Source organism: Alosa alosa, chromosome 2, assembly GCF_017589495.1.
Source record: "Alosa alosa isolate M-15738 ecotype Scorff River chromosome 2, AALO_Geno_1.1, whole genome shotgun sequence".
Lineage (NCBI taxonomy): Eukaryota > Metazoa > Chordata > Actinopteri > Clupeiformes > Clupeidae > Alosa > Alosa alosa.
In genome coordinates this window covers 5,357,735-5,486,304 of record NC_063190.1, presented here as the reverse complement: position 1 = coordinate 5,486,304, position 128,570 = coordinate 5,357,735, and the positions used below count along the sequence as shown (strand labels likewise).

The 128,570-nt window shown below is 42.4% G+C and overlaps 7 protein-coding genes across 19 annotated transcripts in view; 4 read left to right on the top strand and 3 right to left on the bottom strand.

Annotated features, from left to right (window-relative positions):
* The first annotated feature begins 22,156 nt into the window (after positions 1-22,156).
* On the top strand, positions 22,157-25,704 carry LOC125291265 (E3 ubiquitin-protein ligase RNF144B-like). The gene is made up of 3 exons (XM_048237946.1): positions 22,157-22,366; positions 22,948-23,015; positions 24,849-25,704. Exons 1-3 carry the CDS (start codon positions 22,357-22,359, stop codon positions 25,251-25,253), a joined length of 483 nt encoding a protein of 160 aa, XP_048093903.1. The 5' UTR covers positions 22,157-22,356; the 3' UTR covers positions 25,254-25,704.
* A 1,392-nt stretch (positions 25,705-27,096) lies between these two features.
* LOC125291264 (E3 ubiquitin-protein ligase RSL1-like) lies at positions 27,097-29,792 on the top strand. The gene is made up of 4 exons (XM_048237945.1): positions 27,097-27,480; positions 27,931-27,998; positions 28,513-28,569; positions 28,803-29,792. The coding sequence occupies exons 1-4, from the start codon at positions 27,342-27,344 to the stop codon at positions 29,238-29,240; spliced, it is 702 nt and encodes a 233-aa protein (XP_048093902.1). The 5' UTR covers positions 27,097-27,341; the 3' UTR covers positions 29,241-29,792.
* Positions 29,793-31,546: 1,754 nt separating this feature from the next.
* cct8 (chaperonin containing TCP1, subunit 8 (theta)) lies at positions 31,547-41,559 on the bottom strand. 2 transcript variants are annotated; one of them, XM_048232018.1, is made up of 16 exons: positions 41,396-41,559; positions 40,620-40,710; positions 40,239-40,318; positions 39,945-40,094; positions 39,144-39,324; positions 38,816-38,877; positions 38,581-38,718; positions 35,147-35,325; positions 34,727-34,793; positions 34,255-34,342; positions 33,826-33,941; positions 33,549-33,620; positions 33,250-33,414; positions 32,881-33,000; positions 32,574-32,711; positions 31,547-31,801 (listed from the first exon to the last, which is right to left on the bottom strand). In XM_048232018.1, the coding sequence occupies exons 1-15, from the start codon at positions 41,453-41,455 to the stop codon at positions 32,604-32,606; spliced, it is 1,677 nt and encodes a 558-aa protein (XP_048087975.1). In that variant the 5' UTR covers positions 41,456-41,559; the 3' UTR covers positions 31,547-31,801; positions 32,574-32,603. The 2 variants fall into 2 exon arrangements, with proteins under 2 accessions (XP_048087975.1, XP_048087985.1); XM_048232028.1 differs by lacking the exon at positions 32,574-32,711 and having other exon boundaries at positions 41,396-41,558.
* Positions 41,560-42,000: 441 nt separating this feature from the next.
* On the top strand, positions 42,001-49,878 carry map3k7cl (map3k7 C-terminal like). The gene is made up of 5 exons (XM_048232037.1): positions 42,001-42,648; positions 42,952-43,031; positions 44,317-44,375; positions 46,644-46,759; positions 49,058-49,878. Exons 2-5 carry the CDS (start codon positions 42,959-42,961, stop codon positions 49,236-49,238), a joined length of 429 nt encoding a protein of 142 aa, XP_048087994.1. The 5' UTR covers positions 42,001-42,648; positions 42,952-42,958; the 3' UTR covers positions 49,239-49,878.
* A 327-nt stretch (positions 49,879-50,205) lies between these two features.
* Positions 50,206-55,449, top strand: bach1b (BTB and CNC homology 1, basic leucine zipper transcription factor 1 b). 4 transcript variants are annotated; one of them, XM_048231979.1, is made up of 5 exons: positions 50,206-50,300; positions 51,511-51,762; positions 51,948-53,120; positions 54,183-54,383; positions 54,648-55,449. In XM_048231979.1, the coding sequence occupies exons 2-5, from the start codon at positions 51,523-51,525 to the stop codon at positions 55,125-55,127; spliced, it is 2,094 nt and encodes a 697-aa protein (XP_048087936.1). In that variant the 5' UTR covers positions 50,206-50,300; positions 51,511-51,522; the 3' UTR covers positions 55,128-55,449. The 4 variants fall into 4 exon arrangements, with proteins under 4 accessions (XP_048087936.1, XP_048087953.1, XP_048087961.1 ...); XM_048231996.1 differs by lacking the exon at positions 50,206-50,300 and adding an exon at positions 50,335-50,968; XM_048232004.1 differs by lacking the exon at positions 50,206-50,300 and adding an exon at positions 50,988-51,068.
* An 11,235-nt stretch (positions 55,450-66,684) lies between these two features.
* On the bottom strand, positions 66,685-109,112 carry grik1a (glutamate receptor, ionotropic, kainate 1a). 8 transcript variants are annotated; one of them, XM_048237667.1, is made up of 18 exons: positions 108,592-109,112; positions 100,107-100,274; positions 99,160-99,417; positions 95,530-95,711; positions 94,811-94,864; positions 93,632-93,805; positions 93,110-93,253; positions 87,690-87,797; positions 87,119-87,157; positions 84,785-84,895; positions 84,403-84,606; positions 82,740-82,963; positions 79,196-79,314; positions 75,772-75,989; positions 73,509-73,734; positions 71,036-71,286; positions 69,776-69,941; positions 67,004-67,138 (listed from the first exon to the last, which is right to left on the bottom strand). In XM_048237667.1, the coding sequence occupies exons 1-17, from the start codon at positions 108,707-108,709 to the stop codon at positions 69,810-69,812; spliced, it is 2,730 nt and encodes a 909-aa protein (XP_048093624.1). In that variant the 5' UTR covers positions 108,710-109,112; the 3' UTR covers positions 67,004-67,138; positions 69,776-69,809. The 8 variants fall into 8 exon arrangements, with proteins under 8 accessions (XP_048093622.1, XP_048093621.1, XP_048093626.1 ...); XM_048237668.1 differs by having other exon boundaries at positions 67,034-67,152; XM_048237665.1 differs by lacking the exon at positions 69,776-69,941 and having other exon boundaries at positions 66,685-67,152.
* A 19,193-nt stretch (positions 109,113-128,305) lies between these two features.
* The window catches only part of tiam1a (TIAM Rac1 associated GEF 1a), an 81,742-nt gene continuing 81,477 nt past the window's right edge, over positions 128,306-128,570 (bottom strand). For both annotated transcript variants that reach the window (XM_048235153.1, XM_048235145.1), the window contains exon 27: positions 128,306-128,570. This exon is cut by the window's right edge and continues 2,094 nt beyond it. The gene's annotated coding sequence lies outside the window, so the exon portion shown is untranslated.

Here is a 128,570-nt window from a genome sequence, read left to right as displayed (position 1 = left end):
GCTTTAAAAGTTTATATATCCAGATGAGGAGGTAGGCAACACACATTTTCAGACATCTTGTGCATGGCACAACACAAAGCACAAAATCAAGACCACAGTGCCTCACATGAGTTTGTTCCAGGTACATTTTCTGCACAAATGGAGCCATCAAAAGAGGATTAAGAACTGGTTGTGCAGGAAGGAATACAGTAGCCTACATGGACAGCTTCATCAACTGATTGCACAGCACGCACGCTTCATATAAGTATATAATGCTTATGTTCATTTGTGAGCCTCTTTGTTTATTAAGTGAAAATCTAGAGAGTTTGATGGACAGTGGGTAAGTTTGAGCGGTGGGAAATGTTTCTGAAATAACTGTATACATATGTACCGTAAACTGAGTCCAATAAGTCGCATCAACGTTACTTTCTCATGCACAGTCTGTCAATTTGATGTTTCTCTCATATATTAAATGATAAATCTGTCACTTATTGATCTACTAGGAAGTGTAGTAGATAAATAAGTGGATCTACTAGGATCTATCACTCTCAATGAGGTTTTCCACTCCATCTGCCAGAAAACTGCATCAGTGGAAAACATTCTACATGGCCATGAATAAGAAATAGCAAAACTTTACTCTTTATAGAAACTCTTTCATTTACCTAGCATAGATTGCGCAGCGACCACCATATCTTCAAAATATCCTTGAAACATACAGCTGATTTGAAATGTCTTTCTTCATCATTTTTATGCTAGTGTTTTCAAATGTACATGTATGTGAAAACATGTGAGGAATGCTTTCAAGTTCATATACTGTATTCATTCATGAGTGATAAGCTACCACTGACTGGAGTAATACTTCGAGTTTACTGTAATTTTCACAATCAAGCTCAAATGAGATAGTTTTAGAGGTTGAAGCAAGACAGGTTGTTCCCGTCCTCACTAGCTTTGGGTTTTCCGATTTCCTAATGTGGCCAAATACTGTATGTGATGACGCAACTCCCCTGTACCAGGAAAGAGACCCCCACAATGAAGTTTCCACTCCTACTATCGCAAATAATTGTGGAGAGAAATTCTTACATTAGGCTATTTGATAATGGCTTAAAAGTTAATACAGCACTAAATTCAGATAAGGAGGTAGCCAACTCACATATTTGTGTAGCTTGTTGTTCGTGGCAGAAAACTCATTAAAAAATGATCTGCTGCTGTCGGCACCACACTGGCTCAACACTGGTACAACTTTGTCCCGCAAACGGAGCCATCAAAATAGCATCAAGAATATTGGTTATGCAGGAGGGACTATAGGACAAGCACAGCTTCATCAATTGATTGCACAGCACACTACGTATACGCCTACATGCTTGTCTACACTTGTGATCTTCTTCATTTATTAAGTGAAACTCTTGACAGTTTTATAATGAATGGAAAGTGGCCAAGTTTGGTGCATGGTGGGAACATGTTCATCTTAAGAAATCTGTTTACCATAAACTGCAAATTGAGTCCAACAAGTCACATCAACGTTTCTTACTTCCTCTAGCCTGTTTGGCAAGCAGACCTTCTCAATTGGAATTGAGAGTGGGTCTGGGAAGGTTTATTGACTTACGACTTCCAGCAGGGGCGTAACTAGCAGTGAAATTAAACCTAAATTGGTGCATTAAAATCTTACTAAACGTTTCGGAAGTGCGGCAATCTTGTAAAGAAAGATTTTAAATGCAGTTGTTTACTGAATTCATAAGAAATACATGTCCATAGCGATTGTATTTGTATGCCCGTGTTTCAGGTACATTGGAAATGGGCTTCAATGTCCTCTTGTCCAGACAGTCTCAAATTTGCCAAAGGTTCGTAGGGCTATTTGATGCGTCCCTCATACATTTAATGATAAATCTATCACTTATTCAAAGTGACAGGTTTCTCACAGTAGTGTTTGATGGGGTCCAAAATCAGGTTAGAATATTTCACTGATGTTTGCATGAAACTTAGGAATCTACTGTTCACAGAATAACACAAACCTTCTGACTCCCACTTTAAATCAGTGGTGTTTACTGGACAAACTAGAGAAATCATCCAGAATGTTTTAATCTGTGATTGCTTTTTTTACCTCGTGTGTGTGTGTGTGTGTGTGTGTGTGTGTGTGTGTGTGTGTGTGTGTGTGTGTGTGTGTGTGTGTGTGTGTGTGGTGTTGGTGTTCTAAGATCTATGGAGGGGCACTCTTGATGGGGTTTGCCACCCCATCGGCCAAAAAAAATGTGTCAGTTAAGACTGGTGCAAAACAAAGAAAAGTTCCACATGGTCATGAAGAAGAAATGACAAAACTTTGCTCTTTATAGAAAGTCCTTCATTCACATGCAGAGATCATGCAGCAGCAGGCTATATAGTCAGGCCTTAGCTGAATCAAAATGCCTTTCCTCATAATGTGATTTTGCATCCTAAAGATTTCAGATAGGAGTGAAAACATGTTTTGAGGAATACTTTTAAGTTCATATACTGTATGTATTTATGAGTCATAGGCTACGACTATAGGCTGTTTTATATGCTACTGTATCTTTCAGAGGTCACCTCTTCCACGGGTATTATACCCACCCACATGTGGCACAGCTACAGCACTTCACTCTGGGGGCATGTTCGTGAGCCCCCATGTACATGCCCCCAGAGTGTAGCACTGTAGCTGGTGGCTGTAGCAACTCCAGCTAGGTAAAACCGATTGTTTTCGTTTTTTCGTACCCTCAGTACTCGTGACCTCAAGAAATGAAGATCTATGTGAAAAATCGCCGGATTCCTCCATTAAGAGATTGATGTGTAAGACAAATATATTATGTTCATAGGAAAAAGGATGTTTCTTTGGTTGATGCAGCATTCAATCATTATTTCAGTAAAAAGCTGTTAACGAAGCATGTAAAACACACTCCGGGTACAGACGGTGCAGACTCGATCAAGAGCTTCTCAAATTCTCACCATATATATTGTTTGAAAGTACCTCCTACACTCTAAATTTAAATGGATTAGGCCTCTAATGCCAACAGGTCTGGCAACCTTTTGTTGTTCTGTATGATAATTATACAGTATCTCCTCCTTGCCTGGGATGGTTCTCAGTGGCCTACCCCCATGCCCATTACACGATTGGTTGGTATTATTCACCTCAGTTTGCTTCCTGGCCCTGAGTGAGGCCACAGCTTGGACCCTTTGTTTGTTATTTTGATAAGATCACCGTATGGGAGATTATGCGGAATCTGATGTTCTCAGAGACAGGGTATTCTGTAGATTCTTACAAATGACACAAGCAAAATTCAAAATTAATCAGATTTATTTGAAGGATGATGCATGTTTTGATACCAAACTTGTTTAGACATTTGTGATTGTACTTTTAGAGAAATTAAGTGCAAAATTCCTTTCTTTGCAGAAATGTTGGCTTATGTACAGTTCCACCAATCCACCATCTTCTAGATTCCTCATGCATTTAACCACTACCAAGAGCAGCAAACTCCGCATCCTCCATTTTGGCAGCAGAATCGGCAGTCCATTGAACGCTTCGCCCTCAGACGAGGCTGTTACAAGCAAACAGAAATAATAATTTTAAATTAAAAACAATAATGTAAACAATAATTTTAAGAAACAAACAATAATTTAATAATTGAAAAAAGAAAAATAAATCTCATGACTAAAAGTTTGAGGGAAAATGCAGGGAATGGATGACTTACCAGCTCACTCTCCTCAGCTTTGTAAACCATCACTTCATCTCTCTGCAGACCTACATCACCAGCCTCCTCTGGCATGCCACTCTGCATTGAGATAATTGTAAGAGCACAAACAGTAAGACACAGCAACAGCAGTTACAGTAGGCCCAATACTGTCACTTCTCTTTTTGACGTGTGCAGGAGTTTGTCTATTAGCCTGTCTGGGCTCACCTCAGTCTCCTGTGCAGAAGTGCTGTGGAGGATGCAGATGCTGAAGATCACAGCAATCGCCAAGGGCAGAAACTTCATTTTCAGGCTGGTTTTCAGGAGGATGGCAGCACAAGCCTATTTGGGTGATTTCTCTTCTCTCTGGTAAGCTGTTCCACTTATGTGACTTCTGAGATACAAGTGGGGTGCACTTATACTAACTTATGAAAGTGTAAATATTGCTTCATACCTGGTGAAGCGAGCCAGGCTGTTCCCATTTTCTGGAATTTCCACATTGCTAATGTGGCCAACTACTGTGATGATGCAACTCCCCTATACCAGGAAAGAGACCCCTACAATTAGGTGTCCACTCCTACTATCAAAAAGACTCTTGGAGCCAAATTCTTACATTACTTGACAATGATTTAAAAGTTACATATTCAGATGAGGAGGTAGGCAACACACATTTTCAGACATCTTGTGCATGGCACAACACAAAGCACAAAATCAAGACCACAGTGCCTCACATGAGTTTGTTCCAGGTACATTTTCTGCACAAATGGAGCCATCAAAAGAGGATTAAGAACTGGTTGTGCAGGAAGGAGTACAGTAGCCTACATGGACAGCTTCATCAACTGATTGCACAGCACGCACGCTTCATATAAGTATATAATGCTTATGTTCATTTGTGAGCCTCTTTGTTTATTAAGTGAAAATCTAGAGAGTTTGATGGACAGTGGGTAAGTTTGAGCGGTGGGAAATGTTTCTGAAATAACTGTATACATATGTACCGTAAACTGAGTCCAATAAGTCACATCAACGTTTGAGAGTGGGTCTGGGAAGGTTTATTGACTTACGACTTCCAGCAGGGCGAACTAGCAGTGAAATTAAACCTAAATTGGTGCATTAAAAATCTTACTAAACGTTTGGAAGTGCGGCAATCTTGTAAAGAAAGATTTTAAATGCAGTTGTTTACTGAATTCATAAGAAATACATGTCCATAGCGATTGTATTTGTATGCCCGTGTTTCAGGTACATTGGAAATGGGCTTCAATGTCCTCTTGTCCAGACAGTCTCAAATTTGCCAAAGGTTCGTAGGGCTATTTGATGCGTCCCTCATACATTTAATGATAAATCTATCACTTATTCAAAGTGACAGGTTTCTCACAGTAGTGTTTGATGGGGTCCAAAATCAGGTTAGAATATTTCACTGATGTTTGCATGAAACTTAGGAATCTACTGTTCACAGAATAACACAAACCTTCTGACTCCCACTTTAAACCAGTGGTGTTTACTGGACAAACTAGAGAAATCATCCAGAATGTTTTAATCTGTGATTGCTTTTTTTACCTCGTGTGTGTGTGTGTGTGTGTGTGTGTGTGTGTGTGTGTGTGTGTGTGTGTCAGTGTGTGTGTGTCTGTGTGTGTGTATGGTGTTCTAAGATCTATGGAGGGGCACTCTTGATGGGGTTTGCCACCCCATCGGCCAAAAAAAATGTGTCAGTTAAGACTGGTGCAAAACAAAGAAAAGTTCCACATGGTCATGAAGAAGAAATGACAAAACTTTGCTCTTTATAGAAAGTCCTTCATTCACATGCAGAGATCATGCAGCAGCAGGCTATATAGTCAGGCCTTAGCTGAATCAAAATGCCTTTCCTCATAATGTGATTTTGCATCCTAAAGATTTCAGATAGGAGTGAAAACATGTTTTGAGGAATACTTTTAAGTTCATATACTGTATGTATTTATGAGTCATAGGCTACGACTATAGGCTGTTTTATATGCTACTGTATCTTTCAGAGGTCACCTCTTCCACGGGTATTATACCCACCCACATGTGGCACAGCTACAGCACTTCACTCTGGGGGCATGTTCGTGAGCCCCCATGTACATGCCCCCAGAGTGTAGCACTGTAGCTGGTGGCTGTAGCAACTCCAGCTAGGTAAAACCGATTGTTTTCGTTTTTTCGTACCCTCAGTACTCGTGACCTCAAGAAATGAAGATCTATGTGAAAAATCGCCGGATTCCTCCATTAAGAGATTGATGTGTAAGACAAATATATTATGTTCATAGGAAAAAGGATGTTTCTTTGGTTGATGCAGCATTCAATCATTATTTCAGTAAAAAGCTGTTAACGAAGCATGTAAAACACACTCCGGGTACAGACGGTGCAGACTCGATCAAGAGCTTCTCAAATTCTCACCATATATATTGTTTGAAAGTACCTCCTACACTCTAAATTTAAATGGATTAGGCCTCTAATGCCAACAGGTCTGGCAACCTTTTGTTGTTCTGTATGATAATTATACAGTATCTCCTCCTTGCCTGGGATGGTTCTCAGTGGCCTACCCCCATGCCCATTACACGATTGGTTGGTATTATTCACCTCAGTTTGCTTCCTGGCCCTGAGTGAGGCCACAGCTTGGACCCTTTGTTTGTTATTTTGATAAGATCACCGTATGGGAGATTATGCGGAATCTGATGTTCTCAGAGACAGGGTATTCTGTAGATTCTTACAAATGACACAAGCAAAATTCAAAATTAATCAGATTTATTTGAAGGATGATGCATGTTTTGATACCAAACTTGTTTAGACATTTGTGATTGTACTTTTAGAGAAATTAAGTGCAAAATTCCTTTCTTTGCAGAAATGTTGGCTTATGTACAGTTCCACCAATCCACCATCTTCTAGATTCCTCATGCATTTAACCACTACCAAGAGCAGCAAACTCCGCATCCTCCATTTTGGCAGCAGAATCGGCAGTCCATTGAACGCTTCGCCCTCAGACGAGGCTGTTACAAGCAAACAGAAATAATAATTTTAAATTAAAAACAATAATGTAAACAATAATTTTAAGAAACAAACAATAATTTAATAATTGAAAAAAGAAAAATAAATCTCATGACTAAAAGTTTGAGGGAAAATGCAGGAATGGATGACTTACCAGCTCACTCTCCTCAGCTTTGTAAACCATCACTTCATCTCTCTGCAGACCTACATCACCAGCCTCCTCTGGCATGCCACTCTGCATTGAGATAATTGTAAGAGCACAAACAGTAAGACACAGCAACAGCAGTTACAGTAGGCCCAATACTGTCACTTCTCTTTTTGACGTGTGCAGGAGTTTGTCTATTAGCCTGTCTGGGCTCACCTCAGTCTGCTGTGCAGAAGTGCTGTGGAGGATGCAGATGCTGAAGATCACAGCAATCGCCAAGGGCAGAAACTTCATTTTCAGGCTGGTTTTCAGGAGGATGGCAGCACAAGCCTATTTGGGTGATTTCTCTTCTCTCTGGTAAGCTGTTCCACTTATGTGACTTCTGAGATACAAGTGGGGTGCACTTATACTAACTTATGAAAGTGTAAATATTGCTTCATACCTGGTGAAGCGAGCCAGGCTGTTCCCATTTTCTCTAGTTTTGGAATTTCCACATTGCTAATGTGGCCAACTACTGTGATGATGCAACTCCCCTATACCAGGAAAGAGACCCCTACAATTAGGTGTCCACTCCTACTATCAAAAAGACTCTTGGAGCCAAATTCTTACATTACTTGACAATGATTGAAAAGTTACATATTCAGATGAGGAGGTAGGCAACACACATTTTCAGACATCTTGTGCATGGCACAACACAAAGCACAAAATCAAGACCACAGTGACTCACATGAGTTTGTTCCAGGTACATTTTCTGTAGTACAGTAGCCTACACGCACAGCTTCATCAACTGATTGCACAGCACACACGCTTCATATAAGTATATAATAGCTGGGAAGGAATATGTGAAAAATCATGAAGATTGGGCACTTCTGGATAAGTTTTTGGCCTTAGGCCTAAGGTTTAAAAATAAAAAACATGGATACAAGTTGGCCCACCTAGTGGCAGTTATCCATAAAATCCAAAATGGCCCCCGCCGAAAAGAGAAAAGGTTATATCTCAGCTTCCTTTAGTCTTTTGTTGTATAATGTATTTTCTCTACTTTGTTTGATACAAGGAATCCAATTTTGATATGTTCTTCTTGTTTTAAGTCCATTTAAATCTAGTATCATAGTCATATTTAGCTCATAAACTTTCAATATCTCTGAAAAAGTCACATTGAAATATTACTCAGGTCCCTAGACCCATATTTTACCTCCAAGGTATGCTTTTCTTTGTTGATTGGACAGGTCATTATCACTATAGTGTCAAAAATCACATGTTGTGACCTAAAGGACCATTGTTGAGGCCTTAAATAAACAGTATATTATGCTTTTCACCATGTTAAGGATCAATATTATATTTTAGTCAAATAACACAAAAAAAACAATTCATACTTAAACCATAGACTTTCTAATGAGGACACACAGCACTCAAAAAATCCTCCATAGAAATGCATGAGCTTAGTTTGTAACGGCAATATGGCAGTTGTCTACGCAAATCACACCCCTTCCGCGGCAAAATGTTGACATGTGAATACATTGAACCAATAATGTGCTGTGTTGTGAATACATTAAGCCAATAATGTGGTGTGTTGTGAAGACATCGTGCCAATCATGTGTTGTGATCTCACCGCTGGAGCAAGATTGGCATCGTGAAGCCAATCACGATGCCGAAATGGATGCCCGATGAGTGCCCAAAAAGCGTTGCAATATGCAGAGTGGAGGGACTTGCCTAAAAGGACTTTGCTTAAACATCATGTATTTATTCAAAGATTTTTGGTTTCACTCTTCATCATTATTAGTACAGCCTCCCTCACACTTGCACAGTGTGGTACAGCAAAGTCCAGCTCGGTGGCCTTACAGGCAACCACACAGCCACAGTTGAGGAGTGAGCATCCCTTGCTGGCATCTTCCAGATCTGTCTAATATGGCACCCAGACTTTGGTTCTGTCATTCCATTCCCAACCCCATTCCAACTGGAATCTCTGGAGTTTTGGAGAGGGACTGCTTCCAGACAAAAGCTGCAGTGTGCAGGGCACGCTTTCCACGCTGGAATAAGGCATGATGGGTCGGGGGGATTGAATCCAGGGACTTGAGGCCTCTCAGAGCTATGGATTGGATTTGGATCAGGGAAGGCATATAAAGATATTCCAATCCACCACATCTCAGAAATGCTGGGACATCAAAAATGTCAAGCACTGCCCCTCTTCCACGCGTTCACATGATGTGACGTTGTATCAGCAATGTATGGAATTGGCAAAAAAAAGCATGGAATGCGTGGGCAGCTTACCCAGAAGTCACCGGCACCCTCATTCTCACCCAAGACCCAACCAGCCTCACACTGGAATCAGTGCACATGCAAGTTCTCAAACGCTGGACTGTAGTAGGGTTGCCAACTTTCTGATATGAAAATAAGGAACGGGGTTTCTATGATACACTTCAGTACACCGGCATCCACTTCAGTTAGGGGTACTGAAATTATGTATGTATTATTGCACTAAATAGTGTGTGAGCCATTATTTACTAAAATGCGCACATAATATACTAATATACTACATTCTATGCACAATCTAGTAAAATGAGTACATAATTGAGTAAAATGAGTACACAATTTGGTCAAATGAACGCACATTCTCACAATATATTTAAAAAAATGTCTTGCCTACATTATAGCCACTAGCCTACTCATTTTCTATCTGGTGCAAAACAAGAATCATTTCGATGCAAAAACACTTGATAAAGAAATAACTGTTTGTAGCCTATTATACTCAAACCAAATAACTCTGAAAACTGAACTGGCGGATATGCTGTCATAGAAAAAAATATATTGAACATCACAAGCAGCTCCAAAAGCACTGTAAAACTCATGACAAGACATGTCTTCTCACGCTACGCTATCAGCGTAATATATACGTGACTCGCAGTGGCTCAAACAAAAAGTGCATTCTCTGTTGGGATAGTGATGACAGACAGACAAACTGAGAGGGATAAATGACAGCAGCAAAGTTTCCCTTTATTTCATACAAATCGTGTATTTTTCGTTCATAGTCTAACTTATAATACTGATCTGTCATGGATTTGCACGAGTTGATTCTCAATAATACGGAACAAAATGCGTTCCATATCAGTTCAATACGGAACACATCTTTTTCCCTGCAAATACGGGACGATTCCGTATTTTACGGAACGGTTGGCAACCCTAGACTGTACTCATGTATAGTAAGAACTACGGTGTCAAGTCAGTCAATGAAACCCGGAAGCTTCTTTTCACTCATGGCCTCAAATCCCTGGATACAATCCCCCCGACCCATCATGCCTTATTCCAGCATGGAAAGTGTGCCCTGCAGGCTGCAGCTTTTGTCTGGAAGCAGTCTCACTCTAGCCTCGTGAGACCATCCTGATCTCGCGAGTTTCAGATTTTCACTCGCAGATCAGTCTGGCATCTCTCCGATAAAGAAAATTTGGAGCAGTTCGCCAAATGAACGTCCAGCGTTGATTTTGAGGCAGGTTTAGGTGTGACGCAACGAGAAGCTACCGTTCAATCTAAACAACATGGCGACTTCCACGGATGAGATGAGCATAGCTGTCGCTGAAGTTTTATCCGAATATATTTTAGTATTCCTGGGGAAGCTAGGAGTCTCCGCAATGTAGCTGGGAGGAATGAAGGACACAGACATCCTCCACGGCCAATTCAAGTTAGTGTTTGGTAGCACTGAATCTTAGTTACTTAACGAGAAGGAATATGCTTTCTTCAGATGTGTAGCCTACCATGAAAACTTGGTGGGGGATTGTCGTGATAGATGGATGCTTTATCCAATCAGCTAACCAGTATTATCGCCCCTTTTCCACACGTTCTCCAACGGAAAGTTCACAGATGGATATGCGGAGCAAATGCGAAGCAATCCATCTAGCGGAGTCAGGTCAGTCCCTCTCCAAAACTCCAGAGATTGCAGACCCCAGTGAGTGGGGTTGGGAATGGAATGACAGAACCAAAGTCTGGGTGCCATATTGGACAGATCTGGAAGATGCCAGCAAGGGATGCTCACTCCTCCACAACTGTGGCTGTGTAGTTGCCTGTATGGGCAACTGTAAGTGCCACTGAGCTGGACTTTGCTGTACCACATTGTGCAAGTGTGAGGGAGGCTGTAATGATGAAGAGTGAAACCAAAACTCTTTGAATAATACATGATGTTTAAGTATTTAAAGAGTGCAGTGTATTTTTTGTGTAATATGACTAAAATGTAATATTGATCTTTAACATGGTGAAAAGCCTAATATAACTTCACTGTGGCATAGTTCTGAAGTTGTGTTTATTTAAGGCCTCAACAATGGTCCTTTTGGTCACAGCATGTGATTTTTTTTGTGTGTATATTTTTTGGGCTTTTGCCTTTATTTGTATAGGACAGTAAAGAGTGAGACAGGAAGTAAGTGGAGGAGAGAGATGGGGTGGGACCGGGACATGACCGCAGGTAGGATTTGAAGTTGGGTCACTGTGGGCACTTGGACCCGTATATGGTATGAACGCTGTAGCCTGTTGTGCCACATTGCCCCCCACAACATGTGATTTTTGACACTATAGTGATAGTGACCTGTCCAATCAACAAAGAAAAGCATACCTTGGAGGTAAAAATATGGGTCTAGGGACCTGAGTATTTCAATGTGACTTTTTCAGATATTGACAGTTTATAAGCTAAATATGGCTATAATACTTCATGGAAATGGACTTAAAACTAGATGTACCGCATAGCGGTACAAAATATGACCGCCGCTCAGTCCTGTACATCCGTTCCGCGATAATAAATCATACTTCAATTTGTCTCCATATTTTACTCCATCCCCCACTCTTGAAACTTTTGTGTATGCTTGTTTGGCATGCCTGAGTGTGTGTGTGCGGCTGCACAGAAAGTAGCCTACTGGTGCTGAAAAGGTGAATAGATTGTAGAATAGCCAAAGAAGATGTAGCATTGTTATAAAACCTTTAAAATCTCTAAACAATCACAAGTAGGGCAGTTCATCACAGTTCATCCATTGCAACTGGATTGATGAAAGGTCACTTACACCTGTAGGCTACATTGTATTTGGGAAAAGCAAAAGGTATCAGCATAATGTTATTTATTTATTTATTTATTATGTATTTTTAAACAAAAACATCTCTGTCAGTTCCATGCCGTTTTCAACAGCTATCAAAACAAAGGTCATTTTGGATGGATGGATTTTTTGTGAATGTTTCTTCTTCTACATAAGATTTTAGTCATCTTTAGTTCATGTAATACTTTATTGTCAATGCACAAATTAAGTAACAGTAGTCTGAAACGTTATTGTTAATGCACAAATTAAGTAACAGTAGCCTAGTCTGAAACGAAATGCTGTTTTACATCTAACCAGTGGTGCAAATAACTGACATGTCCAAATGGGCCTTGATGAAATGCGCCGCTAGACTGTTCATACACATTTTTAACGGGCCAAAGTTGAAGAGCTTTTGTCCGTTATTGTTAGTTGCAAATATAGGCTGATTCATGTTCCCTTGCATTGTGTAACTGAGGTCCATGGCTAGTCTGGCTTTCATCAGACCAAGCAATCAAAATTTAAGAAATCAAAAATAAATAGCGGGCAGATCAGGCTGGGTTCACCCAGCCTAGTCCATAGGCACCCGATATTGTTTAATTTTCCGATTGAGATATACACGCTCTGGCTATTCTAAATGCAAAAATGCATCAGGGAGTTATGACAAAACGGTAACTAACAAACTAGATCCTAATAGAAAGCTGTTAGCTTCCCTAAGCTACAGGTAGGATTATAAGGTAGGCCTATTTACAACATAAATTGTCAATAGGCTATGCTGGCGACACAAATAAAATCTCCTTTGAAACCAATGGCTTCGCCTTACAGTATCAAGCGGACTTAAACTGTCATATCGTGGCGAAAAGTTGTAATAACATTCACGCAGCTCCATGAGTCAAGGAAAGCGCGAATGAAGTAGCCACTTCTAAATGGGACCCACTACACAGTAGCTTAAGGTGTTTTGCTAAAGCAGCCATAATGAAATGAAGGTGTCATTGTTTGGATACTTAACACACACGTGCTTTTTAATTTCACAGACTACAACTACCAAGCTGTAATCAAAGCACATCGATTCCCCTCTCACACCCTGCACGCACTTAAAACAAAATAAACAGGCGTCTCAGTCTCACGCATGTATAGGCAAAACTGTATCAGACCCGGTTAACGTTGGTAAATCTTCCATTGCACAGAATGATTTTGTAGCACGTGCAATAAATGACAGTCGAAAAGATACAAACAGTGCTGCTATACATTTGCTTGGTATAACCGCATTTATAGTTTTCTACAAATGCAATAAATCAAATGCCTCCATCACTCAACCAACACTAACGGTAACATTACCTAGGTCCTTATTGATATTACAAGATTAACGCACCTGCAGTAAAACCAAGCATGTCCGATAAACATCCTCAGATTTATTTCGCTTCAAGAAGAAATGGGAATTACACTTCATGTGAACATCGCCCTATCCTTATTAGATGTTAAAACTGCGGTAAATTACAGTCCTTGTATGAAGGCGTCCATTGTTTTTCCAACCCACTTTTAACTTCCAACAAAATTACGTCTCACTGCAACGATGCGCCATCTAGTGGACAAACGACTACTTCTCGCCAATACTGAAAATGCAGCCATGATGATGATGATGAGTATTTATTTTGGCTTTCTTTTAATCCTACTGAATTTGTAATTATGTATCGGCCGTTCTAATACCGATAGTATGTGGGTGCCTGTGTGTGTGCATGTGTATATGTGTGCACCGCCATTTACAGGCCAATGAGTGTACAGTCACTAAATGTACACATAACCTAATTTATTTAGACCCCCCCCATGGATGAAATTCTACGAAACTTGGCATACCCCCGGAGAATGCCAGGTCAATCATACACATAAAATTTGGTGCAGTTCTGAACATCTTAACTGAAGATAGGGGCGATTAAAGCAGAATAATATTGCATTTTCATTTTTTACCGGGGGGTGGGGGTGCAAATCACAAATGAGTGATTATGAGCCAGGTTGATGTGGGCCCTTGAGACCAACATACCATAAAAGATTCTTCATCCTCAGTGCCACGGTTCAGGTAGTTATTTAGGAAAAACTGTTTTTTTTTTTTTGCGGTTCAGGGGGCCCAGCACGGGGGGGGGGTGGGGTTGGTGGTGGTCATTGGAAATGAAATTTTTCCGTAAAAGTCTAGTGGGGCTACATACCCACCAAATTTCATGTACCCCGGTGGTTCGGTGTCCCGGGTATCAATGACCAAAAATTCAGGGAGTAGATGACGGGAAAAATTCTTGAATTGTGTGCATGTGTGCATGTACAAATTTATGTTTATGTGTGTGGGTGTGTGTGTGTGCGTGTATGTGCGTGCTTGTGTGTTTGCCTGCGTATGTGTGTTTGTGCATGTGCATGCATGCGTACATATGTCTACTGTGTGAGTATGTGTCATACGTATGATTACTGTAAATGTATGTGTGTGCGTGTGTATCTGTTCATGCACATGTGTGCACATGGAATGGGTTAACATGACCCCTGGAGGCAAACATATGGAAAAATTGGTCATCCTAGGCCCTACAGTTCTCAAGATATTCACAGAGAACTGTGTCTTCGCCCTACCCTCCTTTCGGGGTCCAGTCCAGCGGGGGGGGGGGCTACAGATCAAAACGAAGAATGACGGTTCCATGCTATCCATGTGGGGTACATGCCCACCAAGTTTTGTGTACCCGGTCTTTCAGTGTCCCGAATCCTTGTTGGTGTATCGTCACTAAATGTACACATAAATTATTTTATTGTAAGGCCCCCATGAACGAAAGTACACAAAACTTGGCGTGCATTCGGAGGGTGTCATAATGATCCTACACTTTTAATTTCGTGCAGTTTTGACCTTGTCAGCCAGAGATATTGTGATGAAAAACACCTAATTTTTTGCTTTTAATTTTTTAACTAGGTGGCGCTATACATGAAATAAGTGGTAATGGGATGGGTTGACATGCCCCCTTAAGACCAACATACATAAAAAAGGTGGACCTCCTAGGCCCTACGGTTCTCGAGATATTCACAGAAAACTGTCTCCGGCCACCTACAGGCCAGTTGGTGTACAGCTTCGCTGTGCGGCGGTCATAATAAGCAGAACATATCAAAATTGGATTCTTTGTATCAAACAAAGTAGAGAAAATACATTATACAACAATTTAAGACTAAAGGAAGCTGAGATATAACCTTTTTTCTTTTCGGCGGGGGCCATTTTGGATTTTATGGATAACTGCCACTAGGGGGGCCACCCAACTTGTATCCATGGATTTTTGAAAACCTTAGGCCTATACCTAACACCCTGCCAAAAATCAAAAACTTATCCAGAAGTGCCCAATTTTCATGAATTGCATCCTAGCCATAATGCTTGTCTTCATTTGTGAGGCTCTTTGTTTATTAAGTGAAAATCTTGAGAGTTTGATGGACAGTGGGTAAGTTTGAGCGGTGGGAAATGTTTCTGAAATAACTGTATACATATGTACTTAAATGGTGTAATTTTCTTGTCTAGTTTTTCATGAGTTCCTTTCAACTGTATGTTGTTTACATTCGTCATACACAGCCAACTGAGCAAACCTTAAGCACCAATATCAATGGACCCTGGTGTCAAAAAGGTGAGTAGCACGAGAAACTATGCCTTAAGTTACTACATTAAAAAGGTAGAGCTCCTTTAAACTAATGTTGCGAAACTTTATAGCTTCACCTCGTCTATATCACATCAAAGAATGAATAAAAAAGTACTTCCATCATCTGAGCTATGTCAGTTTTATTTACCAAGGCATTGAAGGCAAACTCCTGGTTAACTCTCACCCTCTATTGCTCAGTGTCCCACCTGTTCCTCAGTCCTGCACATCATCCAGGGAACAGACTGGCAGGCCAGTCCAGTGGCTCAGTGTACCAACTGCCCCACCAAGTCCTACCTCTGTGCAACCTGCCTCTCTCCCTGGCAAGGTCATCCTGGGATGCTGGGCCACTGTGCCAACAAGAGGTGTGCAGTGGTGGGAAACCTCCTCACCTGTGGGCTGATCACCGATACAAACAGCCCAGTAAAGGGCTGTCCAGAGTTCCGTGCTTGTCCCAAATGCTACAGTCTATACTCATGCACAACAACAAAGGCTGCAACAATGTAATGTGCCTGCAGTGCCACCATGGTTTCTGCTACATCTGCTTGAGAAGATCTGAACAATTAGAAAAATGGTATAATCGCTGTAAACCTGCTGCGCGGCAACGATTCCAGATGCAATTAGGAACAACGGACGCCCTTCCTTAAATCCTGCATTCTCAAAAACAGCCACCGGTCTCAATCCTTTGCAATTTAATCTGCTATTGAATAGGACATACAAGTTCAGTTAATCAATTAAAAGACATTAGCTTTTTAGGGGATAAGTCCCCCTAGATGTCCAATGAGCAGATCATGATTTTGGTTTCAAATGATGTTGAAAACTACATGAAAGTAGAAAGTAGAGCAGTGGTTCTCAACCTTTTTTGAGCAAACGCCCCCCTGACCTTACTTTGATCCTCTGGCAACCACCCCCCACACACACACACACAATAATAAAAAAAAAACTACACCCCCGGGTAGGCTATAGGCCACTCACGCTCATGCTATATTGCTTAAATAAAAAACGAGCCCATTTCTGTGCTGTTTTGGTTTCTTCTGGAATTATAAGAAAATGTCCCTATGAGCCTATTTTATTATTAAGCAGATTTAGCCCACTGTTAGAAGCAATAGGAGACTAGGAGAGGTTGGGTAAAAAAAAAAAACACTACCACATCAGCATTGGTTGTAATGATTTTTTTCTTTAAATCAATAGGAACATTAAATGTAGGCAACAAGACGTGTCATTTTATCATGGACAAAAATCAATCACAAAACAGAAACCTCACGTTTCCAGCGTCCCCCTAGGTTGTACGAACGCCCCCCAGGAGAAACCCTAAAGTAGAGCATGGAAGTCTGTGCTGCCTCAAAATCTAAGTCTAGGCTTATTTGTTATTTAAGCCTACACATTTCCTGACTTTCTTACTCGACCTCTTTCTGATCTTCAAACGTCTTCTTAAGTGACACAGACATAAACGGTGCAGCAATCTAATCTTAAATCATTATTATTTATGTCTCTGTGTGGTATATAGCCTACTTGGGATGCATGCGGATGTCAAAGTTTTTCTATTTTCGTATTGATGTGAATTAATGTGTAGGTCCGAAGTTTAAACGGTAGGCCTATAGCTGTGACGTGCAGTCACCTGACATCACCATCAAATTAGAGATTATTATGACCGCTGCGCAGCGAAGCGGCGGTCATATAGGTTTAGTCCGATTTTTTTTTTTTTTTTTTTTTTTTTTTTTTTCTTTTCGCGCCCAAATTTCCGTCAATGATTCCCGGGACACTGAAAGACCGGGTACACGAAACTTGGTGGGCATGTAACCCCACATGGATAGCATGGAACCATCGTTTTCGTTTTGATCTGTAGCCCCCGCTGGACTGGACCCCGAAAGGAGGGTAGGGCAGACACAGTTTTCTGTGAATATCTCGAAAACCGTAGGGTTTAGGAGGACCATTTTTTTTGTATGTTGATCTCAAGGGGCCATGTCAACCCATTCCATAACCACTCATTTCATGTATAGCGCCACCTAGTTAAACACAAAAAGTAAAAATGAGGTGTTGTAATTGAAGGTATCTGTGACCTAACATAGTCAAAACTGCACGAAATTGGAAGTGTAGGATCATTATGACACCCTCTATATGCACGCCAAGTTTTGTGGAATTCCGTTCATGGGGGGCCACACAATAAATTAATTTATGTTACTATACACCAACTGGCCTGTAGGTGGCGGAGACAGTTTTCTGTGAATATCTCGAGAACGTGGGGCCTAGGAGGTCCACCTTTTTATGTATGTTGGTCTTAAGGGGCATGTCAACCCATCCCATTACCACTTATTTCATGTATAAGCCCACCTAGTTAAAAAATTAAAAGCAAAAATTAGGTGTTTTCATCACAATATCTCTGGCTGACAAGGTCAAAACAAGGATTCCTGGACACTGAAAGACCGGGTACACAAAACTTGGTGGGCATGTACCCCACATGGATAGCATGGAACCGTCATTCTTCGTTTTTGATCTGTAGCCCCCCCCGCTGGACTGGACCCCCGAAGGAGGGTAGGGCAGACACAGTTCTCTGTGAATATCTTGAGAACTGTAGGGCCTAGGATGACCAATTTTTTTTCCGTATGTTTGCCTCCAGGGGTCATGTTAACCCATTCCATGTGCACACATGTGCATAAACAGATACACTACGCACAACATACATTTACAGTAATCATACATTATGACACATACTCACACAGTAGACATATGTACGCATGCATGCACATGCACAAACACACATCACGCAGGCAAACACACAAACACGCACATACACACACACACACACACCCACACACATAAACATAAATTTGTACACGCACAAATTCAAAATTTTTTCCGTCATCTACTCCCTGAATTTTTGGTCATTGATACCGGGACACGAATCACCGGGGTACATGAAATTTGGTGGGTATGTAGCCCCACTAGACTTTTACGGAAAAATTTCATTTTTAGTCCCGGGGACCACCACCACCCCACCCGCCCGACCCGTGCTGGGCCCCGAACCATAAAAAAAACTGTTTTCCTAAATAACTACCTGAACCGTGGCACTGAGGATGAAGAATCTTTTATGGTATGTTGGTCTCAAGGGCCCACATCAACCTGGCTCATAATCACTCATTTGTGATTTGCACCCCCCCCCCGGTAAAAAATGAAAATGCAATATTATTCTGCTTTAATCGCCCTATCTTCAGTTAAGATGTTCAGAACTGCACCAAATTTTATGTGTATGATTGACCTGGCATTCTCTGGGGGTATGCCAAGTTTCGTAGAAATTTCATCCATGGGGGTCTAAAAAATTAGGTTATGTGTACATTTAGTGACTGTACACTCATTGGCCTGTAAATGGCGGTGCACACATATACACATGCACACACACAGGCACCCACATACTATCGGTATTAGAGCGGCCGATACATAATTACAAATTCAGTAGGATTAAAAGAAAGCCAAAATAAATATTCATCATCATTATCATGGCTGCATTTTCAGTATTGGCGATAAGTAGTCGTTTGTCCACTAGATGGCGCATCGTTGCAGTGAGGCGTAATTTTGTTGGAAGTTAAAAAGTGGGTTGGAAAAAACAATGGGCGCTTCCTACAAGGACTGTAATTTTCCGCGGCGAACATCTAATAAGGATAGGGCGATGTTCACATGAAGTGTAATTCCCATTTCTTCTTGCAGCCGAAATAAATCTGAGGATGTTTATCGGACATGCTTGGTTTTTACTGCAGGTACATTAATCTTGTAATATCAATAAGGACCTAGGTAATGTTACCGTTAGCGTTGGTTGAGTGATGGAGGCATTTGATTGATTGCATTTGTAGAAAACAATAAATGCGGTTATACCAAGCAAATTGATAGCAGCACTGTTTGTATCTTTCGACTGTCATTTATTGCACGTGCTACAAAATCATTCTGTGCAATGGAAGATTTACCAACGTTACACCGGTCTGATACAGTTTTGCCTATACATGCGTGAGACTGAGACGCCTGTTTATTTTGTTTTAAGTGCGTGCAGGGTGTGAGAGGGGAATCGATGTGCTTTGATTACAGCTTGGTAGTTGTAGTCTGTGAAATTAAAAAGCATGTGTGTGTAAAGTATCCAAACAATGACACCTTCATTTCATTATGGCTGCTTTAGCAACACACCTTAAGCTACTGTGTAGTGGGTCCCATTTAGAAGTGGCTACTTCATTCACGCTTTCCTTGACTCATGGAGCTGCATGAATGTTATTACGACTTTTCGCCACGATATGACAGTTTAAGTCCGCTTGATACTGTAAGGCGTAAACCATTGGTTTCCAAAGGAGATTTTATTTGTGTCGCCAGCATAGCCTATTGACAATTTATGTTGTAAATAGGCCTACCTTATAATCCTACCTGTAGCTTAGGGAAGCTAACAGCTTTCTATTAGGATCTAGTTTGTTAGTTACCGTTTTGTCATAACTCCCTGATGCATTTTTGCATTTAGAATAGCCAGAGCGTGTATATCTCAATCGGAAAATTAAACAATATCGGGTGCCTATGGACTAGGCTGGGTGAACCCAGCCTGATCTGCCCGCTATTTATTTTTTGATTTCTTAAATTTTTGATTGCTTGGTCTGATGAAAGCCAGACTAGCCATGGACCTCAGTTACACAATGCAAGGGAACATGAATCAGCCTATATTTGCACGAACAATAACGGACAAAAGCTCTTCAACTTTGGCCCGTTAAAATGTGTATGAACAGTCTAGCGACGCATTTCATCAAGGCCCATTTGGACATGTCAGTTATTTGCACCACTGGTTAGATGTAAAACAGCATTTCGTTTCAGACTAGGCTACTGTTACTTAATTTGTGCATTAACAATAACGTTTCAGACTACTGTTACTTAATTTGTGCATTGACAATAAAGTATTACATGAACTAAAGATGACTAAAATCTTATGTAGAAGAAGAAACATTAACAAAAAATCCATCCATCCAAAAATGACCTTTGTTTTTGATAGCTGTTGAAAACGGCATGGAACTGACAGAGATGTTTTTGTTTATAAATACATAAAAAATAAATAAATAAATAAATAACATTATGCTGATACCTTTTGCTTTTCCCAAATACAATGTAGCCTACAGGTGTAAGTGACCTTTCATCAATCCAGTTGCAATGGATGAACTGTGATGAACTGCCCTACTTGTGATTGTTTAGAGATTTTAAAGGTTTTATAACAATGCTACATCTTCTTTGGCTATTCTCCAATCTATTCACCTTTTCAGCACCAGTAGGCTACTTTCTGTGCAGCCGCACACACACACTCAGGCATGCCAAACAAGCATACACAAAAGTTTCAAGAGTGGGGGATGGAGTAAAATATGGAGACAAATTGAAGTGTGATTGAGTTATTTTCGCGGAACAGATGTACAGGACTGAGCGGCGGTCATATTTTGTACCGCTATGCGGTACATCTAGTTTCAGAACTATTAGCGTGGACAGCTCCATGGAAATTAGAAAGCTAGATAGGCTACTGCATTGGGCTCCAGAACGTATGTAAATAGCGACGCCACCTTAGTGGGGGCAACAATCACTGGAGGCCAATGGAGGAGCATGTGACTCTGACTGGAAATCAGACAGGTGTCTGTGATTGCCTGCAAGTGTTGCCCATAGACAATAAAGGTGCTGCCCCCAGCAATATGGCGGCCGCATTTACGATGCCACCTAGAACTCAACAGACAATGCGGTATCTAGCTTTCTAATATCTATGGACTGCTCCCCTTAAGAGCAGTGCACGTGCGTGCACGCTATGAGCATGTTCGGCATGTTGGAAAAACCAAACGAACAATCGTAAGATGAATCGTAGAAAACCCTCGTAAGAGCGTGTCTCCATCGTTATCAGAGACTGGGCCCAGCTTTGCCACCAAAGAAAAGAGACATACGAAGCTTTTTCATTATGCAGTCTAAGTAGGCAAAATAACTAGCCACAAAAACTGGCAACTACAACTGGTCTAGCCTAACAAGACCAGGGCCCAGTTCCCCGAAAGCATCGTAAGCCTAAGAGCATCATAAAGTCCCTCTTACGAACGTCTTAAGATTTGCCGACTGTTTCCCGAAACCAATAAACGAAAAAATAAAAACTGCAATTGCAAAGTGTTTGTAGTTCAAATTCACTCATTTCATTTAAATTAGCGTTGATTAAAAGGAATAGGCCTACATAATGAACAAAATATCCTATGTGACACAGAGACAGATGGCGAACAGTAGGCCTACAAATGGAATGTTCAAGTAATAACACTGTGTGTCTCATAGCCCGCTGACCACCTCACACATTTCTCTAGATTTTGCAACGACCTTACATGACACAATGTCATGAAATATGCCAGTTAAGGGTAATGATTTATTCATTGTGGAAGGTAGGCCTACATGGTGAAGTGAAAATTTTTCTTTGAAAAAAAAAAAAAAAAAAACTTTGCGATATCAGAGATACCTGTTTCTTTCAAATTTCCCATGATCAAAGAGGGCACTACGCATGTGCATAGCAAAAAACACAACTTGGGCTTGCTGTGCACGCAAGATATTTAAGGCATCTCAACTGTACACATGTCTCAACTGTACTCATACACAGACATTAACATGACACAATTTTAATTCCCGACGGGACAGGGACATTACATCAGCATACCAGTTTTCATTTTCATTTTTGTGACTAAAAATGCGAGGCACTCTGGGCGCAGAGTCAACGCAACTTTGCCTAAAGGAAATGCGAAAAAAAAACATCTGAGGATAGTCAGCTTGTACCAAGGGAAGCAGTGCAAACTCAACAAAGTCGGAAGAGGACAACGACTGCCCCAAAGAAAAGGGAAAGGAAACAGCTAGATTTGGATGTTATGGGAGCAGGTAACCTGTGACGCACTGAACTAGGCTTTGTATTTGATCGACTTTTTAATGCGCACGAATGAGATATCGTGACAGTAAACAGCTTGGACTAACCAATCCTCTAGAAATTTTATTCAGTAGAGGATGGATTAAGTCTCGATTTGCATTTAAATTTAGCCGAACACGATTAATGTTGATGGACACAATTTCCTCGCATTTGTCACATTCTACCTGCGTGTTTCCGTAGTTACCCAGACGACATTACGCTCTGATCCCACCGCTGATCACTATTCTCTAGATTAGGAGAATGGATGGAAACGCACAAAGATGCTCATGTTCTTGAGCCGATTTTCATGAATAAGCACAGAATATGCGAATGAGCTGAATGGAACGACTAAAAAGCTATGGAACTGCATTTAAACTCATATTTTCGATTTGTATTACTAGGAAATATAATCGACTAGGCCTATGTCTAAACTAATTTCACTTTCACTTTATTTTTAACTTAACTCACTTATTTTATTTTTCACTTTAGGTTACTACTACAATATGAGTTACTATGCAGAGAATACTGCGTATAATAATATTTAATTTACTCACAGGTAAGAGCACACCAAATGAGGACGAGGTTGTTGTAACGCCCTGCAACGTGAGAGAAAGCTTACAGAGGGTAAGACACTTACCCTATGTATTAATGGATTACAATGTGGACCCTTCATCCTCTCAGCGTTGATTCAGGTTAAGATTAAACCAAAAAAAGGTTAATAAAGTACTAAAGTGGGCTAATAAACATGACGTTTAAATGTCTATAACCTTTATAAAAATAGATGCCACACTTATTGGCAGAACAATGGAATTGTAAGGAGTCCTAATGTTTCTATACTGATCAAACTCCTGATCATGTGAACTGTTGATTAATTACCCTACCACATGATGGTATGACCTCATGGTGGGCCCATTGTCACATATTGCTACAACAACTTTTGATAATATCTCTAACCTTTGCCTTTTTCACAGGAGAAACTAACTAGGAAGCAGAAAATGTAATTAATGTGTACATTGTCATGTCTTGATTAATTTACTCTCACTACAACAATGGTCTCAAGTCACATCAAAGTATCTCTCAAATCAGCTGACCTCCAACCATGTGATCCCAAATCAGCTGACCCAACCACAAACTAGGTAGCCTATTTAAGTGAGGTTCACAGAGCATTCTAGGAGCCATTCTGTAGTCAGAATCTCCCGCACCACTCTGGTGTGTAGCCATCATCCTCTGAGCTGGTATGTTCATTCTCTGATTGCTTCATATGGTTTCCTAAATGTTCCTTTAACCTGTTTTCGTAACTTTCACATTATTCATTAACATGTACCTTCTATACTGTATTGGATGAATAGCTTGTACCTGACAAATAAATTGTTATGCTTTGACCCGCATAGTTTTCTAGAGTTTCTTTAGATATCCCTCAAGTTTAAGATGGGCCAGGAGGAACGGCTAGGATTAGTCTCCAGGGCCGTGGGGGCTAAATCAGTGAAAGTGTAGGCATGCTACCAGGAGAACTGGCCATCGTATTGTACTGTGGTGGGTCACTGATTTTATTAGTAGTCTGGAATTAGACAGCTAACCTTAGCACACCCTGAACCCTCTGTAGCCCGGTGGGTGTTCTGTCCAGATGAGCATAGTGGTCCAGGCCAGCACTATATAGCCTCTGACCGACTTTCACACTAGGATCATTACTCAAGTGAAGGCGCCTCCCAGATTAATCGGCCGAGGAGGGCCTCTGCACACTATTCTTGGGAAGATCGTCTAATTAAATAGCTAGAAGGCATTCTTGTAACAGCATTGTGGGTAGGCCTACATCGGCCTACTATGGATAGTAATATTACTTTGACTGAAACTTCTCCATATCTAGCGGGGTCAGAATCATTAGGTTAACAGGGGTTCTATAATCAATTGTTATTTCCAACAGCGCGGAAGCTTCACGATTTCCTTCGACCACTCCCAGTTCCCTCATTGGTCCTGACGAGTGACGTCTTATAGAATTATGCACAGACTTTTTATAGGCTGAAAAGAAGGTTATGCGACCCCCTCCCCCCTTTTTATTTCTTTACAGAAGTCAGAGTTAACAGGTCTAATTTCAATAATAATGAAAATCTAAATGTTCAAATTACGTAGGCTTTAAAAGCCTCATATTGAAACTTCAAACAAGCTACTCTATCATGCATGTACACCGTGCTTGCCCTGTTTTGTACTGTATAGTTTCAGTAACAAAGTTTATTAGCTTATTCTTGATTGTTGATAGTGTTGATATCATTCCAAAGAACACAGTGCAATGAAAGTTAAAGCCCTTTAAAGGGCCCCTGTCAACATGAATAATAGGTCAACTTCTTTCATATCACTCCCAAATAGTTGTTAAGCCTTCTAAGCTTGTTTGGTTTTAACAAGGTTAACTCACACTCTTCAGGTGGCACTCCTCCTGGTTAACTCTCCCTCTCTATTCCTCAGTGTCCCACCTGTTCCTCAGTCCTGCACATTGTCCAGGGAACAGACTGGCAGGCCAGTCCAGTGACTCAGTGTATCAACTGCCCCACCAAGCCCTACCTCTGTGCTACCTGCTTCTCTCCCTGGCAAGGTTCTCCTGGGGTGCTGGGCCACTGTGCCAACAAGAGGTGTGCAGTGGTGGGAAACCTCCTCACCTGTGGGCTGATCACCGACCCAAACAGCCCAGTAAAGGGCTGTCCAGAGTTCCGTGCTTGTCCCAAATGCTACTGTCTACTCATGCACAACAACAAAGGCTGCAACAATGTCACCTGCCTGCAGTGCCACCATGATTTCTGCTACATCTGCTTGAGCTCGGAAGAATGTGATACTCACTCTAAACCAGCTGCGCGACAGCGATTCCATATGTAATTAGGATGCCTTCCATACTACATTCTCAAGAACAGCCACTGGCCTCACAATCCTTTGCAATTTAATCTGCTATTGAAGGTGAATAGGACATGCAAGTTCAGTTAATCAATTAATGGATAGTAACTTTTTAGGGGGATTCATTTATAAGTCCGCCTATATTCCCAACGAGCAGATCTGAATACAATGCCAAATGAAGAAACATATTCGATAAATCAGGGACCATATAGACTAATATCATGGCATTTGTTTCAAATGATGTTGAAAATTACATGTAAATGGAAAGTTTTAGAAAAGCACTACAGAACACAAACTGCTGTCAGATTTCCAATGATGAAATAATTCCTTTCTGAGAAAATCTTCAAGAGCTGGCTTAGAAATATCTAGTTTCTAATCACTTCTGGCAGTGATCATTCTTTACAAATCCACAGCACTTTAAAAGAAGAGTAATTGAGTTTTGTGCTTGTGTCATGTTATTGCCTATGTCATGTGACGTGTGACAGCCTTCAACATAGCTTACTAAATCATCAGTCTAAGAGGATTCACAGTAGGCCTAAAGATTCACGGCAAGTAATATGCCAACATGTAACTGACACTAAAGAAACTGTTATCAAGAAACACATTACTGTCCAAACAGACAGGCCTCATTTAACATATCAAGTTGTAGTTGCTGTTTAATAACTATCAGAACCCCAAAATAAACTACCGGTATTTTCTTCAAATCACCATGATTATTGCATTACTGGGTTACAAGATGGAAAATAACAACAACCAGGAAGGCTCTGGCTGAGCTTTCCTCTGTCTAATGTCTGATGTGTGATGAGATTCAGTTAAACAATGATAGAACTCTAAATGACCTAGAGCCTAGTAGATATAGTTAAAAACAAAACAATTGTTAAAATCAAAATCAGTAGTCAACAGCCTTTAGCGTTTCTCATTCTGTACATGATGCACTGCTCTTACATCTGGAGTTGTATCTTTGTTTATAATTTCTGGGTCTAGTGAGATAACTTTCTGATAGCCTAACCACCATCAAAATGTAACAAATTCCACAGAAATAAAGCTCCCAGTAGGAGAGAGCAGGGTAAGGTGAGCCATTTTGAACATTCTTTATCGTTATAATGTGTCAAAGAGGTTTTGTTTTGTACAGTAAGCTTCATACCAAGCAAAAAATGTAAAGTGTTCTTCTACTACTTCTGTAACCAACCACTCTTTGATGACTTATAAGGGTAAAGAGATATGCTCTCTGCAAAAAAGATAGGTCTAGTGGCACAACATATATGTTGGGCCAAAACAAAGATTTCAGGTAAAATATGTATTTTCTTCAAACAATAATTTAATTTCTACAGCAACAAACACCAACATTTAACTGAGAAATAGATTCTACTGAATATGTCAGGTTTAGCCCTATAACATTTTGTGTCGCCTGTTTCACCTTTAAATTCAGCCATTTAATTAACTTTAATAAGTCAGATTAATTTTTTGCCTATAGTCTTTTTGATCTAGCACTTAAACCATAGGCCTATAATGGGGTCACAAAATCAAGGCAAACTTAGAAATCTAACAAATGCAATGCAAGTACTAATTGGCTAGCTCAATTTACCCTCCAACCACATTTTGAAAGAAAATGCTTCTCACAACAAGCTAGGCCTAGGGTAACGTTCATGATTTTGTTTTGTTCAGCCCTTAAATAGATTATAAGGGCACCAATTTAGGTGTAATGCATCTGAATGTTGTTCTATTCACATTTTCTCTAAAATACCCTAACTCTGGACATGAATGAAATCCACTTGGACAGCAAAAATATCATATTTTTAAACATATATTTTTTTCCACATTTGCCATGTGCTGTACCTTTCCACGGATTGTAAGGAATGATTCCCTCTTTCTTAAAATCATGTCACATGATCACATTTGTTTACTGTTTCAAGGGATGGCTCATGCTCAACTGACCCCCTTCTCTTCTCCCTAATGCAACACACATAGGGAATTTCCAAGGGGGCAGGGACATCCCATCAGCACAACACCTTGCCTTTTCATTGCAATTAACAGTTTGTATCAGAGTGTCGCGGACTTGGACTGAAACAAGTCATGTTTCTAAGAAATGCGAGAAAGGAAGTAAAACAATCTCAGCTGGTTGTACCAAGGGAAACGGTACAAACTCGAAGTCGAACGAGGACAACTGCCCTAAAGAAAATAATAAAGAAACTAGAGGATGATATGGGAACAGGTAACGTCGCTATGACATGTTAGCTAGCTGTAGGCCTACACATTGAGATTTTCGAAAATATTGAAAAAAAAAAAAAAAAAAAAAAATCTATGGTCTGCATTTGATTATAGCTTTTGAATTTGTTCCATTCCTACCTGCGTGTTTCCGTAAACGTTTTGCAGACGACATTATGATCATACAGCAACGCACGTAGATGCGCATATCTTCAGCCGATTTTCATGACTATGCACAAAAAATGCGAACGTGCTTAATGGAAACCCAGCTATTGACTAATACGGGTTAAAACATGTACGCCTATGAAATTGCATTTGAACAAATATTTCCGATTTTATAACTAGGAAAACATAATCGACTGCCTTAGAAACTAATTTCACTTTCATTTTGTTTAAGAAATACAGTTAACAATATGGGATAAATGCACTGCATATTGATATTTTACCCTACTCACAGGTAAGAGCAGACCAAAAGAGGACGAGATTGTTCCAACGCCCTGCACAGTGAAAAACAAGTTACAGAGGGTAAGACACAATTAGGCCTATGTGTATGGGTTAGGCCTATATTGTGGAGACCCTCCTCTTATCTTCTTCAGGTTAAGGATCAACTAAAAGAATAAAAAAAAAATAGATTAATAAAGTAGCCTACTAAAGTTGGCTAGTAAACATGAGGTTTAAATGTCTAACACCAGGCCATACTGGAGGAACAGTGAAGTATGATATGCAGATTTTCTATTGAATAGAAAACTACAGTCCTTGTGCAATTTTCCAGATATTTTCCCTCTCTTTTTACAGAACTCAGAATTTTTATAATGATAGCCTACAAAAAACTAAATGTTGCCTAAAAAATCACTCTATGATAGGCCTACATGTAGGCTACAATGTGCTTGCCCTGTTGTGTACTGTATTATTTCAGTAACAAAGGTTGCTATTAGGCTTAATTTTAGGTAGTGATTGTTGATAATGTTGATTTCAGTCCAAAACATTGTGCATGTACAACTTATAAGGAAAACATTTTGTCAATCTTCATCTCACACAGCCCGTTGAACAGACTAAACTTCAAAAAACGATACCACTGGATGCTGATTTCAAAACGGTAAGAGACTCCAGTCATGGGCGGATTATGAATTTTTGGGCCCCTGGGCCCAGATGTATTAAAGGCCCCCCACTAATTGTCCTCTTCTTTCATATCACTCCTCAATAGTTGTTATTTTATTTTAATAACATTACTTGCAATAAGTTGAAAAGCATAACTCACATGACTAACTTATCTCAAATGTGATGTGAAAAAAGCAAACTCCTGGTTAACTCTCCCTCTCTATTCCTCAGTGTCCCACCTGTTCCTCAGTCCTGCACATCATCCAGGGAACAGACTGGCAGGCCAGTCCAGTGGCTCAGTGTACCAACTGCCCCACCAAGTCCTACCTCTGTGCTACCTGCCTCTCTCCCTGGCAAGGTCATCCTGGGGTGCTGGGCCACTGTGCCAACAAGAGGTGTGCAGTGGTGGGAACCCTCCTCACCTGTGGGCTGATCACCAACACAAACAGCCGAGTAAAGGGCTGTCCAGAGTTCCGTGCTTGTCCCAAATGCTACTGTCTACTCATGCACAGCCATGGCTGCAAATATGTCACCTGCTTTTGCAGCCATACATTTTGCTACATCTGCTTGAGTGACAGTAATGAGTGCAGGAAGGACAAAGACTTGTATTGGTCACTTACCTGCTCTAAGCCAACAGCTGGACGACAGTGGTTCACAGGGCCGTATTGAGCCGTTCTGTGGCCCTGGGCTATATCTTAAGAGGGGGCCCTACCGTACCGTTTTGCGCTCATGCCATTTATTAACTTATTAAACTCACAACAGCAAGTATGTTGACACTGATTTGCACTTGGCGTACTGTAGGTGTTTGTAGGCAAACTGGTTGAACTAGACTGTGTGTGTTGGTGTGGTGTGTTGGTGTAGTTGCTCAGGTGCATCAACAGGAGCAGACAGTGGAATAGGGTGCGTTGAATTCGGCTTGATCCAAGGATTTCAACAACATTCAATATCGGGCATACGGGTCAAAAACGCAGCTTTGTGATTGCAGCGACTCTTAGGTTAAAGTTTAGTCAGTAGCGGACCAGATTGGTGACCTGTGAACATTAAGTTTAGTTTTTTGATGCATCCTCTCAATGGAACCCCAAGTCCATGTACCAAGTTTGGTTTTGATAATTGAAAGTTTTGCTAAGATGATATAGACTGGGTGGTGGTAGTGTAGTGGTTAAGGAGCTGGGCTAGTGTGCAGTAGCCTGACAGTTGTGGGTTCAATTCCTGGCTTCCATTGTTATGCCCTTGAACAAGGCAATTTACCCCAAGTTGCTCTGAGGACAATGTAACACCTTTTAATATAGTTGACATATGTAAGTCGCTTTGGACAATAGTGTCTGCTAAATAAATATTAAAATGTGACCTTACTTTCTGTTTGGCGGCTTTGCCAACGCAACACACGTTTATCTGTTTAATGCATGTTGTATGTCATGTCTGTGTCTTCCAAATGGACCTTGAGTCTGGCAATAAAGTTGATGATGTGTTATGGCCAGTGTGAGCAAAGTTTCTTTTTAATATGCTGGCTCCAATCTTTTGGGGAACATATACAAGTGGGAAGAATTCAACCACATTTAGACATTGTGATCTAACTTCATCAGCAAGTGTCAAGACAGCATTAGCAAACATGAGACCTGTGGCTAGGCCATTTCTTGTTTTAATGATTGTGCTCAGTGTCACATTGATTTTGGTCTTTTTATTCTACATGACCAGTTATACATACCATGTACTCTTCCCAATGCTCAGACAACATAGTGGGTTGCACCAACAAGGATTAAGTTTTAACCTGGATTAAATCAAGGTTTATCCATTTATCCAGTAGCACCAAAATTTAAACCTAGTTTAAAGATAATCAGGTTTACATTTAAACTATTCTTTTAATATTGGTTTAAATGTCCACATAAGCTACCCTGAAAATCCAGTTTTCGCGAGAGCACAATTTGAATTTGCTCAGCGAGACACACTGGCAATCAGTAATGATGCTCATTATCCATGCCCTTGGAGCCCTCTAATTCCAGCGTAATAATCAAGGAACACCATGGCCGCAGCAGCACAATGTCGTCATGCAGCACCTGAAAATAGTTCCTGTAGACTAACTTCCAGCAACAAGGTTGAGCTGCAGCAGACAAATTGGTTAGTGACTGGATTATTACGCCTGAATGAGAGTATAGTTCCATGTCAAATCAGCCTAGAAAATCGCCACGTTTCATTTTCCATTAGTCTTATTACACTTTCTAACTTGAGAAGAGACAAGTTTTAAATAGGAAAATTACCGGAAATCTTTGTCACTTTTAAATGTGATGCTAGCAGGCGAGATGCTAATAGTCTAATTCGATTCAATGATCTAGGTTGGAGCTAGAAGTGGTATCGCCAGACTCAGAGAGGCTGGATGAACTGGGGAAAGGTAAAAATCAATTGTTTAACTCAAGGGGAGGTGGAAAATGAGTAATTCCCCAAATGGTGGAACATCCCTTTAAATTCTTATCGAATCGTTTCAGAAGTGCAGTAATCAAATGTTTCTTGTAAACAAAGGGTTTAAATGCAGTTGTTTACTCAATTCCAAACACAATGCAGGTCCATTTCTGTTTAACCCTGTTACCATCAGCACAGTCATTGATTATTTTGAATGCACTGCTCTATGGGTCATATAAAGCCCACCCCATGCCGAATTAGCGATTGTGATTGGTGCCTGGTTTTTGGAACACTGGAAATCTATGACCTCCTTGCACGACTAACCTGCAGAGCAAGGCAAATTCGCTAACAGGTTCATCTGGGTTTTCCCAGGCTATAGGTTAAAATAGTCAATGACCTTTTTTTCTCATCTTAGTCACCTTAGTCTCATCTTATCAACTTATGGCCTCCTTACACCAAAAAACTGGAGTCTTCCCCAAATCTTGTCAAAATTGTTTGGTGTAAGGTGGCCGTAGGTGAAATAAAACAGAGGAGTTGGAGTATCTCAGGAGTATTAGAGTTCTGTGAAAACACACCATCACTGACAGCTCAAGTGCCTTTTATTGGGACCAATGAAATGAGGCATCCATTATCTCATGTGTATGCATGGCATTTGCTACAAAAAAAGCAACAAAACAAACAAAAGTCATGTCTGAGGGCATTAAATACACAGTGAAAATCGCAGGGCGGCTAGACACACATGTGGGGGTGTTTAAAAAAAGGGCTCAGTCCTCATCATCCCAGTCTTTCTTGCCCTGGGGGGCTTTTGGACCTCCGGCAGGCTTTGCCATGATTATCTGTTGTAAGAAAAAGGAGAGGTGTTAGTCCATTTGCAGATGATACAAGACTAATGAAAACAGTAGCAATTCCTTTACTGTAGACTACACCGTTATTCTCCACACTGGCTGTTATGTTTACATTTGAAATCTCCTCAGAAGTAGCTTAAAAAAAAATATATAAAATCATTTGAATTACAGCTTTCATGGATACAAATGGATATTCTCTATAAGTACAGGTCAAATGTAAGAAATGACCATCTCTCTGATTTGATCACATTTAAGGTTTAAGTTATTAGCCAGTGTGAAAACATCTCCAGAGTTGTGCGAGAGCTCAAACCAGCGCAGTGTGTCCGTGAAAGGCAAAGCTGTTTGAAGGCTACCTGTGGAATAATTAAAAGCGGTCTTTTCTATACGTGCAGCATGCATTCACACCGTGTTTTAGTCCACACCCCAAAGTGGAAAGGCTATGTTCAAACTCTATGCTCAAATTTAGTTGAAGATTACACACACTCAGGCATAAGGATACATGTTAGCACGACACTGACATTTCATCAGTACATTCACAATTTAGATATAGCCTAGCTTTTTCAAAACAATGCAGTTAAAATAAATCTACTTTAACGTTTCAAACCATAACAATCCATTAACTCTTCATGTGAATATCAGATAAGACACGTGACCATGCCAGAGAAACACCAAACACTAGTTAACCATGCAGAGTGCTTCTTTCCCCCACTCCACCCAAACACACGCAGGTTAGGTGCACACTTCTAGCAGCAGACCCAACCACCTTTTGTGTTTTTTTCTCCTGCTCTGTTTATTAATGACGCGTGTCAAATTGATCAGGCTCCTCATCCCATTCGTCTTTGTCCCAGTGGCCTCTCTGCTTGGGCGCCCTGGGGCCACCTGCTGGCTTGGCCATAATGATCTGACACATCCAAACACACATTAAAGTCTTAGAAATATGAGGAGCGCAAGTCACAATTCACTGCGTCTCCTAAGAAGGACATCAAGACTGAAAGGAGGAAGACGGGTAACATTTTTGTAAGATGTACACCAAAAAGGAAATAAGAAATGACTGAACCCAGAAGACTGACCTGGTCAACCCGAAGAACAGTGATGGCGGCGTTGGTGGCCAATTTGATGCCCCAGTGTTTCACCACAAAGGGATCCTGGATACCGGCCTTCACCATATCCGTCAGTGCAGGCCCCTCACCCTGAGAGAAATGTTTGTTTGTTTAATGTAAGGCCATTTTAGCAACTATGGCTATTTAATGACCAGTGCATTGTGTGATGTTTAAATATGTTTTTTAAAATCTATGCTAGTAAAATATTCAAAAATTTTCAAAAGGTGGGACCTTAAGAAAGAAATTTATCATAAAGTAAATTTAGAAATGGCTAAAACAAGCAAGTAAGCCATCTGCAAAAAAGCTAAAATTCTATTCAGCTTTTATCGTGGAATTCACCTCGATGTCGACGCCCATGTTACTCTGTCCCTCATGGTGAGCAGCGTAGAGTTTAGAGATGACCTCGTTGGCCTTCACTCCTGAATTTTCAGCCAGGGCTCTGGGCACCACCTCAAAGGCCTCGGCAAACTTTTTGATAGCGTACTGTTCCAACCCCGGGCATGACTGAAACGCAAAAGAACAGGGACCACAAAACCTAAATTACCATCGATCCTCTGGATTGACACAAACAGGTTACTGGGCTGTGAGGCGATAAGATGCCCCAGGCTGTGGTGTATGGCAGTGCTAAAGTGACTGACCTCTCCATAAGATGTGATCTGTTTGGCCAGCTCAATCTCAGTGGCCCCGCCACCAGGCACCAAGCGTTGGTCCTAAAATCAAGGACATCAATCACTTTAAATTGGTCTATACTTACGCACACTGATAAACAATGCTGCTGTGTCATCAGAGATTTGGAGGAGAAACACATCTACAACCCCTAATTTAATCACTTTATGTACATCTGAAAATAATGCTTAACAACTATTCTGAGAAATGTATAATGACACGATGTAAAATTAAAGAGGTGCAGCTCACCCTCACAAGAGCCTTGAAGGTGTTCACTCCATCAGCAACAGCTCTCTCAATGTCATCCATCAGGTTATCTGTGGAGCCCCGAATCACTACAGAGGCGATGGCGTTATCTTCCTTCTCTGTACAGGCAAGTCACGGGGCATCCATCAGAATGAGCACATTTCAAGTTAAAAGCTGCAGACCACTTTTGTAGCTTTAGGTTTGGATCCTTAAGGCTCATTTATGCTCAACAATAAAATAGAGAAATGGAGGAAGGCTTCGTGAGTTAGTACTTGGTGTTCATTTAGTCTGCGTCCTGCACATTTTCTAAAAGCTGACATATACAGACAAAGCGTTTGAAAGGGCTGTATCTAGTTTCATACAGGGAGGATGAATGAGACAAAATGGAGGACATTCGCATTGGCCCCAAATGAAGGGCAGTGAGGGTCATACCGTGTTTAAACACAACCACTTGTGTGTCGCCCACTTCTGAGAGGTAGACACTGTCACAGCGGCCCATTTCCTCTGGTGTGGGTGGCGTCTGCAGAGAGAGTAACAGGTGAGTCTCACACAACCCACTTGCTTTATCAAGAGCACAATGACAAAAAAGCAAATTTGTAAACATAAATTGACAAAGCAACGGAGCTTTCAGATATGACGTGACAGCAGCACTGCTGTACTACGCAACCCATTACTTCCAATGGCCTTCGCTGTGTAAGGACAGTTTTTTTATGCTGCATACGAGCAACATGCAATGATGGCCCGTATCAGCCAACAAAATTGACCATGGCACGCTGTGGCATTTTTTTTTGTGTTTTCACTGAACAGAGTGGCCAGGTTAGCACAAATCGCTTTGAATCTGAAGGGACCATTGGCCATTCCGCTCTGACCTCCCCATGATGAGGTGTGCGATAAAAAGACTTACCACTCTAGGCAGTGCAACTGCTCCAACAGTTTTGCATAACCTCCTCAGGTCCCATTTAGAGTTAAGCCTACAGAGAGAGAGATGACAAATGTTACCAGAGCTAAGCTGATAAGGCACATCGAAAATGTGCCGTCCCGAAAGGCTCACCAGAACACACATTCTGTATAAAAGACTGATAAAAAACAAATATATCAAATGTACTGCACAGTAAAATCAATAGATAACAACTACTAGACAACATTTTCATTTCCCTAAGCAGTGAACTCTCAATCGTTTACAGACAGTAACCTAATTGGTCATCATGCACAGGTAAGTCATAGCATAGTGAAAACATTACGGCTTCCTTTGCCATTGCCTGATAATCTTAACATTAAACATGCCTCAAAATGACGACAATGGGTTGATGTGCTCTTCGCTCACCTAACCACCATGAGGTTGTATTTGTTGGCATAGTGTAGTGCCATGTCTGCAACCTTGCCCCCGGTCACCACCACATTCACGCCGGCGTCAGCAACGGCCTTCACATGGGCCTCCATCATGTCCTCCTCTCCCTTACTGAAGTCCATCAGCTCGCCTGCATTCTTGATCAGCACTGTGCCCTAAACAAAAGGAAGCAGACAAGCACAGGCAAATGTCACATACACAACTAGGGATCGACCAATATGGATTTTTTAGTGCCGATACCAATACCTATTTTTTTCCATCAGCCTTAGACGATGACCAATACAGGCTGCCGATTTTCTTGAGCCGATACTGCTTTTATTTTGCTCCCTCAATTTGCATCATACAAATGACACATAATTAGACAAATGATGATAAATGTTATAAGTCTTAATTTAGAAAAGGAACATTTATTGAACTTATGGATGGGTGCACTGGATATGGTTAACTGTGCAAAATGCTTTCATCAACATCTTACAACACAGCCTTGATGATGCATTGCTTGCGGACATATTATAAGACATAATTCAAGTAATCACAAAATGTCCTTTGTCAACACATTTAAAATCATTCAAGAAAACAATAAGCCTGAAAAGTAGCTATTGAAATAAAGTGCGTGATGTGTCATTTTAGACTGCATGATTTCAATTTTTCTATGTCTATATTTTTCTAAAAAGCTGCCAGATGTGTCAACCACAGAACATAAATCAGCAGAGGAAAATAACGTGGTGTCAGATGTTTCTGTTCTAAACGGCATCAACATAAAAAGGTGTAAAAACGTATCTCAAAGATTTAAAAGTAGCGCAGCACTCTCATATCGCTGTGATGCGCGTGTCCCACTGAGTGGGACAGACCAGACGCACACACAAACTTCTGTTTGGTAGCTGACGAACCACCACTGAACTGGATTGATAATGATAACGTTAGCAAACGGCTCTAAACAAGTAAGGCATACACGGTATGTCTGGTACATGATATACGTTAAGACGAATTAATATTCAACTACACGTCTCATTATTAAAGCTCTGATATCACTGCGATGGCAACTCTGCCCGCTCGAAGGGAGACGCACACACCACACACGTCCAAAACTCAGCCAGGTGGTCGCTGAATAAAACTCCCACAAATATCTCGGAACAACGTCGGCATTACTTAATCATATGATTGACCAGTGTTCGTAACAGCTACCGCTAACGCATGCATACGGATAGCCTACAACTAAGCTATTTGCAGCTCCCTAAATACAATGGCAAGCATGTTTTATATAACAGGCATTCAGGGAGGGAGACGCACACACACACCACACGTGTCCAACACTCAGCCAGGTGGTCGCTGAATAAAACTCCCACAAATACCACGGAACAACGTTGGCATTAGGCTACTTTCATATGACCAGTGTTTGTAACAGCTACCGCATGAATATGGATCCGCATGAATATGGATAGCCTACAACTTAGCTATTTGCAGTTCCCTAAATACAATGGCAAGCAGTTTTATAAACGATCATTAAGCATTAAAAAAAAAGTAGCCTACCTATCTATCATTCGTGTTTTCCATTTGGACCCACAAACTTGCTTCCACCTTCAAAGTGTATGGCAATATTTCAGCTAAGTCAAACAATTAAAAGATGCTTTGAAAGTTTAAAGTTTACTGTTGACTTGAAGAGCAGGCTTACAGCACTCTGCTCGTGGGCGAGGGGCAGTCTGCACGTGAATTGCAGCGTCTCCAGCAACACAGAGCTGCCTGTGGACGCCTGTATGTAAATAATGCGGGGAAATAACTATCGGCGAATGCAGCGGCTTATCAGCCGATGCCGATACACGTAAAAAAGGCAAATATCGGCCCGCCGATATATCGGTCGATCCCTATGACACAACAATTTAGAGTGCAAGTCAACAGCAGCAAAATGTACTTTGGACAAATAGAACTGCCTTGGCAAAGTGTTTTTTGATTGCTGGCATGTATTCCATGCTGTTATGACAACCTGAGGGTGATTAGACACTAGGCCATGCCGTGTTATGCTATGCCTGTGATATGGGTAAAGAGTTTAATTGGTGACGTTAGAGAGATTACCATAGACCATGAAAATAAAACAAAACTCTGCCAAAGCCTGCGAGTTGAATTATTTGTTAAGTACAGTCGACTTAAACATGATTTTCCAGCTGGAGTTGACCTGAATTACTGTAAATTCAAACAGCAGCTGAGAGTAACTTAAGAAATCACAAAGCAAGGTGCAATTGTCAGCAGTCACCTAAACTGGCATCAAAGTCACCTAAATTGACACTTATCAGGACTTCTCTTACTGACGTGTGAAAGGCAGGACATTAACTGCTGCATAAAATGGCCGGGAGAAAAAAAAAATATATATTTTCCAGAATTTTTCCAAACTGATTACCTGTTCTTTAAGGACACTACATTTAAGCTTTACTACGTTCGATATTATTTGTGCATCTGCAACTTTATATTTACTACAATGAGCAAAACTTCCAGGACTTTGAAGACTGTTGACCCCAAACTTCTATACTTTCCGAGGGCTCAGGAAAGTATAAGTATTTCCATACTCAAGACTCTCCAGACCAAGCTCACAAACCATGTATTTCACAAGAGAATCACCAGACAAAGCCAAAGCTGCAGTGCTACCTCTGGTGGACAAACTGTGCAATGACAACTATGATAATTCAGTCCAATGATGAAGCTATTTGGCTTTCCTTTATCTAATAGTAATTTAAAAAAGAAAAAGAAAGAGATAAGCCATTGTAAAGTGCAATACTTGACAGATCAGCAATTAGCTTCCAGTGGTTGATCATTTTGGTTGAATAGGCTGACTTATTGGTTGGACTCAAGTTACATGGTTAAAGTTAAAGCGATGGTTCGGAGTAATTTCACCCTAGGGTCCTTTGCACCATGATCCCGAGCCAAACACCCTCCCAGAACCTGTTTTCCCTTGGTCGGACCCTGGTCGAGTAGCGCTGTCAGAAACTAATGAGTTTCTGCAGTCGTAATGGTACCAACTTTTATCTCGTAAATTACCCCACTAATAATGCCCTGAATGGTACGAAACTTCTACAGTAGTACAACCATGTTCTTTACTCATAATCACAATATAATGCATCTGCAGTATGTGCTATTATAGGTAATAAGACTTATTTCAGTTATCCAAGTTATTTAACTTCACTTGGTTACTTGGTTGAAGTTATTTAACTTCACTTGGTTTCCTTATTTTAGCCTATTGGTGATATTTTTCTGGGGTTGAGGAAATAACAGAAAAGGCTAATGGACCCTCCCCAAACCATGAATAATCGTGATTACAATTTTCAAAACAAAAATATTTTCGCCATAATCGAGCAGCACTATTCAGTCTTAGACATAAATAAAGCACATCAGTAGTTTTCTTGCTAGTGTACTTCACTTACCTTTGTCTCGGTCACCATGCAGTCAAATGGACAAGAATATGCGGCAATCTTGGCGTCTTTGACAGTTGTGACGTCTCCCTCCGTTTCCTTCTTGAAGACCATTCCATGAAGCACAGAGGAGGAATGGAGTCCACTGCCCTGGATAGTCAGAACAACAAGCATGAACACAGTTACACACAAAAGAAGCAGAGGCCCAGGTGTGCAAAGCTATATGGTCCATCCAACAACCACTTACCAGAATTTTGCATGTTCTGACATTATCCACATTGAAACTGCCAGATTCGGTGTAGACAGATACTGTAAGTAAAATGAAACTTGGGTAAGTGGCTAGCAATTTCATAGGATGAGTCAGCAATCTTGAGAACACCATGTCATGACAGTATTTTTATCTTTTTTAAACAAAACCAACAGTTGGGTACATGGATTCTTCACCTCATCTGACATGAAATAATTAAAAAGCAACCCTGAAGACTGACCCCAGGTTCCTCTGGAGGAATAGCTTTTTCAGAACTTAAATGATGCCCTCTTTACCGTCCCCTAAACAACTAATGTGGCAGACTTACTACAGGCCTGTGCGATGAGGTTAGCCAGGAAGTCTTCATTGCCATACTGCTTGCTCATGACAGCTGTGCGAATCATGGCTGTGGCCACGTCAATGTCACGCAAGTTAATGTCTGAGGAGCTCACACAGTTGGGTAGAATCTCCACTGCCTTCTTGCATGCCATCTCGTAGCCCTCGATGACCTGCACACAAGAAGAAATTCTTTGGATTTAGAGACTTGAGAACACCCAAAATACCTTAGATGCAGAGCTTTATGAAGGTGAAAGGAAAGAATCTTCTGGCACATGTACAACCGGTAGCTATATGCTATTCATCAGCTGTAAATGTATATTATAGTTTTCATCACTACCATTTTTCTACATGAATTCAGCCCAGGAACAATAGCAAAGCCAACATAACATAACACTTTCATCACTTAATCAACCATCTCTGTAGAATGGGAGGAGCTGGATCCCTGCCCATGGCCCACAACTAGTGTCTGGTAAGGCTGCAACTAAAGATCAGTTCCATAGTCGATTCATCTGCCTTTGATTAATCGAGAAGTTGTTTGATCAATAAAATGCCAGAATATGGTGAAAAGATGTCGATCATTGTTTGTTTCCCAAGCCCAAGATGAGGTCTTCAATTGCCTTGTTTGTCCACAGACCAAAGGTATTTAGTTCACGTTCATAGAGGAGTGAGTAAAGCTGAAAATGTTTAAGTTTAAGAGGCTACAATCAAAATAGTTGCCGATTAATTTAGCCAACAACTAATCGATTACTTGAATTTATCATTGCAGCCCTAGCGTCTGGATAACCTGTACCTCAGTCACTGAGAGGCCCATCCTCAGCAGCTCTTCAGCATGTTCGAGAAGGGCTCCGGCAAACACCATGACAAAGTTGGTGCCCTCCCCGATCTCATCTTCCTGCATGGTGGATGCCATCACCAGCATCTTGGCTGCAGGGTGCTGAACCTGAAATGGACAAGTCAGTTGAGACTTATTAACCAATGAATTAATCTTTAGTGACAACTACAGCAGAGAAATGTCATGTTTTGTGCATGTTTTGTATCATTGCATGTACTGTTCACTCCCCATCACATGCATTCAACGGGTTACCTCAAGCTCTCTCAGAATGGTCGCAGCATCGTTGGTAACAAGAAGTTTCTCCAGGTGGTTGATGACCATTTTATTCATGCCTAAAACAGCAAAATTAAGCAGGTGAGCAAAGGTGACAAAGCTCTGTCCAGTCCACACCTTTTCAACCCAGTCACCTATCTGAACATCAAATTCTGAACCCATGTATCAATTTATAGTATTCTTAATGAAGGCTATTCAACTATATTTGAAGCTATTGTTTTAAACTAATGTAGTGTTATTAAGTTGCTTTACAGAAGCTTCTGCCAAATATATCATAAACATACATATCTTTGGCAAACAATCTTAGAAAGCTGAGGTCAAGCATGAGTCAATAGTTGACAGGGTTCTCAACGGACTTACCATTCGGTCCATAGGCGGTCCTTGTGGTCTGTGCAAGTTCTTTGCATGCTTGAATATTACGGAATACTGCTTCTTCAAGTCCAGAATAGTGCTGAAATGGCACGAATACATTCACGTAACGTTACACATCGCATCTGCAACATGGTCTATAGCCGACCATAAGAGCAGTTCCATAAAGTAACGTTAACGTATTAGGTGGTCACACATCATAAGGCCAACGCCTTACACCCATTCAATCAATGCACCAAGGTTCCCTTGTCAAAATAGGATTGTCAGGATGCAAGTCAATATAGCGTAATTTCCCAAAGAATATTACAAACCAATTACAATAACAATGATCGCAAAAACGTACAAAATCACTAACGTTACATGCTACACCCTATCATCCAGTGGTAATTGTTAGTCATTGTAGAGCTAACGTTAGCTAACATTGTCTACTGAGTGCTACTTTGCTAGCTGCTAGGTAGATAATATAAGCCTGCAGTTTCAAGACAACTAAGTTCATTAATGACCATTTAAATATCAAAAGACAATACAAAATAGTTCTAAAGTATTTAAATAGAACACATTATAAATATGTTTAGCCAATCGCATGTCGATGAAAAGGCAACAAAGACAGCTCGCCTATGTACTTTACGGCCTAACGTTAGCTAACTAGCTAGCTAACGTTCTAGAGGCTTCCACATGACAGTAAACCGGCTAACACCCCCTCAACAGACGCTAGGTACCGGCGATTTCCCCTCAAAAAGGGAAATGATCAGTATTCATTAACTTACCTTGGCGCCATCCTTTAACATCTGAGCAAATCCCGGAGCCTTAGGTACGTGAAGGGCCATTTTTGCAGATTAATAGCCCCTATGCCACCAAATGTTACTGATGCTGTGTGAGCTTTACCGCAAGGCGCACATGCAGCTCAGGGAAGAGAGAACAGACCTCATGCATCGACAAACAAAATACCGATTTCCTGTTAGGCAACCTAGCAGAATATCGAAACATCGATTTGCTAAATCTTGTGTACAGAAAACTACCAATCTGTTGCTGTTTTCACATATTGGACAATGTACACAATAAGATATGCACGTTTTAAATAACTAATAGGCTATATTGATCAAGTAGCCTAGGCTGAAATATTTACCAAAACCTAGTCGTGTGTAGGCTAGGATGAAGTCATCCTACACCAAGACTTTGACAAGATTTGGGAAATATTCTTGAAAGATTGGAGTCAGTAGGCTACAGCAGCTTGAATTGGGGGCATTAAAAAGACTCCAATCTTTCAAGAATCTTTCCCAAATCGTGTCAAAGTCTTCGGATGTATGGATTAGCTGCAACTGCACAAAACTGAAACAGATCACATCAATATAAAAAAAAAGCCTACAGTTTTAGGCTATGCCACAATTTAAAGAGATAGGCCTAAATAAAGACTCAGAAAAAAATAAGCCAGCCTTTCCTCAAGCAATTAGCAGGGTCTCTTTCTGGGCGACTGCATCACTGCACAGTTATTCCAGTGTGTGTCACTCAAAGCTGATTGGAGCTATGGACATTTTTCATGCCTAAAGTCATGCCATCTGAGTCATTTAATTGGTACCCGACGGACAAGGGTATAGAAGCAGCATTCCAATATTGTCAGCCCCTTATTGTCGTGTTGTAGCCTATCCAAGCAGGCACACATTTGGGCTGTAGGCTATGGATTCCTCATCCACGGAGCTTGCGTGGGCATTTTGAAAATTCAGAGTGCAATGGCTGCAACTGTCCGAGCTTTCTAAATATAAATCTATATTTATATTCATAAAAGCTGCACAACGCACGACAGAAAAACTTCACCCTTGGATTTGTGATTAAGAGACAATAGGTAGCCTAGCCATTTACGAAAGTTTGGACCAGTCCCGTCTCTGCTAGCCTACACATCATAGACAGAAGACAAAGCCAGGCAGGCAACAAGAAACTTTTCTATGTGGCCAAAAAACAATAGACCACCTAAAAACTTCGTTTCCAGCTACGAAATTCTTCTAATCTAAGTTTGTATTGTCAGGTAAGCTTGCATGGCTTCATCTTTACTGTGATTTTTTTTCAGATGGAATTGTTACATTTAACCTATAACTTGCCTGACTTTCCCTTATGATAGCCTACTCGCCCTTCGATTTTGCATGTTCTGTAATGTAGCCGAAGACGTGCATGATTGTAATAACCTATGAAAAGTCAACGAAATTCCCAATTAGTTGTCTGTCGTATCCTTCATATCAAATAGGTGGTTGGAATAGCCTTAATAGTCCTACGAAAAGAGTCTGAGGGACATATGTGTCAGATTTTATGATATTGACTCTTTCTCTGCCAGGGAATAAATGATCACCTCAGCAAGACGAGTCTCTCCAGATAAACCTGAAGTTAGAATCGCCTTCAGTCTCGACAACTCAGGTAACGGTCATTATTTTCAACACGTTCAAATAGAGGAGTAGGTTAACCCTAACGTTTGTTTAAAAAGCTAAAAAGTTGGGCTATGAAAAAGTTGTAGGCTACTTTTTTTTCCTCCTCTCATCGCACACAAGTAACAGTGCACGCACGCCATTCCCCGCACCGAAACAGCTAGGCCTACTGACCAAATCCACTACGAGCCAATAATGCCGTACCAATTTAACTTTTGTCATTCTTCGGCGGGAGGACAGGTGCTCTCTCTATTTCTGTAGACCTTCGGCATCTTAAAAACAACGTATCTACCTAGCCACACAGTCAGCAGCGCTGTCAGAGTGTTATACAGCTATTCAGGCAAATAGCTGGAGGGCAGCTGCAGCTCTGTCTCAGCAGCATCGGGTTTCCCACACTGGTGCGTGATTCACTTGTTTGCTTTTAGAACACTGGCCTATATTTAAAAGCGTTTAACGCTGCCCCCTTCCCTTTTCTCTTTATCTCTTGCATTAGTGCCATGGTAGCCTACTGCAGTGTCTGGGTTTGGTTCTTTCAGCCTTTTAACCTGGCTGATCCTGAGGGATTCTGTTTTTTTCCACAGACGTGTTTAGATCTGTAAAAGATATCATAAGATGTATAACATATCACTAGTATGTAATAACACAAAAGTCGATGATCTGAAAGTGCTTGAGAGGGAAATTAAAGCATTTAGATGCATTTGTAAACTTTGCACTGTTTATTAACATCCTGCAGTGCCCATAACACAGGGCCACATGACATCAGTGGATTCTGGACATGTGTGAGAACATGACATTCTTGACATGACAGCCACAAGCACTAACCACCTGTCTGTCTGTTGTCTCATGGGCATTGCCAACTTTGTTTACATGTGTCCTCTGTCAAATTATACTTGTTTGTTAATGCATGGTAATATTAGAAATGTATTTTAACTAGGCTTGCCAAAAAAGTCGCAAGTCAATACTGTCACTTGATCAATTGAATGTAGATAGATTGTGGACCTAAACTTCGATGATGAAAAAAATGTTTCTTGATATCTTCCCAGAGGTATCTGAAAACATCTAGGCTTACAGTATAAGCTTGTCCTTCCAGGCCTTAGTGCAGATGGACACAGAAAAGGAAGCATGTACATAGGTTATGCGTGTCACTTTCTACTTATGCAAATGCAGGCATAATCCACCTTGTGAAAGGGATGAAAATGTCCTCACCCTGACTTTGAAATGAAATGCATGACCATAGCTCCGGTAACCTCCTCCCCCTGCTCTTCTGTTCTCTCTAGAGTTAAATGACGCAGAGGAAGCCCTCCCAACCTTTCCTGACCTTGAACAGCGTCTTCAGGTAACCATGGCAATGTCAAAACAGTGACATGTGTCAGTAACACAGCTAGTGAGTGTTAGTACAGTTGAGAGTTGTTTTTAAAGGACTATAAAAAAAAAAAAAAAAAAAAAAACTTGCTATTGCAAGGGAAACTATTTTAATCACTTTAAGTGAACACAGGGATTTCATGCGACACATGTTTTGGAGATTCAAGGATGAATCTTGTCCCTCAGGCTTGTGGCTGGCTTGGCTATTGATAGTGCGGGAGCCTGGAAATAGTCTTGCTCGCTTGCACAACCTGCTGCAATAGCCTATTCCCGCTCATAAGATTAATGGGGAAATGACTTGAAAGTGCCCACGGGATAGGAAAGGGGGGGAGGGGGGTGGCTTGTGTGACTATATGTGTGGCTTGTGATTGATATATGTCTAAGTCCCAATATCATGAACATAATGATCTCATGCTACTTTTAGAGAGAAGCTGAACTCTTTGTGGCTGTTGTATTTAGCCCTGGATTAATGGAAGGACACCCTTCAGAGTATTTATTCTTAAATGTTATAACACCATACAGGGTTGCATTACTTTGATGTTCAAGATATTCAGATTGGGGTTCTTTACTATTATTACTACACTTTGGTATTTTCACTGATAGTTGCTATTCTAAGAGTACACTGATGTTTCTGGGTCATGTCATGTGGTAATGTTTTCTGGATGTACTGTAAGAATCTCACTCCCTGGGTAAGGACATTTAGGGGAGATCAGATTGGGGACTTGAGGACTCTCTCCCGTTCTTGGTCCGCACTCACACTGCATACTAACTGTACCCAGGCACGGTTGAGCTGCTGTGCTTTAGAATCTTTGCATAGACGCGATCATAAAGCCCAACCGTACCGTGCCCGAGTCCACCTCCTCAAGCAGACCCGGGCATGGATAAGTGTACCGTGCCTGGGCCAAGCCTCTACCAAGTCTTGACTGAATGAGTAAATAACGGTGCCCAATCCAAAGAGCTGACGAATCCACCTGTTCAATATTATTATATACAATTCTCTGACTGTACCACTGGGGGGCAGTAAAATGCTTATGATTCCAGACTGGCCAGTATGTAGGTGCTGCTGACCAAGTGCCAAATCTTCTGTCATGCAGATATTTTTTATCTTCAGAGGTTCCAGTCAGGGGTGACAAATGCTGAAATGGCAGATGTCTGCCTTAAAGAACATTGATTAGAAATCTTCGTAATCTGGTAATTCGTGTAGAGTTAACCATTTTCACTTTTCTGATGTCTCACTCACAACAACAATGCAGGTTTGCCTTCAAAACTTGTTTCAGTGTTTGTTTAAGGACAGCTTTAGGAAGAACAGTTATGCTTATGCCAGAGATAGAAACAATGGTTAGGTGCATAGTCCCAACTTGAAGTGTTTGAGACCTTTGGTCGGCTTTAGCTGAGAGGACTGAGTCTCATTAACCACAGCGGGTTTAACTCTCAACCAAAACCCACAAAATATGTGTCAAGTCATGCAGTTACAATGCATGTTTTTCTTCTAATCAAAAAGCCAGTCTGAAAGCTTTGCTTGTGTCCATTTCTGTGTCATATGGGTGTGTATCTCTTAAGTGCGTCTGAAGCAGGGACAGTTCTTCCCCATTAAGTAATATTCTTTAAGGCTAATAAGATCCTAATGATGAGACATGCTCTGTTCATATTTTCCTGTAACCCCAGACAACCCCAGAGTACCTATAATAATCTACATGTATTGAACAGTCTACAGAGCAATGGCTATCTGGTTAAAGCAATTTTACAAAGCCGAAATGGGGCGGGAAAAAGGGAATTAGATTTGAGGAAAGCAATCTGGTGTGGAAATCTGTCAGAGTTTGCCATGACTCATTGTGAAAGCAGAAGTCCAGATGGACCAAAAAAAGAAAATGGCCATTCCAACAACAATACCTCATCATGAGTTGCAAATTATCACAGATTTATACCAACATGTATTCAGTAGGTTATGCATGAATATTAAGCGAACAGCTTCTTTTTGAGATGGTTTGTAAAATACAAATGATTTAGGTATGGCACATTTTTGGATGATTGGATGATGGATGATTGAGCACTCTCAGTGCTGGTATGCATTTGGGATTAAAACACATTGCGCAATCATATAGGCTACCCAACATGGACTCTCATTGTAAAAAGTATGCATTTATTGCAACTTGAGCCTCAATGAATCGTTTATATTCCTGATAAAATCTCCCACTCAGTGCATTTTTCTTTGTAACCGGTCCTATGTTTCTTCTGTTCTCAGCCAGTACTGCCATGTCAGTCTTTGAAGGAGTCAGTCCAAGTCTACAAGGATCATTGCAAGATGGCCAAAGAATTCCGCGAAGTCAAAATAGAAATTGCTCAGCTTGAGGACAGAAAGTAAGTTGAGTGGGTGAGTGGGTGAAAGGTGAACGTTTTTTTCCCCCTTTTTCGACTAGACTGCTGGACCAGTGTCTTGGGAAACCTTTGCTCACAGGAAGTGCACATTTTGGCAGAGGTTTGGGATGTTTGACTGTCGGATGTTTCATTTGGTGTTTAGGCTACAGTTTACTGGAACTGGATTTTTGCAATGTTGTCTCTCAAATCAGGGTCAAGGTTTCTGATCAAGTTTAACCATGTAAACACTGTCCATCTGTCCAGATCGCATACCATAGATAAATGTTGATGTTAAAGAATTCCACAGTTTCATTCAGTCTAGACCTGTTCTTTTATTTTTCCATATTATGAAATGGAAATTGAGACATGTTAAGACCTCAAACAGATCACATCACACTTACCCACAGAGAAAGATGTCTTTTGCTTCAGTCAGTCTCGGAACAAGCCCATCTGTTTTTTGCTTCTAATGAAGTCATGTGTAACTCAAACACAACTGCTGAGGTCATCACACTGGCGTCCAGTTGTCATGGGACAGTAAAACAAATATTCACACAGCTAAACAATAACAGACAAGGCACTTACAGCAAGAGCATGTCATAATCTGCATGGATATATATCCTTCTGCCAATCATCTCACTGACAGACAGACAGACAGACAGACAGACAGACAGACAGACAGACAGACAGATAGATAGATAGATAGATAGATAGATAATGTTCTCCCTTTATAATTATGTAATAGGACCTTATGCCACATTCCACATTGAATGACCAGGGGATTTCCTAACAGCTAATACTTCATTGTTCAAAAATAGTTGTGTGTAATCATGGCAGACCTATACTGTAAATATAATGGAAGTTTTCTCTTCTTATTTCTCTCTTATTTCTGGGTAATTAAATTTCACATTCACTGCAAAGTTTAAATGTTGTATAATTGTATTTTATGATTAAAAAGTACTACTGGAGGTAGTGGCTCACGTCATAAATAACTCATCAGTATGCTTCCCTTTTCTTTTGTTCTGTCTGGATTCCTGTAGTTTCTGTGTGTGTGTGTGTGTGTGTGTGTGTGTGTGTGTGTGTGTGTGTGTGTGTGTGTGTGTGTGTGTGTGTGTGTGTGTTTACTTGCTTAAAAGAGCCTTTTACCATAAAACCATCGCCTTCATTATAAATATTATAAAAACAATATGGACAATTGGCAGAGAAATGATACACTGTTATTATCCCATACATTTCTCCTACTGATCTTATATATAAGTAGAGCTAAAATTGCCATTTCTCTGTCAGTGTGATCCTGGACTATTGTCAAAGGATCATTGACAAAAACAATGTGGCAAAAAAGCATAAGAGCATCAGAGATATCTCTCTGCTCTTATGAATATGTAGATCTCAGTGGCCAGCTAAGGACCTCATGACCATGGCTAGTAATGCTTTCCACTGAATCTGTAGCTATACAAAGAAAGAGGAAATGGCCCTGCCAACCAAGAGCACTAGTTTTTACACAACAAGATAGCTCATCACATGACAAGAATTTTTTCCCCCAGTTTTACAAAGCTCTGAATGGTAGACAATGAATGGTCAATGATTGATATGAAATGATCTGGAATCCGTCCACGCTTGCCACGAAATGACTTGTAGCTCAACTCCAAAAAGCAGCGCTGTGCTCTCCTTCTGCCAAGTCCAAAGGCCTCGTGTGGAGGGAACTGCACTGCAGTCTGGCCTCGTGCCACATTAGGTCACTGCTCAAAAGCTTTGTTTACATGAGGCCGAGCTGAGAGAAAGTCCACTGCCCGATTATCTAGTGTGGGAGTTACAGTGTGTCAGCTCCAGACCTGACATGGCAGAGACTGATCATTGTTCCAGGGGAATAGTTATCTATTTATGCTGTTTTTTGTTTCGGAGGGTTATTTGAAGCACAAACATCTCATTTATGGGACACATTTCACTACAGCGTGGACCCATTTATTATGATCCATCATATTTTTTTTGGCAAATACATGGATGTAAATCAGCTATTGCTGTATTTGTTTATGGACATTTTGTACATTATTCATTTCAACTAAATTTATTTCCACTTTGGTCTAGGAACCCAATATTTGGTAAGATTTGTCTGTGAAAAGCAAAACCCGTGAGAGCAATACCTTCTTGGTCCCAATATCTTCAATACCTTTTTAACAGACTCATTCTGGCCTTTCAAAAGAAAAACAACAAAAACATACATTTTGGTAAAAACAGCTTATGGAAAACCACTCATTTGTAGTAATCCACATAACTGCATCTCCACGTTTTATTTCTGCCTTCCAGGAAAGAGCTACGAGGGGAGCTGGTGGATGATGACAGGATGACCATAGAGATTGCCCGGCTCAAGGAGGAGTTTCGGGTCCTGGCTGAGGAGAACCGCACCTTGATCACAGTCCATATGGAGCGGGCCCAGCAGTTGGAGACGTTGCGGGGGGTCAGTCAAAAGAGGCAGGGGTCGTCGTGACCCGTGACCTCCACACGTCACTGAGTGGTGCGGCGGGGTCAGTCTGCTCAGGGACTTGTGGAGGCTCACCAAGGGGGCTTCGAAATGTGGTCCAAATGGCATTATCTGTGGCTGTAACTCTGGCATCGTCCCAGTGCATATGTTTTGTGACCACTGGAACGTCTGTCCTGTCTATATTATGTCTCATCATGTTTTTGAGTAAGGTCTTCTGTCAGCCTGGGGCCATCCCAGCACTGGTTCCTGACAGCATTGGGTCAGATTTCATGTATTTCTTCCAAAATAATAATATTTTATGTTTTTCTGATAATTAAAGGTCTGGCATAACAGTAACGTTGGTTGTGAAATTGTTACTGATCAATAATTGGAAGAAATGGAAACAGTAGAAGGGATTTGACTGGTTGACACAGACATGTTTAAGAGGCATAGGCAATACTACACCAGGCAAAATGTATACTTTCTTTTCATTCGCTCCAGTGTAGCTTTGTTTGAGGAGATTCCATTCACAATCCAATCAATGTATTTGTTCTGAATTCCATCATTTACTTTGATCAGTGTACATCCTGCAGCAGGTGTTTTTTTCCCCCAGGTGCTATGTATATGTTTAATGAAATCTCAAATAAATGTTCAATAAAAAGTTTTATTCTGCATCCAAATGTCTTGGAAGGGATGGGTGACAAAGTGAGGTGGAATGGAGAGACAATGTTCACAAAACCATAAACTGCATAAGAGAAATCAGTGTTTTGTAATGCTTGCCTGGTAGGCTATATTGTTACAAAACACGCACACTGAGTTTGAAACGTGTGCTCAACTTCAGCTGCTTAAAAATAATCTCAACTGAAAAAGATAAGTAAACGTTTTTCTTTTCACCCACGCGTTTTACACAGACAACAGCCAATTGCAGTGCAGACCGTGCCTATGGGGGCGGGAAAGGATAGAATCTAGTATCACATGATTCGAATGACAAGCACCTCCTTTGTTCTGATAGGGCCTGAAACAATTCGTAATATCGTATACATCCACAACAACTACAGTGTTTGGACTTTCATCGTAGTGACATGATAGGTAAGTAATGACATTAGCACATTTTGGTCAAAAAGCCAAGAGCGTATCCGTGTCATCTGTGTGGTTTTTTTTGGTGAGGAAGTAAAAGTTGTCCCTGCCCAACTTCACCCTTTTAGCGAGCGATCGTGCGCCCCAGAAACATTTTTACGTGTAGCCTACTGTTGTTGTGATAGTTCATGGTGACCTTAAACAAGGTTTGTTATGATTGCACATTTAAGCTCATCTTGTTTGCTCATTCTGATGTGGTTTTACGTTTTGTCTTGCCTGACATGAGAGGGCAAAGAGTTCTCTCCAAGTTAAACCAGCCAACGCACTGCTTAGTCACCGTCTTTATTGCCACATTCTCGCTGGGTTGCTCCGTGTGTGTGCGTGTGTGTGTGCGCGCGATTGTGTGTTGCTTGCGCGTGTGCGTGCGTGCTTATGTGAATGAGTAACTCCGTCCCTGTTGTAAACAGTTTATTACCAAACCGCCACGACGTAGGTAACTCTACACAGACAGATTTTGGCAATAAATAGTTACCATATTTTATTGTCTATTTAATTGTCAGTGTGCTTGATATATATTTTTGCCATTGTGTTGGACAAGTCATTCCCGGGTAAGATCGAAATATAGCCACGAGAAAAGGGAGGCAGGAAATTGCTTGTTCATCCTTTATCAGCAGAAGTGGGTGAGTCAGCACTCCACGATGTTGCGCCACAGTGTTCTGTGCATGACTTGACATAGCTTTCCTATAGTACACATTCGGTCGAGATAAGCGCTTCTTTCGGGTAAGGACACGTAGCCTATACCAATAGCGAACATGGAATTTCGAATTTATTAGCCATTCCATACCATTCCATTAGACTTGTCTTTTTTAGGCGACTTTCAATTATTTTCATACTCTGCACAGCAGTCCACATTCATATTCAATGACTTGCTAAATGTCTCTCCACCACTGTGTCGGCAGTATCGAAATTTATAACATTCAGTTCTAGTCAGGAATTAAACATTCAATTACGTCGTTGTGTTGCTGCTTTTCTTAATTACCTAGATTGGAATGGTGGCAGAGGGTAGCCTGCATGTAAAGCCATCTGCTTAATACTGGCATATGTTTACAATGTTGCAATAGCCTGTGCATTAGGCTACTGCACACTGTCGTTGTGTCATTAAAGGTCCTGTTTTTGTGGGTTGCTGTGTTTGTGTGATGACTTTTGCTTGCGATTTTGACAGACATTGCCCACCATGCCTGTGGACAGCCCCCGATCTTCCGTTTTCACATTCCAGTCAGCGGTTCATAGTGACCATGTGCTGCGCTGCCTGGACGAACAGAGACGGCGAGACGTGCTCTGTGATGTGACCGTGGTGGTGGACAGCCGGAGTTTTCGAGCGCATCGCTCTGTTCTGGCGTCATGCAGCGACTACTTCAGTGCCCGCTTCTCCAGCCACGGAGAGGCCGGAGCGGTCATCAGTTTACCCGATGAGGTGAGCCCAGGTGTAGGGCCAGGACAATCATTTAGGCCATTACTCTCTGATCAGATGTGATTTACCGTTTGCAAAACACATTCTGCTCTCAACTGGTGACATTGTGGTGATCTCTATTTGTAATGTCACTGCAGTGAATATTATAATTATTATTTATTATTATTATTATATTGTCTGTTTTAAAGGTGACTGCGGAGGGGTTTGAGCCTCTCCTTCAGTTTGCCTACACAACAAAACTCCTTTTCACCAAAGAAAACATCCTGGAGATTCGGAACTCTGCCACCGTTCTGGGCTTCAAGAACCTGGACAATTCATGCTTTGAATTCCTCATTCCTAAGTTCTTTGACAACACCAAAAATGCTACCAACACACCGAGGAAACAGTGCTGTCTGAGGAAAAAATCCCCTAAGCCAGAAAATGAAACCTTTGCTTCAACCACAGACAGCGATGCTGATACCAACAAAGCGACCTCACACGTGGCACTGGATGAAGAGGAGCAGCAGGTTGAAACTACTTCCAAACTCCTGGATCCTCCACAGCAAAGCTACGATGATGCCTGTCCAGACATGGACACACAGACGGACTATTCTCTTCTGTGCAAGTACCGCAAGTTTCAGATGGCATGTATGGAGGCCAGTGGCCCCGAGATGGTTTCCATGTCCGACGACGGGTTCCCCTTGAGTTGTGTTCCCTGCACTAGCAGAGACGACACCAAGGATTTGGAAGAGCCCACGTCGAGCAAATATGTCCCTGTGACAGAGGGGTGTGACTTTCTCACCTCGGGAAGCTCGAAGCCTCCTCTCTCCCTGGGCACTAAGGCCTCGTGTTGTGGCGAAATATCCGGTTTGAGCTGTGGGGAATCTGTGGGACCCAAAAAGGTGAAAATCGAGGACGAGGCTGAAGAGATCGCGGAGGCTGGCGATGGTGTCGGCATTGTGTCGGAAGACGAGGAGAAAGTTGTCCTAGGAGAGTCCCACACAGCCAGTGACTCCAGGGCTGACCACCGCCCAGGGGATCCGGAGAGCACGCGGCAGCTAGGCAGCGAGCGGAGTACCATCGAGCAGGAGGTGGCCGAGCACCTGGCCAAGGGCTTCTGGTCAGAGCCTTGCCCATCGACGACCAAGCCCTCGACTGTCCCCCCCAACTGGCTCAAGCAGCTGGACCTGGGCATCAACACTCAGGACTGCCCCTTCCTCCGTGACCTGGGGGCCATAGGCGCCCGAGTACCTGACTGCGAGGAACCCAGTCAGGGGGCCCTGGGCAGCCCCTACGTCTCCTCTCAGAACTCGGGCGAGGACTCGGACAGCCTGGACACGGAGGGGGACAGCGAGTTCTACGGCAGCGAAAGGGCATGTGAGGTAAATGGCCTCTCCAGTTTTTCTTCTCGTTTGGCCGCCGTCTCTCTCATCAGACTTCCTTTTGTCTCTGAGTGGAGCCGAAGAGGAAGTGTCAGAGCAGAGTCCAGGCATCTGTTTGCATCTTTCTTTACACTCTGAAGTGAAGTCAGACTACTAGGCTATTTGCTCAACAACTAGTTTTCATTGCTCGAGGAAAGCTGTTGTTTAATAGGTTTAGAACAGAACAGATACACAATACAATAGAACACTTATCATATGCTGTATGAAATACACACAATTATATTAATCAGACCCTACAAGTGAGTTGGACCTGTAAGCTATGACTCATCCAGTGCCAGTCTAGTATAGCGGTCTAGAACTGCTTGGATGCTGATTTGTATCGGTGAGACTTGTGCTATTTATAGTCCCTTGCTTCCCAAAATCTTCCCACAACTGTGCCAGACAGAGGGTGGGGAAACAGACAGAAGGCTACTCGAGAGAATGACAGCCACAGGAGTCGAGCAGTGCATGAGGATGATAGGAAGTGGTTTTGTATTTTTGTAGAACAATGTTATTAGCTGTTAGACAGTGTTTTTACACCATGACCAGGCCTGCCTTTTGGTTTAAATAACAAGGCATCTAGACTGATAACTCAGGGCAGTACCTCCCATGCTGCAAGTTAAACATTCACTGGACCCAGTGATGTGTGACAACTGTACTTGAGAATTTAGTTGCAAGCATGGCATGTTTGGCGGATGAAGGAAAATATCCAAGTAAACACATATAATCGTGCTTGAACTTATTACCGGGTCTTTGTGTCTGTCTTTGGGTAATAGTGTAGTAGCTAAGGAGCTTGGCATGAAATAGGCTGAAAAGTTGTGGGTTCAATTCCCAGCTTCCACCGTTGTGCCCTTGAGCAAGGCACTTAACCCCGAGTTGCTTCCGGGACAATGGCCCTTGTAATATAATTGACATGTAAGTCGCTTTGGATTAAAAAATGTATCTGCTAAATGAATAAATGTAAAAAATAATAAATGCCTGACTTTCCTCTTACTATTCCACTACTCTGCCGTCGGCCCTCAGCTCCCATTCTCTGTTGAGCGGATTGCGTCTCTGAGCCGGAATGACTTCCAGCAGATGCTGAAGCTTCAGTGTCTGACGCGGGAACAGCTGGATTTTGTGCACGACGTGCGACGGCGCAGCAAGAACCGCATCGCAGCACGGCGCTGCCGCAAGCGGAAGCTTGACTGCATCCACAACCTGGAGTGCGAGATTGAAAAACTGGTGGGCACAACCAAAGTTTCTCTCTCTGTTTTTTTTTTCTCTCTCTCTCTCTCTCAACACTTCAGTCAAAACATGCTTACATTTACAGTAAGACTTGACGCACTTTGGCCATGTTTCATCAATTGTTTACCTGGTACTAGAACAGATAAAAGTGTGCAGTTTCTTTAATCAACCACTTATTTCCTCTCCTTGTTTGACTGTTGACTAATGTGTGTGTGTTTTTGCGTGTGTGTGTGTGTGTGTGTGTGTGCTTGACCTACGCAGAGGACCGAGAAGGACAAGCTCACCTCTGAGAGAGACCGGCTGAACCGTCAGCGGCAGAAGACGTGGCTGAGCATCTCAGGCCTCTACGAGAGGGTCTGCAGCGAGGCGGCGCTGAGGCCAGAGCAGCTCCAGGTCCTGGCCAAGTACTCCCCCTCCGCCTGCCCGCTCTTCGCTCTACTCTCCCCCCTCAGCTCCACCTCAGCCCAGCCTGAGGCGCCACTCGAGGCCCAGGACCCAGTGCCGGCCTGCTCCTTGGGCCTCTTTCAAGCTGGCAGCTGCGGCGAACCTTCCAGCCGCTTTGCGATGGAATGCGGATCGGGTGAGGGTCAAGCTACTCCCCGGGGCCTAGCTGTCCAATGCCCCCCACCTGCCTCCACTTACTCTGGGAAGGGCTTTGCCTGCTCCACAGAGGGGACTGGTCTCAGTGCCTTCACGACCATGCGTCCTGAGCCTGTCAGCAAGCTCATCACAGACAAATAGCCTGCACAGCCTACTGTTCAAATGTTTGTCAAAAACAAGCCCTGCAGACTGATTGAGACTGCATACAATGCTGCTGCAGGCTGGGAAATATGTTTGTTTTACATATCTGCATTACCTTGAGAATATGCCACAGCTTTTTCATGAAGAATGAGATCACTACCATGGGTTTAGATACAGTGTATGTTTGTGTTTCTGTCTTTTTGTATAATGCACTCTTTCTCTAACAAATGTGGTTTGTTCCAGTTTTGAGAATTAATATTGTGTGTGTGTGTGTGGGGGTGGGGATGCGTGTGTGCGTGCATGTGTGCGTGTGTGTGTGTGTGTGGGGTGTGCGTGTGTGTGCATGTGTCTGTATATGCTATGTTCCTGTCATCTATAATCAATTTTGCATCAGTTTGACTGCAATTATCAGTGCTGGGGAAGGTGACCCCTATGAAAATGTTGTGCTCTGAGTCTCTCCTCTACTTCCCCTGTTAATCACTCATGCGGGGCCTCCATGTTCCTCAATGACCGCCGTGACCTCCAGGCAGGCTGCAGGTGTCTCCTCCACTCTCCTCATCATCAGACAGCTGCACAAAGCATGACACTTCTTTTTCTCAGGGGCAAGAGCAGGCAGGATCAGCAGGATTTCATTATTTTAGAAGCTTTACAGCTCTCCTGACCAACAACAATTGCAGCTCTGACTAGGGTTGCAAAATTCCGGGAATTTTCAAAGTTGGAAACTTTCCATGGGAATTAACGGGAATATATGGGAATTAACAGGAACAAACGGGAATTTGTTGTTTAGTGGTGTGGTGTATCTTGGGCAGTTCAGTTTTGCTAGTTTAGCACGCTAGTAAACCATAGGCAGAGAATGGGATTCCCGCTAGCATGCTAGCTAGCTTTGTATGCTAAGCTAAGCAAAAATAGCAACATACAAATCATATTGCTTATTACAAAACAAAATGTTAATGTTTGTATACGAAACAGTTTGTATGAATTACCCAAAATTCCAAGTTAATTCCCGTAAATTCCCATTAATTCCCATAATTTCCTTTAATTCCATGAAAGTTTCCAATTTGGAATATTTCCAAAATTCCCCAACTTAACTTCCCATGGTAAGTTTCCGGAAATTTACCGGAAATTTTCCGCCCCTTTGCAACCCTAGCTCTGACATCATACTATTCTTGAGTGTCTTTACCTGGCCGTTCGTTTTATGGACCAAACCTCAGAGGGTTCGGTCTGTTACAGTGTGCTTAACAGGATAAAGTGAATGCTAGTGATGACGGAATCAAGCCCATTGGCTCAATGTCCTGTTAATGTGGCAAAGAAATGTGCTGTTCTTAAAAACCAAACAATACATTGGTGCTGTTATGATCTGTTTTTTAAAAATAGGTTGCTATTAATCACTCTTACTCTTTTGTATATCAAATCTGAAATTATTTTTTCCACGGTTTGTTAATTCTGTTTCTTGTATGTATGTGTGTGTGTGTGTGTGTGTTTGTGTGTGTGTGTTTGTTTGTGTGTTGGGTCCAAATTCCAAATATTAACTCACCTGTGTTGCAATGCACAATAACTAAGTGAATAAAATGATCAAAGTCTTAATTCAAATTACACTTGAACTTTCATGAATGAAACATTTTTCCAAATTATTATTTGAACTTGAACTTTGCACAATAGAACAGTTTTCCACAGAAGATGTTTGTCATTTTAATAAAGAATGAACTATAAACCAACTGTAAGCAAACCGTAACATTTGTCTTTGTTGAAGTTACTGGTTTGCCTGTAAGTGAAGTAATTCCAAGTGTAAAGAGTAATTCAGTTAGTTAGCATTGCATGTATTTTGGCAGCTTACAGCTCGTATAAATTGTATGGTTTGGTTTAATAATGTATGAACTGAGTTATCAGGATAATGAAACTAGATTTGTGTGTGATAGAAACTATAAGAATCTGCAAATATGTGCACTGTTATAACATAAAAGAAGCAAAAGCTTTTTACCAACAATACCAGAGGACTGACAATCCTGACAAAGTAACCTTTGAAATATAAGCTGCAAGCATTGCTTTGTCTACAAGACGTGACCTATTTCAATGTCTCAGTTGGCAGTCCGTTTTCTGTAATGTGTATTTTTGTTATTGTTTCTTCTCTCCACAGTTCCTGTGAAAGGATGGCCCACGCAGGCTGTAGGGTGAGGCCAGAGGTGGGGACTCCTGTGTGTAAGTTCCGTGTTGACATGTGGAGTGTTGTGCAGGTGAGCTGTACTTCCTTATCGTGTAACAGACTAGCCTCAGACCAGTGACAAGAATGTTTGCACAGCCGTGGAAGTCATGCTACACTTGGCAGGTAGTAAAATGTGGACAAGTGCAACCACTCACTTTATTATGCTGTTCTTTGACTTTATTTTATTAAGTTAATTCAGTCCTAAAACAGAAAGACATTGCACATACACATTTATCATGTTTTAAAAATACAGTAGAGTTATACTTAGTTGTAGTAATTAAGATTTACCTGTGGCTATAAATCATTTGAATGAGTTTTTGAATGTGAACATTTGAAGCAGGCTTTTACATATTGTTTCCAAAGTAATTTCAGTAGAATTGTAGTGTGGGTATTGTTGTTTGACTTGTTTGCACTTTACTTAATCAAGACAACACAACTGGAATTGTATTGATATAACCTGAAATACACAATTAACATGACTTTTTAACGTTTTTGAAAATGGAGATAGCTTCTATGAGGAGAGGAGAAGAGAGAGAGTGTTTTGGAACCAAACTCTCCATTTTCCATGTGCATCTGAAGCCACCAGAGGGCAGTCTTTTGCAAATAATCTGCACCTTCATAGGGCACTAGTAAAGATAATTGATGAATCTTTGGTATTAGTTACCTCAGTTTGTGCATCAGTTTGGAAGAAAAGTCAGGATAGTGTTTCACGAAAGTCATGGACATTTCTCACATGCAGGGCCCAATGCAGTTGTTTGAAACGCACAAATATGATTTAATTATTTTGCTTTTGGAAAAGAGCTGGCAAGTTTGACAGCATTTTACAAAAATGTTGCAAAATATTGAGAAGGAAAATAATCATGGAAAAGTCAATTAAGAGCTGTGAATTACAAAATGAATTATGTAGAATGCAGACACTCATCTAAGTAAGCGCCTTCAGGGCTTGTATTATTGGAATGAGAAAGTCATTTTCAACTCATTCTCAAATGTTTTAGTCCGTTTTGTTCCCTTAATTTTTCATAGACAGAGCTAGCGGACAGATTATGGCAGTGCCCTCTTTGCAGAAGCCTACACTTCTGCATCTTTACACATGTGTGAGGGCATGTGTGCTCTCTGTTTGCCTGTGAATGCACCGACTATCCACTTATGTACAGCCACGCACATTTGCTTCCAAAGCCTCTTATTGTATAGCTCAGAGATTGCAGTATTAACTTAAACATAAAGTTAAATATAGAGACAGCTGATAGCAATACATCACGTATTGAGTGAATTGACCCTGTATAGCTGAATATCTGATCAGGCGCTTTAATCCACAAGCTTCAATGGACAGACAGATGTCTGCTATTCTCCCACTGTAAGTGAATGTCAGATATGGAGAATTCTTCTAAGCAGCTGAGAGGGAATATGAAGCTTGTCTATTCCTTCCTAATTTTTCCGATGAAAACACACAGGAGTTCTTTTCTGTTCAGTTCAGTCAGTAAATCAGTAATATTCCATGAAATTAGGAAACATCTTATTGGGTATGTATAATTAGATAAGAAATGGGCCAAGCCAAGAAGCTGGGATGTGTTGACAGTCTCACCCTCTTCATCATTAAATTCAAGAAAGGAAATGTGCAAAAGAGAAAAACTCCCCAGAAAGTTTGGTGACGGTTCTCCTTTCCTATAGGTTACTGCAGGTGAGGTCATCAGTAGTAGGAGGGAAAACGCAGTGGAGAAGCCCTGAGGTCAGAGATGCGTAATCCATGGCCTCATTCATGAGAGATTAAAATAAAAAAAACTGCTTGGGTTTTGATTAAGAGTTATGGGGTTAGGAGATTAAACAGCAAGCAAACGGCATTACAGCGTTCTAAAACCCAATCCCAGAATTAATCAGAATACCTAAAAAAAAAAAAAAAACTTAAGCTGTCATTACATCGTGTGCTTAAGGAAGAGCTTCCTTGAATTTTGATTTTGATTCTCCTTTCTCTTTCAATGTGGTGTCATTAGACACAGGCATGTCAGGACAGCCACCATCTTCAGCCGTTTTCAGCTGTTCAGATTTAAGATGAAAAGCATAGACATGTATCCTCAAATCGGCATGGGAACTGTATTTTTATTTGTTTACGTTAAAAATTGGATAGTCTCAGATGTATAGCGGTACTATAGATAGAAATGCATTCAGTTGACATTTTTGTTCATTTGTGTGTGGTTTAGGACTATGCGTCAGGAAAAGTTCTGGGGAGCAGTATATGTATGGCCTTATCTTTCTAGGTCATATAATATTTAATCACATTTTCCAGTCATGGGAGTCCTTCATGCATACACACAAACACTCCGAGGATTGTGGGGTATTTAGAGAACATTTTCCAGTTTACTGTGCATAACGCTCTCTTTTTACTGAATCAACACTAGTTGAACTACTTCATGCTTTCTCATTTCCAGAACTTTCCGGACTCTATCCCTTTGAATGAAAGTGAATGAGATTTCCTTCTAACTCCCTAGTGTAGTCAGAATAAGCTTACAGTATGTAGTGTGTGCATGAATAACATTTCCTGGTCATCCATCAATATGTGCTTACCGTGAGAAATATCTCATGATTCTTTTCCCCCTCTCAGAAAGAGTCAAGGTTATCTCTCCACCCAACCCAACCTCACCCCACCCCCTCTGTGACGTGGGGGTAAGTGGCAGTACAGACATCACTTACTCTATTTGGATAGATCTAATAAGTCCAATCCATTGAGCCTGGCTCTTAATCTTCTCTCTCGACCCAGAGCGTGAGGCTTTAGTTAATAGGCCACCCACCCACCCACCCACCCAGCCTGCCTTCCCCACCTCCCTCCCTGCTGTGCCCAGGGCACAGCCTCCCCACCTCACACCCACCCACCCCGCAATGAGCCATGTAGCAGGAGGGGGGACGAGCACCAGCCCCAGCGCCCCCGCCACCTTCTCCTCCGCCATCCTGATCTGCACAGCCCCTGGAGGAGCTGGAGGTCAGAGGAAGGAGATGGGCTTAGCAGGAGGGGGAAAAAATTCCGGTCGTGTCCGATTGGAGTTCCTCAAGCCTGGCCCCTGAATCCAAATGTGCTGCTGCTGTTCTCTGGTAGCTAATTGACAATTGGTGTGCTTGATACTCACATGAGTGGAGATAGCAATACAGCATACAGTGGCCCTTGGATTAGCCTTTCACTGTATCGATCAATGTAATCACAGCAGGTGGACATGGTAGGACAGGTAGAAATGTAAACAGGAATGAATATGTAGGCAAGAAAGATAGAGAGACTGTAATATGGAAATGAATGACTGAGGAGAGAGGGAGGGAAGGAGAGTGAGATTTGAGAAAATGTGAAACAGCACCATAAAAGAGATAAATCAAAATTAAGCCGAACAGAAGAAAAGCAGAGCAGGCTGATCAGCCAACCACCGCCAAAAAGAGTCCATTCCGACTGTGCTCTGTGTGTGAAAAAGACAGGTTGTCCAGAAGGCTCTTAGCACACACACAGCATCCAATCCTGTTTATTATTATTTTGACTTATTTATGTATTTCTGTCTCTGCAGCGGTCTGAGGCTGAGGTGGAACACTTGGCCTTGAATGCAAGAGCAGAGCTGTGGAGCCAGAGGGGTCTCTGTGTCACACACTCAGATGTATGGTGCTTAGCATTTGTGGGCCCTGATTATCTCTAATGCAGCATTTGGCTCCACTAGTGCGCCCTGCTCCCTGTAATATGGATGCGTCGGGGTCCCTCCTTGAGTGTGGAGTGGACAGCGTGGCTGTGCGTCTGCACTTCGTATGCACTTCCTGGTGTTAATGGGGTCAGGGATGCCATGTGTGAAGCTTCACCAGCTGCCAGGGTTATGGACTGCCATCCCAGGACATGAAGTTGTGAGTGAAGTTAAAACTTTATGCCAAGATATTGGTTTGATTACACTGTATCACGCCCAATGACCCCTGCCACTGAGCCCCATTTGCGACAAAGCTCTGTGAACTTTATAAGATGATTAATGATGAGTCTGGGGAGCCAGCTTAGACAGTTAAACACTAACACCATGAAGAGTCACTTATAAAGATGTTATAACATTGTACCATTGTCAATTCTGACCACCCCATCTGTCTAAAAGGTCAAAGCAAGGTCTCCTAAAAACATGTCCAGTAAAATCCAACCTGGCGGCCGTCATCAGCCTCTTCCTCTACCCAGACCAAATTAGTGAAGCTCACCTCGGGACGCCCAGAGGTTGGGCTCTCACTTTAAAGGCCGGCTAATTGACTCCCTGCAGTGGCGCGGCTGCTCAGGCAGTTAGCGAGTCTCAGCCCCCCTCCTGACTCTCTTCACCTTGCTGCCACCTTCTCTCACACTGGCTGGACGAGAGCGCGCCTGGCGGCTATGGGGTGGCCAGCGGACTAAAGAACGGAGAAAAAACGTCTGCGCCCATTTGCCACAACATGATAGGCCATGCCAGCTCCCCTACAGGTAGTGATGCAGGTTCTACTCAGTGCCCGTCACAGTGGGGAAGTCAAATACATCTTGACTTCCTTCTTTAAGCAGCACAGCAAACAGTGAATGTTTGCGGGCTCACATTTAAGCTTCTGTCAGGAGTTACAGTGCATGTCAGTTGGTAATAACCTTGTGTATGTCATAAACGTTTTAAAGTGGGACTGGGGAAAAATTTCAGAAATATTTGAGGGCTTAGTCTTTTTTACTGCAGTGGTGCCTCTCTCTCTCTCTCTCTCTCTCTTTCTCACTATGAACTATCTCTCTGTGGAGTTATAAAGAGACTGGCGATGTGGTTGGTCACAGTGTCTCTGCTAGAGATGAAGGCAGTTCTGGCTGCTGACATGATTACGGGGACGGCAGCGTGACAGAGCTGACAGCATTACGGGGAAAAGGGCCACCAGGGTCGGAGAGGGAGGCGGCCGGCCGATATTGTCCAGCAGCCGCGGTAGCCCCAATCTGTGACAAAAGGGCACGGCATTCACACAGATGGGCGAGGGCACGACGTGCTGTCCTCTCGCTCACTCTTTCCTGGTCCCTCCCTCCATCCCCTCACTCTCACACACTTCTCTTTCTCACATATTTTTTTTTCTCACTCCCTCACTCAAAGACTCACAAAAAAAAGAAAGCTTACAGAGTTCACAATTCCCTTGGGGGAAAATGCTGTCTTCCCCTGAGTTCTGCCATGTCAACGCCATTGTCATAGTAACACAGTGGAGGTAACCTTCAAGGCAGGAGGGAGATGAAAATTGTTTCTTGCTCTTGCTTCATTTTTCATCTCCTCAGCCCACAAACTTTAGCCATTATATCTGGGAATGTGGTGTGGAGGTGGCAATAATTTGCATAAGTAATTATCAAATACCTTCTGAGGAAGAGGAATTAGCAGATGATCTGAATAAATAATACCCTATAAAGCATCGACTGAGAGATGAAAGGAGGTATATTGTAATTCTTGGGAGACCATCTGCATTCTGGTTGAAATTGCTCATCTCTGTCCATCCAGCGACTGAAGAAACGGCTTTGATTGCTAATGAGGAGTAAGTAAGAGCCATCAAAAGAGATTTCCTGTTTGTGCTGCTGTCCTCAAGAGCCACCTCGAGGAAAAAGATGACATGTAAACCACAAAGTAATGAAGTGATGATGAGTCTAACCACATGACATGCACAACAGTGGAAATACACCTGAACTAAAGGCTAAAATTTAAAGTAATTTCTTTAACCATTAATCAATGTGTAAACAGCGCTGTGTGACTGTAGGCTTGTGTAAATATCCTTCCTTTCCACCGCAAGACTTTTTTTTTCCAGTCTTAAAACTTAAGATTGGCACACGTTCCTCATTAACACAACTCCAGAGTAAAGATGTCTGCTTCTCAAACTGTCGGCATAGCAGCACAGAGACGTATCCTTGGCTATCATCAGCCATTTGCTCAGCCTTAATGAACGGCCAAGAGGAACCGCCCGTAAGCTCCAGGCATCGCCGGAGGTCTCCGACGGAAGAAGTGCTTTGCCATTTAATTAAGAATGCAGAGAGAGAGGGACGGCTGTGACCCTGCATGCTGTTGTAGCTAGTGGCCTTGACACTTCTTCGCACAAAAAATGTTGAACAGAAACAAAGATAAAACTGAAGTAGCCTACAAATGGGTGCGTTAATAGACAGATGACCTTATTCAGTTGTATGGGATCTGGTTAACTTTAGGTTAGGACAGTAATCAAAGGTTCTGTGATGTATAGAAATGATTAACTTCTATGGCAGATGGTAAATCACACAGATATCTAGCCTGTCCTGGCAGGGAAAAAAAAATAAAATTATGGTCAGCCTACACTCACACAGGGAGGGGGGAGAGAGACAGGGGCGCCTGCAGGAATTAATGCTATGGTACGCACACCCGACCCATCCCCCCCCCGCAAAAAAATAACATAACAATATACATAACATAACAACATCCACATGCAATAATACAACAACAACGTCTACTATGACCTATTAATTTGGACAACTTGATACAGCCCTATACAGGCTAAAGTTACCTTGTTTTGTTCTTGACGTCTGGCTTTAAACAGCTGTAATGCAGTCTAACGTTCTGACAAGCACACCAATTGCCTACCTTGTTCTTGCCCATCTGGAATAAATCCTCTAGCTTTGCTGCCTCCGTACTTTCTGTTGTTTAAACTTGTGATCCATCATGAGTATTGAATTAGTGAATTAGCTCAACATTGTGTGCTGATAACCATATATATATATATATATATATAGATAGCCGAGTAAAAGAAAACAAGTAGCCTACGTGCCTGCATGCTATTGTGTCTCCTGCTCAAACAAAATGTGTGCGCGTTAGTTTTGATGAAGTGTTCACTAAGTTACGTAATAGAAAATTGTAAATAGCCTGATTGCAGCTAATGGGATACTGTGCATAGTTGGGAAGGTATGGTGGGCCAATTTGGTGTGAATACACATTATACACACACAGGGAAATTTTCTCTCGTTGTTGAGCCTGATGGTACGCACAGTGCGTACGGACGTGAGAAAGAGCGTGTGTGTTTTGAGATTAGGCGTTGAGTGTATTCTGTGGGCTATCCTCAGGGACGGATCATGGCTTGTGCCAAGTGTGCACGTGCACAGGAGCCCTCAGCCAATGGGGGCCCTCGGATTAAAAAAAAATGCCTTCTGTTAATTTGCGGCACAACTGAATGGTGTTATGGAACCGCCAAAAAATAAACTAAATGTTTTCCTGATCAATAAATACTTCTTAATTCATAAAATATAGAGACATAATATTAGGTGGAAGTGGTACAGACTATGAGTGCTCATTTAATGTGTATGCGTTTAACGTGAAATGTCTCCATGCAAGGTAGTGTCAAGCAGCAGTGAAGTGAAAACCGTATCATGCAGGTAGCCAATGTCACCTGAGTCAGACAGAAAACGGGCCCTGCTTGCTCTGTTAAAGTTTGTATGCCCCTTCCAAACTGCGTTAAAAGGGTATATTTAACAGCCAGAATTTCGAAATTTTCCCGGGGGAGACACCCCCGAACCCCCCGTAATATGATCAGCAGCACCACCTCTCACAAAATACTATCAACGTCCCTGCTACCGGTCCGTCAGAAATATGACAGCTGTTGTCCGGTCCGTTTAATGAAAAATGTTGGGAACCCCTGCTGTAGACTGTTTGGACAGCAAAGAGAGATTACAGCCTAATAATAAAAACAGCTGCTGGAATTCATTTCTGTGTGGGCCTGAGTTATAATATATGACATAATGTAGGCCTACTACATTTTCATTGTGTGAAATTGTGCACCAGCCTGCACAGCGACAGCAAAGAGACGCGCTGGCTGCACGCGCACGTCACATGCACGCGCAAACGCGCCCGCGCGCGTCGCGGTCAGGGGGAGGGCTTTTATTTGTTTAATCCGTCCCTGGCTATCCTCCACCTTGTCTCTCTGGGCATTGTGTGCATATAGATCAGCTTGCGTTGTCTGACGTTCTCCACGCTAGTATGGAATCAGCAAAGGGTGCTGATTGCAGATGACCTTTAGCTATGATGTGACTGTTATACAGCATCGATTTACTGCTAGTGGTGACAGGTGCTGTCTTCCACTGCAGAGATAACGCAGTCTCTCTTATTTGCACAAGCTCCAGATATTATCTCTAAAGAAAATATTGGACAGGTGAAAGGGTATATTTATGTTACTAGTTTGTGAGGTTTCCTCTGTTATTTGTCTATTTCCAATGATTTGCTACTTTCTTGAAACCCAAAATGTTGGTTTTAGCCATAGCACTAAGACAGCCTTGGTTAGGCTCCAAATGGCAAGGTTTATCTATTTACATGCATGGGGGATAAATATCAATCAAATTTAGTTCCTAGCTGATGCTGTCTGAATCTGATAATAAATTCTCCACAGTAGAGGACATGATGTTTGCTGAAATATGTAGTTGGGGTATTTAATCATAATAAAGTGTCAAGCAGTTCCAGAAATCTGTTCCAGTGTCTTCTGTAATCCACAGGATTCATCTCCCATTCATATTTCAAGTGACTGCTGTGCACCTTCAAGGATCATATGGGGCTTGCAAGGATGGAATATTTCTCACTATGCAAATACATCATTTTATTAAAATGACAAAGAAAACAATATTTATATGAATGAAATTGAATGTCAGAAAAGACTCCTGGGTAGTCACTATAACTAATACTGTGGTCTAGCGAGGAGTTTTCATGGACATGTGGTAGTGCTTAAGTTTTATACAGAACAAAAGCTCTGGCTGCTTTGAAGAAAGGTTGGTGCAGAACAGCCTTCGTTTCAATGACCTTCTCCGTCTCTCTGCACTCATCAGACACACACACACACACACACTCACACACTCTCTCTCTCTCTCTCACACACACACGTCATTCATAAGTACACGTGCATGTTCACATACATAATGACTAACATAAAAGACAATAAGATGTTTTTTTCTTTTTACTACTTGGCACATTTTACAATTTGTCGCACCAAATACTATGCAAAATGAAGACCCCTTAGAATGTGGCATACAGATTTAGAGTGCAGTATCTGCAAGTTAAGCAAGTGAAGTACAGTTCTGGACCAGCTGACAGGTACATCTCAAGGGCACCTGTCAGAAGATCACATACTCTCACACAGAACAATGTACTGTAAGAGATTCAACAAATTAATTAAACTATGTGGCAGATTTGGCCACTCTGTAGATGATGAAAGGACACTGTGTCAGTCTTTTTCTATTGGATTCAAAGTCCATATTGGGCTGACTTCATGTTAAAATGAGACATCTTATAAATTAAAATGCATGCAATCTATTGCACATTTTTGCAAGAAAATCTGACCAGAAAAAAAAATTTACAAGGATGACAGATTTGCAAAAATGTAAAATACTTTTTATTTTGAAAACTGAGGGACAGCACGAGAAAGAAAAAACAAATAATCATAGGAGGGATTTTTATCCAACCCCCACATTCTTTTCACATTATTTATTCACCACAAAAAATGATATTCTAAGCAAGTACATTGAGAGAACTATGAACTGTCCTTAACCCCAATGTTGCAAAGCAAAAAAATCAAAACGATTAATTTAAAACAGAACGGTTAATAAATAAAGTAATTAATAAATAAATAACAGTAATGCAATAATACACAGTTAGCATCAGAGCAGCTCATCAGGGAGCAGCTGTGCTAGTTTGAGGGACGCAGTCTCTATGTGACCGTCTCTTTCCTCAGCACACGTTTGGGGTGGCACAGGGTGCTGGCCAGTCCCACTCGTCCTCGACCTCTCGCCCGCCTCTTCGCGCCATGGTGGCACCTGAAGGAAATGCTCAGCTCCTCCATCACAGCACTGAAAGAGACACACTGTCAAGGAGAAGACAAGAAAGAGCCCCTCGTGAGCCTCCACACATCCGTGAGGGTCTCTGCCTCGGCGACACCGCACGGCACGACACAAGCAAGGTTGAGAGGGCAAGAGGGAAGGAGAGGAAGACAAGGGGAAAGAAGAATAGCAGAGAAGAGAAAACGGAAGAGTGCTGTGACCGCAGCCTGGACCTAGTAAGCTCAGGAGGGTCATCTCTCTGCTTCACCCTCAGATAGAATGTTGAACCTGTTCATCTCATTGATCTACAAAATGATCTTTTTTTTGGTCATCTAACCAGCTTGCAAGGTCTTTGTTTATGTCAGAGGGTTTGCATTTAAGAATTTAAATGTACTGTATATCTACAGAACAGTAGCCTGGCCTCTGCCTGTCTACGTACTTTCGGTCGATTTATTTTCCCTACAGTACTCCGTCTGGAATAGGTTGATTCACGCTCGTTTACTTCGGCAGTTGGGCAGCCGACCAACCAGCGAACAGTGGCCATCCCTGAGAGCGATTACGTACCCAGGCATGGTGTTTCAATTACTACGTCCCCCCCCCCTGAAGCAGATCGCTTGGAATACATTAACGTAGGAAGCGAAAATGACTTATACTTATGAAATCTTTGAGCAAATGTAAGTAATACTTTAGCCTAGGAGTGTCATGAACGAAGTCACAGTGGAGTAGGATGTTATATCGTCAGCTAAACTTTACTCATAGATTTTGTCACTTGAAATAGGCTACGAACGTACCTGAGTCAAACTGTAGTTTAGTAGGCTACATGGTCCGGTCAAAATCGCTATTTTTCAAACACTAAGAAGGTTCGACATAACTTGAAACTTTGATCGAAGCATCATCAGTGTCTCTACATATGAACTCGAGCATTAAGAACATTGTTCGTGTACACATAGTTTACTAAAAAGAAAGATTTTGGACAACTCACTCCTTGCAAGATGGCAAAATGGCAGCGAGCAGAAAAAATGATGCATTTTGGCAAGAGTTACGCAGATGAAATGTGTGATTGTTTGCTGATAAGATGCATCCGTGCTTGTTAGGGGCGTGCTGCAGAGAAACTTCTCTGTATGACGAAACGCCGGTTGTTAGTGATTGGTTCAAAGGAACTCCAGTGATTTTAAACCTCAAACTGTGCCCTCCCACCCGGAAATAAACGAATGTCTATGGATCTAGGCCAGACTCTCTGCGAAGTCAGAGAGTCTGGTTTCCAGGCTAACAGAACGACGAGAGCCAAGTGTGTTTTTTTTTATTTTTTTATATAAAACCAAATCAGTCTCAACCTCTCATTTCTTCCTCTTTTACTGTAACATGTGCATCGTTGAACACAATGAAAAATGCATGCACAAATACCAAAGTGAAAATCAAACTAGAATGGATGGATCGTGTTCTCTTGGAATGGAATGAATGAGAGGGCACTGGAGTGAGGAGAATCCCCCATCACAATCCCCCAAACCTCTGCTCCCAATTGGGTTCTAATGGGGTTACCTCTCCCCTCCCCCCCTCCTCTCCATACCCCTCTCCTCATTGCTGCTCTGATCTGGCAGCTGGGGAGGATGTGCCTGAACAAAGGGGCGAGCTGAAGTTGACCAGGACCCTGAGAGATGGCCGAGCGTTGTGGAAATTCAATCTCAAACCAAACTTTGTAAGCACCACAACACAACCAGTGTTCTACTTGAAATTGGGAAGATATCATTTTTGGGAAAGTATATACAATTTTGCATTATGGATTACAAATTTAGAATGGATCTTCATTCTAAGAAATTCAATAATTACAAAGACCTTGAACCATAGAGAATGTCTAATTGAATTTAAACTATGCTCATCCCAAACGCTGAGACAGACTTTTTATGATCATCTATACATGAGATGTTTGACCTTTAAATATTTAGCGCAGTGAAGATTGCTTATGATATGAATGACTCCATTTTGTTTTGGCGTCTGGTAGGCATTGTCCTTATGGACCTTTGATAACGGGTGTCTGACTAATTAATGAAAGGCCACAATAAAAAGATAAATCCTGCCAACACAGCAGAACAAAAAAGTTGACATTAGCTAAATCTTTCATCTCTGCTTACATACTCTTTATGTAAGATGCATTTGTACTTCTTGTGTAATTATAATCTGCTCAACCCCAAGTCCAGCTGGGAATGATGCGTATATGGTATATAAATGGCACATTATATGATGTCAGATTCTGTTTTATATACACTGTGAACTTGGATCCTGGAAATAGAGAGAAAGACACAGCAGTAACTAATGTGGCTTTTTAGACCAGGTCAGGTTTTGGAGCTGTGGGCCAGGCAGAGGTTTGGGTAAAGCACTGGTGAAGCCAATGCAAGGGCTGTATGAGGATAGAGGCGGGAGCAAGACATGACAGAAAAGAACAGCTTGCAGGCAGAGGTGGGCATTGACAGGTTCAGAGCATAAATCGTCTGCCATGTTTTGCCATCATGCATGCACAGGTAAGATTCCATTCACTCGGTGATGGGCTAATGGGACAAACCAGACTGCTGACAGCTAGGAAATCACAAAGGGCAGGAGAGAGACTTTTGTCTGTCTGTCTGAGTGGTGCAGTCCACCTCTGTCTGCAGGTCACGAACACACCTCACAAACCTATTGATTAGCGTGAGCGTGCACACGGCGGTGGCTAGCGGGATGTTAGGTCGTCCCCGAGGAGTCTGCCGCTCTCTAAGTCCGTCGATAGGGAGGTGCCCGTGGAGGAGATGGAGGGGTGCCTCTGCAGCTGCCGCGACTGCACCCCGTAAAAGAAACAGAAGGCCTTGCGCATGCAGAGCAAAGAACGAAACAATAGAGCAAAGCAAAATGAACATGGCAACATGGAAACAGGAGCAACATGCAAATAACATGCAAAAAATAATACAGTAAAACAGTAAGCCAGGCAGTCATGCACACACACACACACACACACACACACACACACACACACACACACACACACACACACACACACACACGTCTGTGATGCAGGGACATGCAGAAACATCAACATCTAGCTGCCATAAACTGAACCAGTGATGGAAAGTACAGAAAGAAATGAGAAAAAGAAGCAAACAAGTTCTGTGGATAGAAACGCTGAAACCAGGAAAATCACTTTCATTTTCCAGCTCATTAATAGGAACTACCTGAATTATCCTGACAGATTAATGAGACAAGGAAGGCCTAAGACCAAACTAAATAAGCTTTCAAGGAGAGAGGTGAAGGCTGTCATAATCACTTTGCAAATATAATAGAAGCATCCCATCAACTTCCCACACAAATGATGCCATGAATGGGTGTACATGTGTATAAGAATAATTTTGGTTCAAAGCAATTTTCATTTCAGTTTCATAGAGCTGTGAAACTAGACTAGTATTTGAGCAACAGTTAAATCTAGTTTAGACTGCCACAGACAGCCTAGAGCTTGGCTCAGATTTAACAATGACATATAGCACTACAATGTGTTATTATCTCCAATGGATGTTTTGTTGTTGTCTGTAAAAAACACCACACTCTTAATTATCGTGCAATCAACTTTCCACCTTCACACTAAAGATATGTTTAACTTAGGTAATGCCAAGAAATACAACAAGGGTAAATCATTTTTTATTTCTTAGCTCCTTGAGAAACTATTAACACTGCCATGCGGCACTATTTTCTATATGCCATCGACAAGTTGACACAGACGGATCTATAAGATTGATTGAAGTGAAAAAAAATGGATGTACTTCTGAGGATTTAATAATAACTTGAGTAGTTGAACAGACCTGTAGACACTATTTGTTGAGGACCACTGCACACTCACTCATGGCCACCAATCTATCCAGTGTCACGTAAGGCTGGAGAGATAAAAAAAAGGCCCTGGCAGGCACTCACCTCCTCGATGTCTGAGTTCTTGCGCGCTTTGTAGATGAACTCGCCGATGGCCACGAACACGGACAGCACGAGGCCGGCGGCCAGCACTATGAAGATGCCGCCGATGTTCTCCACGCCCAGGGCGTTGGCCTCCTTGTTGTCCTCCTCCGGGCAGCCATTTCCCCTCCACCACTTCTCCTTCATCATGTGCAGCTTGCCCTCCTCCTGCAGCTGCAGGATGGCAATGGTCACCTTATCTCTGTAAGGAGACCCTGAGGGGACAAGATAACAAGCCTTAACGTGGGATTTCATCATACCTCGCGATCATTGTTTATCATACCTATTGCAAATGTCCAGACACGGTTCTGCCCAAGATCTTTAGATCCTGCTTGTGTGTTCTGTTCTGATTGTTCTGATTGTTCTGATAGTTACACTGCATGCTTTGTCCTGCTCCTGCATATCCTGGTTTCCTGTTGACTGAGTTTTGTCCTGCTCTGTTGTCCTTTTCTGTCCTCACTCGCCGCTGCCTTTACTATTTACACTCTGCGTCTTGTTCTGTTCATCACAGCATTATTGAGTCAGTGGCATGCGAGTCTTCCATGTTCTACTTTAAATATTTCTCTAGCCAAGCGTAGGCTAGTCAAGCCATGTGTTTTTGTAGTTATTTCTGGCCAGAGATTACAAGCTCAAATGTAAAATTTGTTGGTATGCCTCCGTGTTTATTTCGTGTCATATCTTTTTCTTGCCTTGAACTTCACGTCAAGCTACCATGTCAAACTCAATGATTTTTTTGCATTGGAACTTGCTTTTCTAAACAAAGCTTTTGTGCAAACGCCCAGCCAGACTTTGGTTTGACTACCGTTTGGATCTTACATTTTGTTTTTTTGCGAAGGAGTTCTTTAACTGGCTATTTTGGGGACTCAGTTTCTGTCTTTTTGTCTTAACCTTAACCCAGACAAACCTATTAGAACATTTGAAATAGAAATAGAAAACCCTCCCAAATTTCCAAATCACCAAAAACCCAGGAACCATTCACAACTGCTTATCCAGCATGGGGCTGGCTTTATATGAAGACAAACAGAAGAGTACAGTGAGCAGCACTGTTCAAGACAACCATTGGCTGTTAAACAATATGGATATATATCTTCTCGTAAACACTTTAAAACCTTGTTTGCAAGAAATATGTGTTTGCTATACTTTCAAAAAGATTTTAATTTTGAGTTTAATGTACCAATTTAAAGGAACACATTTTGGGAAATTAGCTTATTCACTGTCTCTGCCAGAGTTAGATTAGATGATACATACCCTTCTCGTCTCTGTGCATGCAGTAACTCAGTCTGAAGCACCCACCGTTAGCATAGTTCATTGAGGTGGCCAACTAGCTTATAGCACCCAAAAGTGATAAAAGAACTCCAACATTTCCCCATTTATATGTTGTGACTTATATAGTTACAACATATAGGCTACAAATTTGCGATTTTCTAAGCATATGCAAACTTGGTACTATGTTCTCATCCAAGAAAAGATCTGCTACTTTGGCAGAGGGATTTGCACGCAGCACCTGAAAAGCTGCAGTAGCAGTGCTTCGCCTGAATGAGAATGTAGTTCCAAGCATGTATATGCTTAGAAAATAGCTGTGTTGCATTTTACATTGACATTTGTACACATTGTAATACTAGTCACAACATGTAAATAGAACAATGTTTGACTGCTTTTGTCACTTTTGGGGGATAGGCTAGTTGGAACTGCCCACCTTAATGAGCTATGCTAAGCTAAGCTAATGGTGGGTGATTCAGACTGAGTTACTGCATGTTTAGAGATGAGCGTTGTATGTCATCTTATCTAACTCTTGGGGAGATGGTGAATAAGCTAATTTTCCAAAATGTTGGCGTGTTCCTTTAAGTATAATTTCACTGCTGGTTATGCCCCTTGGAAATCGCAAGTGAATGAAAGGTCACCAGACCCATTCTCAATGTCAATTGAGATCTGAGAGGTGCTCTGATGTCAGCCAGGCTATCTGTGTCTGCTCTTGAGAACCCAATTGACATCCCTTGCCTTGCCTCTGTGTGACACCATCTCTTGCTCATTTCATGTGTTGAAATGCTTTGCTTTCACGGCACCTAGACAGGGAGGATGCCGACGGACGTATCTCTATGTCAGTGCTCGGATTAATGTGGCTAAATCATCTTAAGGCAAATGGACTGAAGAGATACCGTGCATTAGTTAAGCACTGTTGCCTGTGATTGAGAGTATGGGTATTGGAAGGCTGGGGAAGTTCATTGACCTCCACAAACTCTGACTGGCTTTTCTGACCACTGCACAGCACTTTTTGAAAAGCGGACAGTAACTTGACAGACAATCAAGCCTTAACTTCAACAATGACAAGATCCCCTGTCAGTCTTGACAGACAGCGCTCACATAATGAACGGCGTGTAATTCCTACCTTCTCCACCACCACCACCATGTCATGATGGAACAGCCGGCCCTCACTCACCTATGGGGGTTCCCACGCCGTAGCCCTTGGAGTCGATGAGGCCCCCGACCTGCGTGAGGTTGCAGTTCCTCTGGCTGATGTACTCGATGCTGGTGGACTCCATGAGGAGGGCGTAGTCGGTGGTGAGCACACGCGTGATGCCCTCGCGGTTGTTCTTCAAAAGGGCTGTGTTCTTGCGGCTGCTCATGAACGCCCACATCTTCTCATAGGTGGAGATCTTCGATTTCTGTCAACAAACAAACACATAAATGAGAAATTATACAGTTAACTTCATGATGATATCTCAGGCTGATGGAGTGCAGCCTCATAAAACCTTCAAGATTCTGTTTATGAAAATCTTCACTTTGTCACCACCACCGAGACCAACACATCTATCCCACCTATGGACTTTATCTGGCTGGCACCATCCATCACTGTGCCTCTATTCACAAAGTAGCACAGAACTAGGCCAAACACTAGAAGTATTGCTATGACTTAATAATATTATGGGGGACAGAGGGCATTAGTCAGTCAGCACATAAATCTGATTTGACTTGTGAACCCGCCGAGGCTTATGCCATAGAGTCATATCTACCACAGCTCGCATTACACTATTAATCTAGCCATATGAGAAGGCTAAGGTAGGACGGATCAGGGCCCTCTGTCAGCATGTCAGGAGCTGTGTGTGTGTGTGTGTGTGTGTGTGTGTGTGTGTGTGTGTGTGTTGGGGGGTGGACGGTGGGGGTGTAGCGGGTAGGACAGATGTGAGCTAAATCTCTCTTCGCTGATTCCATCTGGATGTCTGGAGACGCCTGAGGCCCCTGAACGACAGGACAGAATAATCACACACTAAGCTAGAGAGGAGAGTAATCACACGCTTCTCTCTTTCTTCCTCTCTCTCTCTCTCTCTATTACACACACACACTCATACACACTCATACACCGATACACACACACACACTCACGCATGCACACACACACACACACACTCTCACTCGCTCACACAAGTCTGAGCACTAAATATGGGGACTATTTAATGCTCCACAGGTTTCCGTTTGCTAAGCCAGGAGGAAATAAAGGCATTCAGTCAGACTCAGCCTGCAGTGCCACCACAGAGTCTACGGCTCCTTTTCTGCTCTCCCTTCACTCACATACTCATGGACTCATTTACGTGAACAGTCATTAATCATACCTGTTCATTTAGACTTTTATGTACAGTACACACACACACACACACACACAGAGAGAAATGAGAGAGAGAGAGAGAGAGAGACATGTGAACAACAAATATGAATACATTATTTGTAATGTGATATATTGGACAAATACCTTGTTTTAACAATCAATATCTTGAAGTGCAGAAGCACATGATTTGTCATTACTAATTGATCCATTTTAAGACTGCACAGACTTTACTAAGACAAGTGTACAAGTGAACATGAACAGAGGTGCATTTTTAGATTTTTTAATTTGCATCTTTTAATTTGCAGCCAGGGTAGTCTAGCAACTCTCCGTTGGCTTGCGAGCTGGAAAAACCAAACTTCGGTCAGGCCATTCACATCGTGTATAGAGTCGGTGGACGGGCTTAACGTAATAACGGCAGAGTTGCGACGGTTCCGTGTGAATTCCCTGCTACTTGAAAACAAAGAAGATGGATGATGCTGCTGGCAAACAGCACAACTCGAGTTAAGCTTTTTTTAAGTTGGCAAAAGTTTGATCAACTAGCTAACTAGCTCTGCTGGTGGGAACACATGGGGCTCATGAGTTGTAGCGCTTTCCTATTGCGTGCAGAGGGAATTTGAAAGACAACCGATTATCCCGCCCCTCGGACTGAGACACTACATCTTGATGTGGGTCTGGCTGGTCAGGCCAGCCACCAGTGCCATTTGAAAAAACTCCATGCTGTGTGTCCTGAGACTCAGTGGCGCAGGTGTTTGCATTCAAACTTCGTAGTGTTAGATTTTGCAGTCATCACTTACTCTGTGTGCCCAGCTGAACAGAGACTCTGAGATGAAAGCAGATCAGTATGATTTTTCAAAACACTGTGAATCACTCTCAAACATACACCAACACACGCAGAGCATTTCAGAATGTCGTACACTTCCTAAGCACTGCTCAATTTTCATCATTTTTGAACAGCATCTTGAAAAACATTCCCCCTCCCCGGGGGTGTCATTGCCATCTCTTCTTTTTGGATTGTTTTTCGCTTTCAATTACTTGTCATCCCTGCGGTATCATCGTTGCCAATGAGAGAGACTGAAGCTCCTACTATGCAGACACTCACCTTAAAGAACGTCATGGTAGACCCGTCCCTCACTGAGCCGTACTCGATTTTCGTCTGCTTGGCCAGGTCGTCGGCAGAGTCGATGGGTGAGTCCATTCTTTCGACGGTTAGAAAAGCGGCCAGGTTGGCAGTGTAGGAGGATATTATGATTAGCGTGAAGAACCACCAGATCCCTCCAGCGATTCTGGTGGAGAGAGCTTTAGGCATCAGCTCGGAGCCTGTCACAACAGGAGCGGTGGCGCTCAGTTAGGACATGGAGACAGACAGACTGACTGACAAGACAGACAGGCATGGCCACGACAAAACTGGACACTCGATTTTGACCACAGGAGACTTTTACACACACACACACACACACACACACACACACACACACACACACACACACACACAAATAGATGCACAGACATCCACACACTTTGTAAATACAGTGAATCTGCAGTCAGAGTCAGATTTAAGCATGCTTCAGACTGTTTATGTTTGAAATGTGCTTGAAACCATTATCTTAAAATGTAACACATATTCACAGCCCATATTTCCCAAATGCAATCTGTGAGCCTGGATTTTCATTACAGAGATATTTCCTTCTGAATTTCTTCTGTGAGGTCTTCAACCAATCAGAAGTTAAGAGGAGTCCAAATCCTGATCTGATTGGCCCTCCTGGGGGCCACTGTCAGTGATGGGGTGGAAGAAGAGACATAGATGGGGAGACCAAGGAGTCTACAAGTCTGTTTTTTTCCCATTCAAATTTGTAGTTAACTCTAACTTACTTCATTAGCCTACTTTGTATGCTGTAGCTTCCATGAAGTCAATGTGTTTGGAACATTTAAAAGTGATGAACAATGACGAAGTGCAGAGCAGAAATGAGATTTCGATGGATGTCGGACATTTAAAACTCAATGAGCTATTCGGCATTGCTGTCGCGTCTCTCTCAATGTATCCCTATGTGTTTGTCTTTATGTTCTTCCCATTCAAATGAAAACCATATGTCTTCATACCCTCCACGGCGCGTAAGGAATGTGAAGTTCTCTCTCTGGCCCAAATTGGTTTAACTTTATCGCCGACTTCATATTGTGTCGGCTGGCGGACGCGCTCTTTCTCGATTTCCATTAGCCGAGTTATGGCAAGGCCGGCAGCTCTCGGTCTCTCTCACGGTGGGCACGTGGCGGGGGGGCGGGGGTAAGGGCAGTGGGGGGCTCCCGTGCAGAGAGCTCAGTGAGGCCATCCCTGATACATCACAGGCATATGAAGCTGTCAGATGGGTTCGGGCCGCGGCGTTTATCTCCACTAAGAGCGCACGGGGAGCGACGGGAGGGGAGGGCCTGACTATCTCTCGCTCTCTTTTTTTTACTGTCTCTGGAATAATGAACTCTCTCTTTTCTCTATTTTTTCCCTTCCCTTCCCTTCCTCTGAGTCTTTCTCTCACTCTCTTTTTGCAGTCATACCCTCGCTTCGGGAGATAAGCGGTTTCATCTCTCGCCGTTTGGGTGTGTGATGTGATAAACTCCTTACTTCCCACAGACAATCCATGCTCCCTGACACGCTAACATGCAGCTACACACACACACACACACACACATATATATATATATATAAAAATGTAGGCGTCTGTGTTATTGCACCCATATTTCACAAGCCTGCAGACCAGGCCATGGATTTTAAGCAAATGAGAAGAAAAGCCTTATAAAGGTGAGCATATTCCCAGAGACAGAGATGTTTTTTTTGGCGGGGGTGAGGGGTTTAGGGTGGAATTCACAGATTGCTGCCTTATTGGACGATGATTTGTTGGACGGCTCACGCTAAGCTAACACCCCTCAGCTCAAACCATCGGGGCCAGAACGAGCAAACAAACACAGCTGCTTTGAAATTTCCTTTTGATTGCTGGGCTAAATCGACAGCCTTTGATGCGCAAAATACATCAAGCTGGAATGCAAACAGGGACGTTTGGAAAGGGGGCTGAAACTGACAGACTCCACCTCAAAATCTGTCATCTTTTTCTCCCAGATAAAGGATGAGTAATGAGGTGATGGGGGGTGGGGGAGAGGAGAGTCAATATACTGGATAAAAACTGGCAGTCCCAACTCAGAACTGGCTACACTGCACAGCACACTCTCTCAGACCATGCAGTCTACAGTCTTTTTGTTGAGCTTCCCATCCAGCCCTACAGACATGCTGTGGTGCAGGAGATTGGGATGGAAGACAGAAACACAAAGCCTCTAAAATAATTATAGTCTGAATATAAAAGATACATTAATGGAATTCACTGGATGTTATAAACTATCCATGTAATGGTGTTTTATACAGCAGATATTTATCTCCTTGGGTTTGGGCATCACAATACAATGTAAAGGCCTAAACACCTCCCAGATCAATATACACACACACACACACACACACACACACACACACACACACACACACACACACACACACACAATCACACAGAAACACACACATACACACACACAAACACACACACACACACTGAGCTGCGACTGGTAGCTTGATAGCGACGTGAAACTTGCGACGAGACCCATGGTGTAGGACAACGACTTTTCATTGGCAAAAGTGTTAAACCAACCAATATAAAATATTAAGAAGAGCTCTTTTCTTTCATTGAGTTAAATCGAAACAAATGTCTTCTAGTGCTCGTGGACTGATAGCCCTACTGGTAGGCAATTATTACCCCGGCTTGTATTTAGGGGGCCGGCCTTTATTTGTCAGAATTGACCACACCGCCGGCTATTATCCGAGGCAGAGAGGGTTGAAGTAGCCTGACTTACTGTTTTTGCCTAATGTGTCATTCCAATGCGTGTCTCTGGTTGTGTCTGGTTAAATGTCACACTTTGAATATGAAATCACTCCCACTTCAATCCTAATTCTCAATTTCCTAATACATTTCACTGCAGTGAACAATTACTGTAAGTGAGGATTGAATCAAGGCTAAACCAGTTCCTCATATGAAACACATAGCGATGCAATGTACTTCTCTGGTTGTGAATTGGTACATGAACCAAGACAAACCGGAGCTTACTAAAAATGTTGTTGCAAGTTACCGCCATGTGATCAGAAGTTCCAAAACACCTGTGCTGAATGGCTGTAGCACAGGAGGGTGGGATGTATTTCAGGTGCTGGAGGGCGTCATTTAGTAACTCATTGGCTACTGACCAAGTGATTGTTTTGTGGTGTTTTCAGTTCCAAAAGTGTTTTCAGTTCCAAAACAGTCTCCATAACCCTGAAACTACCATGGAAAAGCACTGCCATTATCTCTTATGAGATTGTCACCACTGTTTTCTCTAATGCTATAGAAGACAGACCTTAGCTTCACAGTGTTGAATAGAGGTTGGTGCCTATGGAAAATGCCAGACCTGAGGGGAGTAGACTGCGGGATGTGTATGCGGCCTGCGACCTGCGACCTACGTACCTTGCCGCATAAGAGCCGCAACCCCAAACCAGAAGCTATTAAGCAACGTGAAATTGTTTTGCACCACGTCTGAGGCTGGGTTGCAGGGATGTGGGTTGTACCACTCGTAGGGACTGAACCTGAGAGAGAGAGAAAGAGAGAGAGAGAGAGAGAGAGAGAGAGAGAGAGAGAGAGAGAAAGGGAGAGAGAAAGATTTTCTTAGCTATTTTAGATCATTAAACATTACAAGTACTGTACTATGTAGGAAAACAGTTATTTCTGTGCATGTCTGGTAAAAGTGCCAATACATCTGTTACTAAGAAAACGTAATGACCTGAGAAATACTGTTTACCAGCACATATTTTAAAAATAAAAAATAAAAGACTTCTTTTCTATTTTGTTTGAAATTAGTTTCCCTCACCCAAACAGATAACGTTTGCCAATTTCCTTCTGTTTAAACTGGAAGGAGCTGAATTACAACTCCAGGCACATTGAACACCCGACAGTGATTAGACTCTCCCCAGCCGTACATCTCTCAGACTTTCTGACTTTACTGGAGGGAGGCGCATTACAATATCAGCATTCCCAGCCCAACTTCTCCTCTGTGTTCAGCGAGTCTCTCTTCTCTCCTCTCTTCTCCTCCTCGGGCTCTCACTCTTTTTCACTCTCCTCCTGGACCCGCCCAGATAACCGCCCAGGGCAGCTCCCAGGCTTTTGACCCCACTCGCTTTTAATCCACCAGCCAAGGCTGAGGATGCCCTTTTTCAAATAGCTATGGAATCATTTCTGCCCATAGGGCAGCTGGATGGAAAATGTAGTCCAAAGAAGACTGAAAATCCATTGATTATGTGGGCATCGTTTAACGTGACCTAGTTTAGTACATTCCACATGTCTTGTGTCCTACCTGCTTTCGTAAGAAGGTTAGTGAACTTTATAGGCAAAAACCACAAATGAGTTAAGTGGAGGTAGCCTAGCTTTTTATTGGCCTGCTTCAAACCCAGATCAAAGACAGACCAGCAAGATGGACACAAAACAATAGAGTATCTATCTACCTCTAATAGAGTACCTACCCCTGATAGAGTATCTACCCCTAATAGAGTATCTACCCCTAATAGAGTATCTGCAAGAAGTCCTCTGCTTCTCTGGGGTCCATGAAGCCTTTCCAGACCTACAGTGCATTAGCACCTAGATCATACCTGTCTCAGGTTAGTCTAGCTATTCTAGGCTTGGATTTGCTGTCAGACTGTAGTTGGGCCCAAATGTCTGCCTTATCTGGTGCAGGCAGCCTCCACCCAACCCCCTAGTCGTTCACACCACTGGGTGACCCTGGGTGACAGTGTGAGTCTTTCACCACACTGAGTGGCCTCCAGACTGGGTCTTCCCCACCCATCCCACGAGATGAAGTGTGAGTGTCACATAATAAGCATACTTATTTGACATTCATACCTACTATAGTGCTACACTCTAGGTAGAACCGATTGCTTTAGTTTTTTTCGTACCGACCAGGGTAGGAATTTCACAGCGGCCACGACGGCCATGGCCGTCATTGCCCCTTGCCGTGATGCCCCTTTGAAAATCAGAGGTTTACAGGCCACTGTGGCCTTGGTGCCCCCTTCTTTCAATATTCTGGTTTGCGTCCGACTAATAGCGTATTTTATTAGCCTATGGCCTGACAAAATAATCTTAGCATTCACAGCGCAAATTAATGTAGTCTTTTATGCAGTGGAGAAAGTGACAGCGCGTGGCAAGAAAGAAAGTGCGTCCAGATTCACCCATTCTTCTGTTTAACAACAGTACTCACGAAGTAGCCTACTCATCATACAGACATCACAAGTATCACATCACATGCAAGAGCTTTTTCTCAGCTTGTAAAAGATGTTAGCCGTTTAGTGAACGGTTCGCGAGACAAATAAATACTATGATTAAATTGAATCATTAATTCTAGGTTCTGCGCCTATCTCCCTACCCTATCTCATCTTGGTGGAATACTTCACGAACCCTTTGTTCAAAACATGGCAAACCATATATCAAAACTAGATGTACCGCAGAGCGGTACAAAATATGACCGCCGCCCAGTCCAGCACATTTTTTCCACAAAAATAAATCACGCTGAAAGGCCTATATCATTCTAACTGTCTCACTAAATTGCATTATCCACCCTCAATTCTCACTGGTATCTGCTAGACACCAAAGTACCAAAACATGATTAGTTCATAGATTTCACATGTAAAATTCATTTTATACAACCCCACCCCCATCTTGCCTGTTCATAATTCTGAGAAATTTTGAATTGTGTGCATGTGTGCGTGTACACGCTATGTTTATGTGTGTGGGTGTGTGTGTGTGTGTGTGTGCGTGTTGTGTTTTGCCTCATGATGTGTGTTTTGTGTATGTGCATGCATGCGCATATGTCTACTGTGTGAGTATGTGTCATAATGTATGATTACTGTGAATGTATGTGTGTATTGGTGTATCTGTTTATGCACATGTGTGCACATGGAATGGGTTAACATGACCCCTGAGGCAAACATACGGAAAAAAATTGGTCATCCTAGGCCCTACGGTTCTCAAGATATTCACAGAAAACTGTGTCTGCCCTACCCTCCTTCAGGGGGGTCCAGTACAGCGGGGGGCTACAGATCAAAACGAAAAACGATGGTTCCATGCTATCCATGTGGGTTACATGCCCACCAAGTTTCATGTACCCCGGTCTTTCAGTGTCCCGAATTTTGTTGGTGTACGGTCACTAAATGTACACATAAATTATTTTATTGTAAGGCCCCCCATGAACGAAAGTTCACAAAACTTGGCAAAACAAAACTTAGCCGTTCCAGAGTAATCCGGTTTTGAATTTGCAGCAAATGAATTTGGAGCATGTCTCCAAATTTGGCCTTTAAGTTTCACAAAGTGTTTAAATTTTTCGACATAACAGGCCAAATACAAAATGTAAATGTTACAAATATCGCCTAGATATCGGTAAATATTAAAATCAGAGGATATACAGCTGACTATGAGTTTGTTAAAGTAGCCTTAATGATCACAAAATGCTAAGCATGCATCTAGGCTATTTGAGTTTCTTAAAGCTGAGCTGTGCTAAATTGTTCAATACATGATTTCATAACAGGCCAAATATAAAGTAAATGTTAAATATAGCCTAGATATCTGTAAATATTAGATAATCAGATGATTTACAGTTCTATGTAATATGTCATGTTTCATATTTTTGTAATGTTTCATACAGTGATCCAGGTCTACTGCTGTGAATAGGCTAAATACAATTTTGATCATTTTTAGAGCCTACTACTGTATAGTTAACTTTGGCCTTTGTGCCCTGACATGTGGCCTTTGTGCCCCCCACCAAATATGCCCAACTGAAGGCCAAGTGGCCTTGCCCCTAAAATGGTGAAATTCCAAGCCTGGTACCGACAGTACTCAGTGACCTCGAGAAACAGAGATCTATGTGAAAAATCGCCGGAATTGTCCTTTGACACTTATCGTCCATCTTCTATTTATTTCCTTAGTTTGTTTCTACATAATATATACACTACGCAAACTTGAGCTGTACCTGGCGATGGCAAAAAGCACACAGCTGACTCCGATGCAGGCCAGCAGCACGTACATCCAGATGTCGGGGGTCAGTGGGTTGAGGAACGAGAAGACCCCCGGGTTGGTGCCGTTGGGCTTGCGGTACAGGATGCTGATGCCCAGCGTCATGAAGGGCTTGGAGAAGTCGATGACCTTCTCCCTCACGTAGGTGATGGTCAGAGGGGCCACAGCCAAGTCTGCAATCTGATGCGGAGGGGGACACGGAAACGACTTATTTATTGTTTTTTAATCTTACTGATCTTCAGGGTGAGGAGAGATAAGGATTAGTCGCTGGACATCTTGAGACTCCCCTTCCAGAACAGGCCTTACTTACTTCAGAGGATTATGGATTTGTTTCAAGTATAAAATGTCAGGTAAGCAAACATAGTCTTAGTTGACCACATAGTGATTTGTCTGACCTGAAACCTCAACCTGAAAGTCAGGCGGCCACCATTTCACTTTTGTATCTGGTAATTTCAAGCTTGCATTTGAGTCATTTCAAATCATAAAATGTATAATGGGTAATACAAACATTATGACAAATCCTTCTCACAAAACATCTACTTCAAATTTCTCCCTTTTAGCTGAAGGTAATCTAATTTAAGATCTTCAATTAAATTACATGGTTACATAGATTTTTCTCCCACACCTTACTGCCAAACTCCAGGACCACTTAGGCTTTATTCAAGCTAATTGAACAAATGGAACCAAAGGGGATCAATAGAGCTTATGCGACAGATCTTGAAAAGGTGCATTTAATACATTTTTGTTCAATTCCATGCAAAGGCAGGGACTGAATCAGGTTGGTAATATGATGCAATTCAAAAGGAGCTGGATGGTGAAAAAGTCAATCTACAAACTGTATCAAACTTTGTGAGCATCATTTATATTTTTTTGGATGCAGACTGGATTATGTGGATCATAACTTTCATTAAATAACTACAATTCAAAAGAGAGAAAGACACATAACCCCTCAATGATATATACAGTGTGATGGCAGTATGAGTTTGAGTTTAACAGACTGTGAAAGTGAAGATAAGATAGATAGATAGATAGATAGATAGATAGATAGATAGATAGATAGATAGATACTTTATTGATCCCCAGGGGAAATTCAAGGTCTCAGCAGCAGCATACATACAACACAAACACATTCTTTAACAGCAGAAAGAGTAATTAAAGTATATAATATAAAAACACAACTAAGCAGTAAGGACAGTAGAAGATAAAGAATGTGCTAAATATACTAAAATACAAATTATACTAACACTTAATACAATATATAAAAATATACTAAAATACAAATTACAAAAATACAAATTATACAAACACTTAATCTAAATCAATTCTAAAAACAGTATCCACATAGTAGTGATTAATAAATCAGAGGCGCTTGCAGTGACTGAGGCAGGGACTGAGCCTGTGATTCTCTGTGCATAGTAAGGTATGGTAAGGTGCTCTAAGGTGCTCTGTGTGAATGAGTGTCATGGTGGTAGTGCAATGGTGATAGTGGCCATGGTGATAGTGCAAATGAGATAACCACTAATGAACAACTAAAGTGACATATTACAGATACATTTTGCCTGCACTATTGCCTGACAGCTACAGCAGAGTGATTCTGTATTAGATATGAACAGACTCACATGGTCTATGAGCTCCCGAACCATTCCATTCCATTCTCCCTTGTCATTCTGGGCTCCGTATTTGCCGTCGGAAACCAGTTTCACCTCGTAGGAAAAGCCCAGGATGTTGGACAGCTCTTTCAGCAGGTCCAGACAGTAGCCCTCAAAGCGGTCATTTCCATACAAAACTTTGTCTGATTTCTTGTACATCACATAGGGATTTTCCTGTGGAGAAGATCCAGACAGATAGACTTCAGAGACAAAAGTAACAATTGACAACAAGCAATTCTACTGTACACAAACCTATGCTGATAGTCTATTACTTTCATATTAGTTAACTATATATCATAAATTAGTGTACTTTTAATGCCTACATTTAATAAACTATTAAATGTACTCTTACCAATATTGTGGTGACTATAAGTGTTCGGTTGGCCAGTGAAGCAGTGACATTGGCATCGTCTTTCTTCCTTTCTGTCAAGTTAAGGCCAGTGAAGGAATTCCACACTCCAAGCTGAAATTAAAATCATATTCATTATGAGGTTCAGTGGGATAAACATGTGATTACTTACTATTAGTAATATGAAATTCTGCATAACATTTTTTCCACTCTTTGGAAGACAAGAATATGACACCAAAAGGGTCAGCAATTATGAACACAAATGGATGAACAATGGGAAAAGTGGTTTGCTTGTGAATGAAAAGGGTACAAATAAAAAAAATTCTTTAGGCTTTGTCTGTGATACTGTTGACAGAAGACCGCTTGCGTACGCTTAAGATTTTAGGCTGATAGTGGTAAATAATCCGGTCATTTAACAGATTAACACACAGATTTATGGGATTTTACCCTTACACAGCAACCCTCTTTGCCACTGTAAGTGCAGTCCAAACCCGTAAACCATTTGTAGCCACAATAATGGAAAAAAACCCAGAATATTTGTATGTATAAACAACTTTCATTAGACTCTTAAAGGTCTTCCCATTTCCAGAGGTCTAATGACCATTTCTTGAACGAGCTCAATAGGCGGTAATGGCCGTCCACTGCTCTTTTCTCCTTTCTGCCTTGTCTGATCATTTCTAAGCCTGCTGAGAGACAGTTGCTGCTAGAATGGTGGTGGAGGCCCTGCAGGGACCCACATGTTTGCAAGGTCAGTCCAAATGTTACCCAGCTCGTTAAATAATAATCGTTTCGGGAGCAGGTCCGGCTTCCAAATACCAGTCTTGTGCTTGGCTGGTTTCACACCCCGACGGCATCCCGCAGACTCATTAGTGAGAGGTATTTCACAGCACTTTTTCCAGTCATGAATCCCTTTTATCGGCTCTGGCCCATCCGCAAGCTTGCCGTTTTCCCGTCTGAGCTTCTTCTAAACCAAAGGACACAAGGCATTTCTAATGCATGGAAGGCACAGGGTTCTAATGTATGGAAGGCTGAGGGTGTGTGTGCAGTCAAAGAGCATTGGGGGCTTTAATAGTATGATGAAGGAATTATTGAGGACATTATCCAAACAGAATTGACTACAGGAGCTTTTGGCTATTATATCCATTATGAGTTCTTTTTGTTCTTGTGCTTAACTCTGACATTCACAAACACTCCACACTGTCCTTTTGCTCCTTGTATATTGGATGCAGTCATCCCAGGTAATATTTTAAATGGCACTCTCCACCTAATCATAAAAACTAGACTTATGCAATTCATGTGGGGTGGGGGGTGGGGGGCAATAATTTCAACACCAATAAAGCGATGCAGCTAGGAGGGCTACAGTAAAACTCAATGGATTACACCTGTCGGAAGGACAGTAAAATACGACAGGAGAAAGCTCTCTTGTAAAAACAAACTCAAAATAGTCTAGTCCGTGACGCAGCAACGATAGTAACGACCAAAACGTGAGCGCCAAGTTGAGCGGGAAGAACAGCTATTCCCGAGGGAAAAAATAAAAGTCGAAAGTAAACCAATCAAATCGCAAGAATATGAGCAGTGACACGAACAGGCAGGGGTTATTTTCCTTGGCCCTAAAGTCGAGCCAGTGCGTTAGCCAGTGGCAGTCATCATCCAGCGCATGAAACACACCACTGCCTCGCTGAAGACATGGCTGACACTGTTTGATAATTCATTTATTAACGGGGCCATAAAGTGGTGGGTGTTCATGTACGGCGGCAGGGGCAGGGGGTGGTCATGAAGCGGTACATCCTCTGGGACACGGGCACAGGGAGCGGCTTATTTAAATGAATTCTGCTTTTTAAAAACTGAATTAGCGCTGCCCTCTGAGCATTCTCCCAGAGATTAGAGCCACAGTCGAAGCACACTTGAAGGGCCTTTGCCTGCTGATGTGTCAAATGGAAGTGGCCTTCTTAAAATAACAAGACGCAAGGCTGGTATGGCCTACTCTAAATATATAATAGAAGACCCCATTACACACACTCTAGAAACCTGCTTAGCAGCAGAAGACATTATACAGCATACACCCTTATATATTATATTAATTGGTAGGACCATTAGCGTGCACAAACAAACAACTCTTATTCAGCTAATGCACATTTACTGGGATTTACAAGGATATATTTTGTCCTCAAGGAAAAATGATATCTCCTAGCTATTCGTGCAGGTTCAGCACAACCTTGACAAATAAGCCCTGTAGGAAAGTACTTGGGGTTCTGGGGTCTCAATGTGGTGCGGGGAAATAGGTTTGGGCATGGGGCAAATCACAGCTGAGGGGCCAGAGGGCAGACTACAACAAACCTTTGTCCACTTCTTCAGCCACTTGGCACCTGCAACACGCTAGTGAGATAGGGAGGTGAACAGTGGATGATGTTACCATTAAAGCTTTCAAAATAAATTATTTTAATAATGTAGCATTTTCATACATTAAACAAACAAAATAACAAATGTGTCAACATGTGTATGTAAAGTGAGCAGCTAAATGTTGCTTCTAATCTGCATGGGGCAGCTGTGGCCTACTGGTTAGCGCTTCGGACTTGTAACCGGAGGTTGCCGGTTCGAACCTTGACCAGTAGGAACGGCTGAAGTGCCCTTAAGCAAGGCACCTAACCCCTCACTGCTCCCTGAGCGCCGCTGTAGCAGGCAGCTCACTGCGTCGGGATTAGTGTGTGCTTCACCTCACTGTGTGTTCACTGTGGTCTGAGTGTGTTTCACTAATTCACGGATTGGGATAAATGCAGAGGCCAAATTTCCCTATAGAAACCTATAGAAATATACTCTTACAAGAATGAATAGCAAAGAAAAAGACACAAGCTCCTAGTCTGATCCCTGTGCTGCAGGGCATGTAGCAGTCACATGGGAGTGGTCTTACCTTGGCATTCCCTTCCTCTTTTAGACTGATCAGGTCCAAGTCAAAGTCTCTCCTCAAGCCATCAGTCTTGTTCACGACGATGCGTCCTGTCAAGCCGTCCCAGCGAGCCTGAAGGGGAGGGACGCACAGACACACACACACACAGACACACACACACACAAACAAACACAGACACACACACACACACACACACACAGACACAAACACACACATAGACACAGACAAAGACACAGACACAGACACACAGACACAGACACACAGACACACACACACAGACACACACACAGACAAACACACAGACAGACACACACAGACACACACACACACACACAGACACAGACAAACACACACACACACACACAGACATAGACAAACACACACACACACACACAGACACACACACACACACAGACACAGACACACACAGACACACAGATAGAGATGAGTTTAAGAGCAGGTGGAGGCCACGGAGTAGCAGAGGTGTAAAAGTCCAGGTTCAGAAAGTAAAAGTCCTGCCACTTTTGTTGCAACCACTCACTTAATCAGCTCTTAAGCCAGGCAAAGATTATACATAGGCGGAGCAAGATACTTCATCAGGAGCCACTTCCGGAACCCCCGGAACGCACAAGGAGTCCACTGAAGTCTATGGCTATAGCTCAGAATTTCACCACATATTTTTTAAACACTTCCTACTGGGCAATAAACTTCCTGTTTATGCTGTGCACAGTAGGCTAATGATATATTACTGGCCTTTCAGTTTTAATATAGTAGGCTATTGCTAGTTGTATAAGTATAAGTATAAGCATAAGTATATATACTCTTTTGATCCCTTGAGGGAAATTTGGTCTCTGCATTTATCCCAACATAGAACAACATAGCTGAAGTTATCTAACCAGTTCAGTAACATCAGTTGCTTGATTAAGGTTAAGAACATTTTAAACCCTTTTCCCGTTTGCTGGAGGGAGTGGCATTTTCACAAAGTCGGTCAGACAACATTACCGTGAGACGAGGTCCTGAAGACAATGACCATAGAAAAAAGCTATATTTTCTGATGTTTTAATGTAAACAGGAAGTTGATATGTCAGTACAAGTGAAACCAAAATGGAGTCGTGTATAGAGTGCATACATGTCAGGACTTTTACTTTCTGAAGTATTACATCTCTGCTGATTAGTAGAGACCGTCAACATGGAGAACACCATTGGAATGTCTGTTTTCTGGCAGCTACTGGTTGGTGATATAGAGGCCTGTCAATCAACTCTGCTCCAGAAATGTGACTGCTGTTTGGTACGTTGTAGAGCACGGACGACTGTTGCCAAAAAACACAGTGCAAAAAGGAGATAAATATTATGATCAATCAGCAGTGTTATATTTTGTAGGATGCCATCAGACTATAACCACAATCAGGCTTATTGGCACCAAACTGAGCTTCTTCTTCTTTGACTCTGTGTGCATTTGTTAGAAGGGTGGAAAAAATCATGGCTTTGATTTGGACACAGAGTGTGGATCCAGACCAGAATGTATAGGAGAAGAAATCTATCTATTTTCAACTTTTGGCATTCACCGAAGGTTGGACAAAATGCAACTGACAGGAAGTAAGCTGTCAGATGAGGAAGTACACAACCATCAATGAATCTGTTTAAAAAACACCAACCACATGAGCATACAAACATCTTGTCCAACCTTGAAACAGTATACTTTCTTTTACAAGAGCACAAATAGCACCCATTTCAGCAGTTGCAAGCCACATTCTCCCTGTATATAGAAAAGGGCTGTTTTTCATAACTAGACCATTTTAAAATCTGTCACTCACTCTCAAGTGTTCACACACAACATGCACTTACAGCAGAAATGGTAAATATAAGTATAAGTATAAACATATAACCAAACTCCACTGTACAATAGAGACAGTAGGAGATAAAAAAAAAGTAGTCCAACAGTAGTCCTTGTAAACTTGTCAGAATAATTTTAGCGGATGTATGCTGTGTGGTGGAAAAGTTCAGATTTATCTTTTATATTGATTTTTAACAGAATCGCGGAGAATAGGAGATGTAAACTCTCACTTCCTTGTGAGCTCTTTAAAATGTCAGGTTGTAGCAACCTACAGTAAACATATACACATGCCAGTCTGGTCTACAAGACAGCACACATTCCCTCTATGTGCCTTACATCCTAATGCACTGCATGTCCAAAGTCAGCCAAAAGTTGGCAACTTGTACATTCCACTTGAGTTTTATCACTTAGTTTAAAGGGGGATATTTAAGCAGCCTGATGAATTATTCAGTGATTGTATTGTTTTCATTGCAGATGCATACATTCTGAGCAGTGACAGACTCAACCACCTGCTCTGCTTACCCCCCATCCCCGGAGGTAGAAGGAAATTGCCTACTGAACAAAGATTATTTCATTTCCATTCCACCTCCCCTTTCCTCTCCCCCTTAGTGCTTCTATCTTAAATAACATCCTTTAAAGCGGCAAGCAAAACAGCTCACAATTCAATCACTGTGAGAGGCCCTGTGACGAGGTAATAGTATTGTTACCACCTGTCCTCCCTTGTGAGCTGAGTGAGTGTGTGTGTGTGTGAGTGTGTGTTTGTGTGTGAGTATATGTGTGTGTCGTGTGTGTGTGTGAGTATATGTGTGTGTCATGTGTGTGTGTATGTGTGTTTGTGTGTGTGTGTGTGTGTGTGAGTACATGTATATGTGTGTCGTATGTATGTGAGTATGTTTGTGTGTAGTGTGCGTGTGTATGTGAGTATATGTGTGTGTGTGTGTGTTTGTGTGTGTCCTGTGTGTGTGTGTGTTTGTGTGGTTTGATGCATTGATGGTTAGCAACGAGAGAGAGACCTGCCAACCCCCCCACCCCTGGCCACAGGGCATGCCATCAGACAGCCGTTGCAAAGGGTTGTGGCAGAGCACACATCCATCACACACATCCGCCGCCGCGGGGGCTGCTGGGACCGCCGCCATCTGCAACACCGCGCTTGGCCACAACAAAACGTGACCGGGTTTGAGGACCGCAAACACAAACACCAGACGCAAACACATAACGTGGGTGCCCGGGAGCAATCGCGGGCGCCTGAGGAACTCGGGGAAGAGTTCTGTGGTTGGTTTCTCAGTTTGTTTGCAGTGGCGGGGAGTAGGGTGTGCGTGTGTGGGGTGCGTGCGTGAGTATGTGTGTGTGTGTGTGACAGAACACCGGGCCGATCGCCAGGAGCCATCTGTCCAGCACCGGTGCCATCAGCGGGCGACTGAGCGCTGCAGCGTCTCCCGAGCAGAACAGTGATTACACGCGGTAGAGCTGATGCACCGCTGTCCCACCTCCTCCGTCACCATCCATCTAGCCTGTCCGGCCACATGATGAACTGACAGCAGATAATGGGAAACAGTTCAAATGGGCTGTAAAATCTATTTCTTGACAAGAAAGGACATTTCTCTTTTTTCCCCTCCGGAATGAGGAGAGGGAGAGAGAGAGGATAAGAGAGCCACGGATGTCAACGGTCATAATGTGTGGGTTAAGTGTTTGGGTCACATGATGCCATGATGCTAGTGCCCCATGTTATGACAGAATAACCATTGATATCCTGCATCTAGAGAAAAAAAACAGCAATGACAAAATGCAAGGCAGATAAAAACCTCTTTTCCATGAGAATGGCAGTGAGCATATTTTCACGTCCACCCGATGCTCCACGCTCATAAAATCATGACCATTAACTGGGATTACAGCCCCGATAATCTCCGGGTGAGCCGACATCACAATGAACTGCATCTATGCACTAATGATGGTGTACTGTATTAGAGCTTTTATGGATCACCGGTAGGCAGCATCTGGACTCATTCAAGCCATAAACCAAAAAGCCTGCTCTGTGTGACATCCCATACGCAGCCGGATGCTTTCATGTGCAGATCAGTGTCTGTGGCATCAGCACCCCGCACCCCTACTCACACTACCTCACCTACATGTATCTCAGCTCCAACAACTAATACTGATGCACACACACACACACATCACAAACAAACACACACACACACACACACACACACATCACAAACAAACACACACACACATACACACACACACACAGATAATTAAACTCCACACACAGAACTCCAAGAATCCAAACCTGGACATCACTACATTCTTGACAGAAAATATGTTGTTAAAGAGGCTTTTTACCCCCAACATAAATGGCAGGATGACAGCCTTGCTGTGTTCTGATCAGCCTGACAATGCTGACCTTTTTCTCTGGAAAAGTAAAAGTATAAGTATAAGTATAAATTCTTTTTTGATCCCGTGAGGGAAATTTGGTCTCTGCATTTATCCCAATCGGTGAATTAATGAAACACAAACAGCACACAGTGAACACACAGTGAGGTGAAGCACACACTAATCCCGGCGCAGTGAGCTGCCTGTTACAACGCTCGGGGAGCAGTGAGGGGTTAGGTGCCTTGCTCAAGGGCACTTCAGCCGCGGCCCACTGGTCAGGGCTCGAACCGGCAACCCTCCGGTTCCAAGTCCAGAGTGCTAACCAGCACGTCTAATTGAGAGCCATTTGTAGCTTTCTTCTTCTTCTTCTTCTTCTTCCTTTTTAAAAATGTGGATGTTTGTCTAAACCGAAACAGACAGCGAGGAGGAGAAATGGAGCCTGATCCACGTCCAAAAATAGGCTAGGAAAGTCTGTTCACTCTGAGGTATTACAGAGTAATGCACTCGGCGCCAGTCATCTAACAGCCATCTTTCATGTGATGCATTTGCTGTATGGACAGGTGCATCCAGTGGCCCAATTCCCAGTGATGGGCCTGAGTTATAGGGCTCTTCCTCTTCACTGGAGGGAGAGAGCACCTTAGAGTGGATGGGGGACTTTAAAGTTAAAAACGCACATACATCAAGACCGTATTTTGTCATCCTTTTTGGGGGATGAAATACACCACACGCTTTTGCCTCATAAATGGATAATTTCTCATCGGACGGAGTCGTGGAAATTACTGGGGAGGAACCGACAGCTCAACGGGAACCATAAAAGGGGAGGGGGAGCTCACATCCTCTTTATGAACAACTTCTCAGGTTTATGACAGGGATGACTCCTCCAGTGCATGAGATGACTTGTCTATGGCTGAGAGAGAGAGAGAGAGAGAGAGAGAGAGAAAGAGAGAGGGAGAGAGAGAAAAGAGAGAGAGAGAGAGAGAGGAAGAGAGAGAGAGAGAGAGAGAGGGAGAGAGAGAGGGAGGGTGAGAGAGAAACAGAGATAGGGAGAGAGAGAGGGAGAGAGAGGAAGAGAGAGGGAGAGAGAGGAAGAGAGAGAGAGAGGGAGAGAGAGAGGGAGGGTGAGAGAGAAACAGAGATAGGGAGAGAGAGAAGGAGAGAGAGAGAGAGATCTCCAGTCTTTTTTAAGGAGAAAGGGGGGAGAAAAGACGGTTCCTACCTCTCGGAACAGATTCATGAAGCGGGGTCCGTAGCGCCAGGGTTTGTGCCGGTGGCACTGCAGAGAGCTCACCGTCATCTGGGTGGCGCGCTGGGATGCCACAGCGACCATGAACACGGCGTCGTACATCAGAGCAGCCTCTGTCTAGCGAGGGAAACACACAGCAGGCCTCACAGGAGCACAGTCTTACACAACCAGCTCATCTGCTTCCTCAACTGTCAGGCTACTTTGCAATGTATGGAAAGTCACTGTGAGCATACCCACTATTTCAGCTCTCTGACATGTAGGTTACACTAATGAGCAATCACCTTTCCATGTTATCTATTTCAAAATACTTAGAGTACCATGCTGCATATTCAGGTACGCAGAGGAGATGAGCAAATATTCATTTCACTAAGCCATGGAAAATATGCTGCCAAGAAACATGCTGGAACAGATCCCTTCATTAACTTAATCAATTATCCGCTTCCTTTCCTCACCCACACCCATTAAGTGCAAATACGATGAATGATGGAGGCTCACTGTCATGACTCCATTCAGCAGAGTGGTGTCTGGTTTGGGTGGAGCCTGCAGCCGCTCCATGGACCACTTCTCCATCACCGAGGCCACCGCAGGGTTGTCCAGGTTGAGCATGCGGAAGGCCGTCATGTTCACGCCAGTGAAACGGTAAGGCTCCAGATCCAAGGCAAACAGATCCTGCGAACAACAACAACAACAACATCAACAACAACAACATCAACAACAAGCAAACTCAGTGCATGAGCTCCAAGTGTCTCCAAACATGAAACACACAGAACTACATGCAACCTCCAGCGCTACAGTATTGAGACAGACACAGCCAGTGCAGAATAACAGAATAACAGAATAACAGTGTCTCTGTGTAGGGGTGTCTGTGTGTAGGGGTGTCTGTGTGTGTGTGACTGTGTGTGTCTCTCACATGCTACCAGAGTAGTCCAAAACCAGTACTAGACAGATATGATTCTGGTAGACCAGGGAGTAGAAGTCTTAATCATTCCTGTTTCATCTTAACCATCTTAATGCCTTTTAAGACACATTTTACACATTATGTAAAATGAATATGCCACGTACAAAACACAACTTGTGATTAAAACGTTTAGCCACATCTCTGAGGTCTTTGAGACTTTTAATAAAGTTCAGAACAAAGAGACCTTTCCCGTCCTTTCATCTGACCTACTTTTTAATATGTGTAGGGTCATTGGGGCAATATTTGACTATCCTAATTGCTTTGTGAACTTGAAAAATCTTTTAAAGCTTTAACAGTGGGGCCATACAGACGGCGGCTGGAGATGAAACACTACAGTACAATTGGTTGATACAGAACGTTCCAAAAAGGTTCCCCCTAAGAAGCATACCAATGAGTCGGTCACCTACACTACATGTGAAATTAGAGGAACAGAAATGCTTGTGGCTGTGTGGTTTTGTGCAAAAGGGTTCCGGTACCCATACGGGCACTAATTCACTGCATTTAACTAGGAGTGAAAATAATCAGGGTCATTAGCATCTTTAACAAATAGCCCCATCATGCTACATCTATCACACTGTTTACAATCGAGGAAATGATTAGCTCGCTTCACAGTGACAAATCTAACACAACTACTTCATACTATCTGTCTTGCTTAACACTGTTACAAAGATGAAATACTGCAGCAGCACTTCAGGCAGGTGGTGTTTTTAACTTACCAGAGTAGTGAAGAAGAAATGGTAGTACTCTGTCATCATTCCCATTGACATCAGCTAACAGAGCGAGAGACAAGGTGGAGAGTGGAGAGTGTGAAAAGCCAGTAGAAAGAGATAAAAAAAGACAATCTGTTAACATTAGCTGTCCACCATGTTTTAAATGATCATCTAAGGCAGAGCTGTTTCCCCCATATAAATTTGCATCACGCCCATTATGGCCTGGGTGAGATTTCACAAATGACCTAAATGAAAGGCTTTAATGTGGCCGCCTCACTCTCTTGCTTTGTCTAATTCGCGGCCTGCGGCGTCTCCAGCGTGACAAAACTGCTCTTTTGCTTTCATTGGGATTCCAAGGAGCAACATGGCTTCATCGCCGGTGTTTGACTAAATAAGTTCAGAGAAAGTTCACATGTTCGCACAGGCGGCACGTGAAACATGATAAAGATGAACGATGACAGCAGCAGAATCCCAAACAACTTATGGTGCAAGGCTCTCTCTTTCACTATATCTCTCTCTCACACACACATACACACATTGCACACACAAATACAGCTTTTTTTTTATCCTCATATGTAGCGCAATCAAGCATGAACAATAACTTCCAGCGAAGTTGAGTGAAAATATCAAGCTGCTCAGAAAGTGCAACCTCAGTAGATGTTGCACAAAAGATATCTAAAAGCAGATTCCATTCAGTGAAAGGCTGAGGAGAAATGACACTGAACCTGTTTGAGGAGCTCTGCAGCCATCTGATAGGTGCAATCAAAGATGACATAGAACTCCTTGCCCTTCTTCATCTCCTTGAGCAGGGGCCGGGCGTCGGAGCTGTCCGTGGGGAGCTGGCGGATGCGGACCTTCAGGTTGTTCTTGGACGGGGCTTTGATCAGCTCCTGCATCCGCATCAAGCCTTCAGAAACACAATGCAACAATGGCAAAGAAGGGGGCAATGAAATAGAAATTCAGTAATGACTTACAGGGGCCATAAAGAGCAACGGAGGAGTCTTACAACTGGGGGGCGCAAAGGGCTATTGATTCTTCCTCCTTTCTGGTAAAGAACAATTTTAAGAAATCCCCAAATATTTAGGCCTAACTGAAATGGTAAAAAGAGAAAGGCACAGAGAGAGAGAGAGAGAGAGAGACTGTGTGTGTGTGTGTGAGAGAGAGAGAGACACACAGAGAGAGACAGAGAGACTGTGTGTGTGTGTGTGTGTGTGAGACAGAGAGAGACAGAGAGACCTACCAAATGCCCACAGTTCAATTTAATACCAGTTCCCTCATAGACTAATATTGGGAATATAAATATTTTATCAGGGGCTGTGATGTGAATTATTTAACCACACAAGTTCAATATGAAATTAAATGAATAAAGAAATCCATCACTTGGTTATTAGCCAATGCCTTTGAGCCATAACTCTTTCCTTCTCTCTTGAATGACTGTCTTCACAAGCTCAGTGAGTGCTCTTTGACCCAAGACGATGGAGGGCATATGACCTCTGCTAAACATACTGTATGTGCCTCTGGGGATCAAACATGACAAATTGCTGAAGTAATCATCTTAATGAATGCTGCAAAAAACAAAACAAACACAATAACATATGCTGTTTTTGTAAATTGACTGACAATAACATAAAAGTTTAAACTGTAGTTTTGGATCAACCCCTCTCATCAACACCGGGATGATACTAAAAAGTACTGTATGTATAGTAGCCTACTTAGATACTATATTCTAAAATGAACAATTAAGGTTGTTGATAATGATTGACTGAATGACGTTCAAAATCATTGTAAAATATTGTGTAAAACTCTTTTAAGCATGAAGTTCTACACTACCATAGCATGCACTGATACAAACGTTTCTCTGTGTCTCTGCATAGCTTGGCAACCATTCTGCTAGAGGAAATATAATTCTTGGCAGAAGAATGATTATTTATGAATTACTCTAGAATTATATTCTTATCTTTATTTTATTAAACCTTGCCAGGTATATGTAGTAACCATTTTAGAAATGCAATAAGCCCTGTAAGGCTGTAGATTCCATTGATTTCCATGACTCCAATTTGCATCGAGTCTAACAACGCCCCTTAGCTGTTCTAAACATCACTGGAACCTATAGCCACTTGGGGCTTATTGCTTAATTTTGCGCAGACTGACAACCAGAAGTGGAGGTAGTGTGTGCGTCAGTGTTGTATGTCTAAGCTCCTTAGGCTACTCATGCATACGTGCATAGGTGAGCAATAACAGAGTGCACAAAGACACTATTCTACCCCATACAAATGAGAACTGGTCTAAGATCTCAATAAGAATCTGTTGATGTTTTTTTTTTCTTACCAAAACGGGTCCTCACTGCAATACCCCAAATTTGAGCCATGATAAAAATTGACTATTCTAACAGAGACACTCTTATGTTTGAAGAACTCAGCTAAAAGTAAAAAAAATAATCATATTCCACCCCATTCCTCAAAGTCTGAGTGGCTGAAGATGAAAGCCCAAAGTCCGAATGCGGGAGATGACTAAGTGGAGCCAAGTGCTTAAGAGAGCCCAGCTACTCCGTGCTACATTTGCATTGGCATCTGGTTCCACGGCTTCCCTAATGACTCTGTAATAACATCGGTTCCAAGTCAGTGGCCATGAATCTGACACACTGATCATCCTGAAGCTGGTAAATTCGATACAAGTCTTTCCTAACGAAGCAAATCTTTCCTGGCAGAGAATCATTTCTCTGTGTGAGTGCAGACTCGGCAAGGCCAGGCCTCAGCTTGCCACCAATCTCTGACCGACCCCCCACTGAAAAACAAGTACGCTGGCCTATGCGTGGGTTATAGCAAGGAGGTGGTATGGGCAGGCTATGGTTGGTCAGTCATTATCCAACTCGGTTGAATGCACGGAGTAGGTGTAAAGTACAGTAACCATGGTATTGCATGGGACTGCAAATCTCTTGAATAGGGCAGACATTACATTAACTCTATGCAAATGGTAATGAAATGCCTGACTTTATTTAATCTTTATTTAATCACATAGTCTGGCAAGTAGAATGAACCATACCCACATCCTGAGGGAAAGCACTACTATTGCAATTACACTTGTGAAATCATGGGCGATATAAAATAAGTGGTAGGTTAGGCTCTATGATGTGGTTTATGGCCATGATAAAACATAGACCTCCCTCAGACACAAGAGTATCCTACAGGACCAGGGCCAGCAGGCCTATATCTCAGCTACTACATGGACTAAGTGACCTTTCCAAAGAATGGAGCCATAATAATAATAATAATGGGAATATGCTCTGAAGCGTGACATTTCTCACTTCCCCAAGTCCATTTTTTTGGTCCGGCGGCAGCAGCAGCACAGGATTATGGGTAGAGAAGCACCTCATCTCCAGCTGAGCCGACCAAGGCGGCCCCGAGACGAATGTCGGGCTTTGCTGGAGTTTTTCAGAGCAGATGGAGGAGTCAGCCTCCCATATGATACGCTAGGGCTCGAATTAAGCAAACACAGACAGGGGGTCTCCTGCTCTCACCCCTCCGAGCTGAGCCAGGGACGAGACAGAGAAGAGACTCTGAGGCGGGCACCGCGCTCGCACTTCATTGGAATGCAGTTGTCTTGGCGTGAAACAATCTCACAAATGACATCTCCGCGACAAACAACGGCGAATCTTTGAACTGGGATGTCAACCATGCGTACTTGTGGTATCGGTAAAGCATTCAGATGTAGTTCAGCCAACAGTACAAAACACTCAAGACACTAATTTTCACAAATGTAAACACTGTGAACACACACTGTTCTCCTCAGATACGTCTCTCTTTCTTCTCACTTGTGACACTTTCAACAAAAGTGCTTTGAGATAGCGGAGGTTTCAGCTGCCTTTCATAAAGTTGAAAAAAAATCTACACCTCAGCTAGGAAACATCCCAAACATACAAATATTTGCTATGAAATAGACAAAGCTTATCCGGATTATGGTGACTAGAATTCCAGGGTGATCCAACACAGCCTATGGCAAAAGAGTGGAGTAAACTAGAGCATCTACATAGAAAACACAAAATATAGAAAATAATCATGAGCTGATGATCTGCCAATAGCACAACACATCTACATTTTTCACAGAAAATTACAAAATAGTTTAGTATAGTTATACTGTATATAAAATAGTTTAGTATAGTATATATATTTTTAATTAAATATAATTATTGAAGAGGAATTGAAAGTCCAAACATGTCTTCTATCGCAATATTTGTGCATTGAACAGTAATAACTAATCACTCTAATCTTTTTTTTATGACAAATATTCTGTAGAATAAGTAGAGTTCCAGGTGAAACACATTTAACCAAAGGTACATGACACAGCCAGATCCCCACCTGTGCTGTCCTCATAGACAATGGTGACAGACTTCCACTTGAGGAAGGTGACAATGTCCAGGATGGCCCGGCTGATGGAAGTGTACTCTGGGTAGAGGTTGATGTAGAACGTGTCCTTGTTGTCCACGGACGGGTGCTTCCAGCGGGTCTGGATGTGCGGCACCTCCAGGGCATTGCAGATAGACTGGACAGCGCTGACCGAGGAGGTGTGAGAGGGCCCGAAGACGGCCACCACGCCTAAGGCTAGCTGATCACACACTTAGGGGGCAGGAGGGGGACAAAGGAGACAGACACACAGAGACGTAGAAAGAACAGAAGGACATTCAACTCTGAATACTCAGCTAAATCATTCTCATAATTATCTTGATTTTATTGTGGAAGCATTATTGGAACTGGGGTCACACTGGCATTTAGGCATACATTATTTACACGTGTAGTATCTTTATAGCAATCACCTTCGCTATCAGACAACATGTCAGCCAGGTCAAACATGATATGGTTAATGCCCATTTCTGGTAAAAGGTGTAAAAGTCTGGCTTCAAAAAGGAAAGTCCTGCCACATTTTGGTTCCAACCTGTCATTTAATCAGCTGAAATTAGCTGAAATTAACTCTTAAGCTAGGTAGATCAGCTAGTTAGTGAAGAAAATCACCTGTGCTAAGCGCAAAGGTAGAACCGATACATGGCAGGACTTTTACTTTCTGAAGCCGGACTTTTACCTCTGCATATCTGTTTTTCCTCTCTTCAACCCCTGACTGTTTTTAATGCACTCTCAGCAGGCCTACTACTGAATCCATCTTCCTGAAGCTTAACCAACAAGGAACTACTGAGCATACCAAACCAGTTTGGGTCTCTTTAATCCCTCCATGTATTATGAAAGCAGTTCAAAGCTCGACAACATAACACAACAGCACAGCCCAGGATCAAGAAAAAAAGAGACCACTGTACCTCTTCTGGAGGCTTCAAAGCTGTCGAAGAGGTTTACTCTCTGAATGTCATAGGTCAATGTGGTATTTGGCATTAAGGTTCTGTTTCGGTTGATGCTGGTGACAGCAAATTTGAAGGCTAGCTCCTCCACACTCACAGGCTCATTCTCCCGTGTCTCGAAGATTCCCCCTGGAAATCCACAGTGGAGGAGAGACAGGAAAAAAAGACAAATTGGATGAGGTCAAAAAGAGTAAGGTGTGAGATAGATAGAGAGAGAGAAAGAGAGAGAGAGAAAATAAAAAAGAAAGAAGGAGAACAAAGAAAGAGGAGAAAAGAATGATGCAATGTCATACACTTTCCTTGTGAAGCATGCAGGGTAAGACACAGACATGTCTCGTGAACATACTGGGGTTGGTAAGATCAATCCTCTCATGCTATTTCAGGGGTTAGGAAATAGTTCAAAGCAATTGCATGGATTTATGGATGGATCTTCCTTTCAAACAACTGATCTCTAACTGCCTTATTATTCAGACAGATCACTTTATTTGGTCTATTTAAACACTATCGAGTCATGAAGGGTCAATTACAGAAAACTGGCATCCCCTGTCTTCCACTGGCTGTGGATCTATTGAGGAATGATTTCTGGATGATTAATGTTGATAGATATGTTGAAAAAGAAATCCATGGTAGCTTTGTAAGCTTAGCTTGGCAGAGTAAAATGATTTCAAATATCAGTATCTTCTAGCACATAAAACAGCATAGATATTTCTCATTATCAAAATACAGTAGGCTATAGCCCCATCTTTTCAACACTGCCTTGTTTAATTCATTTCAAAGCCACATATCCATGTGCATTTTTTTCTGCTTTAGGAATTTACTGGACAGCTGAATGGCAAACTTGGCATTGCACCCAAACCAAAGGAAGACTATAAAGGTCGCTAGGTCTTCATCAAGGACTGGAAAGTCACTGGGGGTGGGGTGGAAGTTGGGGGGTCACTAAAGGCATTTGGATCCAAAATACCAAATTTTCTTCAACCTCAGTCCCTCACTGAGGTGTGTGGTGTGTATGTGTGTGTGTGTGTTTGTATTCAAACGCTACTGAATGAGGGACTGGGTTGATCAATACTTCAGAAAAGATAGATCACTCATTCAACATTCAACTACGCATCCATCATTCCGAAAAGAGCCGCTCTGCACAGAAAAACAAAATTGATCAAACTGACCTGCATGTCAAGCATCCCATCTAGTGTATGCACACCTCGATGATACATGTGCTATTTTGAATGTGACACTTCAAGTCTAGGTTCAAATCCATCAGGAGAGGATTTAAAATGGAGATCAAAAAATAGGCCTCCAACCAGGCCGTGAGCTGAGCAAACAATAGCCAACATCAGAAGCCTTTTCAAATACAGAAACAACATGGTATCATAAAAACACATTCTGGATGTGTACTGCATACCCTTCTCATTAGAGCTCACTAATAGCAATTACTTAATATTTTTCATTGAAGCAAGAGCGTGCTTGAACAAAACACCAAGGACAGCACACATTTGCATTTGCTGTAGCTGGGGAGAGAGAGAAAAAACCTAAATTCATCTCTGTCCATGAGCTGCCCATCCATGAGTGCTGATGATTTCTGCAGTGACATGAACAAGAGACACATAATTAAAGAGCCTGGCAGGAGGAAGAAACATTGAGGCCCCCAAGCCCATGTGTGTGTGTGTGTGGGGGGCAACTGTGAACAGGATTACATCTCAGCCGTGGACCGAGACAGTGGCGCTGTGACATAGCATTTCAGTGGCGAGAGTGGAGATATTAAAAACGACCATAAAAAGGCGGAGGGCTTTGGGTAGTGTCTGTGAAAATGTCAAAATGGTGATGGTTAACCAGCCCCTTGGGGGCCGAGGGGGATAAAGTCTGCTGGAGCAACTCTGAAAAGCGATCGAAGATACGGTGTCTCTGTAGAGGAGAAATTTGTAGGCCTGACCCGCGGGACTCATGGTGGCTTTCTCTGTCTTGTATGGCGGACCGCCGGGGAAGTGTCTGTCAAGTCACAGCATGTGAATTTGGAAAAGTCATGGCAGCTGTAGAGCCAAGCCAATAGCTGTGTGTAGCCATATGCATACATTGGATGCAAACACAGAGGCACACAGATAAAAGATGGCACATTGCAACATCCCTAGTGATAAAGTTGCTGGATACTAGCTGGATATGTTTGTGTTTTTAATACAATAAAACAAAACATTTTTCTGATTTGGAGGATAGCAGATATTCCACAACTGCCATTACAAACTGATGTTATCAGTTACATTTCTGAATTATGGAAGATTCACATCTCAAGACATATGCTTCAGTGAGACTGTTTTTTTCCCAGACATTGTGTTGCCATGGATACATGGATGTCTTGTGTGTGGTTTTTGGCTATGAGGGATTTGGGAGGAAAATCCTTCCTAAAGAAATGAAGGAGAACAGGCTCCCAGAGTTCAGCAGTGGTGCAGAGCAGAGCAGAGCAGAGCATCTACACCTGCTTTATGACAGGGCACGGCAGCTCAGAGGGGTCTCAGGGAACCACAGGCGTTTATGTTCCTCATAAAAGTTTCAGCCAGCCTCAGCGTGCCTCATCTCACACTCTTGGCCCTCCACTGGGGCGACACAGAGGCGTGAGCAGGCACATAAACATGCACACACACACACAGAGGGGGTTCACATATACACCAGGTCCCGATTTCTCTTTCATCACTACAAAGACAACGACAGCAATGAGACCTTTGGCGACTATACACACCTGCACACACATAGACCCTCACTTCAACAAAACACATAAGAATAATTCTGTAAACAGTCAGCACAAAAGACAAGCAAGCCTGAAGACAAAACAAAGAGACACTGAAAAACACATCCAACAGTGGGAGCACCTGGGAGAAGCAAAACTAACTTCCATGACAGTTTTGTAACTCCATCTCCCCTTTTCCCTGTCATCCCTCCAGCTCCCTCTACCACTTTCTTTCATATCAGAAAACAAAAGGAAAGCTGTTTGTCCTCTTCACCCATGCCAAACTATCTGTCCTGATGGGACACACGAGAGAGAGAGAGAGAGACATGCACATACAGTTGTGTTCAAATAAATAGCATTGTATTAAAACAACAACTGAACACACTGTTATTTATTTCAACACAACTGTACATGCTAAATCACTATCATGTACATCATGGGGTCGCTATTTCAAATGCCATACACAGCCTCTTCAAAGGGGCTCCAGAGGGGGGTTTACCCAATCTCACAAGGCAGGTGGTGCTTGATTAGTTCTATTATTTCTGAAGAATCCGACTTTCATGGTGAGAAACGCAGAGAGGACAAACCCTCATGTCTGAAACTACTGCAATCATTTCAATGTCCAATTAAGCAAAGTGTGACATTGGCTGTCTAGTCCTCTCATTTTAAATGGCAGACATAGACTTGCCAATTTGATACTACAGTGACAACAGACATCTCAAACATGAGACATAGCCAGTTTGACAGGGAAGCAAAATGTATGTCTTGAAGCTGTTTCCAAATGGCACCGTACTGACTGTGTCTCTGATATTCTACTTCTAAAGGTTGATATCACTCGATTAGCATCGGAGGGCGTTTTTATATATCCGTACCATATGAATTAATAAAATCAACATAATGCATTAATGAATGAATAAAATCAGTATCAGCAACGTCTACTGTACATTTACGCTGTGGCTCCACCTTTTATTCTCTTGCATCACAATCAATATCCTCTGCTGATGAATTCCAACTTCCAGCAGAGCTTTTAGTAAGATTCTGAAATATTTAAGATGCAGACTTCACCCCCGCTGTTCTCTTGAAGAGCACAACCCTGCTGTTTACTCTAAGTCCTTGTGGTGATACACCACTGAGAAAACACACACACACACACACACACACACACACTTGATCTATAGCATGTATTCTTTCACTGTTAATCATATCTGTTAGTCCAGCAGGTGCACTAATGTTGGCACCAGAAGGGCTTTCTCTGCTGGGATTCTAGACAAGGCACTGCCTTAAAGTTATGCACATTTGCTTTCCCATCACATTCATCCACTCATCCTAATACCCGAATATTCCACCTTTAGGCACATTAATTAACACCACTTCAAACACACAAAGGCAAACGCGCTCACAATGTGAGTAACGAGAATAAATGGTATCGGTGCACTGAAGTAACACAAAGATGATAAGGCTCATCTATCTAGGTTTCCAAGTACATTTTGCACAATTGCACATACACAAAGTGTATGGTCTCTTCCCTAGCTCTCTCATAAACACAAACATGTACATACACAAAGTGTATGGTCTCTTCCCTTGCTCCCTCATAAACACAAACACGCACATACACAAAGTGTATGGTCTCTTCCCTTGCTCTCTCATAAACACAAACATGCACATACACAAAGACACGGCTCTGTCTCTATCCATCAAAATCACTAGCATGTGATGTGGTGTAGACAGAACAAACAAACAATCAAAAGGCTTTCACAAAAATGAGCTCAAATAAACCTAGATTAGTCAAAACACATCCGTAATGGTGCTAATCAAATACTAAATAAATGAAATCAAGAGGTATCATCACACAAAGATGTCCTTGTAAGCAGAGAATGGAAACAATGGTGTGTGTGTGTGTGTGTGTGTGTGGGGGGGGATTGAATCAAAAGAAACCTGCTGTCGTGAAGTTTTTTTTTATTATTTTATTTTGAGCTTTTTCTTCCATGATGACACGGGGTTCACAGACAGGCACCGCTGACAAGAGTCATACAGAATCATACCTGAACCTCCCTGCATGGCACCTAGTACCGCATACAAATAAACTCACGCAACAAAAAAAGAATTCAGTATTCACAAGAGCAGGCGAAACAAGCTGGAACTGGCATTGCAAATCACATCACGTGTATTCTGGATAGATCAGGATAAAAAAAAAAGAGGCTGACGTACAGCAAGTTCCTCACACTCTTAATCAATTCTTGACGAATGACAGCCATTTCAAAATCAGCTCAATGTTTCGTACCAGATCTATAATGAAGATCCAAACACAAGGCTTTCTTTACGTTGGGCATTTCAAATATCTGGACAGAGGAGAGGGTGGAGGTGCTGCGTGGTGCAATGCTGAGGTGCTTTATGTGCCTCAAAGTTAAATGAGGCTGGTACTGAAGCACATGTTGTAATGCTTGAGGTTTACTGTACTTTAGAAAGGCATTTTCCCAATGGAGAGGACTAATCATAATCACACACACACACAAACACAATCCACTAAACCGTTAGACTAAACCGTTAGATTCCACCACACACACACATACTACTACCCCCCCCCCATGAATTTCATTCAATTCATTAAATGTGCTCACGCGTTGATAGCGTTCTTTCAAATCCCAATAAATTCTCCTGTCATGCTATGGTCAGCCAACTATTTATTCAGCTAAACAAGGATCCCGGATCAGTGGGATGCCACATTTTAGCACTCATTTCAGCAAAAAGTCAGCACACTTCTGCTTGTAACTTCTTCTTGACAAAGTTAAATGGCAGCCATGCCAGGTAAGGTATAAACTTACATTGCAGCAATTAATAATGTACTCCTACCAAAAAAAAATGTACAATTACATACATATGTATTCTCATGCATATATTAAACTGGCGAATTGTGAGTTCACATATTTGTGTCTGAGTTTGTGTATAAGAGAGTATATTTGTAAGAGAGTGTGTGTGTGTGTGTGTGTGTGTGGGAGCCTTGGCTGCTTGTGAGTGGACACGTGGGGTCCAACAGTGAATGACAGCAGAATAGCAGAAGCTATTAGGCCAATGAAGCACAGCGTGACCAAATGAGCTGTGAAAGGAAAATACATCACCACTGTGCCACTGCTTTTGACTGCTGTCAAAAATAAACACTGATATGAGTATGGAAAACAAATAAATACAAACCATTAAACTGAACAGGATAAAATAATATGATCACACACAATACCTCCACCTGGCTTCTTTCCCCAGAGCAGCAATTCAAAATCATAAACACCTCAAGTACCATCCCTGTCACAAAAAAACATAACTTATGTTATATACTTGTAAACTACTACAAAATGATTTTGCTAATGTCTGTTCAGATTGAACCAACGCTGACAAAGATTTGGGGATCTCATTCATAGTAATGGTCAGAGGTTATTGTGTGTATCTGTGTGTGTGTGTGTGTTTGGGCAGCAACAGAATGGACCAGTGACAGGTTAATTCTTCTTATCTGTCCCCTCAGTAATTTACATTCTTTAAAGTTTCTGCTCTGTCCAGCCAGACAGCCATGGCAGGATGCAGCACTTGCAGCTAGACTGACAGAATACATTAACATTATGGGCATACAGGTCCACCTTCATGGTGCAAGATTTTCAATATCATTCAATCATCTAAAGAATGATCCGAATCAGAGTGTGTGATAACAAAGATTCTAATGATACACAAAGATATAGCAGACAAGAGCCCCTCTCATGAAGGAAATGACTTGACACATTTCTATCCTAAAATGGGACTTTTATGACTGATTTACTGTGCCAACATCCTTACGGGGCAGCCGTGGCCTACTGGTTAGCGCTTCAGACTTGTAACCGGAGGGTTGCCGGTTCGAACCCCGACCAGTAAGAAACAGCTGAAGTGCCCTTGGGCAAAGCACCTAACCCCTCACTGCTCCCCAAGCGCCGCTGTAGCAGGCAGCTCACTGCGTCGGGATTAGTGTGTGCTTCACCTCACTGTGTGTTCACTGTGTGCTGGATAAATGCAGAGACCAAATTTCCCTTACGAGATCAAAAGGGTATGTGTGGAGGGCATCCACTCACCATTTTTATCTCATTTTTGACGTAGGTGGCATTTAGAGGCTTTTGCATCTGAACCCTTCATATACTTAATACTTATACTTACCTCCATGATAAATGACACCAGGTGACACAGCACCCATAAAAAGAGCACTGTGCCAAGACCATTGGTACATTAACATCAACAATGTACTACATCAGCATGGCGTGATCAGGCTGCAGCTTTGCTGAGAGAGGGGACATGTACTGTCCAGAGATCAATACTACATTAGCCCAATATAAGAGACAAGAGATCAAACAAGTTACCTGTACAACCTTCCTTTTCCTACTCCATCAATTACATGAGTGTAGTGGACTCGCCCTATGAGAATTCCTACCTGGTACTTAGAGGGGAAAGTAACCAATAGCAGTCTTCTGGATGTTTCATAAACTAGCAACTTCAGGGGTATGTCTACAAATTATGGACCACTTGAAAAGATCTCAAATGTAGCCTAAATCTGAATAATTCTTATGACCTTGCATGCTTCAGGGCTTCTGTCAAACACAGCATCTCCTGAATCCTTCAAGGTTTTTCCCACCTTGCTGACTATGGACAGTTCCTTAATGATGCGACAGAGGCGATTATGGCAATAAAATATAGCATATGTCAATTTGGGAAGAATATGGAAAACAAATGACTCTTTAGGCAAAGTAGGCCATACAAGCAATATGAACAGATTTCTTTTTCAAATGAAGTCAACTCTTTTGGAGAGAGGAGTCAAATCAAGCCCCTCGATGTAAAGAGGATTAGGGAAGGTCATTAAAACTGATTTGGTAGGATTTACCGGGCGGCAGGACAGAGAAAACAGACAGCAAGAGTAATCAACCACTGTCATGTCTTCTGAAGACAACACAAAATAAAAGTAAATTGAACGCAATGACATTCTGAGCTGATTCAGAGACAGAATAACTGCAATTTAACAGGGCTCAACAATGACTTTTCACATGACTTCATCCACAAGGGCATGGTAACTATGTCAATGAAGCATCAAATATAATCTAAATATGGTTACATAAGAAAATGTCAGTGACATGACAGATGTATTTCTGTATATGGAGAAAATGTGATAATATGTCCTAATGTAACAACCAAGCTATATCAATTAGGGTAGGTAAGACAAGATATGAAGTTATCCACTTAGTTCCATCAAGCAGCTACTGTATAATCACTTAAAAGTAGCCTACAGTAGGCCATCACTTAATTTAGTCAAAAATGAATGTTAAAAAAGTATGTTATCGTGAGAGCATAATAACATTTCGTTTTAAATTAAGACAAATACTAGCGTAGAAAAAAGAAGGAAACGTTCTAGAGGGAAATGTTTTCAACCAATAGCCTACTACAATAATAGCCTGAGATCTAAAAAACATCTAAATGTAGATCTAAATCTTTTTTGTAGGCTGTTAACAAAATCTACACAGGGGGTTGCAACTTTGCTCACTGTAAAACATTCTAGCACAACGGTGCAGTAATGTATAAGCCTACCAAATCAAGCCCTCACTGTTACGTTACATTTACTCACATTTTGTTAGTTTTCAAGGCTGCAATGTCAATGACAGAATCTAGACCGCATAATCGGCACTGATGAAACAGTCCACAGGTAACTGACAAGGATGAAATTACCTAGTCACTTACCAATTCGCAGTACTTGGTTAGAGCCCAGGTAGAACTCCGACATAAAGTAAAATATCCAAACCACTACATTTTTCCTTTTCTCCATGGTTCTATGGCAGGAGTTGGCATACTTATCCATGTTACTTTGTTTTACAGGAGGTAAGAAAAGAACCACAGCGAATTAGCTGGTATTCTGCCTCCATCACCCTTGCTTCGTTTTTTTTTAGTTCGTTAGGTTTAGGCTATGGAAAGGCCAAAAAAGGGGGAAATATAACCCTTTCAACAAGTTTTGGTTATTTGCTCTGTCCGAGCTCCGAACAAACCCCTAAAACGCGTTACCCCATAACTGAGATCTTCTTTGCGTCGTCCCAAAAAGAAACACCTGCCGCACGCAAAGCTTTCGATAGACTAGTGGAGTGAGGCTGGAGTGGAGCAGACATAGCGCACAGAGTTGACGTAGCATGGAGCAACAGATTCCCGCGCTCTCATCACTGAATTTAGTAGCATGTGGAAGATTCATACACAGCCATTCAGAATCTAGCCTACACCGATGTTTTTTTCGGACAGCTGCTGGAGTATCTCATGTTGGTAGGAATTGTGAGTGCTGAATGCCCATAATGTAAACTAGGCAAGTCTGTGTCATCAGTGTAATGTTTATATATGTTTTCCTGATAAAACATGCCATATCGTGCAGGCTTGGTTACTATAGGGACTTGTTTACAAATGTATGAAATTAGTAACGATATAGCCTACACACATGTAGGCTACACTTGGAAATACAGCTGCGGGCGGCGCGCAGTAGGCTACGATAAATTCAGTGTTCTCGTTGCGCCCCCTGATGGAGAAACGTCTAATTTCGAGTCTAGTTCGTCCTAGGAAAGCCAATGGTAAATCGAAAGAGCAGCTCTGTGCGCGTTTTGATATTTGAAATGACAGAGCTCGCAACATTTAAAAGCAACAGCATTGCACCAAAGTGCTTTACATAAACAACAAAAAGAAAATATTAATAGACTTAATAAAGAGAATAACAAACGCAAAATATCAAAGATAACAGGCTCTTGTATTAATATTAATGAAAATAAAAACAAAAATGAAAGAAAATGACAAGGGGTTAAAATAACAGAGAAAAGTGTTAAAAGCTAGGGAGAGAGGTAAGTTTTTAGGTTGGATAGTGAACTACTGATAGTGGGGCAGGATTTGACATAAAGTGGTATGCAAGAGCTTAGGCCTACAAACACCCAGAGCCTTACTGGCAATCGTAGAAGCTTGCTAAAATGTCTTTTGGGCAATCACTAAAACTAGTTGCCTGATAAAAGCACACCTCAAAAAGGGACACATTGTTGTTGAAGTGTTGCTTTAATAGTAAAGGTATTATAACAAGACTGCACCATTCAATGCTATATTGATTGTGTTCTAGCCTAGGCTATGTTAGTGATTCTTAAACTTTGACTCTGACGACCCCCACAAAAAACATGGGCCAAGTCTCGCAACCCCCTTCTCTCTAACCGGCGGATTTTGGTTTCGAAATGTTGCAAGATGGGCATTGGAAGTCGAGGCAGAAAATGTCTTCTCTCATAGGTAGGCTATGTCAACACCAAAGGCATTATGTCAATGGCAGCCTTTGACTAAAACCTTTAGAAAAATGTCTTTAATCCAGACTGCAAATCATTTCTCCATGGCAGCACAGTGCATTGTTGACAAGAATTCATACAATCCAAGGCAGTGGCACTGGCAACTGTGCCCTCTACAGTATTATTAATTATGCATGGAGAGGCCTCCTCCTTAGAAGGCCTACATTTGTATTGTCCACACCCTACATAAGGTATGGTGGAAAAGCCAACATAAGCAAACACAAGCAAACCAGAACTAGTCCAACCTGCTCTTAAAAAAAACATGCTTGGGAAACTTGGTTGCAGTGAGTTCCTTGAGACCCTGAAATACAAACTGTCCAAGCGTGAAAAATCAATAAGATTTTTTGTTGCTAAATTAAATATATAAACGAAAGGAGACCATTTTAGAAAGTGTGCATTTTGAATCATTTTTAAAAATGTACTTGTACCCTTTGACAAATTGACACTGGACATGTCCAGAGGTGGGCACAAATAGGCCTACATCAAAAACTACAAATACTGGCTCTGTGATTTTTTTTTTTCAATTATAATACAAGTAATTAGTAATTTGAAAATACAAAAATACCCACACAATAATTAGCCCCTAAGGAGCTACAGTATATGGACGACATCACCTGCCTACTACGAACCGCCCCATGCACATCTAGGCTGCTTAAGAGGCTGGATGAGCTGATCACCTGGGCCAGGATGAAGTTCAAGCCAGAGAAGGGGGAAAAAATCACAGAACCATCAGCCATCCCGTTGCAGCCATCGGGGGAAAAAATGACAGTCATTCTTTGGCACCATCAGAAGGTCTGTGTCCAAAGACATCCCAAGGTGGTGTTATCACTTCACCCTGTACCCAAGGGGATCAGCCCATCCTCATCAAGCCTGGGATGGGCGAGACTTTATACATCTGGCCTCTCAGACAAAACCTCCATATGGGGAACAGAGCAATCCTGTGACCTCTCTGGGACCATCAATGCCTCACTCCAGCATGTTCTGTCGGGCTGGGTCGCAGCACTGACACAGATGATGGCGGCACGAGCAAGTGCTTAGGAAGCTGGCAGAGGAACTGGAGAAAAGTCGGCAGGAGGCAAACAACCTGAGTCCATCAGAGAACTGATGCAGTATCCACTTCCTCAAGCAGGGGGAACCCACAGTGCATACCAACAGGAGACCACCCGCCAATGTAAACGATGATTGAACTGACAACAAGCAGGCTTCGCAACGGTGGAATCAACTGTATCAAAGCAAATCTACGTAACCAGAATTATTGTCTGTCATAGGGCCCAAATTTTCTAGCAGCGCCCCTGCCTTGGCGGATGTTATCCCTTACAAAAATCCTCAAATCCATTAAGTGGTTTTAATACTGTCCTGTAGTGAGAATGAGGTTCAGCTATTAGGTACTCATTGTCATGGGGTCCATGTCCTAATGTTCTCCCTCAGTATCTTATCTGTATTGTTTTCCAATTTTAGTCTTGTAGCACTTGACACACCTGACCATTCAAACTTCTTAAGTTAGTTACTATGATTTTTTTGTTCAACTTTCAGACATGTTCTAATGGGATGATAAAACAGAAAAGACAAAAGAAATTGCCACAAACAAAACAATTGGGTTTACACTCCATGTTGTCCATGTTGGCTCCCTCAGTTGACTTTTCTTTTCATTTCTTCCAACGTCAGACATGTCTAGAGGGGATTGTTAAAACAGAAAAGTTGGATCTAACACTTTTAAGTTGGTCACAATGTCAAGTCAAGTCAAGCCACGTTTATTTATATAGCGCATTTTTATATGCATAGGGTTCACCAAGACTGGCCTTTGGCTCCCGGACTATGATAAGCATAGCTTAATGTCATGGTTGTATATTTAATGATGAAATTTTGGCTTATTTGAGAAAAAAAGTGACAGATTTTTCTTAAGTATTTGAAATACTCTAAATACAATCCCTCAAAGTATTTTGTTACAAACTACAGGATTTTTTTTTCAATCCTGCAAAATACAAATTACGAAATACGCTAAAGTAATTAAATACGTATTTACATCTATTATACATCTAACAGGGGGTATAATGGGGGGTCAGTGTTTATACTGGATCTGTGTTTGCATATTTAATACTGTAACAATCTTGCAAAGTTGTTTTAGAAAGGTCTTTATTGGTTACGCACCAATACACACGAGCGCATAATACCAGGCCAGACCTGGCCCTTATGCTCCAGCACTAAACATCTATGTGAGGCTGTATCTACAACACACACTAGTTACACCCGGTTATGAACACTGTAATCAACTATAAACATAAACACGACAGTCAGGGCCTTTAACATTGGTAACTTGCATGGTTAACATTAACATTCAACATAACACATCAACCCGAACAGCATCATGGGAGCACAGTCATCAACAGCTAGGCTCAGATCATTACACAGCCCCCGAGACTTAGTCCATGTCCCTTGACTCAAGTCTTACCCTCACGTCAGTCCATGAGCCTGGCTGGGGCGGCGCTGGCGTTGTGAAGCCCGCTGTCGCGGCGGTGACTTCGGTGAAGGCTGCGGTGATCGGTGTTAGAGCCACAGCTCCATTGTCACCAAGTTCCACAGAGTCAGTGTCAAAGTCTCCACGACCCTCAGCTGAGGCCGGGGGTCGTCACGGGGCCAGGCGATCCGCGGTGGAGAGCCACAACTCTCCGGCGGCAATCAGTCTCACCGCGATAGACCACATCAGACTCCTAAGACATCGCACGGCCCGACCCACTGGCTAGTGAGTTTCGGGAAATGCCTTTCTTTCTCTCCGGGCAGTACACCCACACTTTATCGCGGTCTGGAACTCCTGGCGGAAGACGTATCGTAAAGCTCGCTTTTGGCGTATTCAGCTTCACTCATAGCCTGCGAGGCCAACTTCGTGTACTCCTTCAGTCTCTCGCGTAGCTGCTTGTAGTATTCCAGCCCTGGCTTACCTCAATCCGGCGCTTCGAGGCGAACCCGAACACCAAGTCCACGGCGTAAAGTCCCAGTCCTTTTATTCGGTCGGCCAATATGGCCAGCTGCACTGCTAAGCGTCGGTTAAACCGTTCCACCAGACCGTCGCGCTTTGTGGATGCAGAGGTGTTGTTCTCGTTTTCGGATGCCCGTAAACGAAGCCTCAACAAACACCTCTGCCTCGAGAATTCCGCCCTTGGGCTGTGCAGCTCTTCCGGTTGCCCGAACCGGCCAGAACATCTCAGTGACCAGTCTGTATCGCTGTCGTGTGGGCTCTGATCTGGCACGCCATCACGCCTCCCGGCCAGGTAGTGAAATGTCCATGGCCCGCGAGCGATAGCGATTTCTCTTTGCAATGAGTCTTTGCAATGTGAAATGAGCGCCCCCACTGCCCCATGCACATGTTCCAGTACAGGCTCGTAATCCAGCAGGAACCAGCAACTGGAAAATGTCAGATTGTCTATCGGGGCTTCGCCAGTGTCTATACAACAGTCCTTGGCGTGCTACTATTCCCGGCACTGTGAATAAATGCGCTTTGGTCTCTGGATCGAGTGCTGATCGTCCAGTCCATGGCGATGATCGCTGACCGGCTTCGTTCATGACCACCGCCGGCCGGCGTGGCGTCTTCGATTGCCTTCGGATCTCCTCCCTCGACATCCGTCCACCGGCGACTCTTGGCGTCAAGGGCCCCAGCTGCCGCTCTGCAGTACTGCGTTGTGGCGTTGGGCTGCGGTCGCGTTAATCTCGATCTCTCGATCACTGTAGCTGGTAGCGGAAGCGGCGAGGGCGACCTCGAGGTGCTGCTGGCGGCGTTGACTCTCTCGCTGGCGTGAAGCTGGCGGCGGTGGCCCTCTTGATGGTCTGCGGCTGGCGGCGTTGACCCTCTTAGTTGGGCGGCGCTGGCTAAGCGTTGAAAACAGCGACTCTCTCTCTCTCTGCCCAGCGGTGATGCAGCCTGCGGCCCGGCGGGCTCGGTTGAGCAGCGGCAGGCTCCCCTATCCTCCCTCCGGTGGCAGTGTTGGCACTGGTCTGCTGCCTACGGGCCTAGATAGAGCGTCCGCGTTGCCGTGAAAGGCGACCAGCCGGTGTCGAATCTCCATGTCGTAGTCCTGGGCGCCTCAACCAGCGAGCCAGCTGGCCCTCTGGTTCTTTGAAGTTCAGCAGCCAGTGGTCCATTCTCCAGCAGGAACCGTTTGCGTAGAGGTAGGTTTGGAAATGGCGCACTACCACCACCACAGCCAACAGTTCTCTGCGGGTCCGCAGTAATTCTTCGCGCTTCGGTCCAGTGAGCGACTGAAGTATCGACCACTTGCTCACCCTGCTTTCGCCTGCTTGTGAGAGGGCCCGGCATACGTCGCTGGCGTCGGTGTCCAGGATAAGCGGCAGTCGAGGTCAGGGGAAGCGAGCACTGGGGCCTCATAAGCGCCCTCCGCGGCTGCGAATTCAGCGTCGCACTCCCGTGTCCACTTTCGAAGAAGTTGGCCTTTGTCGTCAATGATGCAGCGGGCTGGCGACTGTAACAAAGTCGAATGGCGCCCGGTAATATGGCGCCAGGCCAGGGCTCTGCAGCTCAGCACCGTCGCGTGGAACAGGCCAGCGTCTCACCGTCTCCACCTTAGCTGGGTCGGTGGCCACTCCGGCAGCCCCACGCCAGCCCCAGGAACCCGGTTTGCCTCTTTTTTGAGGGCACTGTGGCACTTTTGGGTGCATTTGAGCCCAGCACCTCGTATGGCGTCGAACACCTTCTCCAGATGTCCTATGGCACGGTGAAGTCCGTTGCATGACACAGGATGCCGTCCAGGTAAACCCGCGCCAGCATGTTAGGTGGAATGCCCAGCCAGGGCCAGCGCTCCATCAACGCTCTCGAAGTTAAGCTGGCCGTTGCATAGGCGAGGCAGTACCGGAACTGCCACAGCCCTTGCCCGATGGTGAGCGCTGTCTTCGGCCCGACTTCGGGGCTAGCTCAATCTGCCAGTAGCCACTGCGCCAAGTCCAGCGAGCTAAACCAGCAGCTCAGAGGCGCGCCCTCTGTAGAGACAAAGCAAGCGTAAATGAACTCTGCACTTTCGTAGCTGTGAGGGGCTGAGTGAAGCACAGGAGGTAGCCAGGTGCGAGGAGGCTACTAGCGTACACCGACATCTTTGCGCCAAGAGATGAGGACTGCACCCGAGCGAGCCTGGTCAACCGATGTCGACACCGAATGCTCCGGCCCATCCGACTTCCACCTCATCGCTTGCCCGTTAAGCCAAGCGACAAGCAGCTGAAAAAAGTTTTCCACCCGTTCGGCCTCGGCAGCATACGACCAGCGAGCTGGGGCGGCTCAGGCGAAGAGTGTTCTCTCAGCAGCTCGGTGGATGCCTCGCTTTCGGCAGCTTCCAGTGCCATCTCTTCATGTAGACTCTGGCTGTGCGTTGGGTAGCCCGCCCCGAACGTATACAGCTGCAGGTCAGCCGCCAAACTTGCCCAGTCTCTGCGCCCTTGTGAAGACGTCTGGAAGCGAGTTGTTGTGAGCATCGCTGGTGAAGATCCTCTGGCGAATGTCGCCGTTGCAGAGCGGCCTTGATTGCAGTCAGGTTGCTTGCTCTGCGGTGGCAGGTCTTCTAATACTTATGGCGCTTCCCCTCAGAGCCAATGCCACCTGCGCCCGTTCTCCCGCCGACCAGCCATTCAGCTCGGCTGCCAGCGGACCTGCACCAGGTATGTAAGCCGAGCGATATCTCACCATTATGGCCGGGGCAATTTGGCGTTGGGCGCCCTTCTGCCGCCCGTCGCACGGGGACCAGCCGATTTCCATCACTCCGTGTGGAAGCGGGTTCCAGTGGCGGGATGCTGCCATTAGCCGTTAGTCTCCTCCTGTGGCGGTAGGGTTTCTTCGTTCTGATCCGCGCTGCAGGCTGGCTCCATCTGCTGGGCCCAGCAGGTGGCCTTAGACCGACTGTCGAAGGCCGTCTTGGCAGGAAACTCATCATGCGCGTAATATCGATGCGCTTTCTCCTCCCGTCCAGTAGGGGTCGGCATCCCACTTCTGACACCAATGTAACAATCTTGCAAAGTTGTTTTAGAAAGGTCTTTATTGGTTCGCACCAATACTGCGACGCATAATACCAGGCCAGACCTGGCCCTTATGCTCAACACTAAACATCTATGTGGGCTGTATCTACAACACACACTAGTTAGACCGGTTATGAACACTGTAATCAACTATAAACATAAACCGCGACAGTCAGGGCCTTTAACATTGGTAACTTGCATGGTTAACATTAACATTCAACATAACACATCAACCGGAACAGCATCATGGGGAGCACAGTCATCAACAGCTAGGCTCAGATCATTACAATCACGTTTCATACCGTGTTTCAACACTGCATTCAATTCTTTGCTTTTACCTTACCATTACCTTGGCTGATGCCAGTTATGTAGCCTATCCACCAGCTGCCATGCCTGCAGCTTACTTCCAAAACTCAAAGCTGCTTGCTGTCAGATTTGGTTCGAGGGCACAAGTTCAGTGTATCAACAACACTCAATAAGAGTTTATGTGATGTGTTAATCAATTCAATTCCCAACAATTTCACAACAGCTAGTTCTGGAGTAGGCGTTCCACGAGCCGGCTTGCTTATGACGAGACTCAGGCTGCGCAGTCGGCACCTTCCTTATTTGGGTTTTGGGTTGCCCGTTTTAGCCTATGACAAAGCGGTTGAAATTGAAAATAAGTGATCTTTGTATGTGTAGGGTGTATTTCATACACAATCTGGCAACCTGGGAGATGTCGGACTAATAGAAAAAAATTAATGGATCAATGATTTTTTAAAATGAAGTTTGATGGCCATGCAAATTCTGCGGGAGTTTTCGGGAGAAATAACAAAAGCGGGGAGGGTGCTGGGAGATTACCTTAAATACTTGAGAACCCGGGAAAAACGGTGTTGACAGGTATGCCTAAAACTGACATACACTCATGCATGCACACATAGTCCCTAAACAGACAACTGGACTTGATGGCATAATATATGACTCAGGCTTACTTTTTACAGTTAAATCTTATGCAAACATACGAACTTAGCGTTACTGCACTTAGAACCAGTAGGGCTAAGTTACAGTAAAGGCCACACAAGGAAACAGAATTGTGTGTATTATTGTGAATTTTCCACATTCACCTTTCAACACAGATTATTCAGATGGTTGGGAGTATCTTGTGTAGTTAGGACAATGCACTGTGAATTAAACTGTGAATGACCGTAATTTATTAGTCTCTTGTCCATAGATCAGTGTTTCATTCATGAACATGTTTTCCTGATTATACATGTGTAAAACTTGTTTAGGCTATGATTACGCAAGGTAAGGAAAGGAAATTGCTAACATCAAATAAATTAGTGTTGATTTACATAGTGAGACTAGCCTGGGTGTTCCCATGCTGCCTTGCGCGCGATTTGATTCACGCTGCTATGGCAGTCTGGAGACCATGGAGCAAATTTTCGCCTGAGATAGGGAACCAATCACAGAACAGGGGAAAACAAGAAGCGATGATGAGCTATGCACAGGCAGATAGACATCCATGGCACCCAATAAGCGGATCTGGGCATTTTTTTCAAATACGAGAAAATGAACGTTTGGTTCCCAGACCACATCTCATTGAGAAGTGGTGGCGCTAGCCAGGCTCTAGTGAGACTGCACTTCCGGTATGCCTAATTCAAGTCTACACTCTCAGAAAGTCAATAGTCTTTAATGTACGGATAACATTTTCATAGGAGCATAAAAAATTATAGACAGATCCATTAATTTGTATTGATTATGTTTTATTTCATATACAATCATCAAACAGAGTTTTCAGAGGGAAACTGTTTGTGGTATGTGGATGTGCTCCCTAACAATACAGAGCTATGTTGACAAGCCAGTGCACTGCCTGTTTCCTCTAAAGAATTATAGATAATGCATGGAGAGGCCTCCTCAGTGCTTTTATTCCCTCCACTCATGCAAGACATGTTGGAACAAAGCAGGATCGCCCCAGCCGCCACAAGCAAACCAGAACCAACCCAACCTGTACACAGACCCAGCCCTACACTGGGAATCTCTTTAATGTACGGGAACTGCTGGTCTTGATTCAGATGGACTGCGATGAGTGTAACAGGAATGAGAGTGGTAATCGCTGCTGTGACTAGCATGGAGCCTGCTGTTATGAGTGGGACATGCCTCTGTCTGCGCTGACGGAAGCGTCTCAGACCCAGAATAAGAGGAGCCCATGCAGAGAGCGCGCAGGCCAGGGACACACACATGAGGACCCTCGAAGCTTGGACAGATGCTTGTGACCAGTGTACATCCAAGTTAGGGCGACAATGTAAACCTTGGTAATTCCACACACAATAAAACCAAAGTCCATAATAGATCACATGTGGTATTTGACAACTTTGGACATTGTTATTCCTCCATGGTGCAAACATGGTGATGAGCACACAGATGGTGCCAAACGCAGCCAGGACCAAGCCCATGATGAGGCAAAGTGTCTCTCTTTTTATGGCGGTTGATTTTCTCTTCCCTTCACTCATGTTGTGTTGAAGCACACAGCAGTTTGATGAGACTGTGATTTGTGTTGTTCAGAACAATGAAGACACCTGTGTGACAGTGGTAGCCCAAACAAAACATAAGATGGGTCATTAAAAGCATATCCTACTACAGGACATTAAAAGCATATCCTACTACAGGACAGGATACATACATGTTCTATATTTCAGTCTTGCACTTTAATTTAATGTTTATTGTCTATGGCTATGTCTATAGTATGTCTATGTCTGTATTTAAAGCATGTCTATGTCTGCATGGGAAAGTAAGAAACGAAATTTCAATTCTTTGTATGACCAGTGCATGTAAAGAAATTGACAATAAAAGCCGACTTGACAAATAAAGTAAAGTATTTCAGTTTAAAATACAATAATTCAGTTAAGTTCTACATAAATAAATAACAATCATTTGTGATTTGTTAATTAAATGGACTAATAACAATTTAGCCTACCAGTCGTAAATTGTAATTCTGAGGTCATGAAATTGCAAACTCGCAATTTCTTCATAAAAAAACAACGAAGAGATCCGAAGCCTGTTGTTTAACTCTTCACCGCACAGTCCATCACACCTCACAGTATGGACGTAATTACCCATAATTAGCCTACGCTGTGTCAGAAATGCTTTGGGTTAAAGTTGGAAGTTCGGCAGTTGTCTGTCGTGGGGCCAACAACCTGTTACATGTAGGCTATGGCTTGTAGCCTACTAGACATTTTTTTACAGTCTATGGTACTAGCCTAGGCTACTACATAGTGATTATGTACATAGTGATTATGTACAGGAACCTGGTGGAGGACTTTGTGCAATGGTGCAAACTCAATCATCTTCAACTTAACACTTCAAAGACCAAGGAGATGGTGGTGGATTTCCGCAGGTCTAAGCCCACTCTGCTACCAGTCCACATTGATGGGGTCAATGTGGAGGTGGTTAGCACCTACAAGTATCTGGGTCTCCACCTGGACAATAAACTGGACTGGTCAGCCAACACTGACGCACTCTACAAGAAAGGGCAGAGCAGGCTTTACTTTCTGAGGAGGCTGCGGTCCTGTGCAGTAAGCTCCTCAGGATGTTCTACCAGTCTGTTGTTGCCAGCGTCCTCTTCTATGCAGTAGTATGCTGGGGAGGAAGCACAAGGAAGAAGGATGTGGGAAGCCCGAATTGACAGGCTGGTAAGGAAAGCTGGCTCTGTAGTTGGAGCTGAACTGGAGTGCATCACTTCACTATCTGACAAAAGGACCCTGAACAAACTGATCAACATCTTGGACAATCAGTGTCACCCACTCCACAGCACTATTGTTAAGCAGAAGAGCCTGATCAGCTGGAACTTCCGCTCACTGCCTTGCACAACTGACAGACTGAGAAAGTAATTTGTCCCCAGGGCCATTGAACTGTTCAATGCCTCATTTAAGGGAAGAGGAGAGATAGACTTTGCATAGTCTGTCTGCCTCTTCACCCCCTCCATGTTTGGTACTGTCTGTCCACTAGCCACTTGTACCACTGTCTTTATGCCTCACTGTTTGCGTGCTATATTAGCACATCATGCATAACCCCCTCCATGCCACAGCCGAACTGTGGCCACACTTATACATTTTCTTAAATAGTTAAATATATAGATATATAGACTTTACTTTACTTTATTTCTGCATTGTTGCACTGTTGACTTATTTGCACTATCACCATGACCACTATCACCATTGCACTACCACCATGACACTCATTCACACAGAGCACCTTAGAGCACCTTACTATACCTTACTATGCACAGAGAATCGCAGGTTCAGTCCCTCAGTCATTGCAAGTGCCTCTGATTTATTAATCACCACTATGTGGATACTGTTTTAGAATTGATTTAGATTAAGTGTTAATTTGTAATTTTGTATTTTATTTTAGTATATTTTTATATATTGTATTAAGTGTTAGTATAATTTGTATTTTAGTATATTTAGCATATTCTTTATCTTCTACTGTCCTTACTGCTTAGTTGTGTTTTTATATTATATACTTTAATTACTCTTTCTGCTGTTAAAGAATGTGTTTGTGTTGTATGTATGCTGCTGCTGAGACCTTGAATTTCCCCTGGGGATCAATAAAGTATCTATCTATCTATCTATCTATTATACCTTGTCTCAGTACTACTGGCAGTAATTTCCACGCAACACAGCACTTGACAGTTCCTTCCCTCATTCAGTGGATGAGATGATGATTATTGTTCATCATTTCATTAGCTAATTTCATCTAAATCGTCAACGTGTCAAACATGCAGTAGCCTACTCAAACAATATTGTTAGGCTATTGAAATTTCAGTGGTCTAGTATATAAAGACGATAGCCTAGGCCTACCTTATTGAAGTTCCAATGACTGGAGGTTTCACTGCGGCAAATTGTAACAAGCAGCCATGATCAAGTAGTCTGGGCTGGCTGCTGTTGTCGCAAATTCGCAATCTCTTCCTGGAAAAACACAGTTTCAGTTGGAGCTCTGCCATATTCTGCCCTATCCGGTTCCAAAGCATTCTTGCTTAATAATACATGTTTGAATAAAAAGTCTGGCATTAGAATGGATATGAAGACATTCACTGCTATTAACAGATGACATGGGAAAAGGCAGTTTACTTTACTTCTCGCCTCTGCCTGCCATAGCATATGCATGCACACATATAGTCAAAACAAAAGACAACTTAACTGGTTTAAATGTGGTGTTGCCCATAGTCAGCAAAGTGGGGAAACCGATGAAGGATTCAGGAGATGTGTTTGATAGAAACCCTGAAGCATGCAAGTCGGTCATAAGAATTATTGAGATTTAGGCTATAGATGCTGAGATCTTTTCGAGTGGTCCATAATTTAGTCACACCCCAGAAGTTGCTAGTTTATGCAACATCCAGAAGACTGGTATTGGTTACTTTCCCCCTCTAATAGACTGAGTACAGTTGAGACACTTCTTGCCCACACAAAATCAGACAAAAATAGATACTAAAAATAAGTGATTTTCCAAGACATTCCACATGCCATTTCCTTAGCTTGTAGACTAAAATATTACACCATAAGTATATTTTCCACAATTGGCTCATAAACATAAGGTGCATTTTTGTCTTGACTGTCTCAACTGTACCCTGTTCATGGGTTTCATCAGGTCCCTTTCCACAGCTGTATTAATCAAGCACCATGCAGTCTGTATTCATAATCTATAGGTGCTTGGTGATGAAACCCATGAATAAAGTACAGTTGAGACACCTGGTAGGCTACAGTTGAGACACCCATAATGATGTATAGTTAACTAACTGTTAGTTGGAAAGTTGAATAAATAAAAACATAGCAATTGCAAAGTGTTTGTAGTTCAAATTCATTCATTTAATTTAAATTAGCGTTGGTTAAAAGGAACACATCATGAACAAAATGTGACAGGAACAGATATGGCGAACAGTAGCCTACAAATGGAATGTTCAAGTAATAACACAATCCAATTTGTGTCTCAATTGTCCCCCGCTGACCACCTCACACATTTCTCTAGATTTTGCAACGACCTTACATGACACAATGCCATAAAATATGCCAGTTTTTAGGACACAGAATAATGTTTCTAATGATACCAGTTACGTTTAACAGTACCAAGTGTAATGAGCTATTCATTGTCGAAGGTGCATGGTGAAGTGAAATTCTTACTTTGAAAAACAATTTGCCGATATCCGATATATTTGAGATACTTGTCATTCAAATTTTCCATGCTCAAAGAGGGCACTAATACGCATGTGCATAGCAAAAATCACAACTTGGGCTTGCTGTGCAAGCAAGATATTTAAGGTGTCTCAACTACATGTCTCAACTGTACTCAGTCTACCCTACACACACACTGTGATGTCGCATCCTGGCGGGCGCTAGAGCTCTCATTATGCATTTTACTGTTTAAACTCACTTGTGCTCATAATTACACTCCTGTCCTCCCGTTATTCCATATGTAGGCCTACATTATTCATACATTCTTTACGCTTTGTGTCTAGTTTGCGTGTGTATTTCAGATGGGTGGACACTAGCCTGTTGCGCCAAACATTTCAGTCGCGTTTCATTTATGTAGGCCTATTCATTCATCTTAAAACTCTGTTTATTTAAAAATGTGTCAATAAATGTATAATGCTTGCTGACTTCGTGATCATGTCTTTTCATGGATGATGTCTGTTTTTATACAGTTTTATACAGTGATCAAAGCTATCTTTGAAAGAGTTTGTCTTCTTACCGCTGAGGTAGGCTAGTAGGCCTACTGGCGCTTCGCGCTCCCGTAGGATGACCAGACGTCCCGAAAAATTCGGGACAGTCCCGATATCCAAGCAGTTGTCCCGAATCCCGCCCTAATTGTCCCGAAAATTATACTCAATCAGAATACTGAGTAGTTGTTTTCTGATAAACATTAAAACTGTCCGTAGAGAGGTTGAGTCGACTGCATGCAGCCCCGACGGCAGCTAAGTGTCTGGATGCAGCCCGGCTACTTTGTTTTCTTTTGACGTTCTATAATTAGGCGCGAATATGCACTGATTTCGCGAAGCCGAGGACATTGAATGTGCAGGCAGCGCAGCAGGCAGAGCCAGCGTGTGTGCAAAAAATACGTCGGAGGTTCGGCCTAATGTCCATGTCGTTTTAACATAATCTACTTAACCTAACAATTATTTTGGTATTCTTACTTAATGACCCATAATTTTGGCAAGGCTTGTTATTAGCGTTAGGCTATTATCCTTATTCTGAAAGGTCTGATTTGCACTGTTACGCAGTCATTGCTTTTTTTTGTTTTTTCCCCACAATGACATTTTGAGTTCATGATTTCTCTGTTGTATTTTGAGGCAGACTTGATGTTTGAATAAAAATGTGTTTTGGTACAGAAAATTAGAGACTTGAGACTGAGACTTGAGACTGATCATCGGGCGTTGCAATGGCTGCATTGCATGAAAGACAGTAACACAAATTCACTGAAATGACAATGTGGCTGTTGATTGCACACACACACACACACACACACACACACATGCACACACACACACACACATGCACATACAAGCATACACAAAAGTTACAAAAGTAGGGGATGGAGTTAGCCTGACGAGCCAGACCCACATTAAAATGTAGGGTCTGGGCACTCACCGTTCGCAGTGCTCAGTCCGAGGGGCGGGATAATCAGTTGTCTTTCAAATTCCCTCTGGACGCAATAGGACAGCGGCAGCGCTATGAGTCCCATGCGTTTCCCACTAGCGGAGCTAGTTGGCTAGTTCAAATGTTTGCCAACTTAATAAAAGCTTAACTCATGTCACACTGTTTGCCAGCAGCAGCAACATCCATCTTATTTGTTTTCAAGTAGCAGGGAATTCAAGCCAAACCGTTGCAACTCTGCCATCAATCATCATGTTAAGCCCACCTAACGGCTCTATACACGATTTCATTGGCCTGATTAAGTTTCGGTTTCTGGAGCTCACAAGCCAACGGAGAGTTGCTAGACTAGCTCGCTAGGGGCGCGTCTAGATTTCTAGGCTAGGATGGAGTAGGAGTTGGAGACAAATTGACAAGCATGATTTATTTTTGCGGAGAGGTCAGAGGATGTACAGGACTGAGCGGTGGTCATATTTTGTACATCTAGTAAGTGTTGATATACAGAGACACTTCATGATTTGAAATACAGTTGTATGAATCATCACAGTAGAAGTCAGTGTTCTGGAAAGGTCACCTGTTGGAACAATACCGATATGCCCTATTTGAATCTAGTTCACCAATAGAAAGTCAATGATCTTCAATGGTACAGATTTATAGGATAAACAAAAGTTATCTCCATTTAAATTGGTATCCATTCATTTGTATTGATTATGTTTTTATTTCATACCGGTATACAATCATTACACAGAGTTTTCAGAGGGAAACTGTTTGTGATATGTGGATGTGCTCCCTAACAGTACAGATATGTTGACAAGAATTCATACAATCCAAACCTCTGCCAACTGTGCACTGCCTGTTTCCTCTAAAGAATTATAGATAATGCATGGAGAGGCCTCCTCATTGCTTCTCTTTCCTTCTCTCCTTACACAAGACATGTTGGAACAAAGCAGGATCACCCCAGCCACCACGAGCAAACCAGAACCAACCCAACCTGTACACAGACCCAGCCCTACACTGGCAATATATTTAATGTGCAGGAACTGCTGGTCAAACACTTGATTCAGATGGACTGCGATGAGTGTAACAGGAATGAGAGTGGTAATCGCTGCTGTGACTTGCATGGAGCCTGCTGTTATGAGTGGGACATGCCTCTGTCTGCGCTGACGGAAGCGTCTCAGACCCAGAATGAGAGGAACCCATGCAGAGAGCGCGCAGGTCAGGGACACACACATGAGGACCCTCGAAGCTTGGACAGATGCTTGTGACCAGTGTACACCAGGGAGACACTCTAAACCTATGTAATTCCACAAACAAATAAACCAAAGTCCGTCATAGTTTACATCTGGATAGCAAGCTGAAGCAATACGCTTATTCCTCCATGGTGCAAACATGGTGATGAGCACACAGATGGTGCCAAACGCAGCCAGGACCAAGCCCATGATGAGGCAAAGTGTCTCTCTTTTTATGGCGGTTGATTTTCTCTTCCCTTCACTCATGTTGTGTTGATGACGCAGACAGCAGTTTGATGAGACTGTGACTGACACCTGTTTATGCCAGTAGTAAACAAGACATAAAAGAGGTGGATCATTAAAAGCATTTCAGTTCAAAACAATTGTACACAAATAAAAAAAACTTGACATGGGAAAGGACAACTGCCATATTATGCACAGGCAAGTTTAAAACAAGAAAAAACTCACGCTATTCGTATATTATTACCAGAGCCGGACAGTAACGGAGTACATTTACTTGAGTACAGTACTTGAGTACAATTTTGAGGGATCTGTACTTTACTCAAGTATCATTTTTGGGGAGTACTTATGACTTTACTCAAGTACATTTGAGATGCAAATATTGTACTCTTTACTCCACTACATTTCTATCCATAACCATGAGTACCCGTTACTTCTTCTAAAAAAAAGGAAAAAAGAAAAATCTCGGAAACCCTCAATTTGTTGCTTCCCTCTCAAATGTGATTGGATTGTGCAGGCGCCACTGATTGGGACAGCCTATCAGCAATCACCTTCAGCTTTCCGCCAAAGTCAACTCCATGGTCAGATTTAGATAAGAGACGAAACCATGGACGAAACAATGGATGAAGACGCAGCTGGTCCATCCTGGGAATGTGCCAACCTGTGGCCCCACCTCGCCAGACTATTTCAATTTGCTGGACAAGTTATTGATTGAGTTTTCGCTTCAAGTGTTTCAATTACAAAATAGTATTTTGTATTTGAAATACGTATTTTAAATACATGTATTAGAAATACTGCCCATCCCTGGCAACATGGTAAAGAGATGGAAATTACTTGATTTTACTTTCAATTCCTTTTACATTCTCCAAGGTATTAACATTAACATTTTTCATAACTCCATGTAGGACGTTTCTGTACATAAATGTGAGAACTGTGGCAGTAGTAATGCAATATTTAGAAAATGTACTCTTGATACTGAAGTTTTTTTTAAAAACAAGTACTTCAGTACTTTTACTTAAGTAGACATCTGACTGTTGTACTTTTACTTGTACTTGAGTAAAAGTTACAGTACAATTTTACTCAAGTAATGAAGCTGTGTACTCTGTCCGCCTCTGATTATTACTGTAAAAGAAACTGGGATGTCCTCCAATGCGATATTCAGGGAACCCCCAATATTTACATTTAGTAGAGCTCCAACTCTCGGAGATAGGTAGTTCGGAGTTACCTGCTAATAAAAAAGGCACTTGGATGCCCAAAGTGCCAAATGGTACCATGTGTCATCATTGTAAACAATGCAACATTGTAGTCAAGTCCAAAGGCTTCACTCACTCAGCTACAAAAACAGTTTTTTAGGCTATTACTCACAGACTTAAAGCATTGTTCTTCCCTGGGCTTAACGATGCGATAGACAAGCCCTTTTCAATAGCTTTTTTTTATTTCAATGTTGTTCCTTTAAAATGCCAATGTTGTAAATTAAATAGCTCTGCGGTGTGATGAGACAGTGAGCATGATGCTTCGGTTTAGAGACCCTCATTAAGCTACTGTGTAATACTTGGAGGTGGTCACATTCGACTAGCATGAAAACAAATCAAAAATCATTTGTGATCTGCTAATTGAATGGATTCTGACCATGACATTTCCCTGCTCTTGAGAGTGTCTGTGGTCTATCAGAAGAGGATTCCTTCTACAGTTATTTACTGGTCATTAGTTGTTAATCTGAGGTCATGAGGCCAAAGTAAAAACCAATAGGAGAGATCCATAATCTGTTGTTTAGGCTAACTCAATAGGAGAGATCCATAATCTGTTGTTCAACTCAATAGGAGATCCATAATCTGTTGTTTAACTCTGCATTGTCTATCACACCTCACAGTGCCCCTGTAATTCACTGGTCTAATGGGCTTAATGAGATCAGATGATGATCTGATTAATTTATTTTCATTGGCTAAACGTCACATCTAAATTGTCAACAGTGCACTCATAAAACTAAAAGGTTCTAAATGGAACCTTTAAGGGTTCTTTAACCTGGTATATAAAACATGTCAAACATGCATTAGTACAAACAATAGAATAATGTCTATTGATGTTTCAGTGGCAAGTATATCTAGAAAATGAGTAGGCCTACCTCATGAAACTTCCAAGTGACTGGAGGTCTCACTGCAACAAAATGATGTGTATGGCAGCCAGACTTAAATCAGGGGTTATTGCAATCTCTTCCTGGAAGAACTCAGTTTCAGTTGGAGCTCTGCCATACTCTGCCTCGCCCCCTGTGTACATTCTACTTAATATGGGTTAGGATAAGGGAGTCAGGTATTAGAATGGACTTGGAGACATGAAGAATGTAGAGATGTACCCCTGGAAAACATTTATGGGCACTGCTATGTGACACTGATGACTTGACAGGTGACATGGGAAAGGACAGTTTAATTTGCTTATCGCCTACAACTGCCATATTAGGCTACTGCCACAGGCAGGCACACATATCGTTAAAACAAAAGACAACTTAGCTGGTTGGCATGTGTGACCAATCATTTCTTTGAACTGTTCAATCTTAAACACATGTAGCCTACTGGCTTTGATGCTGTAGTTTAGGAAAGGTCACGACCAGGAAGCATATAATTCAGAATTGATGATGGCTCGTGGTTGGATATTTTTCCATGTTTGTTTACTGGGAACATTGATAATCTCAAATCTTAGCCTCAACAATTATGCTACTTAGCGATCTGATAATTCTGTGGACATGCAGTGGTTTTAAATGAGTATGTCCAGGATCCCTCTATTAATCCATTCAAGAAGGTCATAACCTGTTTTGCCTAAATGGAGGAAAGGCAGCCATTGCTATTTGTGACACCTAGTGGTCTTTCCAAGGTACTTATTTTGTTATTTTTATAATGAGCAATTCCATGCTAATCATACATCCTAAATGTTACTTTTCTAAAAGAGATAATTGATAAACGCATAGTTTACATGACCAAAATAACAAATAAGCACAGAACAAGCACACCAATTGTTTAATAACATTTATTGAGAAGCACAATAATATTTACAACAAATATCCACAGTTTATGTAAGAACACCTTTCAAAAATGCATTGGGAAAAGGTAATAATTTCAAGCAGTTAGACAACCTAATGAGCATGTGCCATACTGCTCTAAAATTGCTATTTAGCTGGGATATGATTGCTCATCACAATTTAAAGATTGTGGAAAATATATACTCTTTCAGTATTTACTGAGCCAAAATTGCTTGGGACAAAACCACAACTCATTTTA

Excerpts from the sequence above, each read along its gene's own strand:
- cct8 (XM_048232018.1), bottom strand. The coding sequence starts at position 41,455 with ATGGCCCTTCACGTACCTAAGGCTCCGGGATTTGCTCAGATGTTAAAG. Across the intron at positions 40,095-40,238 it reads CCATTCTGAGAGAGCTTGAG|GTTCAGCACCCTGCAGCCAA; the intron begins GTAACCCGTTGA and ends TGTCCATTTCAG. Across the intron at positions 38,719-38,815 it reads TCAGAACATGCAAAATTCTG|GGCAGTGGACTCCATTCCTC; the intron begins GTAAGTGGTTGT and ends CTGACTATCCAG.
- bach1b (XM_048231979.1), top strand. The coding sequence starts at position 51,523 with ATGCCTGTGGACAGCCCCCGATCTTCCGTTTTCACATTCCAGTCAGCG. Across the intron at positions 51,763-51,947 it reads TCATCAGTTTACCCGATGAG|GTGACTGCGGAGGGGTTTGA; the intron begins GTGAGCCCAGGT and ends TCTGTTTTAAAG. Across the intron at positions 53,121-54,182 it reads GCAGCGAAAGGGCATGTGAG|CTCCCATTCTCTGTTGAGCG; the intron begins GTAAATGGCCTC and ends GTCGGCCCTCAG.
- LOC125291264 (XM_048237945.1), top strand. The coding sequence starts at position 27,342 with ATGTTTCTAAGAAATGCGAGAAAGGAAGTAAAACAATCTCAGCTGGTT. Across the intron at positions 27,481-27,930 it reads AGAGGATGATATGGGAACAG|GTAAGAGCAGACCAAAAGAG; the intron begins GTAACGTCGCTA and ends CCCTACTCACAG. Across the intron at positions 28,570-28,802 it reads TGGATGCTGATTTCAAAACG|TGTCCCACCTGTTCCTCAGT; the intron begins GTAAGAGACTCC and ends TCTATTCCTCAG.
- grik1a (XM_048237664.1), bottom strand. The coding sequence starts at position 108,709 with ATGGATAAGTATGCCAACTCCTGCCATAGAACCATGGAGAAAAGGAAA. Across the intron at positions 75,990-79,195 it reads TGCGGCTCTTATGCGGCAAG|GCTCCGAGCTGATGCCTAAA; the intron begins GTACGTAGGTCG and ends CTGTTGTGACAG. Across the intron at positions 73,735-75,771 it reads CTACCATGACGTTCTTTAAG|AAATCGAAGATCTCCACCTA; the intron begins GTGAGTGTCTGC and ends GTTTGTTGACAG.
- map3k7cl (XM_048232037.1), top strand. The coding sequence starts at position 42,959 with ATGATCACCTCAGCAAGACGAGTCTCTCCAGATAAACCTGAAGTTAGA. Across the intron at positions 44,376-46,643 it reads ACCTTGAACAGCGTCTTCAG|CCAGTACTGCCATGTCAGTC; the intron begins GTAACCATGGCA and ends TTCTGTTCTCAG. Across the intron at positions 46,760-49,057 it reads GCTCAGCTTGAGGACAGAAA|GAAAGAGCTACGAGGGGAGC; the intron begins GTAAGTTGAGTG and ends TCTGCCTTCCAG.
- LOC125291265 (XM_048237946.1), top strand. Across the intron at positions 23,016-24,848 it reads TGAGAGAAAGCTTACAGAGG|TGTCCCACCTGTTCCTCAGT; the intron begins GTAAGACACTTA and ends TCTATTCCTCAG.